Source organism: Thalia democratica, chromosome 8 (assembly GCF_965202585.1).
Source record: "Thalia democratica chromosome 8, ktThaDemo2.hap1.1, whole genome shotgun sequence".
Lineage (NCBI taxonomy): Eukaryota > Metazoa > Chordata > Thaliacea > Salpida > Salpidae > Thalia > Thalia democratica.
Genome location: NC_139172.1, coordinates 8528726 through 8652085, shown reverse-complemented (window position 1 = coordinate 8652085; position 123360 = coordinate 8528726). Strand labels below are relative to the sequence as shown.

Here is a 123360-nt window from a genome sequence, read left to right as displayed (position 1 = left end):
TAATATCAGTAATGTCATTTTAACTTAATCAAAAAATTACAATACTTTTCCGTAGTGATTTATATAAAAACTAACTGTATAACGGCAATTGATTAAAATAGTTCTCCGAAATTATTTTTAAAGCATATACTTAGAATATGTTTCATTATAATTTTAACATTATTCAATGTACTTCTATTGTCATCACTAATTTGATTTTAGCAATCTTTATTAATAAACTAGTAGTTATCAACTTATTTGAATTATTTTTCTATTTTTGTTTCCAAATCAAAAAAAACTTTTCTTTAAATTTAATTTTTAAACACGTAGTTTCATAACAATGTTTTAAATTTATTTTAGTAGAACAGGGTTGGTGCGCATTAGGCTAAATATTTTTTTAGAGAGGCAAAATGTCAATTAAATAACTTGAAAATTTCCGAACTTTTAAGTAGATTATTCAATTTTAGTTTTCTTTTCAATCAAGCAATTGGCTTTTTTAAAGGCAAAATGTCAGTACAAATGCTTTAAAGTTTCTGAATTTATAGAATAAACTAAAAATAGCTTATATTTTGTCTTGAATAGATTATGTTAAAATGTAAACTTGTTTCTAAATAAACTTTAAGATTTTTGAAGGCTAAATGATTATTTAAAAAGAGGTGAGTATTTTATTCAGCAAGAGGGAATTATCATAAAGTGAATGAATGTATCAGTGTTAATGTAATTAAGGTTGCTAACAAAGAATTATAAAGCCAGCACTCTCTAAGTAAAACGTTAGATGCATTTATAACAGTTTCACTACAATTCAAGCTTTGAAACTGTTATAACTTTTTCAGGGACCATATTTTTTAAAACAATTTGAAAAAATGTATTAAGAAATTATATTATTGTAAGCTACGCAACTAAAACTCATCTATCAGGTCGTTTCATCCGCTTATAAGACCAACAAAGGTTATAGCACGGTTTCCCAAAATCATTTTTATAAAAGCCCCTTGGTAGAAAATTTAAAAGATGCCTCATAAATATTTAAATAATAATTTACTTTTTACCGTTTCACTATTCAATCCTGATGTACCAATGACACCACCTGATATTTAAAATTGCCCTTAAAGGCAATATTGCACATTTGGGAAAATTTTAGTCCAAATTGAGAAATGTCAGGCTTAATTTTGAAATTTAGCACAAAACTGTCAAAGTTATCAAAAAAAAAAGGCATGAGTGAGCTAGCACTTTGAAATATTAAATATGTCTATAGCAGTTGCACAACAATTCAGGTTCCGAAAAGTAAACTTTTATGATAATTTTAGGGACCATAATCTTTTAAATAGTTAATATTGAAAACTAAAAAAAATACTAAAAAGTTCTGAAAGCCTGATAGAAGTATATGATTAATCTACACAACTTAAAATAACCCGGGATAAAATAAAAATTATTTAAATTAAAAACTAATTGTAAAGTTTTGTAAGTTAGTATAAAAATGTTGCAGTATGAATCAATAGTACCATTAGTAGGAGCTAAATTTGTATGACTCGAAGTAGTTATAAAACACATAAAATCATAAAAATATGTATAAAATCATAAAAAAGCTGATTTTTTTGAAAAGCCTGGATAAGTATTTGAATATAGCATCTATTTTAGATGAGTTTAGTGAACGTCTTTTATACTTATACGTGTTCAAGTTGAAATCGTTGATCTTGTACATACCAGAACAGATATGTTTATCAAAGCTCAAATAATTTAAGTACAAGATAAAACGTGTATTATTCTTATATGTGTTGTCTAAAGTTTTCCTAGACTTTTTAGTTTTCTTTCACTAAATTTGTTACTTACTTTTTTACAGCATTAAGAACTTATACTACAACAATTAGTGTTTAAAAATCAAAAGCATTTTCAATGCTTATCATAAAAAATTGAAGCGATGATTGAAAAAAAACACTCATTCACAATTTAATCACAGTTTTTGTAAGAATTCGAATTACCTAGAAATTTAAATTAGCTATTTTTTTGAAGGGAGTATAAATTACTACTCTAAAGCCATTAGCTTTTATTAGAACTAACTATAATAATACTAATTGTTTTATGTTTAAGCTTAAAAAATTAACATTTTTTTAATTGCATATATATTAAATGAAATAAATTCAAAGTAAAAATTTAAATAAATAACTAAACATAAAAAAAACAATTCTAGAAAGCTAATTAAGGCAGTATATAAACTTTCTTTAATTTTAAAGCTAAAAGTGTAAAAACATGTTTTTTTTCAATAAAAACTATACATCTAAAAAATTTATATTATATATAACTGAGTAAGACCTAGTTTACTTTAAATTCATATAATTTGAAAATTGCTTGTTCTGATAATTTCGTAAGTCTGTAAAATAACTGTATTTGTAATAATTTGTTATTAAATCAAGTATAGGCAATATTTAAGAAAATAACAAATGTAAACATCTTTTAAACTTATAAATAAGTGCATAAAATAATAAAAGATAAAATGTCTATCTAGTATAGATACTTCATAGGGTTTTATACTATATTTTATGTTTAAAAAATAATTCATTTCTGATTATTTTGATAAACAAACAAAAAAATTTAAAAAGAATAAAGTTAAGTATGCATTTTCTAACGGTCAAATGGTAAAATTTTGTTTTTTCTTTTAAACTTAAGTTTATATATATTAAATATAAAATCTGAAACCTATTTTATGCTACAAACTTTTTTCACTTTCTTTTTATTCTGACACATTTTATTATTAAACTTTACAATTTCCATATTGTTTACTTCCTTAAAAGTATATTGTAATTGCCGTTTTATGCTTGCACTAAAACCTTAAATAACATAAAGATTTTGTGTTTGTCAAACTTTATTTGAATAGTTTTAATAAACAAAGTTCTTTAAAACTTTAAATAAACCAAAAACCCAAAAACAGAAATATCTAAAATGTTCTAACTTTAAGTTTTACACAAAAAGCATGCGACAGTAAGTAAAAGTACGAGAATAAATATGTACCTGAACTATTTTATTTAATTTTAGTTTTTTAATACAATAACCAACAACAAATTTATCAAAATATGATCTACATGTATACATTTTCATTGTGTAAAAAATTAACCGAACCGATAAAACTAAAAGTTTGCTAATTGCTTCTTTTTTATTTTTTTAAACTAGTTATTGACAACATATCAATTTTAATATAATCTATTGTGTAACTTTTTATTTTAATGAGAAGGATCCAAGTAGTTCTTTGTTTGGAATCAAATAAAACATTAATTATTTGCTTATAAGGTTAAAAACATAAAATAAGCGATACATTATTAAGAAACTAGTCAAAATTGGTATCTACATTTATTCTAAACTAGCCAAATCAAATAAATTACTCGCCAACAGGTTTTGAAAGTTTTAAGACAAGTGTTATATTTTAAACTAGCCTTTTATGATATTTAATATAAAACTTAAGTCAAAAAAAATTGCCAAGTAACTAAAACTTAGCAAGATGTATAATTTAAAGCTTAGTACTTTAATTTTAATAAAACTAAATGGAAAAAAGTTCAAATAGTTTGTTTTCACTTAAAGTAAATTAAAAATATATTAAACAGTTTTCAACTTTATTTACAGGCTAAAAATTTAGCTCAGTATATGATTCAGTCTTTGGTGCAACAAATATAAATCAAAAAAGATACTAAGATTCATGTTTAAGATTTTCAATGGGTTATATCTTAAAAATAAAAAGTAAATAAAATAGTGTAAAATGTGCAAAAAGTTTTAACACGTAAAAATAACTTTGTGAACATAGTATTTGAAAAAATCTTGAGAATCAATTAGAATTTAAATGTCGGAATTCGATTTTTAAGAATTTGAAATGGCGTCAAAATTTTAAACAAGAGTATTATCAGCTAGACAATGTTTTTAAAAGTTTTATTTTAAACACTATCAAGTTTTTTAAGTAATTCTATTCGTTTGCGTAAAGAAATGGTTTAATCAACGCTTATTTGTTTAGTTTTTAGAATAAAAAATTTAAGTAGCTCAACAATGAAAATAAATAAAGCAAATAAATACAGAAATAAATAAAACATCTTTTAAATAGTTAAAAAAAAATGACTTTTTAAGTTGTTATTTTGGTGTTTCGTTAATTAAAATTTTACAACAATTAAAACAAAAACTCAAGTTCTTTAGAAATTATGTATACTTTTCAGAAGTTAAAGATGAAACATTAAACTTTTATTTAATTTACTCTTTAACAACTAATATTGCTACTCGCAGAGGTCTTTAGATGTGCACTACTTATGCACACTAAAAGTGGATTTACAAAATTATTTTGAGTAAGAAATGGCGTTAAACGTTTGGCAACGAATTCCTTTGTAGTTATTGAAGCACCTGGTTTGTTTTTTACATTATTAAATAATAAAAAATACAAGTTATATACCTATATTAGAATAACTGATAAAATAAAGATTAAATGTTTAATATACAGTAAATTTGATACCTGTAAAACATTATTATCACAAAAACTAAAAGTTTAAAGTTTTTTAACTGTATTTATCTTCAAAAGTTCTTTACAGTCCTAGTTATTTTTATTTACTGAACTCACTTTGGTGTGCATTGAGGTTTTGCCCCAAAGTTCGTTGGAACAAATACGCCGTACATTTTTCCATTCATGTTTTGATTTTTGCACTTGTTTGCAAACTTAACTGTTTAATTTTTTTTATAATAAACCATTTACCGCGAAAATAATTATTTTTTTTACTTGCTTAATTTACAGAAATATTAGGGTGTATATGCATTTATATATAAACTGTAATGAATTTTGATTTCTAATATTCTTCAAACAAAACTAACTGTACTTTCTAACTGAGTGCTTAGTTTTTGAAGATTTCGCAACAACCAGGCTGATTGGTTTCATGTAAATGCATTGGCAAAACAACATCTTTTCAAATGATTTAATATTGTAGCACTCTGAGAATGGGTTACTGCAAAAACATTTATTTTAATAAGTATATGTAATTTACGTTTTATAAATATATGTGTTAAAATAAATTTATATATCAAAACTTGGTTTATAAACTTGGTGCGTATCTTGCTTATATAATTGTTATTAAACATAAGTTATTTCAATGAATAAAATATTACGTTTTAATCCTTTTTATCTGCATTTAAATAAACCGGAATATTTAACAACTAACTTATCAATGTTTTCAAACTTCACATAGTTCTCAAATCTGGGCGGAACCGTTGTTTTCATCTCGAGTTGTAGCGCGTTTTGGAGTCGACTGCACTTGCAATGTTCGCCTTTACTGTCTCTTTTCACATCACCTCCGAAATTGTTGCACCTATTTGTAAAAGTTTCATCCAACGAGCCGCTTATAAGTAAAATTTTTAAGATTATTACGACTGTGTACACGTTTTGTAAAGATGCCATTTTGAAAGTGTCTTGTCTGTTTTGATTTAGCTCTTTGCCAAAGCAAACCTTTATATACTTGTACAGGTGAAACTTTCTTCTTTTTTATTGAGAAAATAAAAAACATGCTAATTGAGAAGATCATAACACCAAAGTAGCACCTAAAATATTTAAAGCTAACAACAAAAAAATTGGTGTACTCACGCGTAAGTAAATTGCTTTTTTCCAAATATATAAATTCAGATTAATTAAGGTCTGGTGTTAACATAAAAATGAGCCCACAAAAACATCGTTCTTAATTACGGCGACCAAAGATTATTTCGCAGTCATTACAGTTGAACTTCCTCATATTTTTTTCTAAAAGGGATCTCATTAGCACTTTATACGTCATAAATTTTTAAGTAGCAATTGCTTGCGGCATTTTGAAGACTTATTCATCGTCGTGATACGCAATGTGTTTGTTTTTGCAGGTAAAAATGCGTGCAAAATATTTTCAAATTGTAATGTTTTTATGTAAAAATATATTTTTTTTTTTTATAGTTTCAGAAATCTTGTATTTAATATCTTCATAAAAAAAGTATCTTTTTAACACACAAATAACCTTTTCACACGCTTCTGATCTAATTTAAAACGTTAAGTTTAGCGAACACCAAAAGCATAGTTTACTTTTAAAAGTATATAACAGTTTAGTAACTTTAAAATTTTTTAAACAAACACGACGGTTTTTTTAAAGTATGTACAACAGTTACAACTGATTTAAAGTATATCAAAAGGTAGTTTTCAATATTTTTATATGCGTCTTCATTAGCAGTAGTAATTTTATTTTTCCTAACCATCATAAGCTTTTCATGCACACAACTTACAAATGTTTTAAACTAAAAAGTTTTTATTCTTTAAAGTTTATAGTTTATCAATTCAGTGTAGTATCTTAGCTATTATAAAGCTACAATTTTTTTTTAAAATCTATCATATTATTAAAGTTAGTATTACTAATATGAATCTTTTTGTTTTATTTTCTGCTTGACATTAAACTGTATCTAAGGGGGGTCGATAACCGAAAAGTTTTTTCTTACGCCAGGTTCTAGAACTAAATATTTTTTAGCGCTTTTTTTGTCGTTCAATAAACAATATGTATATACATGAACTTATGAAACAATGGTAGGTCATTTTTAATAAATAACCATTATTAAATAAAATTTAAAAATCAAAACGTTTAAATGTGATTTTTTGAATAAAAAATCGTGTTTTAAGGTACTTATTTTTGGGTTTAAACGACTAATTTAAAAATAATTAAGTAAATAAACACATTATAAGTTTATTTTTCAAAATTATCATATCTAAAGGATGATTCATTGATGGATACTGGTAATCTTTTTAAGATCTTATTTTTAATTAAGTTCATATTACAGAAGAAGATACATATATATTCACCTAAATTAAGTTAGTCTGATTGTTAAAAACATTAGAAAATAATGAAAACATATCATATAAATAATTTTGTATATAGTATCGATTTTTTTATAAAACAATACGGAAAACTTTCTAGCTTGTATATATGTTATTTTTATATTTTTAGCAACGTTATGTCAGTGCTCTTTTAGATTGATTCAAAAATAAACTAATATTCAGAAAACTTCATCGACTATTTGCCTGCGATATGTTTTGTTTTAGTTTTTCGACAAGATTTGTTTGTTTGATAATTTAATACTTAATTATACTAAATTAGTTTTCAATTTTGTAAATATATTTCATTGATCACAAGAGTTTTATTTAATAATTTTTGTTAGCTTAAAAAACAGTGTTGTTTTGTCATAAATTTGTTTGCATCATATTTGAGAGCATTATTTTCTACTGATAAAACATTGTTAAAGTCTGGTATACATATAGGACTTTGGAAAGGATTTACGTATTATGTACTGTTAACTTTTATTAAACTATAGTACTCATATTAAATAAAGCAACAAATAAAGCTTAACACGAGAACCATAAAAAATAATAAACAAGAACTATGATTTTTTTAAATCTCCTACCAAAATTTTACTTAATTAAATCACATAAAACACAGCAAGTATAAACTTTGATAGATTTAGAAAAAACAATCTTTATAATTATTACGCAATTTCTATTAAGTACGTACTTTTGAGAAATAAACTTATGTTCAAAATTATTTTTTTAATTTAAACTGGTACTTCTTAGGTACGTGTTCAAAGAACGTATTCAACATATTTATTTTGTTAATTCAGCTATAAATCTTAGAAAATAGTATTAAAAATACTAGTATAATCTAGTTTTGTTTTATTCCAAATATACAAAAATAAATTATAACTTAAACATTATTTTTTGTTGGAAACTTAATAGAACCAGTTAAAAAGTAAAAACGAATTTAGTTAAATATTTAGTAATAGAATGTCAGAAGAAATGAAAAGTTGTATTTGTTCTTTCTGATTTTTTGTTTTTAAGTAATTACATTACAACATAGCTAAAGTAGAATATTTCAGTATTAAAAACAGTTCTACAGTTTTACTACAAAACATATTTAAAATTACATGACTGCACCTTAAAAAAAATTATATTTAAAAATTTCTTACAAGCCATAAATTAAAAATGTATGTTTTTTAGGGTGATACTTAGAAATTTTAAACTTTATTTACTCTTTTAGAAATTAAAATAAATTAATTTTAGTAAAGCTACTTATGTATAAACAAGTAGTTGTAAAATAGTTTAAAGAGACAGAGATAACTTTGAATTTATGTTTTTAACTATACAACTTGAATAAAATATGGTCGAATATAATAGTACGATTAGAAAATTGCTTAATTTGATATAAAAATTAATCGTATATTACTATAATTTTGTTAATGGGTATTTCTTTTGATAATTTAGAAAGATTTCATTAAAATGACAATATTTCAATTTGTAACTATCTTTATTGACAATACCTTAAGTGATATACGATCGTAGTTTCTACATCACGGCAAAAGATAAAAACAAAGAAAGGAAAAACTTTTTTTTTTTGTAACTTTAGCTAAATAAATATAGTTTCTACAGATTTGACTAATTTTGGTAGACGGGTAGCTGTCTAAAGTGCACGAGCGTACAAAATTGCACGAAGGGACTAAACTGCACGAGTGCACAAAATAGTACGAAGGTATTTTTGCACGAAGACACTTTTGCACGAACAGACAATTTTGCACGGAGACAATTTTGCACGGATTATTTTTTTTTTTTTTATTAAGTTTTTTTTTACTATAACTCTTACCCCTAACCCTTACCTTCGATCAGTAAGTTTTTTTTAAATTTTTTATTTGAATTTTTTTTTTACTTGTTTATTTATTTATTGTACTGTCACTGTTACCCCTAACCCTTACCTTCGGTCGGCAGCTTTTTCTTATAATTTTTATTTTTATTCAATTGTTTTTATTTTTATTTTTACTATTACTGTTACCCCTAACCCTTACCCTCGGTCAATAGCTTTCACTTTTTTTTTGTTAATATTTTTTTTTGTTTTTTTTATTTTTTTTTTCTGTACTTTTTTACTCTCGTGCAAAAAAGTAACTCGTGCAAAATTGACCTTTGGTGAAAAATCGTCTTCGTGAAATTTTGTTCCCTCGTGCAAATTTGGCTTCGTGCAATTTTGTGCACTCGTGCAATTTTGTTCTTGTGCAATTTAGTTACCTCGTGAAATTTCGTATTTGTGCAATTTAGACCCGTTCCCTTGATAGACAGTTAATTTTTTTCTAATTAATAACAGCAAAAAAGGTACTCAATCTATTAAAAATCAAATACGAAATATTTGCATAACTAAGTTTTCTAACAAAAAATTTCAAATGTTAGTATAGAACTTTTATCGTTAAAACTAATTAATTTATAAAAAAGGTTGGTAAATAATAATTTTCGTTGTTTTAAAAACAGATTTTAACTTATCAAAACAAACAAATGAGCATATATTTACAAATATATTGTGTTTTGACATATTTTTTGAATATAATAAGTATACTATTAAAAATATTCAAAACAATTAATATTGAAATTAAAACCAATCGTAAAGTCAGTTTAAAACATTATTCTTTTGAATAAACACAATAGGCAAAAGACTTTATTAATATTTTTAAGCATAGTGTTGAACAAAACTGATTAAAAACTACACCAGTTTCAACCTTTAACATATTTGAGCTATTATTTATGTAAACACTAGTCCTTGACAAGACATTGAACTGTATCCATTGAGTATAACTAGAAAACCAGTGTTTTTAATGAGTGTATTTTCGTGTACCAGGTCCTTGGACCAAACTTTTTGAGCGCTTGTTTTTTTGTAATTCAATAGCCAAAGATTAAAATTTAAAAGTTCGAGTGATATTTCTTTAAAATTAAGTAAAAAATTCACTTAAATTTAGAGTAATTTAAGGACTCAAGAAACAAGATAACTACTGTTAGAAATTCTGTATGTATTATTAAAGCAAAGTTCTAAGAAATCGTTAATTCTTATTATATTTACTTTTGAATTTTTGCTTGGTTTTTGAATAAACTGTTTTACTTTTACTGTTTGAAGTATCTACTTTTAGAAAAGGAAAACAAATATACTTTTTATTTTTTCAAAAGTTTATTTGGCAAACTAAGTTTCGCTCAAAAATCTCGTCAGAGCTTAAAATAAACTAAAAATTTATAAAAAATCATGTTTAAAATTCATTGAAATCGGATTTTTAATTAGCAATAGTAGTTAATTAAAATATTGTGAAAAAACTCATTATTTTATTTTGTACTATATATATTTTTTTTTACTAATATTGTTGTAACTTAACTCTTTAAAATTTAAGTAAGAGTTCAGACAGTCAAATTTTTTTATACAGTTTAAAATTTATTCATTGATTGTTACAAACTTTAAAAATTTTATTTAAAGATTGAAACTTTACTGGAAAAGTTTAAAACAACTTAAATTTATATTTAAAAAAACATAGTTACATTAAATATAATAACATGTTTACGTATTTTATTTTACAAAAAGAAAAAACATATAGCTTCAATCAACTTATCTAGCTTATAAAAAATGGAACTTAACTTGTTTTTTTCAACAGAAATCATTTAAATTAATCAAAATTATGTATTTTTATATACTAAAAATTCCAGTGAAAAAATTACTTTATGGTTTATACAATTAATATGTAAAATGTAATAAAAATGTTTATTTTATTAATATACTTTTTCTTTTCAAGCACCACATAATAAATTAGTTCAGAACTATGTGCAATGAAATTAAAATCTGAAAATAAATAAATTGTTCTGTTTTTTGTAGTTCTTTACTTAGTGTATTACTGTCATTTCGTAACAGTTTTCTTCATCTGTATTAATAGGTTCACTCTCTGTTTGTAAAAAAAGACTTTAAGTTAATAATCATCTACGTTATCTTTTATGTATAAATATACTATAATTCTTTTTTAACAAAACTTTTTGTTCTTTACTTTTGTTATCATCTAAACTGAAAATGGCAGTAAGAACGTTGAAAATATTTTTAATTTACGTAAACAATGCTTTTTGTTATGTTTTGTGTAGATTTTTGTTATTTACATGTAAAATAAATAGAAAACCTGCTATTATTGCTAAACTACCAAATATGATTTTTTATTTTAAGTTGTAACAAAAAACTACTTACCTTGAGAATTTTTATGAACCTTGTAGATTCTTTGTCGTCCCTGAAATAAACATTAAATAGATGCAGAATATCATTAAAAATAAAACGAAAAAAAAAACTTACCCTGTACAAGATAATCAGCCCAACTACAACAAATGCTACGAGTACTGTAACAACTGAGACTATCAAAATAGTTTTACTAGTTGATAAACCAAGATTCAAATCGTCATTGTTTTCTCTAAGTATATTTTTAATTGTTGTTAGTTGTATTGTAGTCGTCATGGAATCATTCTTAGTTTCGTTTGTCAAGTTGTTTTGTTTTGTATCAACTTTAGTTGAACTAGTTACTGATTTTGTTTCTTTTTGTTTTGTGTCAACTTTAGTTGAACTAGTTACTGATTTTGTTTCTTTTTGTTTTGAATCAACTTTAGTTGAACTAGTTACTGATTTTGTTTCTTTTCGTTTTGTATCAACTTTAGTTGAACTAGTTACATATTTTGTATCTTTTTGTTTTATAACAACTTTAGTTGAAATAGCTACATAATTTGTTTTGTTTTGGTTCAAAGAATTTAAGTCTTTAACGAGATTTATACTAAGTATTATCTCGTTTTGTCGTAGTTTATTTCTAGAAGTTTCATAAGCCTGTTATTTTTTAATTTTTGTTCAATTATTTTTTTTGTATTGGTTTTGTAAAAAAGTTAGCTAAAACGTAGAAATTGATTATAACTTTGATTCTACTGTATTTAGATTATTAAAGAAAACTGTTTTAATAAGATTTTTCACGAGCTTACAACACTACTAGATTTATATAATTTAAAGGAAGTTTATTCTAAACTATTTTGTTTCTAGTTTGTTTATTGTTGTTTTTATAGTTTAAACTTAATATTTATTGTTCAATATATTTATGATTTTATGTAGTAATTTTAGTATACATATGAAAAGTAAATTAATAACATATGTTACTCCATCTAAACTTGTTTATCATCTGTTTTTTATTTTCTTGTTTTAGCACTAAAAAACTTATTAATGTTATATCGTATGCTAGTTTATTCCCCAGGTTTTCAAGGTTTTCAACACTTTTTACATTTTTTTAATCTTTTACATAACTGTGCACACAAAAAAAATAAAACTCATAAAAATATTTTCATTATGAACAAATTTCTAAAACATAATCAATACTTAGGTTAACTTAATTACTTATATTAATAAAAAACAGCATTCTAAAACTATTTAAAAATTATAAGATAAATCATATCGTTTTAAATCTAAAAATGTATACACACTACTTAAACATGGGCGCACTTTGAGAAAAGTTATTTTAACTACCAAATACAATTGAAGTATTTGAAGTAGTATTAGTTATCTTTATCTTATTTTCTATATGCTTAGTAACCGTTTTATTTTTAATTTTGTTTTTTATTTTTAACTTTATTAATCAAAAACGTTTACTTACTACAACGGATACATTGTTGAACGAAAGGACTGGACCAGTAAAATTTTCAACAGTTTCTCTTGTAGTTATTTCACCCGTATGACTTTCAAGTTTTAAGTATTTAGTCAAGTTTTTGTATTCAGACAAAGTTTCGGTCTTCCAACAAAACCAAATTTTACTGATTATATCAGCGTCTGGATCGTGTGCCTATTAAATATTATTTTAAAAACAAAAACTTTTGTAGATATTTTTTTTGAAAACTCTAACACTTGTTTGTATGTTTATCTACTAATGTTTTTATAATATTTAGTGCAAGTTTTTACAACTTCAAGTAACTTTGCATATTACTTTTATGATAGTTTAATGTAATTCATTTGAACAGGACATTCTGTTTATCGTTGTTTTTTATGCTTATTTCTTGTATACTTTCTAATAAATTGTAATACTCAAGACATAAAACACACACGTTTATATAGTTATTACTACAAATAAATAAAAAAAGTTAAAAAAATTTTTTAAGAATTATTATAGACTGACAAACTAGTAAAATAGATTTATGACAATTAAACAGACAAAATACAAGACACAAAAATTTATAAACAACATTTTTTTTGTACCTGATAATAGAAATAAAAGTAGAAGATTTTCTTAAATTTACAACAGGACAAAAAATGTAAATATTTTTGTTTGCTTACTTTTACAACTAGTACTGTTTTATTTTTCTCCAGTATTTGAGTATGAGTTTTTCCGTTTACACTTGGAAATGTGAATATTGGGTTATTATCATTTAGATCATTAATTTCAATAATAAATTGTTGTATTGAGTAGTGCTTAATATTTTCTCCACTGTAGGCTTTGATCAGTAGCTAAAAATTCATTAGCTTAGTTTGTCCAAATAATTATGACTGAGTTATTATATAAATTTGTAAAATGTTTTGGAACATCTTGTCCTAGAGAAATTTTAAAGAAAAAATATTATATTGATTACTACCTTTATAAACTAAAATCATCGTTTTTAAAACGTAGACTTGTTATTTATTATTTTTAGCAATGATAAAACTACGTTTACTGATTTGAAACTTTAAAAATTGTTTTTTTAACAGCTCGAAATAACAAAAATAGTAACTTTTGTACTACTATAACAGATATATACATTTTTTAATTACTTTACTATTAAAATAAAACTTTTATTTTGATAACAGTTAAATATTAAAGTTAGGATTTTTGTTTTTTAACAAACGAACTTTATAAGAACTTTGTTTTTCACGATCAAGATGTTTTTTTATTTTAACAATTCCTGTAGATGACACTTCAAACTTTTTAGTTTTGTTAACAAGTTCGTAGAATATCTATAACATTGTTGATATTTTCAATTAGTCAAACTTTTGTTATCAAACTTTTGTTATCTTTTATGTGTCATAAAGTATAAATTTAAAATGTTTATTTTTAATTTTTTCAAGTTTTATCAACGGCTTTTCATTAATTAACATATACTAGGTGTATATACTTTATTAGCAGTTAAAAAATAAACTTTTAACAAAACAAAATACTAAAACTGTAAAATTAGTAATTATTATAATAAAAAGTTTAAACAAAAATTTTAAAAAATTACAATATTGAACACTAACAAAAGTTACAAAGTATTTTGTCAAATTACTTATTCAACAGTTTAAAGTCTTTTGTTTCAAGTTTATTTAACTTCATAATATAAAAACAAAGTAATTAAACACTTTTTATATATTATTGGAAATTCTTTTTCTGAGGAAGTCAAAGAAAAAATTCTTCTTTTTTTATGTTTGCAAATATTGTTTGCTTTCTAGAATTAGAGTTTTAGACTTAGACAAGTATTCAAAATATAAAAAAGTATATTTTAAAATAGTAGAGCTTATATATTTTTATAATAGAGTTTGTTGTTGTTCATATTGTTACTGTTTTTTGTTTCTTATTAAAAGCATAAATTTTTCAGTACTTATCTTTACATTTTCATTTATAAAAGTCAAGTTTATTTATGGTAGAATTCACTTCTTTAAAAGTATTAAAAAAAAACAATAGTTTATTTATCTTATCAAATGTAAAATTATTTTTACTGTTTAAAATTAATAGATTAAATAGAAATTACACTTTTAGCACAAGATACTGATAAAACTAAACGTAAAGATATTTCAGCGTACTACATTTTTAGTTTCTTTAAAGAGGTTGTAAACTACCATTCAAGTATTCACAATGTTGCTATTAGTACTATTCAACTCCTTTTATAACTTAATTTAAAGTTATATATATTTTTTAGTTCTTACTTCTTATGATACTAAACAATTTTTAAATACATTTTTTAACACATAATTCAGTTAATTTTCGTTTATTTTTCTGTTCTTTTGGTTCGTTTAAATGGTTATTTTATTACTAAAGATTTAAATGTTTAAATGATAAAAATATTATGTGTAAAAGCTCGTAAGAAACTTTATAAGCATGTGGTGTACGACTCGATAACCAAAAGGTTCCAAGTCGTTAGACCATACTTTTTTAGCGCTGTTTTTATCGTTTTTATCGTTCAATAAACAATAATTTAAAAAGTTAAATTAGCTACCTTGTGTTGTAAACCATTAAAATATTGTGCATGGCTTCTACCAATAATGTACGGTTTTTGATTTTCATCAACTTTATGTTTAACTATCGGTTTTTTGTAAACTGGTGTACTTTCTTCATTGCTGAATGTTCTTATCTTAACTGGTTTCGTTAGGCATCTTAAAGTTGAACATTTTTTATTCACTTTAAAAATTTAATTATTTCTAAATTAACAAAAAACTGCATTGTTTGTTTTTCGTATATTTTTACTCGTTTAAGTGTAAAACAGTTTAAAAATCAAAAAAAAAATTCAACAGACAAAAAACTTTGAAAAATATTTGATAAGTACTTCTAACTAACCCTTCATCAAAACAAATTTCGATGTTCAAGTTCCAGTTTTTCTCACTTATGTACGTGAAATTCCGATTTGTTAATATTGCGTAATTTTTTTCTTTGTTTTCTATAATTTTAATTTTTAGATCGCTTGTTCCTGATATCATAGCAGATTTAATTTTATATTCGTCTTCTGAAGATGATACATTAAAAACTACTTTGTTTTCTACCATTGTGCTTGGCAAATAAACTGCAATCAAACATTATTTATAATAATGAGAAACTTATTATTTTGCAGCTTGATATGTGACTAGTTTTGTTTTTTTATTTACTTTGTTTTATAAAATAATTTTTGTCGAACAGCTTAAAAACTTTAAGCTACTGTATAAACAAGTATATATATAGGGAAACTAACAAGTTCCATTGTTATCGTATCCAAAAACAGATTTTATTTCAAAATTGTGTTTTATTTTTGCTTGTGATGATCTTTGTTTGAGTGAAACTATGATAACACTTCGGTGTACCCACAATGGTCCATTGTCGAAAATGAACACTTTTCCTCTTTAAAGTAATTAATCCAAATTTTATTTACTAAAACTTAAAACTAATTTCAGCGATTAATCAATGAAACAAAATTAAATATTTTAAAGTTTAAATAAAACTCATAGACTAAAATGTTTTTTAACAACTCCTGGCAAACTTTAAATGTTATTAACAGTAATGAAAACAAGTAACAAACAGAATATTAGATCTTTTTTCACTAAGTAACTCCTTCTTCACTGTCATTACACCACTTGTCGAGTTCAAGTCCACGAGACCATACAGATCGTTGTTGTTTTCAGGCAAGCAGTAGGTCAGTTTGTTGTAAGGAGCTTTCTCCTTGTCGTCAGCTTTTATTGTAGTTAGTATTGAACCCGGCTCTAAGCCATCCCACTCAAGTTGATGTAAGGTTCTGTTCATCTAGGCAAGGAATTAAAGAGTAAATTTATTGATACGGAAACCTTAAACAGTTTTACTACTTTTTGATTACTTTCAAATCTGTTTATAATTTTTTTTTTTTTTATAATTATAAAAAACTTCTATTTGATATATTTAACTTAATATTTAAAAGATTAAAAGCAAAAACATTGAAGTATTTTACACTTACATGCTTACTAATGGACGGATATCCAGTGTTGCTTATTAAATTGGTAAAAACACCACAAGTCGCTTTTTTCCCACTTTTGCTGGTAAACAGAATTTCAAAATGGAAATGTTTTAAATTTTCCTTGTCTGTTTAAAAAAATACATATTATCTGTTGGTTCAGTTTTTTGAAATACTTTTTATTAGATCTCAACTAAAACTTTTTTTATTATGTTTTATGTACTTTGTTTTTTTTTTTTGTATAATGTTTAGTTTTATGATAACAACTACTGTTCAAATACATTTAATTTTCTTTTTAGTTTAAGTGGTCACAATTTATAAATTAAAATTAAGATTTGAAGTTTGACTTACCTGTTGTTCTAGTATTCTTAATATTGAACGTATTTTTAGAAACTTTATTTATTGTAAAAATGTTTTGATACTCTTTTGATTCAATTGAAATTTTGACGTTTTCATCAGCTGAATATTTTAGTTTGTTAAAAATAATTTCAAAAACTAGTATTAAAATAACTCGATCTTACTTGTTTAACTTACAAGTATAAATATAATATATACAATTGAAATAAAAAGTAAGATTTTCCTACTTTTTACTGTGATGTTTCTATCCAAAGTTCCAGCTTGCTCCGTCAAGTATAAATTAAACATTACAGTACCACCGTCACAATTCACCAAATCAAGAACTGGTTTACTAACACTCTTTTTAATTCCCAAATTAAACAACAGCCGATATTTCGTTGTAAAGATCTGTGAGTAAAGTTTTTTTATACTTTTTATTTAACAGTTTGTAGATGAAGTTTTGAAAATTTGATTTATTTCTATAAATGAAGCAACCTCTGCTGTAATGTTGCACGTAGTGCTGTCAGTACAGCGGTACCAATTCCAAGCACTTCTATCCGATGACAAAATTGAAAACTCATCAAACTTTTTGTTTTGCTCAGAAGGTTTGTTTAAATTAATTAGTCTCAAGTGCTTGCTTTTCCAGTTTTTTTCACGATATAACAACCGCTGCTGAAAGCCAATAATTTTAACTGTTTCATTAAGATTGAACAAATCAATGAGTCTTCCAAAATGTAGTCCTGTTTATTAATTTTTAAGTAAAATTTATTTTAGATTTCAAAGTATCAAGATAGAAAATCAAAAATATTTTATGCACTAAACACTTAGCTTATTATAGTTTTGTTATAGTCCAGATCACAATTTCTTTAAATGGGCGATATCGCCACCTTAGGGGGAGTTTTTAGCAATCAGGGGGTTGTAAATAGCAAGGAGACAAAAAAAGTAAATTATTTAGTAAAGGAGCGATATAAAGTAAATGAGGTCGATTGTGGAACTAAGTTAGGTCTACGAAAAAAACATCTTTTGTAAAAAAGTTATAAAGTTAGTTAAGAAATATGTACTTCTTGAATTATCCATATTGCAAAAAAGCTTAAGTAGTTAAAACAACTTAAGTCTTTTAAAATATACTTAAAAAATCTTATTTATAATAAGGTTTTTACTACAACTGTTAAGTCATTCGTTATTAAAAAATTAAATGTAAAAGCAATCAATCTAAAACTCGAGATATTTATTATAAGAAACTTTTAAAGTTATAAATCATTTATTTGTAAACCAAGTTTCTCTTTATTGCTGTAAAAATAAAAGGTTATAGTTTTATTTTTAAGTACGAGCATTTAAAAAACAATTTTGATTAGTTATATTTTTTTTTCTTCTATTTGTTAAAATTAATGTACTTTGAACGTTAAATCAAAGCTGTGTTAACTATTTGTGTCATTATTAACTTTTCCGACTAAAAAATTCATTAGCAAAGTGAATATTAACAATTTAATTAATAAACGTTGTCAGCACATGAAAACAAACCTTCGTGTACACTATCCCAGTTAGTCTGTGTTGAATACTTCAAGAGTTTTTGTCTTTTCAAAAAACCTTTTGCACTTAATTCGTTGTACTCATTAGAATACCAATTTTTCTTCAAACACATGGTGAAAGAAAAGTTAATCAACAAAATTAAAATAAGCCGTATATCCATCGTTTTGGTTGAAAGTAAAAAAAACAAATATTTTTTTTACAAGCGTTCTGTTAATAGTTAAATTATAAAGAAAACTTAACTTACATCGAATTACTTTAATTTACCTTAAGCTTTAATGTTACTTTTGCACTAAACTTACCATCATTTTTGTATGCACTACTCTTTTTTACACAAATAATATACATTTATTTGATGAAAAACGTTTAAAGGAATAACATATTTTTAAACATTCAATCAATTAAGTAAGAAATAAATAAAACTACTTGTTTAAGCTCGCTATAGTTTATTAAAAACATTGTTTTTCGTTTATTAAGAATATAATTTAGGTGATAAGAAAGCTACAAAAGTAAGTTTTAACAACTTGATAACCAAAAACATTAAAGTTAGAAAATAAAAGCAATAAACTATTAAAAACACCAAAACATAAATAGCATAATTAAAAATAAACATATAAAACAAAAAACTACATAATTGAGGACACAAAAACAGAAACAAGAATACTTAGTTAAAATTGGCTTTTATAGGTATAAAAAATATTAATTCGTGTAACGTGAAATGAAAGAAATCCAAAGACTTTTAATAAAAATGTTTCAATAAAGCTTTTCATCAATGGTATCGTGATAAACATTAATTTAAAACAACTAAAATAAAAATCAAGTTTTGAGTTCAATGAAAAGTATTTTTACAGAAAAACTGTTTGTAGAATCACAAAAAAATGTATAAAGTATAAAATATAAAACTTAAACTTAACAGTAGACCTAAGTTAAAAAAGAAATTTAAGACGATAGATAACGTCTTTAGCAGAGAGAACCAAGTTTAGTTTATTTATAATCAATCTTATAAACCAACTAATAAACATTCCTGAGTGAAAAACTTAAGAATCTTAACAGTGGGTAGGTGTCAAATTTGCACGGACGGACAAAATTACATGAAGGGACTAAATTCCACAAGGACACTTTTGCAAGGAAGACACTTTTGCACGAAGGGTCACTTTTGCACTAAGACAATTTTTCACAAGGAGAAATTTTTGCATGAGCAGACAATTTTGCACGGAGACATTTTTGCACGGGTTGAGTTTTTTTTTTATTTATAATTTTTACTTTTTTTTATTAATTTTTTTTTAATAATTTAGTTTATTTATTTTATTTTTCTATCATTGTTACCCCTATCCCTTACCCTCGGTCGGTAACTTTTTAATTTTTTACTACAACTGTTACCCCTAACCCTTACCATCGGTCAGCAACTTTTTTATTTTTATTTTTTTTTAATTTATCTTTTTGTTTTTCTTCTGTTTTTTTTTTTTTTACTCTCGTGCAAAAATAACCCTCTGTGCAAAATTGTAACTCGTGCAAAGTTGACCCTTCGTACAAAATTGTCTTCGTGCAACTTTATCCCTCGTGCAAATTTGTCTTTGTGCAAAAGTATCTTCGTGCAAAATTGACCTTTCGTACAATTTTGTCTTCGTGCAATTTTGACCCATTCCCCTTAATTAGATTTGTTTCTAAAAGTGAATGGATTTAAGATATTTTTTTAAAGGAGTAGGAATCATTTTTCATTTTTTTTTCTACTAAAATACGTAAAATTGGTTTTATTAATTAAAATTAAAATTTAGCACTGAGTATATATATATGTATAAAATCTTAAAGTCACAATTTGCTTAGGATTTTATACAAGATACCTTTTTTTGCTTTCGAATGCTTATATAAAGATTATTTAAAGTTACTTTTATCTTTTTAATATTTTTTTGGGTTTCTAATTAGTTAGCTCATTTAGACTTTTTTTTGCTGTTTTATTTATTTAAAAGTTGTACAAAGATAGTCGCATATTAAAATTCTAAACTCCTTATAATAAATTTTTACAACAAAATTTAGTTATTTTAATTATCTTATAAGAAATTAAGTATCTTTATCTGATTTTCTGTCTGTAAACTTCTTTTTTAACGTATAACACTTATAAACTGGACGTTTACTATAACTTTTAATAATAAATTAGAATTTATTACTATCTAAAAAAATTGTTTTTTCACCAATATGAACTCTTGGTTCAATAGGAACTTGTCTAAAAAGTATTTAATAACGAAAAGCTTGAGTATTATTTTAATAATTTACAATACTTCAAATCATCAAAATATGGTTGTTTATCTTTTAAACATCCTTTTTTAAATATTTTTTTGTTTCTGATCTCTGTAATTTCTGATTTGATTATAGTTTTGTTAAATACTGTAAAAAGAATACATTTATATACTTTTTATTAACGAAGTAATAATAAACATATTGCACAACTGTAGTGCAATATTATCGACTTAACATTCTTTTTAGATAATCAACAAAAGAACATAAAATTAGTTTCAAGCGATTTCAAAGATTATATGCTTCTTATTTTTCGGAAACTACTTAGGTAAGTAAAATATTATGCATACTGGTAAAAAAATATAAGGTCTAATTATGACACAAAATTATCTAACTAATTCTAATACATAAGTTTATTGATTAACAAAAGTTTCAGGATTCTGTAGTTTATAGATAATTTAGAGCTTACAGTTTTACACACTTTACGCTAATATGAAACCATTTTAAGTTTAATAAAACTTAAGATTAATGAATTAAATATGACTAACTATCAACATAAAACTTTCAAAAATTTTCATAGTATTAACAGAAAAAAATTGTAATAGAGACATGTTTTCTTCTTTTTTTTCTCATTTTACTAATCATTTAAGAATAATACGATTTTGTGTTTTTAAACATTTATAAGTGCTTTTTCCTTTACTTAAAAAAATTTGTTATAAAAATATTAGCTTATAACTATTAACTGTTAATTTAACTAAACTAATTTGGTTTTATAAGAATCAATCTTAGATAAATGTATAGAGTACTCATAGTTTTTTTTTAAAAAGCTACTTAACAGTTAGTATTTAATTATTTTAAATAGACTTATATAAGTGTATTATTTTATTCTTTATTAGTAAATAACTTAAATTGTTAAATAAATTTCTTCAACAATTTAAGATTTTTTTTTACATTTGATAACTTATAGTATAAATGATGAATTGAAAGTTGACGAAAAATATTTAGTTTTAAACTAAGTAAACCATATAATTAATATAATCACGAAAAGTTAATAAACATAAACACACATAAATAAATTTCTGTATACTATAAAATTAACTTTGTTATTAACAAGTCATTATTTTTGCTACTACTTTTTTTATTATTAATTAAATTTACGAGTAACTAAAACAATGTAAACCGGATTTAAGCTTGTAAAATATGACAGCAAATTTTAGAACAAATAGTGATTATAAACTAATGGAGGTATGTGTTTTAATAATATAATTCTAGCCTAAAACTACGAAAATATCTTAATTAAGCTCTTAAGTATACAACTAGTATATATAAGATAAGATTACTTTGGCAAAATCTATTGTATTATTATTATTGTTAAAAAGAAAATATAATTGTTTGTTACTACAGTTTTTCATCATTTAAACAACAATTATATACTTAATATGGTCCTGGATAAGACGCTAAAAGTTATCAGTGGAGTGCAACTCGATAGCCTAAAGATTCTTCGTGCACCAGGTCCTACGACCAGTTATTTAAGCGTTTTTTTGTCGTTCAATAAGCTATAATTACTAAGCTTAGAACATTCATATTTTTTATTAGCTGTGGTTAAACTTAGATATAAAAGCGTTTAAACTTTTCATTTGCGTTTAAAATTATGATAACCTGTTTGTAATTTGAAGGTTGCAAGCTTTTTGTTAAGTAAAACTAGCTGACGAGTTTCAATAAAAAGGAAATACGGGTCTTAGTCTACCAAAAGTTTATCGTCTGGTAATTGAAGGGTTATAACCAAAACATTATATTAATTTGATCTTGCTCTTAACAAACATAAGTCCAGGCTTTTCCATTGTTAGACTTTCGCCGATGTTTTCTTTTATTATTAAATATATACTTCAGGAGCTCAGCTAAGATAGTATCGTTACTTTAAGCGAGAGTTATGTTTTGATTAAATTCTGTTCATCAATTAATTTCAATACTTTTTTTTAATTTATTTTTATATCTCATTATTATAACTAAAGTCCGGTTTACATGGTTTTATTTGTGTCTTAAGATATTAATTTCAATTCACTGCGTAATTACCTTTAAATTGATTTACATTGTTGTAACCAGTAAATTTTTAAGGCGGTTATGGTAATACATTATTGTTTAAAAAATCAATTTCACTCATTTTGTGTTTTAGTGCGTACCTTAGGCGGGTCCGTACCTTTTCTATGTCCTTACATTATTAAAAGCATTTAGTAGAAAGTAGGATCTGGTAGTAAATAAATATCGAATATCAAATCACCTGTAAGTGTATTTAGATAATGTGGGCGGCACTGATTCGTGCGCATAACTACTTTTTCTACGGGCTACAGGAAAGTTCAAGTTAAGACCAATGTAAAAATAAGTAAAAATTTCATAAACTAGATACATTTCTCTAAAATATTCTGTATAAACTTTATTTTGAAAAAAATACTGTTATTTGTTCAAATTTAAATAATATGTATTATATAAACAGTATGATAGATAGTGGTTAAAAAGTTAAGATTCTAGATATCCAAATAAAATATTTTTAAAAATTGTTTGTTGTATCTAAACCTTAAAGTCGAAAATTTATAGGAATAGTATGTAAAAAACAGAAATTATTGTTAAGTTTAGTTATTTAAATTTGTTATGTTTTATGTACAAAATAGTTAATGAGTAAAAATGTTTTTGTTTTTTGTCAGACTTGCTATATTTACGGAAAAATGGTAAAATTTACCACCTTGTCTGTAGGTTACGCTACAGCACCATTAATACTGACCAAATATTAAAAAAAAGTAAGAAAATACATACATTACACAACAAATGATGTATAAAACATTAAAAAAATTAAGATAAAGATGCCATTGAGTGTGAAATCTAAAGAACTTAAGTAAAAATAGTAAAGTTGTATTTATACTTTCAGTTAATTAATCAATAAATGGTGACGCTAAGTTTAAAATTAGTTAAAAAACCAAGCATTAGTATTCGAAATATGGTTACTTTACTTCAAAAACAATACTTTTATTTTTTTTTTTAACTTAAATTATATTTTAGCTGTTAAACTGATGAAAAATAGCGTTTAAATATGTATTAAATTGGTTTATGTTCTATAGTGTCACCTAGGAAAATGTTTTTAAAAATTAACATTTGTTAATTAAATTAATTAATTAAAAATTAACAAAAATTATTTGCATTTGTTTTGTAGTTCATTGACAATTTAGCTTACTGTTATTAATAATATGAAAAATTAAGTTCTTAGTATTTCAAAAAGTATGATCTTAGTATTGCATGGGCATAGTGCACTTAAGCACTTTATTATAACAAGTTGAAAACAGCTTTAAATACAGGGTTGCCACTCGTTTTTTCAAACTTTTCTCCAGGTTTTCCAAACTTCTTCCAGGTTTTTATAAGTACACATTTTTGGGTCTATTTTTAGTTTTAAGTTAAGTAAAAGGTAAGAAACTGTCTTAAATAGTATAAAAGTATTGTAAGATACTGTAAAGTTACTTTAAATGTGTTTCTTAATAAAAATTTTTTGATGATGACAAAAAATCTTAATTATATAAAAGATTTTTTGTGTCAAATCAAAATTTTACAACTGAAAATGTTAAAATTATTAAAAATTCCAGGTTTTTTGCTTAAAATTCCAGGTTTTTTCTAAGTTTCTCAAATTCCAGGTTTTTCCAGGTTAATTTAGCCCATATTGTCAAATTCCAGGTTTTTCCAGGTAATATGGCAACCCTTTAAATAAATTTGTCTAACTATATCTTTATTGTTTGCAATGATAAAATACATTTTTAAGTATTAAAAAAGTTGTACTACTTCTATTTGAAAGAAAAGTAATTTAAAACGTAGATTAGCTATATTATGGAAAAATATATGTATTAATTTATTTCCTAAACTTTAGAAACAATAAGTGTTTTTGCTTAATAATATTAAAAAAACTTCAGTTACCTTTTTGTGATATATTAAGTTTTAAATTTGGTTTTAACTTTGTTTGCAAGGTTAAAGCCTTACAGATTTTTTAATTTTCAAATTTAAATCAAGTTGATTTTGAAAAAAAGTATTTGTACTAACAATGCAAGCAATTTTATTCGGAAAATAACATTTATTAATATAGAAATGTACGCATTTTAAAGAATAGAAATACTTCACATCATATGATCAAAAGTAGAAAATTATCGATTAGAAAATAGTGAATACTGCAACGTGTTCAAACTACAAACTTTATTCAAAATTACTTTAATTTCAACGCTGGTTTTAAAAACATCGTTAAAAAGTTTCAACTACTTTTTAAATTCAAAGTAACAATAAAACTGTTTTCTAAGCACTTTTTGATTTAAGTTATTAAACATTAATAAATATTCATCGCTACTTACTGTAAAACTAAACTATTGAATACTAAACAATAACCAAGTGTGAATAGGTATTTAGAATTTAAATATACATTTTATTTTTCGGAATCTACTTCAAATAATCAGCACAAATTTAATGAAGTTTTTCACTTACAAAACCTTTTTTATCTACTGAATGTTCATTAGACGCAATAAATATTATACTAAACTAAACTCATGAATATTTCAAACTTTGTACGAAAAACATAATTGAATTATACTTTTGATTAAAAATTTAGTTTAAATTAAAATGGTTTAAAGCTATTACTAAAAACTAAACAAAAAATAAATAAACATTGCAGTTGAAATTTGATTATACGGGTTTCTTTTGCTAAATAGAAAAAGATTACAAAAATTATACTTTTAATTAAAGTTCAGCATCATGATTCAAATTATTCAACGGAAATTTATTATTTTGAATTATTTCTTCTCTCCACCCCACTTCTCATGGTCCTTGTCCTTGCCGCCTTCCACGATCTTGCACTGCACGGCCTGGAACTTGGACATTTGCGGGGGGATGGGCGCCAGCTTGTACTGGACCCGGTCCCCCTTGCGAGGCACGTACTCGTCCTCGACGTCGCTGATGTGCAGGAATATCTTGTCGCCGCCGGCCGTGGTGATGGGCGTCACGAACCCGTGACCGCGCTCCCGGCAAAAACTGTCGATCCTCCCCTGTTGTGAGGAAAAAAAATGACAGTACGGTCCCAACGTTTGTATAGAAAAAAAAATAAACATAAGTTAATATCAAAAACTAATATAAATCTCAAAAACTAATTAAAATTCTTATAATCTATAAAAATTGACTTATATTTTATACTTTAAACAGCAACCAATATCAAATTTAGTAAAACAAAATCTTGGACCCCTCCCATATGCCCTTAACTACGAAAGAATATTTTATTTTAATTTGTAGAGAATAAATTATTTGATAATTTCTTGCAGTAAATCTTGTTTTATCATACTTATACACTGAAATGAATAATATTATAAACAGAAGTACAATTCCCATACATTATGTTTATTTTATTTTGACATTAATACTTTTATGAATATTTATACAAGATAACAAAACTAACAAAATAACTAAAGTGAATAATAAAAACTAAATAAAATAATGAAAAAAAAACTTACCTTTATCTCAGTTAACTACTAATGATGTTTAAAAACTTTAATAACTAATTATTTTTCCATATGCCTCGCCCCTAAAAGTATTAAACATTTTATTCTATAAACATTTTAAAATTTATTCATTTCAAATAAATAACTTAATAATTATGGCTACTTAAACTTAAAGTTTGTTTAAAGTAAATGTTTAATGTGTTTTATTAATACCTTTATAAAATGTATTTATTTGCCTAAAACGTTATGCTTGTTTTTATATACTAAATTTGAAATATATAACAACATATGTTTTGTAAGGTTTTTTTTTTCTGAGTTTTTTTCTTTGTTTATTTTATTTTTAAATTTTTGTTTTTTTCTCTTCATTTGCTTTTTGTTTAAGTACCTCAGGTTTTGATTCCTCAGTTTAACATCTACCTATTTTTCTTTGAGCTAAAAAGCTCGAATTCTTGGGAAATGTTTCTTGCAATATTAGGAACAAGTTTAAAAAGGTCAACTTAAGAAAACAAAAAGTTAATTTTTATTTTTTATTAAGAAAATAGTCAGAAACTTAAAAAATTCTTTTAAATTTTTTTGAATACTATAAATATTAGACTGAATTTGGACATTTTTGCTAAAAAATTGTAGAAAAAAAATTTCTAGTAAAGAGGTCGTTATATTCTTGCTTCTTTAGCTTGAGCCAATCATAATGAGTATAGAAATCTGCAACTAGTACTATTGCTTATATTTTAAAAAATACTTTGTTTTTTATTAACTGTCAAAAAGCAACTGGTAGATAAGTTATAAAAAGTAAGATTTAATATAAGTCTTTTAACTTCTCTCTAAGACCTTAATTACTTCTTCAAATATATATTCAAGTATAAGTATAAAATAATCTATTTAAACTTAAAACTTAAGATAAATAAATAAGTTACATATTAATAAAAAAGCAGCTAGCAAATTCTCTAGTTCTCAGGCAAGTTGTCAGGATCTAGTCTGATGACTAGAGAAATTGTAAACTCATTATCTAGTACCCTTGTATCTTGTATTTAAATTAATTTCTACCCATGCAAATGTTTAACTCACTAAAAGTAAAGGTCCATCATTAGCAGTTCTGGTTGCAGAGTAAGTCCTAGTCCTTCTTGTTAAAAAAGGGCTTGGTAAACTTTTTGCTGGTGAAAGTGAAGATTCAGACATTTTTTTTTTAATCTGAAAAATACATTAACAATTTAAACAACTTAAAACATAAAAACCCCTAGAGCAAACTCCACTAGTACATAAGAAGTTTTTGTTATACTAAGAAAAAACTTTAAGTTAAAAAACAACAAAAATTTAAATTGATCAAAGTAGTTATCAACAGTTTTTGCTACTATTTTGAGCAAAAAAAAATCTGAGTGTAGTTATTAATAAAACTATAAAAAAAACACTTTTTTGTTAAACTAAGATTTTTTTTCAATTACTGGTACTATAAGTTATACATGATTGTGTTTCATAAGGGCAATAGGAAGGGGGGGTAAAGGGAATTTTTTAACAAAAATTAAAATTGGCTTTTATATCAAACAGGGTTGCCACAGATAAAACTGAAAAAAAATTCCTGGTTATTCAAAATTAATTTTAATTAAAATCTATTAAAAAATACATAACCAAACACTTTAGATTATGTAAGTTCTTAAGTTTTTTTCATACAGGTTAAAATAACAGTTATATTAATGGATTCAATCATCTAGCATTCATTGAACCATTTGAACCATCTGTGTATGATCAATGCTTTTTTTTAAATTTCCTGCCTTTTTTTTGAAAACCCCCATTTTTTCCTGACTTTGGGCAACCCTAATTAAAGCTTTAAGTATCAACTACAAGCCAATTTTCATAGAACAGGAAAAAATACTAATTTTTGAGATATAGTCATTCTTCTAAAAAGTTTTAGATACAAGCACAATTTTTTTCCTGACAATTTAGTTAGAAATTTGAAAACTCACAAAAAACCTATTTCCTCTTTTATTTTTTAAGTTATTGACCTCAAATTTTCTGCAAATGTTCCTTGCATTACAGAAAAAATATATTGTAACAGTTTAAATAAAAAAACTAAACTTTAATGGCCTAAAGAAGAAAAAAATCAATATTTTTTTAAGAAAAGTATATTTTTACTCAAAACTTCAATAGTTTCTTCAATAGGTTTGTATGCTATTAAGTTAAGATTAAATTAAGAATGCTTGAGAAAAATTGCTTAAAATTGTAGAAGATAGATATTTATGAAATAGTATTTTATTGCCTTTTTTATTTTGCCTTCAATAAGTGTTCTATTGTCTTGAAATCTCAAACTTTATCTACTACTTAGCGAAAAATGAAAATATTGTTTGATGTTGCTCTCCTATTTCTTAGCAGAAAACTCACTAAATTGGACAATTTGTGAGACAATTTCTGGTGTGGATACCGGTTAATGAGGACAATAAGCCAAATAATTACTTATTTTCTGCATAGCTTCTTGTGAGAGAAAAGAAAAACAAGTTATAGAAGTTGAAGTAAATATGTATATAAAATTGTTTCACATTGTTTTTATTACCAGATTTCAGTATTAAAAAAATATTTTAACTGAATAAATTTAAACTACTTGTGAACTGAAAATAGGTGGATAAAAGAGGGTCAGGTTTAGCTATTACTGGATTAACAAGCATGCACTGTATTTTGCATTACAAAATGAAAAGAAAATGCTATAAAACTGCTAAACTAAGTGCAAGATTCGAGTAAACAAACATTACAGGCAAAAATATCATAGACCTCCTAAGTGCACATAAAAGGCTAAATTTTATTTTTAGTGACTCTAAAACATTTACAAAGTCATTATGAACAGTTTAATGTATATTTTAAAATTGGTCCACCATTAAATTAAAACAAAATCAAATCAAAGAAAATACAGTGTTTTATGAGTTCTAAATTTAATTTCAGGAATCCAGTTTTTTTTAGTAATTTTGCAATATCTAGTAAAATCTAGGGTAATCTAGAGAAGTGATAACTATCCTGACGTTGAAATGTACCCAGGTGGTGTACTACTTATTAACCAAAAGGTTTTTTCTACCTCAGGTCCTGGAGCAAATACTTTAAGCGTTTTATTTGTTGCTTAAGGGCATAGGGGAGGTAAACACCCTTTTTTGGTTTTTTATCTTATTTTATATGGTTTTTACTAAGCTACAAGATGCTTTTTACAGATTTAAAAAATTCAAAGTAATTTTTAAGATATAGCTGGTCAAAGTCGGAGCCGACAATAGGTTCCTTATGGGAGGCGCATACTAAAACGGCAAAAATAGACTATTTCACTAAAAATCTATCTTCTCCTACGTTTTTTGAGATAAGTACCTCAAACTTTTAGGAAGTGTTCCTTGATATACTTAGAAAATTCTGTCGGAAGGAATTTTTGAAAAAATTAAAAATAAAAAAATATACAAAAAATAAACAAAAAAAACATTTTTTTTTTGTTTTTTTATTATAAATTTTTTTTTTAATATTTTTTTTTAAATTCCTTCCGACAGAATTTTCTAAATACTGCAAGGAACATTTCCTGAAAATTTGAGGTACTTATCTCAAAAAACGTAGGAGGAGATAGATTTTTAGTGATTTCTAGTTATTTGCTGTTTTAGTTTGCGCCTCTCATAAGGAACCTATTGTTGGCTCCGACTTTGACCGGCTATATCTCAAAAATTATTTTGAATTTTTTAAATCTGTAAAAAGCATCTTGTAGCTTAGTAAAAACTATATAAAATAAGATCAAAAACCAAAAAAGGGTGTTTACCCCCCCCCCCCCCCCTATGCCCTTAATAAAGAACAACCATGTTTATAATTATGACTTTAATACATTTATAATTTTTTTATTTCTTTAATTGTAACGTAATTAGGAAAATTTATCATTTACAAAATATATATTCAATGTGTGTATATAAATTAGTTTTATTATTTTGTATGCCAAGGCTTAACAAAAGGGCAATAACAATTGTGTGAGAGAATAAAAAAAAAATAGATATCTAAATAGAAAAATATATTTAAATAAATCAAGTAAATGCAATAGATTTCATATTAAATACTGAGATTAAAAAGTTGACTAAGACATAGAAGGATTCTACAGATGTTTTTTTCAAAAGTCAAAGAAAAGCTAATATAAGCCAGATTGATGACTTCAACAATTTTTTTACCTCTTTTAATAAAAAACTTTAAAGTAAAGATTGAAATAAGTCATAAGGAAAGAGTGCTAAGTTAATTAATGAAAAAAAGTAGAAGTAGAAAATACAAAGTAAAGCTTTTGATATTAAAGATTTAATGTCATACAGCATCTGAATGAATTTATTTGTGTAAAAAGTTTTGTTTTTCTTATTCTAAATAATGCTATCAAGACTAATATTTTTATTGGTTAACATTTTTATCAAACTTTGAAACAGTTAATTTAACTTAGTGGTGTGTAACTCAAATACCAAAAGGTATTTCCTCACACTAATATTTATGATACACTATCATTACCACATTTAAAAAATACAATTGCAAAACAAACACTGCATACCTTAATTCGGAACTAGATAATATATCAAAATTCTTAAAGGATATCAGACTTAAACTAAACACTGATAAAACAAGATGCATGTTATGTCATTCAAATAAAATGGATTATTAGAAAAACATAACTTTAGATATTAAAATAGATAAGTCATTAGTAAAGATAGTAATTAGTTACAAGAACTTGGGTTTTACAATAGATCAGGGGTCGGCAGGTCAAAAAGGAACATTTTTAATGTGCTCAAAAAAAATATTAAAAGACAATTTTTAGAACAAAAAAAATTTAGGCGATAGAATATCCTTTAAATACAACACTAAAATTTTATTTTTGTGTTTTTGAGAATTATTATATTAAACTAGTAGAATAAAAATTTTAATGTGGCCCGCGGGCCGCAGTTTACCAACCCCTGCAATAGATAGTAATCTAAACTGGTCTGAACACATAGAGAGTCTAAAAACTAAATTACTAAAATCAATAGCTATTCTGTATAAAACAATATACTATTTAAATGAAAAAGCTTTGTATTATACCTTAATTCATTTTAATGAGCCACGTAAGGTATGCATGGTTGCCACTGATCAAGCTGAGAAAAATTTCCTGACTTTTTACTAAAATTTTCCTGACTTTTCTATATCAAACTCTTAACTTAAACTTATCTTAAAATACATAATCTAACACTTGAAACTATATAAAGCTTTTAATCTAATTTTAATATAGGTTAAAAACAACAGTTTTTTGCTGAATTCTATCATCAAACTTCCAGTACATCACTTAAACTAGGGGTGGGCAACGTAAATACGGGCCGGATCCAAAAAAAAAATAGTTCTCAGCGGGCCTGAGCATTTTGAAATAGTGATCTACCGGTTTCAGCTGGATTCTTTTTTAGATCCGGATCCTAATTTGAAAATATTATTTGGACCCGGTTAAATACTAATTTTAAACAAAGATCCGGATCCGAATAATTTGAAAAAGATTTCAATCCAGCTGGATGCTATTTGATCGGGTATTTCAGAACTTTGAATCAGTATTTTAATTACCAAGGTTCTCAAGTATGAAATTTTGTACTAGTTTTTATTAAGTATTCATAACTTTGTATTTGTTATAACTCTGGACCGAATTAATTCTAGATAGTCTTATAAAAACAATAACTTACTAAGTAAAAAATACTCGAGCCTAATTTTTCAAGCTAAAACATTAAAGAATTGTTAACTATCCGAAATTGTCTAATTTTGGAAATCCTTGCTGGAGTTTTCATTAATAATAATATTCAGAAGTTAACTAACATTACAAAATTAAACTACAAACTTTTAATTTGAACAAACTAATAAAGATTCATTAAATATTTTTGCACGTATAAAAGAAACCAAACTACAAATAGTTCTGATATAATAAGCATTTTTACCATAAAAAGCAAAAAAATAAAATAAAAAGATCTCGATGAAACACTTAAGGTTAATCATATATTACAGTTGTTTAAATCTAGTTGCATGACGGTTTGGGAAAATCTGCAAGTGTACTGAAATACCGATTAGGTTTGAAATTAGCTTATCCTTGCTAATAATTATGGTCAGAAATGTTTGTTTTCAAATGTATAAAGTCTTGAACAAAACAACTAGGTTTCATGGTCATAATTTGAAGTTTACAAACTTTGGCTCGTTTAAGGGCATAGGGGGGGTAAACACCCTTTTTTGGTTTTTGATCTTATTGTATATAGTTTTTACCAAGCTACAAGATACTTTTTACAGATTTAAAAAATTCAAAATAGTTTTTGAGATATAGCCGGTCAAAGTCGGAGGCAACAATAGGATCCTTATGGGAGGCGCAAACTAAACAAACTAAACTATTTAATTGTAAATAATGAACTTTGAAAGTTGGCATTATTTAAAATCAATCAAAAAAGTTGCAAAAATTTGCAAATGGAATTTTAGGGCTGAAAAGACTTTGGTGCATAGAAGTGGACGTACAAAAACACCTCATTACAAAATACTAAAACTTTTTTTTTTTTTTTTTTTATGGTAAAAAAACATCAGTCTCAAACTCTATCCCTTGCAACGATAAACGTTTTCTGGGGAAGTAACTTGAAACTAATTTTTTTTTCGAGATTTAGTCAGTATTGTTATATATTTAGCTTAATAACCTTTAACAATTACCATAAAAATAGTCTTTAATTTGATTATATAGTAAAAAAACTTACTAAAAGATTCTAATATTTTAGTTTAACACCAGGGTTAAAATGTTGTTCATTGAAATTTTTAAACATTAAAAAAATTCAAAGACTAATTTTTAACTTATTGTTAACTATGAGACTAAAAATATATAAGGGAATTCTATCCAAGTTAATAACTTACTGTTTCATAAAAAATAAATATATATATTTTTAAGGTAGAAAAACATCAGAATCCAATCTTCTTTTGTAAATACTGTTTAGAAACTTTAAGTGAAAATTGGCTTTAAAACTTTTTTGTACTTGGTAATGTATAAAATAACTTTAAATTCTTTGAATTAAGCCATTAATCTTTAGAGGTAGTTCGGTTTTCTCTTTGCTTTACTTACATATTATCAATCTTATTTAATACCATCATAAGATAATTTATTAAATAAGACAACTTGTAAAATAGTAAGGTGGAGCCCCTAATAAGACCTAGAGATGTTTTTGCAACACTTTTGTTTAATTATATAAAAGTATGATATTAAAAATTAATGCATATATATAAAATTAATAAGTATCTTTAATGACATTTTCTGTTTTTTTAATTGATTAAAAAACTACAGCTTGTTGTTTAATTTACTTTACAATTTTTTTTTATTTTTTCATAATATATTTTGGAAAATTTCAAGCTAATAAATACAACATCATAAGTGATTTAGAACCTTTGTGCTACTATGACGTATATAATCAGATTAAAAACTAATAACTAAAAATAAAACTAGTTCTAAAAAAAAACCTTACTGTAATAGTTTTAATTACTTAAAACTTCAATTACTTTAGCTTTAGCAAGTATAAGTATTTATTTTTTTAATGCTTTTGATCTTTAACTGTTATCAATATAAAACTATTAAATTAAATTTGATTAAATTATTAAGACTTTTAAATTGATTTTCGTGTCTTTGTCTAAGTTTTGCTATGTAATAAATAAAAAGTCGAGTAAAGCCCAGCTAAGTTTGTTAACTTTTATATTTGTTCGAAAACTTTGACGAGTTGTTTCTCATATCTGCTATATTTTGTTTTATTAGTTTGTACAATACAAGCTCACTTTTCAATTCACGCTGCTTTAAATCTTTTTTAACTAAAAACATTAAGTTCAAAGCTTAAATTTTTGTTTTGTTAGTTTAATTCTAAAAAAACTTTTACTAACTAAGTATTTAAAAAAAAAAACTTTTGTTTAGGATATTTCATATTAAAAAAAATGAATAAAAAAAAAGTTTAAACTACTAACAAATATGCAATAAAATCCAAAAACAAATAATGTAAATAGATTACTTTTCAGTTTTGTCGAATCTCAAGATCAAACATTCAACTTATTCAATTCACTTAGTAAAATGAAATTAAGTAGTTAAAGAAACTTGAAACTTCTTATAGATTTAAAATATTTATTTTTATATTTAGGTTAATACTAAATTTATTTATTTTAATAATTATTAGTTAGACTTAAATTTAGAAATAACAAATCATCTAACAACTTTTTTTTCTTTGTAGCTCAACAACAAATTATTTTTTTAGCTTAAGAAGAGCGTATGATTTTAATTAAAGTTTATTTGTTTTTTAGATGAATTTGTATCATTTAATGACCTTTTTTACAATTAATGTATTTAAATTAGTTATTTGGTAAAAAAAATACTGATCATGATTTCCAAAGTTCGCATTAAACGTTGAGTTTGATTTTTTGGGTTTGAAAACTCAAAAAATAAAACTATATATGTATATATATATAAATGTTTTAAAACAACCAAATAAATTAGTAATCTAACGTTTTAATAACATTTTACAACTCTAGTTTATTTAAATGATGATAACTGCTAGTGTAAAACTGTAGTTTGTAATAAACTTAAATTAAGTTATTAATAAATCGTATACCATTTGAGCACTGAACAGTATTAACTTAATTTTGTTTTAAGCTAATACTTTTCGCTCGAGTAAATAAAGCAATACTTTTTCACATTAGTATTTTTAACTTTACGTTTTGTTTTTAAATTCATGAATTTTTATTAAACTTTTTTTAAACCAGAACCTTTTAAACGTAAATTTAGCGCTTGAATCAAATAAAATGTTTTAAACTATACTTACATTTAAAAAAACATTAATGTATTACATTTACTTGTATGTGTTTGCTTTCTGTATAAATTTGAGCAACTGTTTTTTTAAGTTAGTTGATTTTTTACGGTTAAAGACAATTACGTTTTTGTTAGATATGTGTTGTCTAATTAAACAATTTTAAATTTTAAGTTGACTTACTTTTTTTGTTTTCAAGTGTTTATAAATAACAAAAAAGCTAATAAACTGTTTTTAAAACTTTTATAAAGTTCACGAGTATTAAAAAGTAATAAGTGTTGAAGAACAAAAATATTTTAACTTTTCTAAAAGATAAGAACTTTATAAAGTAACAGCGCCGATTTATAATTCCGACTAAAACACTAAACTAACAATAAATTTTAATAAACTGTACTAGTTGTCTTTGAACTTATATAAAAGTTTTTTAATGTTTGTTTATTGAAAAATAATTGCCCCTTTTTTGTCTAAATACTGTTGAAAAATATCATTGAGCTTTCATTATAACTGATTTCAATAAGTTTTTGAAATGGTAGTTGTAATTTATTTTAATCTAAATAATGTATGAGTCTTATATTAAATTAGAAAATTCAAATAAATTGTCGGATATAAGTTGAAATATTAACTGTCGTAACTACTTAAACTGATATCAGTTCATTTTTCACAGTTTAGTTTTAGTTTGGTAATATTATGCAAATTAGTAAGATTATTAAAAAAAACACATATTAGTGTAGTAAAAAATAACGTAAGAAGCTATAGCTAAGTGCATTTTTTTAGTTTTAAGTTAATAGTGGTATTTCGACTTATAAGTTAATTTTTTATGTTTTTTACAGCATAAAAGTTTCACTTTTGTAATAGGGTTTTGTCTTGTTTATCCAAAAAAAATTCTACGGCAGAATAGTTGATCTAATCTAACATAGGTAAAATAGTTTTGTTTATTATTTTAACATTTTTAAACTTTATGAAATAAACAGTATAAATTACTTTATTTGACATTTAAATTTTATATTGTAATGTTTTTATATCTACCTTAAAATGAAAGACTTTAATAAAAACGTTCATTTCTACTACACTGTATAGATGCAAGATCTTTTTGAAAATAAATGCTCTTGCATCTATTTTATGCTTGTGTAAATGTGTGCTTATAAGCATGACAATTTGAGTTAAAACAAACATTTAATTAGTAATTAGAATTCATTGTTTTTGAAGTTCTGTTGTTATACTCTATACTAGAGAAGGGGTGTTAAACGTACGCAAAAAGTAAAACTTCAACTTGTGAGCTTGTAAATTTGGTCCAAATTTTGAAACTTACACTAGGTATGGGAGCAATAAAACACATATTATCAGTATTTTGTCGACAAGAGTTGGGTAATTGAGTAGTTTTTGTGAATTATTTCATTTGGAAATTGCACGCCGACTTGAAACGTTGCCCACAATTACATTAGATTCTAGTGACTAGACTATTTAAGTTTTTAATTGTACAAAAATAAACTATTTGCATACTTCACTTTCGCTTTTGGAGTACTATAAACTAACAATTTGTTGGTAATAAGGTTGTAAAGAACAGAATAACAACGAAGATATAGCTGTTATAGTATAAAACTCCCATATATAATGTACATATTTGAAACTGTTATGCATACATTTAAAAGTATCTGAAATGCGAATTTTATTTTTATCTTAATTCATTATTTTTTTTTTAAGCAGTTCAAAACAAAAGCTGATAACTAAAAGCAATTTAAAACATTTTTATTTGCAGTAGCGCTACATGTGTTTGAATTGACAACATCAGCTTTTCTATTCGTTAGCTTTACTGTAGCAAATAAAATTAAGTTATGCTTGAATAAATTATCAAAAAAGACTCAGTATCCACCCATTTGTTTTACATAGTCAAAATAGGAAGTGATTGCACAATATTTAAACAATGCTTTTTAAGTGAACTACAATGTATAACCCTAAAATATAGGTTGTGAAAAATAATTTACATACCTAAAAATAAAGTTATTAGATTAAGGCCAACAAAATGACCAAATAAAATATACTAAATAAGTGTTAATTTAACAAACTTGAAAATTTTAAGTTTTAATATTTTACTCAAAGATTGAACTATAATAAACCCTAATCCAACTCATTTTTCCCAAATGTTGAAACAAGTGTATTTTCAACTAATTAAAATTTAGAATAAACAGAAATCAAAATTTAGTCAATAATTTGAACAATACAACTAGCGCTAGATTTTAACCTTATTTTCATAAAAAATAGTTTTTGTTTAAAAATAGTTGAATTTTAGTTTCATGTTATGTAACTGACTTCAGGGTTGCCACACTTTCAGGTAGTCAGGATAACTTAGCCCACTTTGAATTTTAAAACAACTTCAGCTAGTTTGATTTATTTTATTAACTCAGAATTGTTTTATTAATTAATTTTTATAAAGGTTATGTTTTATTAAGTCCTTTTGCTATTGTTTAGGATTTATTATTTGTCCTGGACATGACTTTAAACTGTATCCTGGTGTACGACTCAATAACCAAAATGTTTTTTTGTACACCAGGTCCTTGGACCAAATATTTGAGCTTTTTTTTTTTTTGGTAATAAACAATATTATTATTTGATTCTCATTTTTTTTTCAAATTTAATTTTGTATTTATTTTATTTTTTTTATGAACTCATGTTATTTTTGCTCTTTCTGACAGGCTTTTTTACATCAAAGAGTTGTAACCCTAATTAAATTGAATACTGTACAAAATAATATACTTAAATATGCTTGCAGGGTTCGTGCGTGTCAGGCTAAGTCAGGTTAAATCAGTTTTTTTATTTAAAAATTTGAGAATCTCAATTTTTCTCAGTTGAAATGCTTCATAATTTTTGATTAAAAAAAATATTGAAATCCAGTTAAGATCAAATTAAGATGTGAATTTATTTCTAAATAATGATTTAGTTATAAAGACAAAATAAGTCAGTATTTGTAAAAATAAATGCTTAAAACCTTTTTTTGAATCTCTAAATAATTTCAAGAATTTTCATTATTTTGTTTTGAGTAGATTATATACGTCGTAATTATGAAAATTCATAAAAAATGCAGTTTAAACATTACAGTTTAGTTCAACAACTTAGCTGTTTGTTTGAATTTTGATACTTGTGAAGCGTTTCATTTTAAATTTTTATAAAACACAACAATGCACTTTGTTTTATTATAAATCTTCTGATTATAATGTTTTTACTTAGTGCCTAATTAAATTGAACAATTGTGTTTAGTAGTATATATTTAATTTTTACACTAGTAATAGATTAGATATAACACTAATTTTAAAACTTATCACTGAATTATTTATGTTCAGGGCATAGGGGGGTCAATCACCTTATTCACAATTTAGTCTTATTTTATTGAGTTGTAACTAAGCTATGAGTTGCTTTTTGCAGATTTTTAATGCTCAAAATATTTCTGAGATAAAGCTAGTTGAAGTTGGAGACTACAGTAGTACTAATTAAGACCCTCCAATATCTAAAATGACTTCTAAAGGGGATTTTCCTCACTTTAAAAAATGTCAGGCTAAGTTGGTCCCAGTCAGGCTGAATGAAAAAAAAATTCGCGCACAAACCCTGGCTTGTGTGCTTAAAAAATTTAACTTGAAAGGTTAGTTTATAGTTTAGATCAGTTGTAGTCAGGTTAATAAAATATGTGCACTTCAAATCACAAAATATAAAATGAGTGCACCCCCTAAGTTTAAGTTTCCTGAAATATTTCTACAATATGTAGTACAAGTTTCAAAATTACCATTAAAACTCCTTCCAGAACATCTAGTTTAAGTTTCAAATTTTAGAATTATTTTTCATGCACATTAAAACAGATTTTGTGCACACTAAAAATTTTGTGCACGCTTAGGTCAACCACTGATACAGATAACAGTGATGTTACTCTCTGAGGCCAGTTAATTATTCTAGAAAAACTTCTGATAGTTAGAATGTTTTTTGTGTTTTTTGAACAACTAATACTAGCTTGTTTAGTATTTTTGCTAATAATATAATCTTACTTTTTAAAGGTTTTCATAATTAAGTCTCCACAAAGGTTTTATGGTGGTTTAAAGTGTCATGATCCTCTAACATAAAATAAAATTATGATCTTCTAACATAAAAAGCTAATGGATCTAACTAGAAAATATGAAATACTTAACTTCAACAAAATTTTAAAATGGATTTGTTACTATACTATACTTGTAATAATATGAATGGAAAAGTTGATGGTTGACCTTTTTTAACAAATTGATCTTGTTTTGTAGGGATTTATCTTACATTTCAGACATTTAACTGCTTAATAAAGTTTAAAACAATTATTGAGAGACAAGAGATTAAAGTTAGTCAGCTCCTTAGACACAAACTAAAACAACAACAAAAAGACCGTTTTATTAAGTTTTTTATTCATTTTTTAATTTAACTTTCTCAGATTTTAACAATAAGTCTGTTAATAATAATTGAAATAAGAAATAAAAGAATATTTTTAAAGCCGTACAGGGAGAACTATTTTTTTTTAATAACTTTATCTTATTTTGTGGAATTTAAACAATTTGATGTTTACAGTTTTTTAATATTCAAACTGATTTTGAAATTATGCAAATTTAAGTATAAGAGTATAATAGGTCTATTATGGAAGGAGAAAAAGAAGAAGTGAATGGATGTTCACTAAAAGTCTATCTACTCCTACAATTTGAGAGATAAAAACCTCAAAACTTTAGTAAATGTTTTTTGCAATATTTAGAAAAATCTAGTAAGAAGTTTGTAAATTTTTGACATTTTTTTTTCAAAAATCAATGAAAAAAATATAAGGTTTTGCTGGCTTTTTTAATGGTTTTTTTAAATTTATTGAACACATTTTTATAAACATTGCAAAAAAACAAATTATAAAAATTTGAGGATTTATCTAAAAAAGCTTGGGAGGAAAATTTTTTTTAGAATTTTGATTCATTTGCTGTTTTAATTTACTCTTCCCATAACTACCTGTTGTACTCTCCGACTTTATCCAGCTGTATCCAGTAATTTTTCCAATGCTAAATAAATGTAATAAGTAACTTGTAAATTAGTTAAAAAAAAGTTGTTTACTTCTTCTGGCTTAAAATTAAAAATTGATAATTTTTATCTAAAAAATACTAGTTTTTATTTTTGAAAACTAAATGTAAATATTAGTAATGTTATCTAAAATTTTGTGATCTATAGTTCAAAAAAAAAATTCTTAAAAACATTTTACAAAAATGACTTATATCAAAAAATTATATAAATTTAAATTTTTTTTATAGACTATATAGGCTATCATATTTTAGCCAATGCTAAAATTACTAAAATAAAAATTCATCTAAACTTATTAATGATTCTTATAAAAAATCTCTAGTTCACATTTTTGCAGTTTAAACTTTTGGAGCTTCTAAAATATCTGAAGTAAGTCTTTGACAGGAGTGAAAATATTATACAGCAAGTTATAAAAATATTTAGCAGTGTCTTAAATTAACTTATGAATTAAGCTAAAGGCAGGTTTAACATTTCTTTTTAGAAAATTAGTATTTGTTTTTATTTAAAATGTTAGGAGTATACGTTAGAAAATACATTTTTTAAGAACAATTAATTTCTAAACATCTTTTGAGATTTAAACAGTTTTGTAAAAAAATAACCAATACATCATGGGGTAGGGAGTACAACACATTTTTTCTGTCATATTGTAAAATTCTTATGAAGGGATATGATTTGGATGTGTTTTGGATTCATGAAGAAGAAAATTTTGATCATTCCACTTTGACCATCAGCCCACAAGCTTTTAGTAAACTCAGACCCGGTTTTCTTTTTATTTAAACTTGTCAGTCAGTCATAACCAAAGTTACCGAGTGGGTTAAAGGTTGCAAAACGTTTGGCAAGGCTGGTGTTAATGATCATACCAGCAACAGGTAGCTACATGGTAAACCAATAAAGCGGTAGGTTGACAGCTGAAGACTTTGTTAGTTGCAACTTACTGATAAGTTTCTATAAAAACAAAACCACCATCTCAGTCAGCCATTAGTTTTTTGTCTAATGATCTTAGTTATCTGGTCATAACTATATGTTATTTGAACTAAAAACAAACAAAAATTGCATTGTAAAAATTATTAAGCATACAAAATTTTTAAATCTGCTAGATATACAGTAGTTAAGTGCTAAACATATTTTAATGAATAAAATAATCTTTATATTTAATTTAAAAGAGTTGTGAGCATTTTGTTTAAATGTAACTTGCTGTATGTAATTATTAAGTATTCTTGTTGTTCATAATTTACATTACTCGTATTACTGATTGTTTGTGGGGTAGAGGTCAGAAAAAATAGATACAACATATGATATCTTGATTATTATATAATTTGTGTTATATTTATTCAGAAGTAAAAAGGCAAGAAAAGTAAAAAAATGGCTGACAATCAAAAAAAGGCTGATGATCAAACTGAGGCAGACGCTCCTCAATACAAAGCACCAGCAAAAAAATCTCTTCAAGAGATCCAACAGATGGACGTTGGAGATGAAAGTTTAGCCAAGTACAAGCAAACATTATTGGCTGGAAGTGCTGGTTTGTTTAACTTAATATGTTTTAAGTTACATTGTACTTTTAATTAAAAAAATATACCTAAAATTTCAACTAAGATCTCTGTGTAGTTTTATTGTGTACAAAAAGAGTTTTTTTTTTGATTTTTTGTCTCAAAATTTTAATTTTTAAAAAGTTTCTCTGACAGAGTTTTTTAAATATTGCAAGAAACATTTCTTTGTTTTAATCAAAGATAAAAGTTTGAGGTAGTTATCTCAAAAAAACGTAAGAGGAGATACATTTTTAGTGAAATGGTCATTTTTTTGCTGTTTTAGTTTGCGCCTCCAGTAAGGAACCTATTGTTTATTCCGACTTTGACCTGCTTTATCTCAACAATTATTTTGAGTTTTTAAAATTTGTAGAAAGAAACTTGAAGCTTAGTTAAAACTCTATTAAAAAAGTGTTTGACCCCCCTATGCCCTTGATACTGAATCAAATTTTTGGCCATTGCTGTTTTGTTTAAGTTTTATTTTCAGTTTTAATCAGGATTTTTTTTTTGCCTACAGAGTGACAATACTAAATTAGTTTTTAAGTTATTCATTTATTATCCCTTATATTTATCTTATATCAGAAAGAAATTGTATTTAATTGGTTTATAAACAATCAAAAAATATTAATGAATATAAAACAATGAGATGATAAAACTAGTTTTATTTTATTTAATAAAAAACTTAAAAAGCATTACGATACATCTAATATGAATATTTAGTAGAATAATAGCAGCTTAAATGAGTGAATTTTTGCAGTTGAAGATGATGATCCGAGAAACGTCAGGCCGCAAAAATTGACCATCAGTTACCCTGACAACCCAGAACAACCACATGCTGTGATTGATCTCACCAGTTAGCCTATTTTTTGTTTACTAAATATCTAGGTTGTGTTTAAAAATGTGAACATTGTGCATGCAAATCACATATAAACTTTTTTCTAATTTGTTTCAATGTCAGTAATTTAAGAAGTAAAAGATATTGATAATAAACAAAAGTAAAAAAAGATATGGTACCAGTAGTTTTGAATATTACTACGGAGTATTAGGTTGTTTGAGAAAATATTGACAGAAAACTTTCAGCTGAAAATCTATTTAAAATTCGGAAATTATATAAAAAATCTCTGTGAATTTTTTCAATTCATTAGAAAAACCCTTACCAAGGTAACATCATTTTTTTCTAAAGACAATTCCATTTAAACTGTATGGGACCCAAAAAGTTCGACCTTTAAATTTTAAGTTAAACAATTTTCTTACATGTAGCAATTATCACAAAAAGAGGTTTTAAGAGATGATTGAAGAAAGTTTTATGGAGGCATTTCTTGATTTTTTTAAAGGTATTAAAAATTAACAAAAAATCATGAATACTACAAAAAATCAAAAAAAACCCTCATAAAACTTTCTTTTAATTGTCCTTAGAAACATAATTTTTTTTTTGTGGTAACTCCTACATGTAGAAAAATTTCAAACCAAAAACTAAGAGGTCATTTAAAAAAATTCATACTCTAGAAAGGTCTAACTATCAATGATATGACTGTAAAATTTAAAGAAGGTTGGTCATAAATGAAGCATAAAAAATATTTTCAGTGGAATATTTTTTCCCATCTTAGTTTAAACCTTCCGTAAGAAGCCTTTAGAAGACTCATTAACTCACCAACTTAAATTGCTTGTATCTTGAATAATCGAAAAAAAAGTCTTCTTTTTAAATAATGAAACTGATAAGAAACGTTTAACTTAAGTTAGTTGTTTTTATAAATTTAAGTGTTTTTTTTTCCTTTTTTCTATGAAATCATTAACGTCTAGCACGAAATTTTTAAATATTTACATATATTAATTTGTATACAAATAATTTATTATAATACAAACCTAGTTTTGACATTAAGAAGGAAGTTTGAGCATATTTTCTGGTGAAACAATAATATAAATTTATTGATTTTTTTTTTTATTTGTTTTACAAAATATCATATTGTAAAAAAGAAGGTTGCCATAACAATTAAGCAATTTTCTGTCCTTAATCCCTCTATAATTTTATTCACAAAACTATTGAAAAAATATTAAATTTATGTTTTTGAAGAAAAAATATTATAGGTAATAATACTAAAAAATCTTTTGAATTCGGAGGTTCCACAAAGTTATAGAATTAAAAGTATTACTAAAAATAATTTGCTATTTAATTTTAAAGATTTGTTTCAATTAAGCATCTTAGATTTATTTCTTTAGTTTAGTTTTGTAATAAGTTACCATGATAAAACTAGTATATGTTTAAGTGCACAGGCACGAAACTCGAGTCCTGCAAGTTTTTGTATCTTGAAATAAACTTTTAATTAATAAAGCCCTCTTAAGGTGGGCTCTGTGTTGAAAAATTTAATTTATTAAGTTCATCAACTTATTTCTATGTATATTGTATATATATGTTCTTTTCAATTTAAATATAATAGACTAAATTCATAGTGTAGGTGCATACTTAATGTCATTTGTAATATAGTTTTATAGTATTGTACTAGTACAACAATTATCTACATTGAGTTTTTTCTAATTGTTATTGTGATATTTTGTAATTCTGTTTTTCAACTTTTGATCATTGTTAAGTTTAGAAGATCATTAATTTTTCGATATGCTTTGGGTCAAGTAAAAAAGTAAGTTTCTTTTATAAAGTTTTGAAATGAAATAAACGTATAAATATATTTTAAAGTGACACTTCGAATGCAATAAATTTTATAAAAGATAACATCTGTTAGTTAATGTAGCTTTAAGTAGTCAATTGATCAAATTGTAATTTAAGAAAAATTATATCCATATGGTTTATTATTACTTTAATGTTGAATTATTGATGTTTTTATTTGATGTTTTTTATGAAATATTTAAAAATATTTTTTTGTGTACTGTTTAAAAAAAAAATTGTTTGTGTATTTTCTATAACTTGTTCAGCAGCATTTAATTTTTTTAAAATAATTTATATAGATAATTTCAAAAACAGCTGTATATAATAAGAATTATTGTGTGCGTTTTTATTTATTAAAATAAACAAAAGGTGACCTGAATGAGTTGAAGAAAAAAGTTATCAAAATGAAGGAGGGTGCCGCTTATGAAATTAGATTGTCTTTCATTGTAAGTTTACGGTTTTATGTTTATTTTAAATTTGAATAATTGAAGTTATAATTTTCGCATCTGTTATTTTTGGTTCGATTTCGAAATAGTAAAATTAACAAAACCTACAATATTATTTTTTAAAAACAGCAAAATAAATTGATTTCAAAGAAAACGGTTTAAGTATAACATAAATCGATTAAATTTATTCTACTTACTACCAAATAACAATCTAATTAAATTTACTTTACATCACATGCTAAGCTATTTTTGGTTTGAAGAACTTCAATTATATACAAAATATAAATTAAGTATTTTTTTACTGCAACATAATTAATTCTGAAGGCTTATAGTCTTTTCACTATAAGTACTTTTTTAAGCAGTTCTTAAATAATAAGTAAACAAAATTCTTACTAAATTTAAATCTTATTATTTAAAATTTTAATAAAATGTGACATAAAGAGATATAACTGATAATAATATGTTTTTAAAAAGCTTATCTATAGACTCCATTAATAAGATAGTATAGTTGAATATGCCTTAGTTTGTGTTACTCTAAAACTTAGACTAGCTTGAAATAAATAAATAATATACTTAGCCTATCTTATAAACTTTCGGTTGAAACTTTGATTTAACAATTTAAAGAGTTTTTAAAGTTTGCATTATAGAAATATAAGTGATTATTATTTTTTAACGAGTAATTTTTTTTTTATTACAGCTGTTTGTTATGTCAAAAAAGTTTTATTTTTTCAGGTCGCTCGCGAAATTGTTGCTGGTTTGAAATTCAAATTGAATCTTTTCAAGCACGGATTAAAGGGTACGTTTGGAAAACCTCTATTAATAACTTTAATAACTCTATTAATATTTTTCTCTAAATACTTTGTTTATTTATTAAACATTAGTTTTGATTAAAAAAACTTAATAAAAAAACATGTTTTTATACAAAGTACAGTTTTTACATAATGAATATCTTTCAACAAAATGTAACGTTCTTAGTTAGAAATATAACAATATAATAACAAAAAGAAAAAAACTGCCATATGCTTATGAAATCTAATTAAACATTATATGGTCTGTTAAAACCTTCTTTTTGAAATGTTTTTCTTTTTTTTAAAAGTCGTCTACCTACAAAAATCATAAACATTTTTATGTCCATTATAAAAAGTTAAGTTTTGTTCCTGTCATAATTTTATGAAAGTTAAGTTATGTTATTTTTGAGCTTTTCCATTTAAATGATGACTGGGACTATAACTTTTCTTCAAGCAGTAGATACTCAGTCTGGAATGTCGTTAGGTTTAAGCATATATTTTTCATATGTAGTGATTCCAAATAAGCTGTGTAACATGTTTACGAGTTAGACTTCCAATAGGAATATTTACTAGGTTTCTTATAAAAAGTTAACCTTAGATTTTTCAGCTTTTTTTTTATTAGGCAAATACCACAAAAACAGTTTATACAAAATTTTAGCTGACTTAAAAAAACCTTCATGCTAACAATTTTCAGTTTTCTGAAAACAACCCCAATGCAACTGTAAGGGACCAAAAAATAAAAAATGCGACCTTTAAGTTTTTAGCTTGAATTTGTTTTACATGTGACAATTATCACACAAAAGCATTGTGCATAATTTTAAACGTTAAAAAGAAAGTTTCATGGCGGCAATTCTGGATTTTATGTAATTTTTATAACTTTTTGTAAACTTTTTTGATTTTTAATTTTTTTATTTCAAAAAATCAAAAAGTTTTTCATAAAAATTCTTTTAATTTTTAAAAATTATGCACAAAATGTTTTTGTGATTTCGCTGTTTTTAAAAGAATCCTAATATTCACCTTTTAATGTCAAACCATAATAGTAATTAGTGTCATTCTTTCAAATTTATTTAAGCGAAAATGTTCCCATAAAACTGTGATGACATGCATGCGGATTGGCATGAGATGTCGAATTATCCGTGCAAAAAAACCGCCAACGTTTTTGTTAACACGTTTCACATTTCAACAGTGAACAGCGCCGGCTTCATGGTGGGCAGCTACGGGCCGAACAAGGAGCCCCACGAAGCGCTCGTCATCAAGGACCAGGAAGCCCCGGACGGCGTGACCGGAAGGGGGGAGTTCACTGCGAAGTGAGTTGAATTCTTTTTATTTCCCAACTTTTCACTGTTATTTTTACGCGTAGTTTAGTTCAGTTGCCCCAGTTCAGTAGGAAAACTTTAAAATGCTGATCTCTTGATTTTATGATTTTTCAGGAGAAAGTAAGCGTCAGTTCGTGTAGATTATCTAAATATTAAATTTTTGACTCAATTTTTGTACTTTTTTTTGTGCAAGTTAATTCCAAACTTCAGAATTCCGTAAACTTTATGTTTTTCAGGGGAAAGTTCATCGACGATGACAAGCACGAGCACCTTTCGTGCGAATGGAAGATCAAGATAAGCAAGGATTGGAAATAAATCACTTTCCATTCCAGCCTTCTGCTTTTCCCATTAAAATCGCTTGAAAAGCTTTCTTCTAATTAAATTGTAATCATAGACCAACATGATAACTTTCTCGTAAAGCCGCTATTTAAATGAGCAGTAGTTTTTTGTACGACACTTCGACGATATTAGTTTCATCATTTGTTTATTTAGGAGTGATGACAGTCTTATTTTTTTATCAAATTGTTATTATGAATATTAAAATTTTTAACTTTTTTTATCGCATATAGTTTCTTTTTGTTAATATATGGTTAATGTACTTGTAATTTATCTGTATATAGATATTGCTCTTTATAAGCGGTTGTAATATAACTCCATCCAAATTTAAATAGTTTTATATCCCCGTAAAATTTATAAGTCTTTTAATTCGCGAATTATTTAAATTGTGAGCTTCCTTTTTAAAAAAACATATTTTTTTTGTTTAGTCGGTTTTTATTCTTGTACAAACTTTTACTTGATAATTTTATATAAAAGTTTATATGTAGTTAAAACGAAGAATAAACGTTTATTTAATAAACCTAGTGGCTCGTGTGCTTTTTTAGCAATTTAATATTATTAAACAGCTATTTACTAAAACAACTATTTTAGTTAATTTTTAAAAGCATTATTTGACTACTTATTTGTTGAATATATATTCAAAAACTTCCGTTAGTTAGTTTTTTGGTTACCACACTGTATAATGAAGAACAGCAAAGTTCCTTTTCGATAGTTAAAAGTGTACTTGCGTTGTATTTTATTTAAATAGATTTAAATCCGAAAAATTAAACATAATATGCAAAGTATATAAATTATCACAGAACACTGTTAAATGTTCAAATTTAGCTTGTCTTCGATATAAATGATTCTAAAAAAAAGAAAATTTGTTTATATAATATTAGGTTTAATAGAAAATTAATCAGCCTCTGATAATTATTACATAAAATATTAAAGGCTATCTCAATCATACTAAAAAACATTAATTTATTCATAGGTCAACTGATGAGTCTGAAATTTTAGTTTAATATGCTAGTTTACAATGTTATGCACGAATTTTAGTAAAATATGTTAGTTTTAGTGTACATATTTTGGTGTAGTGTGTTATTTTTTTACGATTATTAAACACTAATTTATATATTTAAAAACAAATAAACTTATGTTGAAGTGAAGTAATTTTACAACAAAACATCGTGCTGCAAAACGGTGTGTAGGAAATAATATTAACACGTCACTTAACGCGCGTGGCTGGTGAATCACACCAATTTCCGCATTTGTTTATTATGGCGTTTTGCTGTTCGACACTGAATACCAAAGACTAACTATTATAATTTTGATAGTTAGTTATTTCCGAAAGCTAAAATACTTACAAAAATTATTAATTGATACTACTTTGTATTACTTGAGTAAACTCAAGGCTAATGTAGTGAGAATAGTAATTTTACTTGTAAGGAAAAAAAAATATTTTCTTAAAGTATACCAATTAATGTTTTTATGTTTGAATTGTTTTTCAATTAATTTCACATCCATGTTTCTAAAAAGTTTGTATAGTTTTTTCAAATAGAACGTATTTTAAAGTTTGTTTTTATAATACAGAAATTACTAGAAAATAGTATTTGAATATTAAGGGTGCTTAACAAATAAAACGTGTTTTTTATAAAGAATTGGAACTTCTTATTATACATTTCAAATATATAACGTTACCGTTAATAATAAAATTGTTTAAAAATTTATTGGCAAAGTTTTTTTAACACTTCGTGTACAAAAACTGATAAAAAAAAACTTAGTTTTAAACTCTTATGTTTCCTACAAAAGCATTTAAAATATTATATGTTGATTTAAAAATTATGTCTTATCAATACTTAATTAAAAGAATTGTTTATGTACCACCAGACTTATACTTAAAATGAAATAATAATGACCAGCATTTTAAAACTGTTACATTTAATTTGATAATGAAAAAAAAAATAGAACGAAAAATATATTTCAGTGCAAATTACGAGTGGAGGTATATGATCTAATAAAAGGAAAATAAAAAAACCTTGCACTGATTATTACTAAATAAATTTGATAACATTCAAAATATTTAAACACCAGTGTCAAAAACCAAAATGCCCCAGAGAGTTCACCTTTTAAAATATATTCATTCAATTTAGCTTTAAGTTTAAAACCATTTATCAAAAAATGGATGGTATAACAAACAAAATTAGTTGCACAAAGCTTTTTGTTCTTTTATTAAACATTTTTCAATGTAAAATTGGCTGGTAAAAATAAATACATACAGTAAATAATAATTTCTCAACTTACTAATTATAAATATAGTTTAATTAATTAAATACAAGATAACAAAAATATGATAATAAGGAAAAAAAGTTCTATTTATAACTTATACACTTTTGAAGTTTTATTTAATCAAATTTTTGTTAAAAAACAATATTTCACTCTATCAGAGATCACAGTTAAAAAAAAATCATTTACTCTTAAATAAGCTGAGAACTACAGCTGTTCAAGCAAGAACTAAGACTATAATACTATAACTTATAAAAAAAGTATTATAAATTCAGAATAATTAACAATATTTATTCATACAATTGAATTATAAACAACAAGGTATAAATAGCGACAAACTTCAACCTAAACTGCAAAAACTTAGGTGTATATCGATTAAATGTGCCGATAGTTACCGCAAACAAATAAAAAACAACTTGAATACTAGATGGAGTGCATATCGTGCGAATAGGAAAAGTTTCAAACATATTATATGTTTTATTATATGTTTATACAAATAATTTTTCGAATGATTTGTTAAAATTAAACAACACTACGTATAACAAAAAGCTAAAAAACTCTGTTTAATATAGACAAAATATACAGAGTAGCTTTTATTAACCAACTACTTATGGAGAACTTAGATTGTAAAAATCATTGTTTAATTAAAAAACTTAACCCTCAAAATAAATTAGAAAATTTACATTTACTGATTTAAATTAAAAAAAAAAACAGTTAGAGGTTTTATCTTGTTGCTTACAAGGTTCTACCGTATTGCTTACAATACATATTAAAAATGATACATATGATAAACAAATATTTTGTAGTCAAACTATCAAAATTTATGAGTAAAAGTTATGAAAAAATTATTTTGTTTTCTCTATCAGATTGCTTTATTTTGTTTTTGCTTTCTTTTATACTTAGTGATTAAATGTTTTATAGTTCTTTAACTCTGTTTTTTATTTTTACTTTAGTATTTGTTTTCAGCAGCCATTTCTCAATTTAAAAACGTTTAATTAAAAAACTTAAATCTTTATATAAATGAATTTATTTGGTACCCCATTTGTGGCGGTAATTTTAAATTGTAAGTTAATTGAGTTTTTAAATAATTATAAATTTATTTATAAAATTTTCAGAATGCAAAATGTTTAAAAAATCATGTTTATAGCTATTAGAACACTTATAAACCAAAGTTTAAACTGCTACGTTTTTTTTGTTTCGGATAAAAAAATTAAATCACTACTGATTGAGCGGTATAAACTTAATCATGTAGTTTTTTATATGCTTAGTCAAGATACTACAACTGAGTATAATTTTTTCTACTAGTAGCTTCCTCAGTTTTTAATATGTTTCACGACTTGATTAATGAAGTTATTTTAAGAATCTTACATATTAACTACAATTAAATGTTTAGGAACCAAAGTTAATTTAAAATATACATTTGCCAATTTTAAGTCTGAGAAAATTAGGTCATTTCAAACTTAAAATACAAAAATGTATAGAACAAAAGTATAGTAAAAATATTCATTTTGAAGAATTTAAAATAAAAGTTAGTTTTAAACATCACAAAGAAGTTTTGCAAAACTTTGTGTGTTTATGTCACCAAAAGATGACTTCTAGTTTACCTGCAAAGTCTAACTAAACATACATAGTATTACTTTTCATTTTTTTACAATGGGCTGGTAAAGGGGTCTCGCGGCAAGAGAAATAGTTTCAAAAAAAAATTCCAGCTATACTTAGTGTTACTAACTGAGCAGGACTTTATCTTTATTGTTTTAATATTAACATTATTACTTTTGCTACTGTATGTTTGCTACTGTATGAGTAAACTATTTGTCTTATGTTTGTTTATTTACTTTTGGATACCTTTAGAGAAGCACTAATTAAGTTTACTCGCGATGGTTGATTTTTATAACTTTTAGACTAATGCTTGTTTGCTTATTTCTTAGCTTTGATTTGTTTTGCTTGTAAGTTTACTGAATATGGAAATGCCAATTATTTGTTTTAATTAATTTGCTATAAAGAATCAACTATTAACTTTATATAAAAGCAAGGAACTAGAAATCTAATTTGATAATGTTTTTAACTTTAAATTTTATTTAAGATCATCCTAAAAAATAAAATTAGGCATATTTAGTTAATTAAATACCTTTAAAATAATTTAAAAAAAACTTGGAAAACTTATTTTTCAGCTTAAAGCACTTAAAATAGGGCTTGCCTTTTTAAACTACACCCTAAAATGTATTATGCTGAAGAAAACTTTGCAGAGTGCGTTAAGTGTCTTTTAACTAGTTTATCTAAATTGTAAACGACAAGATAGTTTCGTTTAACCAATAGTCAGTCAATGCAACTTTTAAAACTGTCACCCCGAGGGGTTTTCTAAGAATAACTTAATTTGTATATTTCGATAAAAATACTATTAGGCTTCAGTTTTCATTCAGTACAAATCAGAAACACATGAAATCGGTTTTTCTAAATAATTTGAGCAATGTTTGCAAGTTAAGAGTTATTAAATTTAAGATCATCTATTAGCTAAACTTAACATAACTTTTCCAATTTATTACAAAATAATCGCTTAATTACTGTCTGGCTAAGAAATAGACACCATTGTCATCGTTTAGCACGGATTTTATCCACATTTTCCGTTGTAAAATATCCTCCAGGTGATCTTGTTTTTCAAGAATGATATTGACTTAGTATCTGACAAACCTAAAAAGACAAATTTCAAAATTTCCGTTTCTCTTGGACTGACCAGCTTTTAAAAAAGCTTGTATAAAAATTATTATTTTTATTGTGCTATGCTCTCAAAAATGTTTTATTATGATTGAAGAGGCTTTACTGTAAGTTCATGTTTAGCCTCCCTTTTTTATGAGTTGCAGCCTAGAAAAACGTATCGTTAGTTTTCTTATTTTAATAATATATTTTGACTTTTTGAATTGTATGACCCTAAATATCTCTAAAAGCACCATAGAGGTTTTGAAAACAATTGCTGTCAATTCAATTCAAAAAGTTTGATTCAAAACTATTTATCTTAGTTTTCGGGAGCTTTATACTAAATGTTGAAAATTTGACAAAAATTGCAAAAAAGTTGACAAAAGTATTCAAGTATATTAAGTTTTTGTGTTTAGTTTCATTAAGTTTAATTTTTTAGGAAAATTGTGCAACATTTTTGACTTGAAAAAAGCTAAAATTGACCGCATATCAACTTACTAACTTTTAAGTTACTTGGAGCAGAAAAGGATAAAAATTGACTTGTCCTGTACATGACGTTATCCTAGTAGTGTACGACTCAATTACTCAATTTTTTAGTACACAAAGTCCTAGGATACAGTATTTTGGGCTTTTTTTGTTCAATAATCAGTGTATAAGTTCAAGAAATCTAGTTTTACTTAAATATGTTTAATACTTGTTTAATATTTAAATCACTAAAAAAGTTATTTGCAGCAGTGATCGCACGGTGTTTGTCAGTTAACTTTATTCTTAAATAGCTGTTTTGTTTAAGAATTATGCTCACAACTACAAACACTGTAAAAATTTTGTAAAAAACGTTTTTGTTATGAATATGTTGGAATTAGCATAACTAAAAGTTTAAATTTTTTCTATAAGTTTGTATATGTTAGAAAACTTTTGTAAAAGATTAATTCAAACTCTTTAATTTTTCTTAGGGTCACGTTTCAAAAGGTAACTGATATTTAAAAAACAAAAACCAGAAGGACTATTTAAAAACTATGAAGGCCAAAGAATGTTTAAACGAACTATAACAGAAAACAATTGTATTATACTAAAATACCCATTTTTTGGTGAAATTAAATCTCTTCAACCCGTTGTTTATCAAATAGTAAAAGTTTTTTTAGATCTAAGAACTTGGATTATGGTAATAAAAACGTTTATTAAAAATAGTTCAAAATATATTATATATTATAAATTTTATTTTGTCGTCCATCCATACAGCAGAAATATTTTATACGAAAAAAACTTACTCTAAATCCTGAGCGTAGTTTTCAAACTTACTTTTGAAAAATTGTGTCTTTTAGTTAAGTTTTTAGATTAACTAATTGCAATTTGCTTTTCAAAAACGTGGATGTTCAGGTAAAATTGTTCATATAGTTTTTTCTCAACAAAAACTGTTTATGCTTATCAAATTGTCTTACTACGTTTATTAATATGTCCTTAGAACTAGATTTATATTCAATTTATTTAAATGTATACATAAGTCAAATTATAACCCGTCTTCTTTTAATTATTAATATACTTCATGTTATTTCATCATGATATACTTTTAATTAAAGTTTAAACATTCATAATAACTAAAAAACTTTATATGTACTCACAATTACTTTTTAAATTAGGTTTAACAGAACTTTCTCTACATCTTACATTTTTGTTTTAATTTTAATTACCAATTAAACATTATGTTTATATGTAATAATTACAGCGGTACATAAGGTATAAAAGGATTTTATTTAAATACATTATACACAACTAAAAATTTAGTATCAAAACTTATTACAGCACTTCAAGACTTTTAATAACGGAGGTTTTTATACAGCTATAAGTTGTTAAAACAGGGATAGTTAAAGGAACTTATTTAAACATTAAAAAACTGTAACTGATACTCTGATTGTAAGTTTTAAACGACATCAGAAAAAAGGTTTATCGTAAACAAAAGATAACCATCTAATAATTAAAGTTGTTTTTAACAAAGTAGTTAAGCGTAAGAAATTGGTTATGTAACGATTAAAAACCAAAACATGATAACAAAAAGTTGTTTTTTTTTAAACATAATGTGTGAACAAAATATTATCATTAACTAAAAGTACATTATACCTTGAACAAAATTCATTGTTATAAAAATTTCACCTTTTTAAGTTAAACTGATTTATAAATCAGTTTCACTGTAATCTGGAGTGTTAGGGCTTAGGTCAGAGGTGTCTGGTGTAGTGCCACCCACTTCTTCAGAAATTTGAACTTCTGGCTTGTAACATGGCGAGTAGCTTGCTTTCACCGGCGAGTAACTTGGTGAGGTTGGACTGTAGATCGGACTCGAAGGTGTAAACGAGCCATCAGCATACGGTGGAGTTGTTGCGCTTAATTCTGGGCTCGAAATACTGTAGCTTTGATTTTGTGAGTTGGCATCTTGTCTCGTAAGCAGTTGAGGACTTGAAGGACTGTATTTTGGAGAAGTTGGACTTTCTTGACTGTAGCTAGGCGAGTATTCAGGACTTGCTGGAGCATAACTAGGAATATAAGAAGGGCTAGTTTGGTTAGCACGAGGTGGACTGTAGCTTGGACTTTTGGGTGAACTGTAGGGGCTAACTGGGTTGTAGCTAGGACTTGTAGGACTATATCTGGGACTAGTTAGACTATATGCAGGACTACTCGGACTGTATACAGGACTTCCAGGGCTGTAACATGGACTCGCAACGTTTGAACCAGTCGGACTGCAGCTTGGACTAGTTGAGCCGTAAGAAGGACTTGACGGGCTGTAAGAAGGACTTGAAGGGCTGTAAGAAGGACTTGTGGGGCTGTAAGAAGGACTTGTGGGGCTATAAGCTGGATTTGTTGGACTATACGATGGACTTAGCGGACTAAAAGACGGACTTGATGGACTGTAAGATGGGCTTGTTTGTTTGTAAGACGGACTTGTAGGAGAATACTTAGGACTAGTTGGTGAATAATTCGGACTAGTAGGAGAATACTTAGGACTGGTTGGTGTATAACTTGGGCTAGTAGGTGAGTACTTAGGACTAGTTGGTGAATAATTCGGACTAGTTGGAGAATAGCTTGGACTAGTAGGAGAAAAGTTCGGGCTAGTAGGAGAATAGCTTGGACTTGTAGGAGAGAAATTTGGACTGGTTGGCGAATAATTCGGGCTTGTTGGCGAGTAGTTGGGGCTCGTAGGCGAATAATTAGGACTGACTGGAGAATAATTTGGACTAACTGGAGAGTAGTTTGGACTTGTCGGTGTATACACATGCGACGTTGGTGAATAATTTGGCGATGTTGGAGAATACCTTGGGCTTGTTGGGCTATAAGTTGGGGAGTTGGAAAAAGCAGGAGAAATTTTTGAGCTTTTAGGAGTCATTAAATTTAAGTCTAGGGGTATGGATTGATGCGTCGGACTGAACTCCCCACTGAAAGTTGAACCGCAGTTTGATTTAGGAGAATTCAGTTCTAATTCTGGTGAAATTGGAAAGAGATCTGGAGAGAACATATTGTTGTTCGGCGAAGGAATGTAGGGAGAATTTTTTGGACTTAAAGAACTTTCTGAAGTTCCGGGACTTGACCATGCCGGACTGAGGCTTCCAGGAGAATAAGGGTCAGGCGAAAACATTGCAGTAGCTGGAGACAAACCGGATGATGGAGTGAAGCAGCCAGCAAACGGGGTTTCACTTCCATCAGATCCAGGATAAACAAGTGGTGTCACACCTCCAGTTGACATACCGAGATATCCTCCACCTATAAAGTTAATAATAAAGTTAGTTATCTGGTGGTTCTTTAACTTTAAAAACTGTATTGCAAATTTAACAAAAAGCTTAAGTTTTTAAGTATTAAGTTTAATTATCATTATTTCTTACAGAACTTTTCAAACTTAGTGTTTGACAACACATATAAATAATTATCGTTTGTGTAGGCCAGATTTTCCTAAGTGGCCCCTTGGGAGCTATTACAGAAATTCAGGGGGCCATAAGTAGCTAAGGGGCCAAAAAAGGCCATGAAAAGTAAAGGAGGCACAGGGGAGGTAGGAGGTCATTATTTGAAAATTACATGAATGAAATTTGTATTCTAGAGTTGATGATGAAGAGCAAAAAAAAAAGGTCTTAAGCTTTTTTAATGGTATTTTTTTGAGAAATTGTGTTGAAGGGGGGCTAAAGTTTTTTTGATTTTTATTTACTTCTGAATAAAAGTTTGGGAAACCCTGGTGTAGACATAAATATTTATAGTATGCGCACTTAACAAAAACTTTTAAATCTGTTTTCTCGGTTACTTAACTGATAAACTTAAGGCACAATTATGGCTTTATAATTTACACCCAACTTTAATATAAAGAGACATTTTGAATACCTTCAATTTAGTTATTAAATGTAATTGTTAAATTAGTTAAAGAGGCAAAACTTATTCATTGTATTAATAGAATTACCATTTACTTTCGACGTACTTTTAAAATTTACAACTTGTCTATTTTAATAATTAATTGTGGTTGTACAAATGCATAAACAATTAGTAATATACACTACTTCAGATGTAAACACTTTTATTGAGCGCCTTTTAACTTTAAAACTCCAAAAGTAAAACTTTAATTTATATTGATATAGAAACTTACACGATTGATAAGGCAAGTCGACTGCCTGCTTGCACTTTTCTGCGTCCAGCATCAACTCGAACGAACCGGTCCCGCCAGGCATCATCTGACCGAGCATGATATTCTGCGACACTCCGTCCATCAGGTCACGGTGAGATGAGCTGGAAGCCTAAAAATTGATAAATTTTATTTGTTTTATTTGATGACAAAAGAGAAAAAGTAGTTAAAAACTTTGAACTTAAACCTTTTAGCTTTTATTTATTTTTGTCGTTATCTTCCTCACGTAAATTCTTAAGTTAGATATTTAAGTAACTTATTATTTTAATTTACAGTTATTAATAACTTTTTTATAATCTTTTGTCAAAGATTTTTTAAATTGAGTTACTGATGTTTAAAAAATGTTAGCTTTTCTCAATATTTATCCTGAATTTTGCAAAAAAGGTCTTCGACAATTTTAAGTTTTACTTAAATTTTTTTTTAATTTAAATTACAAATATGGTTTTATAATCACAAAAATTAAACTTGAAACTAAGTAGCTTAAATATCTAAAACAGAAATTAACTTCATAGTGAACAGAAAAAAAAAACCTAGTATAGGATTTTCAAAGTACAAAAATTGTTAACCTCCATTAAAATATCAACGCACTCTTCAAATGAGCACCTCATCAAAGCACCAGTTTCTTGTCTGTTGATTCCGTGTCTTGTTATGGGCATCAGATGACCTTTGCTAGTCATCACGTCGCATAGCAACGAAAGGTGACGCTGGTTAACATAGGAACCGTCGAAGCTAATCACGTGGTTAAGTTCAAGCTCTAATGCCCTCCTTGCTGCTTCAATTCCTAAAACCTAACAAGTATTTAAGTTTAAAAAATGCAATGTTTAATTAGTCTCATTAATTAAATTTTTAGATTTTTTACAAGCCAAAGATACTTAGTTGTAGAATTTGTGTTTGCTTAAAAGTCTGCAATGAGAAATTACTATATTAAAAGGAATATCAAATAAAAACGTTTTAATACAAAAAATACTTATTGATATTTCCTTTATATCAATTTTCAACCGTAAGATATTTATGTTAATTTATTATCATTTATATAAATAAAAAAACACGAATATAGGAATAAAAGATTCAATGTTTCATTTTTCAAAACACTTTACATCACAAATAAAAATAACTTTTGTGTTGAATACTTTAAAATCATCTTCTATTTATTTAGGCGTATAAAAGATATTTTACATCTAATTTGTCTTTTCAACTAAGTTTAATTTTTGTTTGAATACAAAGACCATTTGCTACATATTCCACACGGACTTACCCTACATAGGAACATTAATAAAAAAAATCTTAAACGCATTCAAGAACATAAAATTACCAACAAAATTGAGAACTATCATATCCAAAAATGTTAAAACAAAGTTCTGAGCTTAAATAACCAATTCAAAATAAGAAAAGTTGAACAAAACAACTACAAATTCTTAAGCAACTTATTTATGAAAAACTATCAAATTTAAATGTTTGAACTTAATTTCAAAGTAAAGAAGCGCAACTCACAATTAATTTTTTTATTTATTTTTCGAGTTGTATTTCGTATATCATAATGTTATACCTTTTATTAAATTTATGTTATTTTAAACTGATTATTAAGCTAACTAAAATCTTAATTGTAACTATTACTTATTGTTTAACTATTTAAGATTAAAATATGATTTAAAGATATATTTTTAAAATAGCTTTTTAACAAGTGAGCAAAACTAGCTTATGCAGTGAATAGTTTTAAATAAATCAGTAGTATTCTTGTTGATGGTTACTAATAAGCAAAAAGCATAGATTTACAATGAATTAGTTTGCTTTATACGAAAATAGTCAAACTTTTAAAAATAAAATACAATAATTTAAAACAATTTAAACTTATCAAAACTTTTTTTTTGTTTAGTGACTGTTTAGTAGTTAAGTTATTAGTTAAAACCTGTTGCAAGCTTGCATCAAAGCTTTTTGTCTTAATTAATTTAAATGTTTAAACTAAATAGCACATAAAACTGCTTAGTATTTTTATTTTGTAGCTTTTATTTCCAATTTCGAAAGTAATTAAGTATTTTTTTTCACTTTTTAAACTTTGAGACGCATAAATAATGGGTTGAAAGAATTTATGTTAAAATTTCTTGTCATAATAATGCTATTGTCCAATTTAAAAAAGAACTTTAGTTTTCGGCATATTTAAGTAATCTATCAAATCCGTTGTTGCAAAATACTTAATTAATGTTCTTATTTAAAAAAATGGTTACTGATAAATTCCTGTAAGATTGAATAATACCTTCAAACGTTAACTTTTTTAAAATCCTATACCATATATACTTTTTCGCTTATTTCGACCAAAAATATCATGAAAAATGTACATTGTATTTAAAGAACAGTATTATTGAAATCAATCATTCAAGAAATAGATTTTTGATTCTAGTATTTTCTACAATAAGTAAAAAGTACTGTATTGTAAGGGAAAACTAAAAAAGTAGTTTTGTTAAGTTAGTTATTTTAGTAGTTAAAAACTGATTTAATATAATTTCAACCTGAAAAATTTCACATATATCATTGGAAGTGGTTCGCTGCGGATCCACGTCTTTTTCAGCGAGAACAGTTTGGAGAGCGGTTCCGTCAGTTTCCAATATCCAGTCCTGAACCGCCTGAAAGTCACCTTCTTTTGTGAACACTATGCGCTTTTTCTTTTCTTCTTTAGGTAAGTGCATGTATACCTAAATTTTTTGTTTATTTTCAGGATGTTACAATAGGTATATGTAAATATTTTTATACCCTCACTTTATTGATCAGCTAATCAATATTTTAATGAATATAAAGAAATAACTTTACTAAACATATATAATTTTCCATACCCGGTGTTCCAGTTTCGTACTCAACGTTTTAAGATTTTTATCTTTAAGTTATTTTTTTTAACTTGGATTATTTAATATTCGGAACTAATATTTAACATTTTTTACTGTGTACTATGTATTTTTTAAAACAAGATGTGCTATTGTACATACGTTGAACTAAAAACCATTAAACACATAAAAAAAAAACTTTTATTTATTAGACAATAAAATAACTACTGGAATTTCAAACCATTTATTCAAACTTTTACAAACTTGCTTCCGATTTTAACTTTGACTTTTTGGTATGAGCTCATACAAAATAAAAACAAAAGAGGTTAAAGATACACTAACATGCATTTAATTTCAAACATTTTAGTTCCTAGACAAAAGGACATGATAAAAAATACTTTAAAGAATTTATATCAGACTTATTCTGGTTATAAAAGAATTTTTTTTAATAAAAATACTTTTCAAATTTATTTTCATTCAAATTAACTACAGTACTAATTTGGTAAGTAAACAATCTGCCAATGAAACCTTTGAAATTTGAGGAATTCCCTGAAGTGTAAACTCAGACAAGACGGTGTTTTCTATGTAACGAAGTAACACATCATCTTCCATTTGGTCCGAAAGATTGTCAATTTTATCTTCATCGCTGTAAGATAAAATAACCAATGTTTTGCCCTTTGTTCTACTGTGAGACTAAATTTAAGTTTCTTTAAACTAAGCTTTTTTTACTACCTTTTAACTAGTGCGTTTGACTTTTTTTAATTGAAATATTCATTTTTTTAATTTATTAGTGCAATAATTACATTTAGTATATTTAAACTTCATACAACCAAACAAAGAGTTACGTTGTTTATTTCCAATCTTTGTTTTAAGACTTGCATATTGAGCTTTAAAGTAATTTTTAATTTAAGTTAATTTTCGAAAAGTTTAGAAACTAACATATCTCTCATAATTCTAATTCTTAACACAAGCTTTTCAGAGTTGTCGTCATTAAAAATGCAATTTAAGTCATTACCAAAACCAGCTGATATTTTTTCGGCTATCTGCTCCATGGATAACTTTTTATCTACAAAAAATTTAATTTAGAATTTTATAACAACATAAGCAACTTGATTTTTACATTTAATAGTTTATTTTGTTTTTATCAAATCAAAAGTACCAGTCATTCTCTTTCTGTCAAGCTCAATTCTGAGCAACCACGGCGATATTCTTCCTACATCAAAATCAGGCATCTCGTAGTAGACGTTCACCCATTCTTGGTCTTCCCTAACGACAGACCTCAAAGGTTCAGGGTCGTACAGTATCAACGAGTTTGTTGTAACCTTTTTCAGAGTGGAATGCTCCAATCGGCATAAAACATCCTGCATAAATATTTTTGGTCAATACATAAACTTATTAATAAAAAAGTTAAAAAAATACTCAATTAATAACCTTTGATTTAATAAAAAGTTTTGAATAAATTCTCAATTTTATTTGTTTTTATCAGATAGAACTTATTAAAGATTAAACTGGTCACACATTGTACCCACTTTGCAACGCTGAGCATCCCTAGTGGGTAGTCCGAGCAAAAACACGGTGAGTGAAGGAGTTTTAGGTCGCTTTGAAACGTTTATTAGCTCTTTGAGGCGAGGAACACCAAGTGTTACGTTTTTAGCGGAAACACCAGCATAGTGAAAAGTGTTCAGAGTCATCTGAGTTGCAGGCTCGCCTAACGATTGAGCAGCTAGAGCTCCAACCATTTCACCTATTATTTTTCAATACTGGACAATTTATGTTTCACATAATTTAATTTAGTATTAGTTCATTTTAAATAGTTTAGTTTAGATAGAAAAACTTAACTAATAATTATTTTTATTTTAGTCAGTATGTTTTATTATAACCAGCATCCAATAAATTAACAATGAATAATATTTTTTCAGCATAAAACAAAATATAACCTGGATGTATTTTAGATTGTTGAAACTTAGTTTCAATCTCACCAATAATCCACTCAAATGACTCCGGAGATAATCTGAACTCTTCAATAACACGTCGTGAACACAAGGTCGACCTTTTAAATTTCGTAAAAATAAAAAAAACTCAACTATAAAACAATACTACAATCTGTATAACACTATGCTAAGCCAAGCTGTACTACTTAAGGTTTTAAGTAAAACTTTAAAAGATAGCTTTCATTGGTACTACTACTCTGAAAATTAAAAGTTCTACAAATTTACCTCAAATGAACATTAAACAATAGTGTGGCATTAAATTGTGCTTCTTTACTTAGTCGGTCATTCCCACAAACAACCACTAATTTTTTACTCAGTTCTTTGACTTCTTCAATTATTTTAATTGGATTTAAAACTGTTGGTTTTCTCATGTCAATATTAAAAATTTTTTGAGCATTCCAAATAAGTCTATGCAAGTTAACAGGAAGCACAACCTGCATAACACAATTTAGCTTTTTGCAACGAATTTGAAACAAAACATGTAACAGAAAGTTACAACTCACACACTTAGCGCTTCAACAAATTACATACTAAAATAAATGTTAGAATACTTCTTAACCAAGTTAATTATCATAAGTATAAATGTTACCTTGCTTTGGCCCGAAGGAAATATGTGCCTTATATTCTTTCTGTCTTCTAGCATAACTTTAAACTCGTCTTCTATAGTTTGCTGGTGGCGTATATCACATTGAATCGTTTTTAAAACGTCTTCATCGAGCAAGGAGCGAAGATTGCGATCCTTATCAACGTCAAGCTTGAATTTCTATATGTAACAAAATGTTAATCTCAACAGTTAACTTTTTAAATACAAATAAATTGACGCTTTAGATTTATTCAAAAATCAAAGCTACAAAAACCAACTTTTTCAAAAGACTTGTCGCTGGGTTTGAGCGTGGTGAGGTGCTGAAACTCAACTTTCTCCCCCGCGAGCCCGTCCTCGCCGTACGTGAACTGGATCATGTTGTCGTTGCACTGCCTCACCGTGCCGTCGTACCTCACCATCACCGCTTCCATCGCTTTCACCAAGCGCCGTTGTATGTAGCCTGGCAAAAAATTGGATTGGTTTGTTACGTATTTTTGTTTTACAGTGCAACCAAATGTTGATACGTTTGCATTTATACAATTGCAAGTCTATGTTGTAAAACAGAAAAATACTTTGATATAAATTTTAAGCTTCAGTGTAAGGTACGAAGCAACTCAAAAAACTATTTAAATCAACAAATATGCATTTAAGTTATCTTTTGCAACCAAGAAACACTTTAGTTTATGATCTATCTTTGTTACATACCTGTTTCAGCTGTTTTCACAGCAGTGTCAATGAGACCTTCCCTGCCTCCCATGGCGTGAAAGAAGAACTCACTAGGTGTCAAGCCGGCCAAGTATGAGTTTTCAACGAACCCTCTGGCCTCCGGACCATGATCGTCCTATAAGTCAAGTTAGGAGGTTGTTAGAAATAGAAATTTCAAGTAAATATATTTTGAAAAATTTTTGATAACAACAACTCATAAAGTTTTAGATTACATTTTAACTTGATCACCTTGATAAAATGAGGTAGAGTTCTATGCCGAAACCCAAACGGGATTCGTTTTCCTTCGACGTTCTGCTGCCCGACTACTGCAATAACCTGAAAAAAGTACTTTTTAGTTTATTTTTTGTTTGCAAACCAAACACTTACAAATTTTTTTTTTGGTAAAAAAATCACTTAACATTTAAAAATTTTTAATATTAATATTAATATCTTATCTAAATAATGTTTTGTGAACCTGTGATATGTTGATTTTAGAACCCTTTGATCCAGCAACCACCATTGATTTAAAATTATTAAATTCTGACAAAGACTTTTGAGCTGAAGCACCTGTCTTGTCACGAGCGTCATTCAATATTCTACATTGTAAAAATTATTTACATTTAACTTTTTAACGTAGAAAAAGAGTAATACTTTTGTTTGAAAAATTTACTTAAGACTCATCGATTAACATGTTATACGCTTATTATTATTTTTTATTCAGTTGTTACATTACAAATATAGATTTTTAACTTAACAAAAAAAAAGTTTACTTGGATAAAATATTTAAAATAAACTTGTTTTTGTGATAATTAAATTTAACAAAATATAGCTTACTTGAAAGTTATAAATTTAAAGCAAAATTTTTACACTTAATTGTCAACCTGTTTACTTGATTTTCGAACGTCTGCCGGAGAGTATTACCAGGAGTTGGTTGGAGCTCTTCATTTCGAGCTTTTCTGATTACCTATAAACCAATTATTATACAATAAAAAAAATCTTTCATTTTAGATTAGCTTTTTACTATAATTTGTTTTAAATCTAAATATCTTACATGCTGTAACAAACTTCTAAATGTTAATAAAAATCAAAATAAGATTATTTTTTTAAACCTCTTTTAAAACATGTTACAAATTGAGTTTCAAATTAAAAAAAATGTTTACTTTTTAAAACAACTTCCTTCTAAAAATAAATAGTCTAATGTCCTATTTGACATCATTTGAAAATAACCAATAAAAGCAAGGTCGCTAGCATTAACTTATAGATTAATCAGTGATTTTGTCTTTATTTTTGTTATGTACAAGATGGCAAACACTACACAACCTCAAAAACTTCTTGTTTTGCTTTTAGAATCTGACTTTGAATATCGCAGTACGTTTTAATGTCAGCAATTGCATCTCCAATACCAATTGAATGGCCTTCAACCATTAACCATTGGTTCACCACTGTCTGATTAATGTATTATTGATTTATTGAACTTATAAAAACTTTAAAAGTCAATTTAAAGAGTAATAAGAAGTAAAATATTTAGTTTAAACTTTTGACACTTTTTAAACTTCCTTTAAACTTATTGTTATAGTTATTTTAAGTATTTTAGTACAACTTAAAATTTTAATGGAGTTAGGTTTGAAAACCAGAACTTTATTTTTTTTATGTTTTGAACAGAGATTCTGAAATTAGTTTAGTTGCACACTTTAAGAAACTATACTGTAAATTCAATGTAAGAGATTAAAGTCAAGTGTTACCTGTACGTTACTATAGAACAGTCTGCAAGTTTCATGTGACTTTTCGAGTGCAACAATATGACAAAGTGATCCAGAAGAAGTTCCGAGAGATTTCTTACACAGAATACCGCTGATAAGCACTCCATTTTCAACAACCACCTAGCAATTCGAGAGAAGACAGTTGTCAAATGAAACTTGGTTAATTAAGATAATGTGTACACATAATTGTTTATTAGTTCAAACTACCTTTGTGTCGCCTGGTGAAATGTGCTTATACGGGCCAGTATCTTCACCTTCAGGGTGCGTTGAATGAGCTCGTATGCAGTTTATCCCAGCGGGTATGACCAATGTGAACAGCTGCTTGCCCGTCCATAAAGCTTTCGGTTTCAGTATGGCTGGCTGAGGCACCATTCCATCCCAGTCTTCCAAGTACATTAATAAATTCATAAACATCTCCTGTTTAAGTTTTTATAGTATTTGTCTTAAATCAATATTGAAATACTTATTAGTAAAAGAAAGTTTTTGGTAATCAATAATTCAAGAATTTATTTTGATTCGACAATGATTATTTATGGTATTTTCATCACCTATTAATAATATTTGGTTAGATAAAAAAAAATCGATGTTTAAATAGTTTTTGTAGTAAGATATACTCAAGTTACTAAACTTACTTTTTATATATGTAAGTTACGTAACGTTACTTAACTTACTTATTATATATGTAAGAATTTTCAAAATTGTATTTTAAAAATGGTCAGTTTGTTAAGAAAAAATAAAAAATAAAAAAACTGATAATTAATCTAATTTTTAAGTTTAAATACCTATACAAAAACTTGAATTAAGTAAAAAAATATATTTTAGAAAAGTAATTTATCTTTAAGTATTTGACAGTTAAAAATTTTATATCAATTTATTTATGACCTATTTTTATAATTTTTGGTGAAAATATTTAACAAAACATATTAATTAACTTTATTGTTTTATCTTAAGTTTTGTCCTAAATAAATAATCTTATATACAGGGTTGTCACTGTTTTTTGGAAAATTTTCTCCAGACTTTCAAATTTTCTTCCAGGTTTTTAAAAGTACATATTTTTGAGTCTATTTTTAGTTCTAAGTTAAGTTGAAGATTAAAAAACTGTGTTAAACAGTATAAAAATATTTAAAAGATACAGTGAGGATACTTTAATTTGTTTTTTGATAAAAACAGTATTTGATGATGAAGTTTTTTTAAATCTATATAATAGATTTTTGTATCATATCAAAACTTCATTACATTTCATGTAAAAATTGTACAAAAAAAGGTTTTTTTATGACTTTTGTTTATAATTCCAGGTTTTTTCTAGCTTTTTTTTCAAAATTTCTAAGATTCTAAGTTTTTCCAGTTTATTTGCCTTAATTGTCAAATTCTAGGTTTTTCCAGGATTCTAGGTAACCCTGTACATATCCGAGTTTTCTGTGTTACTAGCATTTTTTACTATAATAAGGATGAAACTTTAAGAAAAAAATCAATAACTTTTAAAATCTTTTAAGCATAACGTTTTTGTAGAGTATAAGTTTTAAGCAACAGAAAACCCTTGTAATGAAAGTATCTCTTTTCGTCAGTTTTCTTACACCAGTTAAGGTATCTTGAACGATTCCCATCACGGGACGATTTGATTGGGGCGTAACTATGAGTTTGGTTGTCATCGCCAACTCTTGAATTTCTGCCTTTGTTTCCATTGCCTGTGGGACATGTAAGTTCATTTCATCCCCGTCAAAATCAGCATTGTAAGGCGTTGTTACTGACAAGTTTAACCTAGAAAATTTTCTTTTTTATCAAATGTTGCAGAATATTTAAACTATATCTTTACTAGGACAGGTTAAACTTTTACTTGTTCGTACAAGCATTAAATATCTTGATACTTGTAAAACTACTTCAAAGATTGTTAGTAACAATGTTCATTACTGTTTCAAAAGTAAATAAAAAAATGTTTGAAGCTATTAGATACTTTAAATTCTAATTAAAACTGTTAAACTTGATTAAATATTATGAAATTATTTGGCTAACTTTTTTATAAGATATTCAAACAAGTAACCAATAAAACTACCTAGTAAAATTTAAAAAAATTAAAAATATTTTTCAAGTTAAATCATGTATCTTGTTAAACTAGTCAAATGATTTGAAATTTACAAAATTTATTGGATTGAAATGAAAAGAAAAAAATATTTTCATAAATATACGTTTGGAGGTTTTTCAAATTTCAAAGTTTAAATAGAATTGTTAGTTACTCCAGATTTCTTAAATTTTTCTCAAAATTTACTATTTGTTTAAAAGATTATTTTAATGTCTTTGCTTTATTCTTGACGTTTTGATTAACCTTATTCTACATAAAAAGCTTTTTTCTTTTTTTTTTCATAACAAAATTAGGGTTACTTTTAATTTTTTAGATTTATGTTGATAGAGATTAATACTAGTTTTACGTTATAAGCTTAACTCTAGGTAAAAATGTTTCTCATAATAATAGATATTTATAATAGTGGTTTTTATTGTTACATTGAGATTTTGATTAGACATTAACACTGCACGAAGGAATAAAACTAAAATTACTAAATTCCTAAGCTTTTTATTCAGTTTCGTTTTAAAATAAAACTATTGAACTTTAAGAACAATAGTTATATTCTAAGAAAAAAGCAAGTTAAGTCTTGGGTAACTTTTATTAAGTTTCGTAGTTTACAGGTATATGAATAATAACCATTTTTGGTAATGAGATATCTTTATTTTAGTAAAATTTTTCTTATTTTAAGATAGTATGTAATGTGATACCTAAAAGTAGACCAAGGAAGGGTCTTTATTCTATGTCCCATCATACTCATTTTGTGAAGAGTTGGCTGACGGTTGAAAACTACAATGTCATTGTCTTGAAGATGGCGCTCAACCTTGGATTATAATATTTAATGACTACACAAAAAAATATTGCATTTTAAGTTCTAGTGCTTAAAAATATTTAAAAATGTGTTTTATAAGTTTCATATAACTGTATTTACAGTATGGGTTTTCCCATTCATCCCAGTGGTTAAGTCAAATACCTCACTTTTTAATTACTAAAACATGGGTAGAATAAAAACTTTAATCTACTGGAAAGTTTGCAAACCTTGTATCCTAACTGCAGATGAAGGTCACTTGGTCGTGGATGAAACCTCAAGTCGACTCTGCTGCCGTTATCACGTATAATATATTTTGCACCTGGATAACAATTAGGACCTCTTGCGACTAGTTTCTGCATTCGCTCAATATTGAAAACCGTCACAATTTCAGGATACGTCAGGTTTGCTGCTATTGCTCTTGGAATACCGACCTGTAATTGTATCATGTTAATTTTTTTTAAAAACCACACAGTATTTTAGAATTTGTAAATATAACTAACCTGATCAATTTTCAGGTTCGGATCAGGTGTGATAACGGTTCGTGCGGAAAAGTCAACCCGCTTTCCCATCAGGTTGCCGCGAACCCTGCCCTCTTTGGCCTTCAGCCGCTGCTTGATAGACTTTAGCGGTCTGCCGCTCTTCTGCATGGCTTTGTTCACGCCGGGTATCTCGTTGTCGAAAAGAGTGGCGCAGTGGTACTGGAGCAGGTCGACGTCTTCCTGCAGCACGTGGCCTGCCACACCGTTCAACTCGTCTCTTTTCAAATGCTCGTTTGCCTTCACAATGTCAGCGTACTTGTGCGTCAGATCGTCCTACGACAAAGATGAACCGAGTTCAAGGTTATTACAAGACGAAAAAACATGCTTTAATACTTGACAATGTATTATCCTACTTATTGAAAAAGTTTCAAGAATTCAGAGTGTCTCGGTTTGAAAATTAAATTTTAAGTTTAGTGAAATTAAAAATAATAAAAAATTACTAAACATTAATAGTAGTAACTTTTTTTTCTTATTCTAGTTTTTTTTTCTCAATTAAGTTTACTTTTTCAAACAATGTTTTAAATTAGTTTGTCAACCTGGCATCTAGCAGATCCAACACCTTGACTAACAGCAGGCCTGACGCACAACGGTGCAACTGGAAGTACACTTAAGATCATCCATTCTGGTCTGCAGTACATTGGGTTGAAACCGAGCACTTCACAATCTTCATCTGACATCCGCTATTAATTTTAATTATTGGTAACATAGATAGTTAGAATGAATTTAATTATAAAAAACAGTGTTTTATGTTTTCATTAACAACATTTTAATTGCATGTATTCATACTCCACTAGATTCTTTAAATCTTTTTAAGTGAACTAATGAAATAAATAAAACCTATTGCTTTTCAACATTGCCATTGTAACCTATTGAGTCTGAAATCAACGTTTGACTTAAATTTTTTGAAATTAGATGTACAGTCAAAACTTACATGCGGTCGCAAATTCAAGTGAAAACTTTATATACATATTATACTGATTTTAAAATTTAAGTCTATTTGTTATTATTACTTGCTAAGTTCAAATGAAATTTATGCTGATCTGATGTGTCATACTAATATTGTTTAAAATTTAAAACAATTAGAAAAATATCAGTATAATTGAAATGAACTAGTTGTACACGTTAAATGTTATAGTAGAAACTTTGTTAAAATCCTCAAATTTATAACGAGGTAATAAAAAAGTATTCGAGTTTAAAAACTTTTATAGTTTTTTTAATGTTTAAATGTTTTAGTTATGTATCTTTAATTAACTTGTACTCAACGTTAAAACCAGTTGTGTTTACCAAGTTAGCAATAGTTTTTAAATTTTTAAGATAGTCATCATTAAAACAGTACTAAATACTTATGGGCTAGCTATGTTTCAAAAAGTGTTGAACATTTGTAGTTGTAGAACTAGTTTCACAGGCTAACAATACTAAAACTATATAATAAAACTGTAATTATTTTAAAAGTTTATATACAAAACAAGTTTTGTATACTTACAAGCAATGTATGAAGTTAAACACAGTTGAAAATTTAATATATATCAATGGCTCTTGCTTACCTGACAAACAAGTACTTAACTACTTAAACAGAGTTTAACACTACAATATAAAAGTATAATAGAAAAAGCTGGTCTACTTAGCTAACAAAATAAAGACATAACAATTATTAACGAATAGCTTAGCTATACGAAAGAACTATATAAAAAAAAGCACAGCAACAAGTATTTTTCACCTAAGGAAAGATTTTAAATTGTTGAAAAAAAAATTGTTTTTAAATGTTCTGACCCCTTAAAACAACTAAACTTTATACCCATTTCCTTAAATTACTCACCATACAGCAACCTTGAAAAATACTTTTGTATATATATAACTTTATGTTTATACTTTTGTAGTTGATTTTGTAATTAAAATTCTTCTCATTTAAAACGTAAAACATTATTACTCTAAAAAATTTCAAATAATAACTTAATATTATACATAAACCTTAAAAATTTCAATGACTAATTCAGCATTAATTATCATTTTCTTGTCTTGCTCTTCAATACTGGTCTCTTTCCATTCAGCTTCAAGCCTCAAGCCATTCCTTGTAATTTTTTTTGGTTGATGTCTTCCACATCCCAAACTTGTTTGCCTACAAGTTATGACTACAAATGTACATTTTAAATATAGGTTTAACAAACATAAACTTAATGACCAACTAATTTGAACAAGTCAACGTTACTTGTGTACATAGCAAAAAACATTTAATGTTTTATTATCCTATAAGTTTTAAATTACTACATGTGATTTATTTGTTTTACTTTGGTGTTTTTATTATTATTAAATGCTAGAATACTTATAAAAATTAAGAAAAAATAATAAGAAATATTTATTCAAGAAACAACTTAGGTTTTTGTTAGTTTGTTTTTTAAATTAATTTTCAGAAAATTACTTTGACAAAATTTTATAGATTTAAAATACTTTCTTGTTTCAGTTGTGCAAGGTGGGATCTCTTCATTACTACCCATACACAATGGAGTTCCTTTGCACATTTCATATACTGCTTTGAATCTTTTGGGCATGTTGTTTTTAGTATGCTTTAAGACTAATTTTAGCTTGGAGTCTTTCTAAAATTAATGTATACTTTAAAAAATATTAAACTCAAAGGAAATCTGAAGAAAGCTTGTTTTTTTTTTCATGAAAAAAAGGTGTGAAAATATAATTACCTTTTAACATTAACTTAAATATTTAGGTACATTATAGCTTAAAAGAAAATACTTTAGAACTTTTTGATTTAAAACAAACATAAAAAGTTAAATTTAAATACCAAGTGATTTATTAAAATAAAACTCAATTTGAAAAAACCTAGGACTAAAACAGTAATCTTTAAGTTGTTAAGTAGTTTCTACAGTGTAAGTTAACTGGTTAAATAAAACAAAAAGTAGTTTTATGCTAATTTGAAATGTAATAATTTTTAACAATATAAAAAAAGTACCAAATTTATGTTACCTTGTCTATAAGAAGACGTGAGCAATAGAAGCACACACATTTAAGTATTTTAATTATTTTTTCTATGAAGTTGCAGTGAAAAACAGGTTTGCTGAGACATATGTGTCCAAAGTGACCAGGACAGTCCTTGATATTCTTAGTGCAAGTTAGACATCTGAAAAATATATGTATTTAAATCAAAACTTTAACTTTTAAGTGCAAGTTTTATGACTTTAAAAACGTAAGTAACAAAAACGAAGTTTGAGTATAAATCATTAAAGTATAATCTTACACTTAGAATTCCAAGTTTTCTCATATTTCTAATTAGTTGTTACAACAATTAGTCATTACTAGATTACTATCAGAGTAATTGTTTTGTAGTTTGATTTGTATTCCATTAATTATTGGTCAAATGATTTGATGAATATTACAATAAACAACTTAAGTGAAAAAAAAACTTTTAATTTTCCTTGCTTTTATTATATATTCAGAGATATCAATACTTTGACAAATAAGTTTATTTAAGGACACATGGGAAAGGATACAATGGGCCCGAAAAAAAAATAAATAAACTAAAGGTTTTTGTTTGAAGACTAATTGTCATAAAGGAGTTTTCAAACTTCAAAGAAATTTTTAAGTATACAGCTGAAGTTGTGTCATTCTGCACAAGACCGTTTGAAAAGTTTTGCTATAACTTTATTACATTTAAAGTTCTATAATTCACTACTCTGATATAAAAGTTTTTTTTTTCAATATTTTTGCAGTCTTTTAATTTTTTTATTAACATTATTATGTTTTACAGTAATAACACAGCTACCATTAGTCTTAGAAGGTTTTTATAAAAACAAATTCACTATTGAGATATAAGCGATCAAAGTTAGAGTTCAATAGGTTTCCTAATGGAAGGAGATAGCAAAAAATTCTTTATTTCTTGTAAAAACATATTTCAGGTATTTGATTTAATTTACTTATAAAGGCATAGAAAAAAAAAACTTTGGTAACACAATTTTTTTTTAATTGCTCTTTACAAACTGTTTTAAATATTGTAAAAAATTAACTTCATAACAATTTTAATTAAATTTCTGAAAACAGAGTTTTACTAAATTTTAAAGAATATAATGAAAAGTTTTTATACTATATCTTTGTATCAGAAACTTTACACAAAACTGATTATACCTAAAAAATTGATTTAATTTTTGTTAAATTGAAAGTCTCTAATTATAAACTTTAAATTTTGTAAATAAGGGCTAATGTTAATATGAAAAAGAAGTATGCCCTTTTATATGTTTAAAAAGTTAAGAAAACATAAGAAATTCATGTTATACTTCTGCTAGGTATCCAATACCTCTTACAACAAAAAATTATATTATATTTAATTAAAAAATTTTAGTTTAACTTACCCTTTTCAAGTTAAAAAAAAAACTTATATTTACACTTACAAAAAACACATTTTGCAAAAACATTAAGCATAAACAAAAAAAGCTAATACTTTAAGTCTGGTAATTGTGATCAAAAAAGTTTTTTTTTTTGAATAATTTTTTTTGAAATAATATTAGACTACTTAAAGTTTTATTTTAAGAATTGTTTACAAATACTAGTTTGACTCTACTTAAAGTTCAGTGCTGTTTGGGCCGTGTTAGATAAAACTAACAAAAATAATTTTTAAGATGCTTAAGATGAAAGTTTAAAATTCGAAGGGAAAGAAAGTTTTGTTAATGAGACTGTCTTTTTTTTAAATTTATAATTTAGACCTTTTATATTCAACCATTTAAACTCAGCAACTTTAACCTGTTAATTTTCAAAATTTGGTATAGATCTCAATAATCTGTAAAACTATATGATATCTCAGATAAAAATCTTTAAGATACAACGAACAAGTAAAAAACTATGTAGAAAAAGATACCCTTCGACCATTAAAAAAAGTCTTATCTTATAATAAAATTACATTTTTAACCAAATACTTTTTCTAATATATTTAAATTTAAAACACATTAGAAATATCAGTTGCTAATAAGCTCTACTTTGTCCTGCTAAAACTTTTGTTTGTGATAACTTTTGTCTTAGAAGCTAAATTTGAAATTTGTTCCATTTTATTGATAACATTAAAACTTTATTTTAAGTTTAATTTTCTAGTTTGATAAACAAAAAAATGTTTGGTCTCAAGTTTGAATTTAATTATATTTATTATTTCTAATAATATATATTTTTATTTAGATGGGTGGTAGACTTTTAATAGATTATTTTTCGTTTAAAAAAAACAAGTTGCAATACATATTTAGATTTTTTTTAATAAACAGTTTATTTATCCAACACCTGTTTTAAATCAAGAAAAAGTATAATGCTCGAATTTTAATTATTAAAAATTTAAGGCGCCAGCTGCTACGTAATTAAAAAATTTAAAGCAATAAAAGACCTCGAAATTCTGTCAGGACAACCTTGACGAGGATCCATTAAACCATTTAACAAAGGTTTACCACCATCTGTGCATCTTGGATATATAATTCCAGTAGCATCGACAACAGAAAGCCTTTTCTGTATGAAAAAATTTAAAATCAGTTTTTTTTGTGTTAAAAACTGTTCAGATAAATAAAATTTTGTTGCAGTTAAGCTTTAAATATTTTCATAAAAAACATTTTAAGGCGGGAAAAGAAACTTAATATTGGTTTAAACAAACCCATTCTTCAGGGCTAATAACTGAGAACTGTACAGCAGTAACTTTTGCTAATTTACAATCATCCATTAACATTTTTAATATACACTCATCTGTAAATTAAACAAAAAATAGTCTAGTACGTTTTAAAATTAAATGTACAGTTATAACTTGTTTTAATCATATTTTGTTAACTTATAAGAAGAATGACTGTTTACTGCTGATTAATTTTCTAGCTTCTTTTGTACATGTCTTATACTTATCTTAAAAGTTGACTTCGTTAAGGTCAATAAACAGTTTCTGATTTTGGTTTAATTTTTTTTTAATTTAAGCACAATTAAAGTAACTAAATATATATTTAACTTTGAAGTATAAAACAAATTTTGATAAGTAAACAATTGAACTTGAAGCAGCTTTGTAAAAGATTTTTTTGAATAAGTTTTAGAAAGTTTTAAGAATAAATATCAAACATTTTCATCAAATAAGTACTAAAATATATGGTTTATCTTTTATTTTGTAATTTTACTGATAAAAATAATTATATATGACTTTTCAACTTGAAGCTGTTTTACTTGAAAGCTTCAACAAATTTTAAGATAAAAAATGTTTTAAACCTTTGTAGTGCTGAACCACATAAATAAAAATAGACTTGAAGTTTTTTAATTCACGTGCAAGGATGTAATAATATTATTCAAGTAATTAAAGTATTTTTTAGTAACATTCACTTAGTAATTGAACTTATTAACTACTTCATATAAGTATGCAAACTTGAACAAAAAATAATTTGAATAAAAAAGCTATAAAATTTGTTTTTACATTTTTATGCAAAATTAAAATGTTACTTTTCTACCTTTTTATAGTAAAAAAGTTTTTTTTTTTGTTGACCATGTTTATGTAATAAATCTGATTTAACACAAATTTGTATTTGATAGTTTTTGTAGAAAAAAACAAATATCCGATTGAGATTGGAAAAAAAAAACATTAAAACTTAAGCTTTGTACGAGTTTCTTATTTCAGGTCATTAGCTCTTTAAAAAAAGAGCATATTTAAAATTAAATAGACAAAAAAAGGTACTTGTACCCTTTTTTAACTATTTTGAACTTAATTGAGTTTTTTTAAATGCATTATTGATGCTAAAAGTAACTAAATCTCAGGAAACTTTTTATAGGTTTTATAAACCTGCAGCTTCGTTTTTATATATTGAATCTTTTACATAAAATTAATTTATTGCAATTATATTATTCTCTAGTTTAAATTTAAGGTAAATTGAAAAAATCAGTATAAATATACTAATTGAATAATTTTCAACAGTAAAACTTATATTAAATTTGTATGTTGGAAAAGTGTAACTATAAATTTAAATCATAGTAAGAAAAACATCCCTGTTAAGGTATTCACTTTAGTTTATTGACAGAATTAACTTTAATCAATCTAACAATGTATTTTAAAATGATATAAGTATTGGTTTTAGGCATTTAAATATCAACTTTAATGGAAAACTTGATTAAGTTTGGAAAATTTATTAACTTTTGATTATTTCTAAGCTAAATAATTGGATTTTTATTCTTTAAAATGAAATTTGAACTATGGTTAATATAAGATGTTTGTTAATATGCACATATAAACTAGCAACTGATAAACATGTTTTTCTAAACGTGATTCTAGAGTTGCAAGATGTTTAAAATTTACTTTTGAATATAAATGTGTGTAGATTTCAGCTGACTAGTATCTGGCAACTAGACTGGACTCTACTCACTGAGTTATTATTTATTTGGTTCATTTTAATAATAGTGATTTGATACAATAATAGATTATCAAAAGTATATATATTATTTATGTTAAGTAACATATATACCATCATTGAAAAGTAAAAAAAAAAAATAAAACCATCTATACAAGTACCAGCTAGGAACAATTAAAGAAATAGTAATTTATAAACCAACAATAAAACAACAATAAATTTTTTCAATTTAAATCAAATTCATATATTTTAGTAGACAAAAATTATGTTCAAAACATGGTCAATCATAAAACTTCACTTGCATTCTTCATAAATTTTTAGAGATTTTGAATCATTAAACAATTTTGAAAGTTAATTTCATGTAATTAATACAAGAGTTTTATTCAAATATAAGCAATTTCTTCTAAAACTTTTTGAATAATTTAACTTTTTTATTTTATAACAATATATCATTCAAAATAATATTTTCTCATAAATGTTATCATACTAAAAAAAAGTAGCGATTACTTGGAAATATTTGTACCAGTTGCATCCAATTTCGAAAGGTGTGGATTCAAGTAAAATTGTGAAACAAACTGTATAAAAAAAGTCAATGTGTAATAGTTGAATAGATGAAGTTTCAGAACAATGTCTAAGATTATTCCAACATTCAGTCATGCGTATTAAATTGTCATGTCTATAATTAAATGAGAAAGTGTTTCTACTGGAGTATTTTAAATTTAATACTAATTGAGGTAGATAATTTTTAACACAAGTACAGTTTAACACAATATACGTCTAAAAATTCGTTTGAAATTTTTTCTTTTAAACCGTTGAAATCATTAAAAATTTAAATATTTCTATTAATTGAACTACCATAAAGTTTTGATCACATCGCTATGATCATCTGGATCAGACCACAAGCTTTCGGTAGACTAGGACCTAAGTTTCGCTTGTCTTCACAGACAGCCATAGCACTTTTGACCTGAGATCGGGCGGGACGACCACCAGACTGACCAGAGCTTAACTAAGTCTCAGTCGACCGAAATTTTATGGTTATATGAATAAAACGGAGTAATCAAACCTTTATGTTAACTTTATTTTATCTCACAGCATACTAAATTCCAGGCTTAGGTTCTGTTAAACTTTCGCCACTGTTTTCTTTACTTGTTCTTGAAAGATATTTATAACGTACTTAACGAAAATTTTCAAATTACTTGGATTATTGAACTTTAGTTAACAAATTAAGTTCTTAACTTATTGTTATATTGCTACATTTTAATAACTTTTTTTTTCGGATTTTTATTAACAAACAGTATTAGTGTTAGCACTTTATATACCATTTGCAACTTAATATGAATAAGTTATTCATTTTGTTTTTTATATTTTATTACACAAAGCTATTCAAAATCATACAAGATTTCTTTGTCAAGTGATAAATTTTAATTGAAATTTGAAAAAATGTTTGTTAAGTGAGTAGCTTAAAAAATAACTTTAAATTATGACGTATGAATAAATTAAAATAAATACAAAATTTAGAGATTCAGTAATTAAAACTAAAGGTATATTTATTAATAGATTGTTAATAATTTTGTTTTACCATTTAATGCTACTTGCGTATTTAAGTTAGGTCGCTCTTCCTCAATTAATATTGATTCCAGGCTGTAAAGTTCGCTTTTCTTACATCGTTTTAAAATTTTAAAACTTTGAACAATGTCAGAGTTTTGACAGGATGTGCAATTAAAAAGATGTTCAAATATTGCGCTGTTTTTATCTGTTCCGCAGTGGTCTGTAATTCGTCGGAATATTTGCCGTGATGTTTCTCCAATGTAAGAGATGCTCTGATCTGCAGAGCAGGTATATTTATAAATAACATTTGCGTCAAATACTTCCGAGCATTTACTTTTGTTACTGAAGTAGTCAGAAACCTTTTTGCTGGAGTAGGCCGGTTTAATACTAATGTTGTGTTTTTGAAATATAGATGCTATTCGTTTTTGGAATCTTATTGAACAACTTCCAACGTAAACTGTTGTAAAATAAGCGTAGTTTTCGATTTCTGTTTTCTTTTCATTTTTTGTGTTAATATTTTCATTTTGTTTAAATGTTGAATTGTCGATTTTGTGAGCTTCGAGAAATTTGTTGATTTTGGACTCTATAAGGTTTATTGGATACTGATTCTTGAGTAATAAGTTTTTAATTTTTGCAAGTTCATCTTTAAAAGCGGTAAAACTTGAGCATATATTAAGCGCTCTGTTTAGATAAAAGTTTATTAAACCGAGTTTCCAAGATTTAGGACAAATACTAGTAAATTGCATAATTAGACCTGTGTCTGTTGGTTTTCTGTACACATTTGTGTGTAGTTGGTTTGATATTTGTTTTACTTCAGTGTCGAGAAACGGTAGTTTTCCGTCAACGGATCTTTCTAAAGTGAATTCTAAGTTTGGGTGTAGAGTATTCATTTCATGATAGAAGTTTGTTAGTTCAGTTTGGTCTTGTGTGACTACGAATATATCATCTACATACCTTGTGTAGAATAGAGGTTTTGTTTTTGAATTTGTTTGTAATTGGTAATTTTCTTTTGATGCTACAAACCAATTGGCTAGGATTGGGGCTAATGGGCTGCCCATTGCAACACCGTCTATTTGTTTGTAGACTTTTTCACCATAAAGGAAAATACTTTGGGAGCACAACTGTAAAATTTTCCTTAATATGTTTAGTAATTTTAGTTTCTTTGAAAATTGATTTGATATTTAAATAAGTAAATAAGTCAGATTATTTTAAAAAGTTAGATAAAATTGTTCTAGACAAAAACCGTTTTGAAGAAATAAATATAATCTTAATTCCGTAAACACAAAAGATTGTAAATTAGCCCTATGGGTTATACAAGAAAATAAAGTCATTTATTATTGCAGAAATTATATTATAAACATAGTTAACCAAAAAACCTATTACAATATTTATCCACGAGGCTCACAACCATGCAAATTATATGGTGTGGTAAAGACGCACAAAGAAAATTATCCAATAAGACCAGTATTATCAGCTATCAACACTCCAGAGTACAATCTAGCTAAATGGTTAGAAAAACAAATAAAAAGTTGCTTGCATGACAAATATAGCGTTTCATCATCAAATGAATTTGTTAACAAAATATCCAAGCTAAATATAAAACACTCAAACGCTTTTGCTAGTTTAGACATCAAAAGCCTATATACACACGTTCCGCTAAAAGAAGTAATTGAAGACATATTACCAACAAGTTATGACACAAATATCAAATCAATTTTCAAAGAAACTAAAATTACTAAAAACATATTAAGGAAAATTTTACAGTTGTGCTCCCAAAGTATTTTCCTTTATGGTGAAAAAGTCTACAAACAAATAGACGGTGTTGCAATGGGCAGCCCATTAGCCCCAATCCTAGCCAATTGGTTTGTAGCATCAAAAGAAAATTACCAATTACAAACAAATTCAAAAACAAAACCTCTATTCTACACAAGGTATGTAGATGATATATTCGTAGTCACACAAGACCAAACTGAACTAACAAACTTCTATCATGAAATGAATTCTCTACACCCAAACTTAGAATTCACTTTAGAAAGATCCGTTGACGGAAAACTACCGTTTCTCGACACTGAAGTAAAACAAATATCAAACCAACTACACACAAATGTGTACAGAAAACCAACAGACACAGGTCTAATTATGCAATATACTAGTATTTGTCCTAAATCTTGGAAACTCGGTTTAATAAACTTTTATCTAAACAGAGCGCTTAATATATGCTCAAGTTTTACCGCTTTTAAAGATGAACTTGCAAAAATTAAAAACTTATTACTCAAGAATCAGTATCCAATAAACCTTATAGAGTCCAAAATCAACAAATTTCTCGAAGCTCACAAAATCGACAATTCAACATTTAAACAAAATGAAAATATTAACACAAAAAATGAAAAGAAAACAGAAATCGAAGACTACGCTTATTTTACAACAGTTAACGTTGGAAGTTGTTCAATAAGATTCCAAAAACGAATAGCATCCATATTTCAAAAACACAACATTAGTATTAAACCGGCCTACACCAGCAAAAAGGTTTCTGACTACTTCAGTAACAAAAGTAAATGCTCGGAAGTATTTGACGCAAATGTTATTTATAAATATACCTGCTCTGCAGATCAGAGCATCTCTTACATTGGAGAAACATCACGGCAAATATTCCGACGAATTACAGACCACTGCGGAACAGATAAAAACAGCGCAATATTTGAACATCTTTTTAATTGCACATCCTGTCAAAACTCTGACATTGTTCAAAGTTTTAAAATTTTAAAACGATGTAAGAAAAGCGAACTTTACAGCCTGGAATCAATATTAATTGAGGAAGAGCGACCTAACTTAAATACGCAAGTAGCATTAAATGGTAAAACAAAATTATTAACAATCTATTAATAAACATACCTTTAGTTTTAATTACTGAATCTCTAAATTTTGTATTTATTTTAATTTATTCATACGTCATAATTTAAAGTTATTTTTTAAGCTACTCACTTAACAAACATTTTTTCAAATTTCAATTAAAATTTATCACTTGACAAAGAAATCTTGTTTGATTTTGAAAAGCTTTGTGTAATAAAATATAAAAAACAAAATGAATAACTTATTCATACTAAGTTGCAAATGGTATATAAATACGTTCAAAAACCTTCCTATAATAGTACTTATGTTAGCACTTTATGATTCTGAAATATTTTTATACTCAAGTAAATTATAAAAACTATTTTCTATATATCTAAGACATCAGATTGTAAGTTGTTAGTGCTACAAACATTATTAAGTTTTGATAACGTTTTAAACTTCAAAAACATGGAGTTAAGCTTTCGTTATATTTCGTAGGAAACTTCAAAATTTAAACTATACATAACTTGAAAGCAAACACTAACATATTTTTTTTTAATCCTTTGTTTCTACCATTATCCAAAATCTATTTTAACAAAAACAACTAAAATTTCATTTATAAAACTAAACTTAGTTGCTAGTTTATAGGTTTTTTTATGTTAAGAGTTGAAAAAAGTAACAGCATTATTTTAAAATTTATAAATTACAAAAATTAAGATACAGTACTGACACTGACCTCGGTACGGTAAGCTTCGCTATATACTTTAATTTAAGAGGTACGCATACGCACTAGATATTGAACATAAGTAAAAACAGATTTTTATTTGAAACATTTTATTTTCGAATGAAGTGAATTAACTCATCTTATTAAAAAGCTATGCAAAGTAATTGTATTTATGTACAACATTTTTATAATAACAAGTTGCTTGTATTTATTTGATTACATGCAACTAGAAAATTTTTAATGATTCTTAGAAATATTATCATTTTAGTCATTTTATTTATTTACTTATTTTTAAATACACTAGAACGGATAGTGTTTTATTAAAAATAAGTAGATTAGCTATTATTCGGTGCGTAAAAAGGAAATTTTGTATCAAAACTGTATAAGAATTATTTTTATCTGGTTCTAAGGAGCTTGCGTACCTTATTGAAATCCTTATGTATATCAGAAACAAAACTGAACTTTAGTTGTTCAACTAAATAAGTTTCTTAAATATTTTATATTGTATTTTATATTATTTATGTTCTTAAAAATTTTAAACATTTGTGGCTCAGTATTGTTATCGTCTTAACAACTGCATTAAAATTTTAATAGATTAATATTGTTTTATCGAAACTCGCTAATCAATATGTTTTCGAAAAAAGTGTTCTAACCTGATCAAATATAATTAAATTTCTGGCTGTAAATTTTGCCAATTTAGCTATGATAAACCTTTTAAGTTTCAAATTTGACTAAAAATTTTGAACTAATTTTTTTGTAAGAATTCAATCGCTATAAGATTTAAAACATAGAATTTAACTAAAAGTATACATCAAATTAAGTAAGTTTTATAAATATGTTAAATTAAAACTCACAAAAATGCATTTCTTAAGTAAGATAATAATCTATGAGCAAACATTAAACTTAAAAACTTGGTGTTTATAAGACGTAAAAGCTGAGGCTAGATATGGCAATACTTAATACTTTGTGCTTATCCTACTGAATATTTTTACAGTCTGATTAGTTATGTTAAATAGTAAAAATAGGTTAGTTTGTTTAGGATTAATATTTGTACTAATTTTAACTAAGGTATAATACTTTTGATTTTTTACATATCCTACAGAGTATCCTACATAGTAGGTATTGTACTTATATATTTACAATTTGTTTTTTGCACTGCTTAATTTTTTATTTGTTTGTTTCTGTAATTTTATTTCTACTTTATTAATTTTGCAAGCAAGTAGCTTGTTGGAAAAATCAACTTCATTTTAAAAAATATTTAGCTTTTGCTTAAATCAGACACTGTCAAAGTACAGCTCACTGTTTGTAGTATGTATTTGCTTTTACTATTAAAGTATAATAGATATATATTTGTTAGAAGTGACGAAAAAAAAACTAACTTTTTTGACTTGGACTTAAGAAATTTAGAACAATTATAATTACTAAAACTTTTTATTTCTTATATAACTTTTATATTTTTTGTCATCCGCTTTGAAAGTACTTTAAGATAGTCTGTCAGTTGTTCTTATTGATATGTTAATAAAATGTTTTATATAATTATTTTTATAATTTTTTTAAAACTACACACAATACACATCACTTGCTGTACTAGCAAATGGAAAGTTAAATCAAAATGATACTTTACATTATTTGTAAAAAACAGAAAACAACTTGAACAACGAAATTTATAAATCTTAAACTAATAATTTTTTATCCTATCAAAATTTTTATAACTTTTGAATACGAAATAAATACGAAACGCGCTTTATTCAAAAATATAACTTTAATATTCAGTCGTTATAAAAAACTTAAACTAAATATTAGTTTTTGATCAAAATTAAATACATTTGTATTGTAAGTTATTACCTTTTGAGAAATTAATTGATTGAAGTATATTCTTATGAAAAAAAATATTAAAATGCCTGAAGCATCCAAACAAATTATAAATAGCTTGGATTTCGAATGAATGAACACAGTTAAGTGTAAAAGCTATGAGTATGTGTTGCAAAAAAAAGCTCGAATGATGGTAATCAAAGTTTTGTATGTTATTATAGTTTTTATATATAAATAGAAAAAATTTTTTAAATCAAGGTTTTTTTTTCTATAAGCTAGACAACTTTTGAACTTTTAGTAAGAGTAAGTTTTATTATTTTTCTAAGTTTCATTGTAAACTGTAAACAAAGTACGAAAAAAAGTAGAATAGTGTTTTTTACTCTATAAGAATAAAAATAAGAAAGTTAAAAGTTTATATTCTAATTACGACTACTTTTAAGTATTTACACGACTTTACTTAAACTTAAGCAAAAAAAAAGCGTCCACTTTTTTTTTTTGCAAATTAAATTTGCATGTATAAAAAATATAAAAAACTTCATCATAAATAAAGCCTTTTTAAAATCAAAAATTATAATTTAAATTTCATTGAAAATTGCGGTTATAAACATGACTGCTCATATTGACGCTTGAGCTGTTGCTGTTCTGTTTCAGTAGTTTTGAAAAAATCTGAAAGACATGTACATTGTGATTTTCTTCAAATTCTTTGTTGCACTAAAAACGCTTTTGGTTGATTTCTTGTTTAAGTGTTAGATATATACATTTTTTAAATATCTAAATCTTTTTTTTTGTTTTTTGTTAAGTTTTGATGAAATAAAGTCACACAGTTTAAAGAATAAAATAATTTTCATACTTTTTTTTACCAAAACGTAAACAAATAAGTATAATAAACATTTTTAATTTAATTTTAGTCTTTATGTTGTTTAGTTTTGGTCTATCATTTATAACAGTTTTAATAAGCTATTAGATAAATTTTTCAAGTTTATAAAACATTTTATAATTGTTTTTACTTTATGCTTATAGCCCTAGAAGAATTTGAAGCATTTTTCTTTGATTTGAAACTATATGATGACAGAATTAGAATATTACCTTAGAAACATTGAAAGATTTAATAACGAAGTATAACTTCAAGCAAAACTTTATTTTGTTTTACAAAAAGCAATTAAGACAATTACTATTCTTAATAGTTCATATAATACTTAGTTTTAATTTTTATTCTAAGCTTAATGAAAATAACTTACAATTTTTAAATCAACAGATGCATGTACCTAAAGTTTTAACTTTAATCTTTCTTTTAATTATTCACACAAACGGATCGCCTGATAAGGAAAAACATCGTCTTAAAAGAGAAGAAACTGATGAGACTGTAGAATGTAAGTTGTTTTTATTTTGTTTTTATCTATTAGGAAATCTTAATTTTTGTTTTATATAAACTGAGTACCTTATATTTTTGAAAACACTTAATATATTTTTTCAGATTTAAACACAAAAAAGGGAATAGAAATTTAATTAACTTTTTGTTTGAAATAATTAATAACATAACAGTTTTTAATAGAAAGTTTTAAACAGATTGTAATTCTATCATATTGTTTAAGTATTTTTGTTCACTATTAATTAAAATATGCGTTTATCAAGTAAGGCTCAAGAAAAAAATGTTAATATAAAGTTCATGTGTTTCAAGATTTTTATTCAAAACCCTCATATTTAAATGTAATTTACACAAAACTAATTAAATTTCAACTTTGTACTAAACTAAAACAATATTTTTAAGATTTTAACAATATATTTATTTTGTCATTGTATAATTTTTAGATTACTTAACTTTTTTACTGCAAAAGTTTCAATAAAAAAATACTAACCACAATCATTTTACGGAATTTATTCTAAAACTAGCTTGTACGTGTAATGTAAGTACAGAATTCTGTTTGTATTATTTACTTTACCTTGCAGTTTTCTTACTTCGTAACATAAATGTTAATAAGTATTAATTATTAAACTATACCAGTAAAAAGCTTAATACTCTTAAAGTATATTACTACTTAATGTTTTTAAACCACGTAAAAAATCTTAAGTTTTTTACATACAAACTAGCTTATACACTGAAAACACATTATAGTAACAGCAGAAGAAAAGCAGAAGTATTGTGAGGGCAAACACACATGCGAAGATTGTGTCAGCATCCACAATTACCAATGTGTTTGGTGCTCGTCCACTGGAAAGTAAGCTTTGTAATCATACACTTAATTCTTAACTTTCACTACGCTTAGATCAAAGCTTAAGTTTTGTAATTTGTTTTACCATAACAATACAAACATTAAAAACGTAAGAAGACCATACTTTTTTTTGCAGAATTGCCTGATTTTGTAATATTTTTATATACGTAGCTACTCGGTGTTAGAAAATAGAAAGTCTAAATAGATTTAGACTGTACATATTGAGAAACATTTAGTTCTAATGAAATATTTTTAACTTTTAGTGTGTTTAAGTTTTTTTTAAGTATTAAGTTTTTAAAATATAAAATATAAAATTTTCAAAAATTTATCAATTTATTAATTTCAAAAGGTTCTTTGAAAGAACATTTCAAAAGAACATCATGATAATGAAAGTTATTATATGAAAAAAATTTCAACAAATTAGTTTATACTTAAAACATGAAAGTTTTAATATAGTAAAAAAGTATTGTAGCTTATAGATTTATAACATTTTATAATTGCTTGATAGTTATATTGTTCTAGTTGCACGTACCAACACTTACCAAAGGTTCTACCGAGCACTGATGATTGTAACTGGAAAGACAAGAGATGGGTGGTTTGCTGGCTCGACTACAGGGCTCTCATTATATGTATTGCTGTTATCGGTCAGTTATAAATAACCAATAATACAATAAAAACAAATTTTAACAGAATCCTTTCTTTATTACACTAACACATGTTTCTGTGTGTGAAAGGTGTCATAAACAAACGCTTCAGTTTATATTTTGAATAGTTTAACTAATACTACATTCGTTTTTAGTATGAGAGTAGTTGTGTGAAGACAAGAATTAAAATTACAATAATTTCAATTTAATGTCAGTGATATTTACTAATTTAAATTATTTTTAGGTGGGATAACTTTAATCATGGTCTTGTGCTGCTTAGTTCGTCTTTGTACTTGTATCAAGGATTGTTTCTATCTTATTTGCTGCTGCGAATGTTTTAATTGTTAGTTTTTAGTTGTTACAACGTTTTTAGTTGAATCTAATATTTATATTAAATAATATTTTTTTTTTATTAAAAAAAAAACTTGATGAACCTTATTTTAAATAAAACAACTGTAAATTAAAATGATTTTGTTAGATAATTTCAATACGTGTATGGATTTTGTTTACACCAAATGTTTTTAACGAAGTATTTTTTTTCACTGAATTTTTAATTTTCTAAGTAGTGTTTTTTCAATTAATCTTCATCATTTCAAAAACCATTTTTATACTTACCAAACGTATATATTGTTTATTGAGCGACAAATAAAAGAGCTCAAAATGTTTTGTCCTAAGACCTAAATATAACATTAAACACTTATTAAAAATCTATATCTCAATTATTTCACAACACAATACCGTCAGACAAGCTCAAGTTATAAGCCACACCTATTCGATCATCGGACCATAAGCTTTGGTACACTGAGACCCGGGTTTCGTTTGAAAATCAGCCGCAACAAAAAAACTTGCGTCAATCTACAAACGAATTGGTGTGACCAAAACCTTATGTCAACTTGACCTTATGTCTGACGACATAAGAAAGTCCAGGCTTGGGCCCTGTAGACTTTTGCCTATGTTTTCTTTGATCGTATTGTTTTTTTGGTGATAACTTTTGAAAAAAATTCAATGTTTAAATTTTGTATTTTATATAGTTTACATGTTTTTAATGTAGTTTGTGTGTATTTTGAACCTATATTTTTATTTAATTTGTTCAAAATCAATTGTCTGTATTAAACCTAATATTAGTGAGCTGAACTTTAATGAGTTTGTTTTGTATTTACCCCTGGAAAATTACGTTAAACTGTATTTAAGTGGTGTGCGAATCGATAACCGAAAGGTTCCTTCGTACAAAAGGTCTTTGGACCAATTATTTTTAGCGGTTTTTTACGTTGTTTAATAAACATAATACTCAAGAATTTTTCAGCTATAGTTATTGTGATTATTACAGTAAGCAATAGTTTCAATAAAATCTAAACATACTGATAGAAAACAATAACTTCAATTAAAAAAAAAATATTGGTATTAACTTATAAACAAGAACCAATAGTTTACAAAACAATATTTGTAAAAATTTTTTTATTAGAGATTACATTAAAAAAAAACTCAAAACGGGATTTTCCAGTCAACTTCAACTTTTATAAAAACATCAATTTACAAACGCTAGGTTCCGCTAGAGCATCCGAAAGGCGATCGAACCGGCAGATAAAGAGGCTTGAGAAGGAAATGAAGCGGCAGTCGAGGAGGCAGGAGCTGATGATGAAGTATGGGAACTCGTATGGAGCGTCGGGAAGCGTCGGAACGTACAACAGATTCGAAGACACTAAAACTTGATTCCAGCTAAATTTCCTTGTTGAATAGACTAATTCATTCCAAACACTGACCAACTTTTTTTAGGTTAAACAAAATAATTTTGCATCCTTTTTTGCTTTATAACTTAATATTGTAACTTGTTCTAAATTAAACAATTTAAAGTTCTCGACTTAAATGTCTTTAAGGAGATTTTTATCCAATATTTATTTTAACAGTTTATTACTTTAGGTAGTTTAGTAATAAACTGTTAAAATAAATATTGTTTAAAATTAAAAAAAAAAATTCTAACAATTGTGATATTTCTACAAAACATGTACAAGATATTGCTCTAATCCTTTAAATAATAAAAGTTTGTCTGCTACATAAGACAGTTTTCTAGTGCCTTTAAAGAGAATTTAATTTGCAGTAAAAAAAAATTGTTATACGATTAAACTATATAAAATTTTAAATAAACAAATTTTAGGCTTTCAGAGAATAGTTTTTATTTAACTAGTAAAAGTTATTCAACTTTTTTATTTGATGGTATTTGTTAAGATTAGTTTAAAAAACGTACGACTTAGTTTTTAACATATAGTATGCATTATTTTTTTTTAAATGTTTGTGTTGATCAAATTTAGCATGTGATGATTTTTCCAACTCTTTAAAAAAAAGTATGATGTTACACATTTTTTTTACTAGTTTTGTTACACTTATTCAAAAGTTTAATCAACCTTTACACTGTCTTTCGTTATTTTTTTTTATTTTGAAAGAGTTCAAAGTGTTTTTTGAGTAGTATATATATATTTTTAAAATTTTTATTTAGTATGAGTTATTAAATCGCATCTACCATAATTCGTATTATTAAAATACGCATTCATATTTTTGATGTTTAAGCTTTTTTAATAAAAATAAATAACGAAAGATAATAATAAATTTTTAATAAAAAGGTTGTAGTTTTCAAAAATATGTTGCTGCTAAAAAAGAAAGTGTTATTTATGTGTTGACTTTGTTAAGTTAATAACTTAAACATTTGTTACTTATAACAAATAGTTGGACTTTTTTAAAGTATAATAAAAGTTAAGTACCAAGAATAAAAAAAAAAGAGTTATTTAACGGTTGTAATCTCCTTCATGGTTGAAAACTTACAGCATTTCCATTCAGTTAATCCTATTTATGCTTATTCAATATATATAAAATATGTAACTAAAAAAAGGTAAAAATTGTATTGTTTAGCTGATAGAGTTTAACTATTATATTTAAAAATGTTAAACAACAATATAGCTATTTTAAATCTAAAGTATGTATATACATAGATATGTTTTGTTTTATGTTTTAAATTCTAGATAAATGTAAATTTTCTGCAAAGTATGAAATTAGTTTATATTGACCACTTAGATTCTATAAATAGTCGATAAAACTTAGAGAATACTATACTTAAACTTTAAAAAAGTTTCTTTAAGGTTGAAACCAAATTAAACAGTTTCTTTACTTTTAAACTCTGGGTCTAAGGTCGCTTTGATAAACCTATTTTCAAACTGTGCTATAATTTATTACTTTTGTTTTAAAATAACATGTAAAATTTGTTTTGTTTTTTTATGATTATTGATAAGGAATAATTTTAATAGGTATACTTTAATTTTGCACTAAGTTTTGTTTTCGCATAAAGTAAGTCTATTGCATAAATTCTTTAAACCTTATACCTGAATTACGTTTTTATCTATCATAACCTAAAAGTTAATAAGTTGGTCCACTTTTCTACTAAAAGCGAAGATACGTAAAAAGCTATATTTTGCCTAATTCTGACGTTTTAACCAATCATATCTAATTTTGACGAATTAATAATTTATTATTAAACTGGAATTTTCTCATCAAACTTTTCTTATATTCTATATATTTTTGTTTAAAAGAAGAAATCCATTACAGCACCAAATGCATATTTTTGTAAAAGGCTATAGAAATAAATTTTAATATAGGCACCCCACTATTTCTTAATTGTAAACAAATGCTTAATTATAAATTGAATTTGCTAACTAGAATACAATTTAAATGTTAAGCGTCAGTTAAGTCACATATAAATAAGGAAAAAGATAAAATCTATTTATTATTAAAATTAGTAAAATTTTTCTACAAGTATTATTTTTTATATAAACTTAAATTCGTTTTTTTTTAATAGATGTATAGTTGCATCTTTTGTCTTTTCTCTTTATACTTATAAACAAAATAAACAGATTTTTATAAGTCGAAAAGTCCCCAGTGTGCTTTTAACTAGAAGCATTACCAAAAAACAGCCATTTTAGTAAGTATATTTGGTACCTCTCGTTTCTTTACGATCTCTCATACCTTTACGCACTTTTTCTGTGAACACAAGGTGCGTAAATAAGCGAGAGGTTACTGTATAGTTTGATGAGAAAATTTTGTTTTGTTTATAAGTATAAAGAGAAAAGACAAAAGATGCAACTATACATCTATTAAAAAAAAACAAACTTAAGTTTATACAAAAAATAATACTTGTAGAAAATTTTTACTAATTTTAATAATAAATAGATTTTATCTTTTTCCTTATTTATATGTGACTTAACTGACGCTTAACATTTAAATTGTATTCTAGTTAGCAAATTCAATTTATAATTAAGCATTTGTTTACAATTAAGAAATAGTGGGGTGCCTATATTAAAATTTATTTCTATAGCCTTTTACAAAAATATGCATTTGGTGCTGTAATGGATTTCTTCTTTTAAACAAAAATATATAAAATGTAAGATAAATGTTGGGGTAACTGGTGCTGGTGAGCATTACGAAGAATTGAAGGCAACGTGCGAAAAATTTCAACGCTTGCTGTGTTACAGAAGATAAACTTAAACTAATAAAAAGCGTCAAATGAAAATTAACGATATTTTTACTAAAAAAACAGTTAAGTTTTTTGTTAAGTGTAAGCTCTATATTTATTAAGTATCACTGCTACTTTTTGCTAGGAAGTTTTATTAGATTTCTTTTTTAGATGTTTATACATATATAGGGCAAGAGTGCTGTATGATTTATTTGTATTTAAACTCTCATTATTTCATTATACTTTCATTATTTAACACAGTCATATTTCTTTTAGAATTTTAACTTAAACTCTTATTGTTAACAAAATTGCTAATTATTTTTCAATTAGTCAAGGAACATAAGTCTACAAAGCCGAAATATATAGGGAGGTGAGCTAGCATTTAAAAACATACTTTTAATTAAAAATATACAATAAACGTTATTTCTGCGTTATTAAAAAAATTATTTTTTAAGTTTTTAGAATTCTAAAATGCGTAACTAAACGAGAGTGCGTAACGAGAGTGCGTTAAAGATACGAGAGGTTACTGTATACATATATAATAATTACAGTTTAAAAAATTAATTTTTAGTTATTACACTAAAACATTTTTTTGTGTGTTAACAAGTTAAACGTCTTCAACGGAGCTCTGTAAAAAAATAGTGTAAGGAGAAATAGAAGCTAAAATAGGTATACATATGTGTTAATTAAAAATAATAATAAATGATATAGATTATTGTAGATTAATGGTTAACAAAAGATGCAATATATAATATTAAATCTGAATGTTATATAACTATATAATATTTGTGGTTGTTAAATCTAAATTATGATATAGTAAAGTAAAGTACAAAAGAAAATGATAAATCATAATATAAATAAAGCACTCACATAAAAGTTCAAGAAATACTGATTTATAAGATTAAACTGTTGTTAAACATTCAAAAGTTATTTAATATTTACGTCAAAATATTACGCTCTAATACATAAACACTAAATATAGATTTTCAACACACAGAAACGTGTGTTAGTGTAATAAAGAAAGAGTACTGTATAATTTGTTATTATCATATATTCCAGTAAACTTGTTTCACTAGGATCTTTATTAGCAAACGCTTAAATTTATAGTTTAAATAGTTAAACATATGTATATAAATTATAGTGCTGAAACTATACTTTTTTTTTTCTCCAAATTTTTTTTTTCTTAAAATTTATCAGTTATAATTTAATTGCTCTCGTTAACAGTTCATTGTGTTACAAAAAAAAAAAACTAAAGAGGATACAGCAGTTTCCAGTTATTCAGCAGACATAAGTTTCCTTAAAAAAAACATTTGTTGTCATTTTAGAAATAAACTTTTCCTTTATAAAATAACTTAAAATAGTTAACTTATATCAATCAAGCATAAAATTACGTTTGTTCTGGTAAACAAACTGTGTTCTACGAAAAAGACATAAAAAGTTCATAATAAAGAGTATAGAGTAAAGTCTGTTACAATATTTTTTGACAAATGCCAAACTTTTTAAATGCATAACTTTGTAGTTTGAGCTAAATTTAATGGGTGGGTGTCACTTTTGCACGGCGACTCTTTTGCACGGCGCACTTTTGCACGAGCGTCACTTTAGCACGAAGGGACACTTTTGCACAACAACTCTTTTGCATGGAGAGTCACTTTTGCACGGTGTCACTTTTGCAAGGCGACATTTTTACACATCGAAATGTTTGCACAGCGTCACTTATTGCTCGACGTTACATTCAGATGGCAACACTTTATCACGGCGGTATACTTTCACGGAAGTATTTCAATGCGAAAATTTTAAACAGTCGTTCAATTTTGAACGGAGCTTCACTTTTGCACGCTTCTAATTTTTATTTTCTTAATTAATTTCATAAACTTTATTCTTATAAACTTAAATAAAATTCGCTTTTAAACGCAAATTATTTTGAATGATTAAAATGTGTTAGTTTTTTAATTAAATTTAAATGTAAAGTTTTTATTAAAGTTTTACCTAGAACAATATAGCAACGTACTACAATTCACTTTAATCATATTTATAATCTTAATTTAGATGAACAAGATAAGTACAGTTTTTTTTAAATTTTAAACTGAAATAATTTTTGATACTTTAAATAAAAAAACCTGAATTTCGTTAATTTTGAAACAGGAATATCAACTTAATCTAATAGGGTTTGAAAAACGAATCTTGAGACTGATTTTTTACTTTATTCTTTTGATGTTAAAATTAGCACTAAATAGTTGTTTAAAAAAATATTTTGAAATATTTCAATTTTAAACAATTGTTTACTTAAAAAAAAAGATTTAGTTAATTTATGAAGTGTAAAGGTATTTCATATTTTACTTAATGATTATTTCTTAGTTTCATTGAGTTTTTATTTTAATTTTGTGTAAGATTAAAAACAGCAATAAAAAAGCGCATTTTTCATGACTTAAGCTTTAATTAAAATAAACTAGAACAATTTACTTACACTTTTAGCATTCTTTTTATCTTAGTTTCTTAATAAATTTAATTTTTTGTTGAATCTTTTAAAAATAATCTTGTTTTGTCCTTTAGTTATTTTTTATTTCTAACAATAATATTTATCTGTTTATTATTTATTTAATATTCGTTTATTTAATATTTATCAATAATATCTAACTGTTTAAGATTTAAAATTTTATACTTTTTGTCTTTGGTATGTGGCCGTTATAAAATTTTAGTTTTCAATTTTTTTTTGCAGATTTGGTGCTAGCTACAAAACATTTAATCGGCCTGAATGCAAAAGTAATGTTATGTGCAAAAAAGTCATCGTGCCAAAATGTTGCCGTGCAAAAATAACCCTGCGTACAAAAGAGTCGCCGTGCAAAAGTGATGCCGTGCAAATTTTTCCCCTCGTTCTAAAGTGACGCCGAGTAAAAGAGTCGCCGTGCAAAATTTTCCATTCGTGCAAAAGTGTCCCCTCGTGCTTAAGAGTCGCTGTGCAAAAATGTCCCTTCGTATAAAAAGGTCCCCTCGTGCAAAAGTGACCCGTTCCCAAGTTTAATAGCTCCAGAGCGGTTAGACTACTCCCATAAATTTAATGTTTTAGTACTTTGCTATCCTATCAAAATTAACATCTATAAAAAAATTCAAAAAGGCAACCCATACAATTTGATGTTTCACAATTTCTGTAAACCCTCAACTTGTCATAGTTGCTTTTGAAATATAAATTTAAATCTTTATAAATAGTAAAGAGGTTTTTTTGATTATATATTTTGTATTGAGACAAGCTTATTCAAAACTAAACACTTTTTTTTAATTGTCGACATTATTAATTGCAACTACATAATTGTTTCTTGTACAACACAACTGTTTTTAGATCATTCACTTTTTGATTCAAACTTTGGTGTAAATTTTTTTTCTTTCTTTTAAATTAATCTACAGTTTTAGATAGAAAACCTTATAAGTTTTTTAACAACTGCTACGACATAACAAGTTATTAATAAACAAATTCAAAGTAATAACTATAAAATTACTTTTAAACTGTTTTGAAGAAATTTATCAAAAATACTAAAAAATTTTTAGTTAATTTGATTTAATTTTGCTCGCAATACAAAACATGCCTATTTTTTTCGTTACTAAAGTAAGTTTTGAGCTTTTATATATTTTTTTTAAGTAACTATTTTTACCATTTACACAACTAGCTTATTTCATAACTAAGTCTAGAAGAATGTTTAAAATACATACTAATCTACGCTAGATACAAAAAAAATACGAGCTTGTTATACTGTATAAAAGTGATGATAACTATCAAATTACTCAGTAACTTCAAAACTGTATAACAAAGTTTAATTTTGATGAAGTTTAGTTTAAATCATACATCAGCAAAAATTTGTTTATATAGTAAAAGAAATTAAAACTACTGCTTGTAGTAGTTTTGATTTGAAGCCGAAAAACTGTGCTATGCTGCAGTCAGATTTTTCGTAAATCAAAAATTAAGTTGTATAAAAAATTATTGTAATTTTCTATAAGTAATTACATTAACTGATGCAGATAAAATAAATTATGAAAAGATGATTTAAAAATGTTTCATACAAAATTGCAATTCACTGATTATAAATCAAAATGTTACTGACCCTGTGAAAATTATGCTATTAATAAACGCAGGAAGTTTTATCTTCTTCTGTATTATTTATTTAGTTTGATGTTTACGTAAGGTAAACAAACTAATTGTTTACAAATGCTTGTGGTTAAAAAAAAAGTTAAATGTTTTCATTAAGTTTAATTTATTTTGCTTGTGATAAGATTTATTTTGTTAATTTTTTAAAATAATACGTCAAAATAAATTCCACTTATAATAATAAAAGTATAATAGTAAAGAAATTAAACTAATACAAAAAAATGTCTAAGTTTTTAATTAATTAATAAAATATGTCTTTACACAGTTTTTTTGAACTATTTAAGAAACTTTATTTTTCAAAAGCATAAACTTGCAATAGAAATTTAGTTTACAACTAGTTTTAGTTTACCAAGTGTTCATTTTATTCATCTTTAACTGATTTTCTTTAAATATTGTTTTAAGTCTGACCACCTATAAACTACAATGAGTTTAGCATAATATTACTTTCACAATATTAAAACTATTAATGGACAATTAGTTGTATAAAAATGGTCAATTAACTTTTTAGCAAGGTTCATTGTACAAAAGCCAACAATAGTACATTTTAATTTTATTGAACAACTATTGTAAACAATAAATTAACTTACTGATGTTATTTTATAATAAATTGCTACAATAAAAAGTAATACATTTTTCAAAAATAAAAATCAACACTGTTAGAGAAGTAAAATATTTTTCAATTATACTTAGAATTTTTTTTTATAATTAAATCTATATATTTTGTTTATTTAATGACTTTTTACAATAAAAAAATCCATTTTTACGAGTTATTTAACTATTATAGTTTGAAAACATTATTAAGAAAAAAAGAGCTGAATTTTTTTTTAAACTTTAAGTTTTATATATTTATCCAAAATTTAAACATAAGTTATTAGACACCATAAAATTGAAAATAATTAATAAAAATCATTAAAAAAAGTAGTTATAAAAATCGTTTATACATATTTACACAAATAACTATAAAAATTTAAACAAATATTACCAACGAACCATCAGTTGTTTTTTTTACAATTTATTAAATGTTTTAAAAATAAAATCGAAAACAATACGACTTTAAAAAAGTTAAAAAAAAAATAAAATAGTTGTTTCAAGTGTTTTAGTTGTTCATAAATATGCACCAAACAAGACTACTAAAACACGGCAGGTCTTATTAATGAAGGTGTTATATGAAAAAAAATAAATATCTTAGTGTACTGTGATGTATATAGGTTCGGGGTAAGGCATTAATACGGGTTTTCTTTTCATCGATGTTTGTATCAGGGTTAGTTTTTAGATTGGGAATTTTAAAAACATTAAAATAAAAAGAATTTATAACTATAGCACTACGACAAAAAAGTATATAGATATTAAATACACAAACATAAAACATTTTACAGAAACCATCGAGTTCATTATTTGTCAAAATGATTTCAAAAAATCATTAATTTACTATTAATTAAGTTAATTTGATTCTAAAAAGCATTTAAGGACGGTTATCTAACTTTGAATTGCAATAAAATAATTCATTATTGAGCAATAAAAATTCACAAAAAATCCAATAAAACAAAAAGAAAGTTACGACATCAAAAAAATCTTCGCTTGTTATTAAACTCTCAGTTTTAATTTTTGCTTGAAGTAATAAATAACTTATGGCTGATAAAGAGTTATAGCAATTGTACATGTACCACTTTTAAACTTCAGTGGGAAACGACTTTAGTACCGAACAAAAGCCACGGTTGCCACGGATTTTCTCAAAAAATTTTTGTGATTAGAAAAAAAAATCTGATTTTTGATGTTATGTTCTCGAGTGACGGTTTCCCGTGTTGATGGCTTCAAAAGTTGCGTTGTGACGTCACAACCGATGATTGAGTTCACATGACGTTGCAGCGCGCGCAGCAGCTCGAGGATTCTTCCTTTTCATTTTCCTCAGCTCCTAACATTTGTTTATTTTAATAAATACTATTTTGATTTGCATTTTTACAGTTTTTCACCTGAAAGTATAGTTTCAAATGAATCTCATTTTCCTGCATAATTCACATTTATCTTAATAGGTGCTATAATCAAAGTCAAGTTGAATTGACAAAATTAATTTATTAAACCCAGAGTAAATGAAAGATTCGTGATTGGACTTGCAGTAAGGATTAAAAATGCAATGAATTAGTAATGAATAGTACACGCAGTAAATTAAACTTATGGAATTTAAAAACAGTTAAGAGCGTCAACATTTTAAATTGCATTATAATTTGTAGTTTCACCTAAAAGCATGATTTCAACTGAACCAGGTCGAACAAAAATGAGGTAGTTTAAAAGGAAATGGAAGTTAGTAAATATAAGTTTTTATTTAAACTTTAAACTTATTATAAAACCTATATACTTTTTGGTTTATTTAATTTGTCTGATTTTTAAGTCAAGCTAAATCCTGATTAACTTTATAACTATTTAAAATACATTAGAACTAAAACAAGTTATAAAGCTATAGGCTACTTCAGAAACTTTAATTTCATTTATTAAAACGATGTTTAGTTTCAAAATTACGCCATTGCACAATTTTACCAAGGTAAAAGAAATTATACAAACTTTAATAATAAAACATTATTGATAATTCTATAACCTATAAAAAATAATTTTACAAGCACAACAAGTTTAAAACACTCAATTTCGTATCACAATAAACTGACCTTTATTGTGAGGTTCTGGCAAGCTGTTCCTGCAGACGAGGTGCATGACAGTCGTTCTACTGCCACCTATCCGCAATGCTGCAAAAATTGACAAATGAGTTAAATTTGCTTTTATCAACAAGTGGAAAAACATTTGAAACTTTGCGAAAACGAAAAAATGGCTTGTAGATATTTTATGACCTACGTGCATTTTTTTAAAATATACATTACTTACTGATTCGTGGCTCTTAATTTTATTTTTAAGAGTTTGAATTGTTCGAATTTGAATAGTCGTGCAATCCCAATAACGCTGATCACTTATTAGTACTACATAGATACAATACACAAAACCACCCGTTTAAAAACTTAAATTTATTGAAAACAGAACCAGGTCTTTTCATACAAAATAAACAGTTCTGCTAATGTTGGTATTGAAAATACATTGTGTGATAAAATAAATAAAATATAGTCTGAAATTTATTTTTCTAATAAAACGATCATAAGTCAATAATTTGATGACTACAGATAACAGTAACAAAAACACAACTTTTATACTATTTAACACAACTTTAGTTAGACTTTAAAAATTAGAGTTACAGAAATAAAACACATTTTTGAAAAATATACATTATCAACTAGACACCAAGTTAGAGAAAAAAACGGTAGAGTTTTTAAAAAATAAAAAACATACAACAAATAAAAAAATTTCTATCATTAAAAACAAAAACTTTACATATATTTTAATATATTTAAGGTAGAATTTTACTTAAATTGTACTTTGCTTCCAAATAACATACTTCCTTTAGTTCTTGTAGTAATACTTTAAATAAAAGTCTGATATCGTAAGATTATACAAAATATTTAAGTTCAACCTTTCAAATTTTTTATTAAATTTATATTAAAAACTACTTGTACTAAATAATACTATAGTATTATAAGACAGCAAATATTCATAAAGTATCAAACTCTAATTTTTTCTTTATTGAGAAGAAATTACAAATAAAGTATTTGACGTATAGAATATACTATCATATATGTACATATATATGTATATATATGTATACCAATATAATATATGTATAGAAGTATGTATAATATCATCTAAACAATTTTTGCTTTTAGCATTTGTTGATTATATAACTAGATTATTTTAAATAACCTACTCTCCTTAAGTTAACAAAGCATAACATTTTCTTTGAAAAAAGCATGATTAAAATATACTGATAATTAAAAAAAAAACATACTACTAATTAGTTTTCATTAAATAGTTTATCTTAAGTTATGTAAACGAACTAAATAAGTTCAATATTTTGAATAGTAACAGGTCAGATACTAGGTCGGCTATGCAAGCTGTGCTCAAAAAATTAATGTTTTACAAAATACTTAAGACTTAAGAATTAAACTTCATTACTGTAATCAATTGTTTAATATATATTGTCATAGATAAAAAATAATAGAATTTTAAATACTCTTTGCTATTTTAAATTTAGATAGCATTTTATTTACTACGATCACAAACAACTTTTTTAAAATGGTTTAGGATTGATAAAAAGTATTAGTGTATGAATACTAATTTATATAATAATTTACTTCTATCATAACTTGCTAATATTCAGTAAATAATAAAACATTTTAAAGGTAAGTTCATTTTTATTCATATAAATAGTTATTAACAAACTAGTTAGTTTGGTATTTTATTTTCATGACTTTGTATTTTTAAATCAATAATATAAATTACATTAAAAAAAGTGTTACAAAAAACAAACAGCTCACTTCTTTAAGACTCGTGATAATGGTGAGGTCATAAAAGAGAGAAAATAAAACTTATTTTAATGAAACAAAAAAACTTTCAACTTTTCATTGTTTAAATATTTTCATATATAAAAAATATACTTTGAAATCTCAATTATTCTAAGTAATTTTTTTCAAAAGAAAAAGGCGTTTATGGGGTTAAATAGGGGTTACGTTATTAAGGGGTACAGTAGTTTCTATACATCTTATGTTGCAAATTTTGAGCAACCTAACTTATTCTTGAAATTAAGTTACCTTTTGAAAAAAATCACTTTAAAATATAGTTAGTTTTCCTTTTTATTTAATTTAAAAATTTTCGTTTTTTTTTTTCAAGTTATCTACAAAATTTATTTTAATTTTTTCATGTATTATTTTAAACTTTAAATCTGTAGCTCAAAAAAAATAAAAAAAAGTGATTTATTTATTTAGATTAATTTTCAAAAAAAAAGATCAAACTAATGTCTTACATATGAAAGTATCAAAAAGCTTTTACAAAACTAGTAATATCTCTAAATTAAATTAAATATTTTACTTGTAATAAATATTAACTTATAGTCTTATAGGCTTAAAGCTTGTTATGAACAAAAACTTGGGCTACCCTTACGGCCTTGAACCTTTTACTTAATAAAAACATATACAAATTAATAAAATGTACAAAACAAGTAAGAATTTAATTAAATAAAATAGGTAATCAACTATAATAAGCTTTATAAACCAGTGAATTTTTAAAAAATTAAAATATCTTAAAATTTTTGTTTTAAAATTATAAACAGTAAAGTATATAAGATAAACCACGTAAACTACAAAAACATTTCAAACAATATCAATTTAATCAAAACAAAACTTTGTTTGTTCTTGATAATGAATCAAAATCAAACTTTTCGTTAAAACTGGAAAAGAATTAGAAGTTTAATGCGTTTAATTATTTATCCGTTTGTACTGTGGTCACACTTTGAGTGCGGATGTAACTTGAAAGAAGTTAAAACAGTTTAAGAATTTCATAGTTTATAAAAAATAAAAACAATGAGTTCATAAAGATTATGCATCTGAGAAAAATATTTAAATGATTGTCATTACTTGTAAGGAAACAAATTATTCTAAAACGTTAAGTAAAAACACAATCAGTATTTTTGCATTTAAATCGCATTTCTAATAAATTATTTTTAATTGACAGTTTATTATACGTAACAATATCAATTTAGCATATAAGTTCTTTACACCAAGAGACTAAAATGTATACCAGCAACTTTAAGTTTTATTATAAAAAACTCACATTTGTTTTTTAACTTAAAGTTTTTTTATATTGATTATATACAACTTGATATAAAATAAACACTGTTTCGGATGATTTTGGGCTTTTTTTTTCTATTTATAAATCTAATTTGAAAACAAACAATATCAGAAGTTAATATGGTAATTCTAACAATAAATATAGAAAGTATAAGTAATTTAAAACTTAAAATTATTAATAAACTTTTTTATTTGTATAATATATTCTATTTAAAAACTTTTTAGTAATAAAAACTAATAGTAAACTATTTTAAAGAAATTTAGTTACTTACTAAAAACTATCTACTGTTAGTTTATAAAATTTAATGATATAACTGCAAAACTCAAACATTTTTTAACTTAATAAATTGAAACTAAAACGAGGTAATTCAACTTGTTATTGAATTTTATCAAAAGTGTACAACGATTTATAGTTGTTAAGTTTCAAAATTATATCATTGAGACTAACGTATTTAATATTCTAAAAAAGGTGAAAAAATAAAAATATTTACAAACATAAGTTGTTTCTTTTTCGGTTGTGTGCTATAGAAACTGAAATATACATAAACTGTTTCAACCTAATCTAAAACAAAATTAATTCTTAAGACAATAAAAATTCTTTGTTGCATTAAAAGTGTTTTTGTAAAATAGAAACTTCTTAGCAAGTAACAACGTGTACCTCCAAGAGTAGCGCTTCCATGAAGAAACCTTCCCTGGTAGATCAACCTCAGCACGCCGTGACTCCTCACATTCTCCTCCATTGGGTCCCACTCTGTAACAAATTGAACATTTGTAAAACAAATGACATATCAGGCTTAAAAATAATAGTTGAACTAATTCCATAATACCAAGTAAAAACTGTTTAATGATTCATTTCAACCATTGATGATGAAAGTTATCGATCGGGCTAAGAACCACGTTAGATGTAACATTAACATAGACCTAAGCGAAAAAAAAAAGAATGAACAACCAGTTTTCAGTGTTTAGTATTAATTTTACAAAATTATCAGCCATTTACTGATAAGCTATAGTCACATTTTTATTAGCAAAGAAAAAAATTGTAAACAACTAACTAAAAACTACGACTTTAAACTTTACTTTTAATATCAATCATAAATTTAGGGTCGATTTAAATATATTTAAAATTACACTTACTTTTATATATTTTATATTAAGATGCTATTATATAGTTGTTTGTTATCACTATCTGCTGTTTTTATTAACAAAATTTCATGGTGAATTCAAATAAAGAGCTTTGCTGCTTTCATACCTAGATATGGTAAATCTTCACTTGGTTGAAAGCTCAGTATTTTTTATAAGCAGAACAAAATAATTTTTCAATAATATTTAACAAACATTTATACTCTCTTTAGTGAAAATAAGAAAGTAAACACAGAAAAACTGTTATGTGTGATTGAACAAAATTCAAATATTAAGTAAATTTTTAGCATTATAATTTTTTTTAAGTAAGTATTATCAGTTATTTTCATTAACTAAAGTCTTTAAAAAAAGTAGAAACGATTTAAAATGAAAGATTTAAAAAGTTAAATATACTTTAACTAATACCGAGTATAAAGTTTGTTAAATATTTATTGTAAAAAACCTATAACAACACTTTATTGGGTATTAAAAAAATCAGATAATAAAAATGTTTTATTACTTTAGGAATATTAACTTAAAGTTTTGAATCTAGTTACAACTAAAAAAAAATATTCAAACAATAAAGGAGGTATTTTTTTTAAGTAGGTTACTAGTTGCTTTTTTTAAACCAGAAGAAAATTTTAGGATATAAGCAATCAAAGCTGGAAAGAACAATAAATTCCTTATGGTAGAAACTAAAAAGGCAAGAATTGACTATTTCAGTAAAAAGAGTAAAAATTAACGTTTTTGACTTTGAGCAATTGTTTTTAAACCTTTTAAGTATAACTTTTATTACAAAAATGTTAAAGTCTGTATGAAAGAAGTACAGAAGTTTTTTTGAAATGAATTAAGATTTTTTTTTTCTAATTTGATCATGAAAATTTTAATTTTTGTAAGATTGTTTAGAAGTACATTTTTTTAATACTGCAAAGAACTTTTTATCTAAACTTTACGTCTCTAGTACAAAAGTTTAAAAATAGGTTTTTGGTAAACTTTTAAACTTCCATGAAGACTGACAATGAAAATTATGTGATCAATAGAAACTAAATTTTTTTAGAAAGCTGACTAGATCTAAAAGGTTAATTAAAAGTTTTATAATCTATAAAAGTTTATTTATAGTTTATAATTAATTATAAATGTTTTTTCAAGAGCCAATGAAAATTTATGTAAAAAAAATGAACTCCCCTATGGTCTTGAACTAATTTTATATGTATAAAACGTGACAAAAACTGTTGTATTTTCAAAATAAGTAAAACCAACAGAAAATACCACATTTAAAATTTTCAAACTAAACTTACAACCTAATAAATCTACAAAAATTCTTGAATATGTTGATAAAAGTAAAAAACAAATTCAGCCTATTAGTAAACAAAATTATTTAAATCATAGACTAAAGCTATGTTTAGTAATTAAGGTTTAGCCAAGCATTAAATATATAGATGCTTATGAAAACCGTCATCATTTAAAAAATTAGTATTACTAGAAATTTAAATGAATAAAAAAAAATTCAAATAAATATGTTGCTACTGAACTTGCAGCAAGACTGAAAATAATTTTCAGCGTCTGTTATGACTAAAATTAGTCACCTGGAAAACTTTAAACCATCTACAATTTTTAACTGGCCTAAAGTCATAGTTTTATAATGATTTTGACAAAAATAAGCAGAGTTACTAAAAAATTTACAACTTGAATATCGGTTGAAAACACTAAACTAATTAAAATAAAACTTATGATTAGAATCAATACATATTTTCAAATGAACCTTCAGGCCAATTATCAAAAACGTGTTTTGCAATAGCAGCTGCAGACGTCGAAGGAGTGAACTGAAATGTTTTGAACTGGCCATTTACTCGCAGCAACTTCAAGTTTATCTGCTTCAAGTAGTTATTAGATTCACATTGAGTTGTTCAAATTTTTTAATAATTAAGTAAGACATTTTTGATGCAAACAAAAGTTATTTCTGTACATAGTTTTTGTTATTATAATAGCTACAAACTTATTGAAAGTGACTAATGCAATACATACAAATCATATGTGTTAGACAACAATTTGAGTAAAAAAATGTTTAATATTTAATTTAATAAACTTTTTATACATATATTCAGGTCATAAGTTGTTGAACCTCTTTTTTTTACAACTTCACCTTATTTTCTTGAGTTTTAACTCAGCTTCAAGTTGCTGGTTACATATTTCTAAAGTTCAAAATGATTAATGTGATATAGGTTGTTAAAGTTAAAGAGTACTAAAGGTTCCTTGTGGTAAGAGAAAACTAAATTGGTAAATAAATAGAAATCATTAAAAAATTATTTTTTTCTACGTTTCTAAAAATAAACACCTTAATCTTTCAAAAAATTTTCCTTACAATATAAAAAAAATATATATTGTAACTAATTCTGAAAAAAAAAGAGTTTTTTTAACTAGCTACAACAGAATTCTTTGAATATTGCAAGGAAAATTTCCTGAAAACTAATAGTATTTATCTGAAAAAACTTAAGAGGGTAAAAACTTTTAGTTATTTTTATTACTTGCCATTTTAGTTTTCTCCTTACATATGGAACTTATTGTACACTCTGACTTTAACCGGCTATATCACTAAAACTTTTTTGAGTTCTAAAAATCTGTAAAAAGCAACATTCAGCTGAGTTAAAACTCTAGAAAATAAGATCAAGTTGTGAAAAAAGTTATTTACCCCCATATAGTCATGACTATACCAATCAAGCAAAGTTATGTAGCAGTACACTCAAAACAGATCAAACTGAGTAAAACAGTCAGATTTGTTAACAAAGGCTTTCAAGTTTTCACGCAGGCAAACCTAAATATATAATATTAAATAAAAAATTGCATTTTTAAATAGTTTATTCATTCTTACTACAAAGAATAATGATATTGTACAACAACTACAAAACTAAATAATTAATAACATTTGGACTATAAAATTAGTCATTTTTTTTATTACTTAAAAAGAAAAATATTTTAATAAGGTTAAACAGATTTAAGTTTCAATAAACTTATGAGTTACTACTATTTTTACTTTTGTAATGCTAAAAATAATAGTAACTGTTTTATTAAGGAAAAACTATTTACTGCATTGATAAATCTGCTTATAAAAGTATGATTATAAAAAAAATTCTAAAGGAGCATAAATTAAATTGTGCAATTCATATTTTTAAAGTATACAAAAACACTAAACATTAAATATTATATTTAAATGACTTACATAAATTTATTAAATTATTAGTTTGTAACTAAATAGTTTACAATTTTTACAGATCATTAGGGTTTCTAAGTTTTTGTTTCTAAATAATTGTAAATAGAAACATTTAATAATTAGTTTTCCTGGGTTCAAAACTTTATTATATAACTTTTAAATTAGCTATACAAGTTCAAACTATAAAAACAAAGAGCTTTTAATAACAGAGATCTTTAAGTAATAAATGAAACTCTATTAGTGGATGATTATAGATATTTTTTATTATAAATAAAATATTTACTTCATAAAAAATATTTAAAACTAAATTTTATTTTACATTATCAAAAAACCATTCTTTTGGTTTTTAGTTTACCAATTACTAGTTTATATAAAAAATCACAATTTTATAACCAAGTAAAAAGTTAAAAACATATTTATTAAATACAGATTTTAATACTTCAACAACAACAACTTGATAACATATTTGTATAAATAGTTTTTGGTTTATAGTAATTACTGTCTCTCTCATTTTATAAAAAAGTTAAAACAATTTTTAAAGCTTTACAAATATAAATAAAACAAAAACACTTTTAAAAATTAAATTTAGTTGAATTAAAAAACAAAATATTAAAAAAAAAAATCAAGACCTTTTCATCAGACGGTGGTGTGGTTTTCATTGTGGAATTTTCTGTTGCTGATTCTGACATAATTACACACTACATGCAACTGAAAAAAGTAATTATTTAATAAAAAAAAGTTTTTAAGCAAGTATGATTTTATACAATTTACCTTGACAACATAAACAAAATATTGTTCTTAATAGTTTACCGAAATATTTACTAGCTTTAAAACTTACAATAGATTTCAACTTTTTATATTGAGGACTAACAATAAATTGTTAAAGTGGTGTAATTTGTTGGTCTTAAGCTGTAGTTTTAAATATATAATAAACTTTTTTGACTATTGAATTTTCAAAAATTGTATGTAATGAATTTTTTTGTGAGCTGCAATTTTTTGCCACCAAAACCTGGTTGTAAATAAAATATTTAATTTGCACATATTTATTTGAATCATTCCAAATAGTTAATTAAGTTGGTCTGAGATTAAATCAGAACACTTTTACAAACTTATCAAAAATACTTGTATTGGAATAAAAATTTTCAGACAAAAGTAGTAACTTTGAAATAATTGTTTGCTTTGTGCTTATTTACATTAAAAAATTACTAAAATTTTTAAGAAATGCAAAAAAAAAGTCATATTTCTATTATTTTTGTATTTAAGGGCATAGGGGGGGTAAACACACTTTTTTGGTTTTTGATCTTATCTTATAATGTTTTTACTAAGCTACAAGATGCTTTTTACAGATTTTAATAATTCAAAACAATTTTTGAGATATAGCTGGTCAAAGTCAGAGGCAACAATAGGTTTCTTATGGGAGGCACAAACTAAAACGGCAAAAATAGACTATTTCACTAAAAATCTATCTTCTCCTACGTTTTCGAGATAACTACTTCAAATTTTCAGGAAATGTTCTTTGATATATTTAGAAAATTCTGTCGGAACAGAATTTTAAAAAATTAAAAAAATAAAAATTTTATATAAACAATAAACAAAATAACAGTTTTTTTTTTTTTTTTGTTATAAAATTTTTATTTTTTAATTTTTTTAAATTCCGACAGAATTTTTTAAATATTGTAGGAGGAGATAGATTTTTAGTGATTTCTAGTTATTTGCCGTTTTAGTTTGCGCCTCCCATAAGAAACCTATTGTTGCCTTCGACTTTTTGCCTCTGGTGCAACTTAATTATACCTCATGTTCATTTTACTTCTTAATAATTTAAAGGATGAATAAATGAGTATGAGTGGTCACTAGACTTATGAGAAATACTTTTTAAAAGATTTAACATTAAAAGTTTAAATCAATTGAGAATAATAACAAAATTAATGGATAACTTTATGTAACCATGTTATTTAAAAACTTTATATATAAAAAAATAGTTTGATTATATTTTTTGACATTTTAATTAACTAACTTAAATCTTAATAAATAAAATACTCACTGGCATGAATACTCTTATATCATAATAAAATTTAATTTCAGACTATAAAAAAATTACAATATTCTTTCTAATAATAGTGAAGAACTAGCCAAAAGGCTAAAAAAAATTAAATAAGCATTTTAAATAAAATAAAAACTTCTGAAACAAAATAAGTTATATATAGTAACAAAAGATTAAAACTTGATCAACGAAATCTCATTGTAGATCTAGAATAAAATGTCCAAAATTTTTAAAAAATCTTTAAACTATCCTGAGATTATTATAAAAAATTACATGTCTGGAGTTTAAAAAAAATCAAAATATCATGAGTTATTTTGAGTCTCCCTGAGATTTTCTAGAAATTTAAATTTATGTATCTTTTAAACATTATTTTTAAATATTAATTCACCAGATTTGTTATAGAGAACATGATTAAAGTTCAAAATATTTAAAAGTTAAAAAGGTTTTTACAGTTTCAATGTAACTTCATAAAATTCATATCTTTTAAGAAATATAATTTTTCAAATTTGACCATTTACTTTCTATTCTTATTAAAAAAAAAAATTTATAACAATTAAAATCATTTAAAACATGGCTGAAGTCTTAATTAAGAAAGGAAAGAAAAAAATACAAGCTTTCACAACTACATTAAATGTTGGTGAATATAATTAATTAAACAACTACTGATTTAAAATAGAAAAATAAACATACTTTTAGTATTAGAAAATTTTTATAACTTATAGAATTTATTTATGGTAGAAAAACATCAGTATTACTCCTCCATCTACAATGATGATTATTTATTGTAGTGCAGTTTATTTAAACTCATGTGTATACACAAAAATAAAGATTCCAAAAGTAGTGTTTGAAGAAATAATGGATAATTAGTTATAAATTTCTTTTAGAAATTTTCAATTTGTTTGTTTTTTATCATGAATGGATTTAGATTATTATATTTTATGTAAACAACAAAAAAGTACCTGCTTCAATTTTAGTCATAGTTGATTGAATTATCAGACATTTTAAAAAACTTGTGCTAAAGCGTAGAAACTGAGTAAAATTATTAACAGGTAAGTCTAAATGTTTTAAACCTGTTATAATTTTTCTTCTTTTTTTTTAAAGAAAAAAAAATTTCAGATGACAAAAAATGTTATCAAACGGTTTAAATAAACGTATTTAAATACGATAGGCTTACTAAATTAAAAACGTTTTTTTCATAATTCTAAAAATTGAAAAAAAATCTTGAAAAATTACAAAAGTATACAAAACTAAAGTAAAAATATTTTATAATAATTAATTGGTTTCTTGATATGCTTTAAAACTGTTGGGTTTTTGACTTTTTGAAAACGTTAATGAAAAAATATTAATTTTTCGATATGCACAACATCATAAAAAAATTTTACACCTTTGTGAAAAAATTTTAGTGGTACCCATAAAACTAATTAAATCATAAAGTTTTGTAAGTAAAACCTTAATAACTATTTTAAAACTAGTATTAAAAAAATTGTATGTTATATAAAACAAAACCGTTTCAAACTAAAAAAAAAATCACTACAATTTTTAGTTTATTTTAAAAAAGGCTGTATGTTTTACTTACGACTAGACTTATTTAAGTTTTTAGACTAGATTAACACTTAATATAAGTTTGTTTTTCTTACTTAAAATACAAGTTCCAGTAAGTTAGTGACGTCTTTTTTATAGAAAGTTCGCAAAATTTTCATCATTCTTCTTTGACTTCTATAAAAAAAAAAATTAAACACACAGTCACAGAACAATTGAACAGGCATGAAATTTAAATCAAACTAGCAATCGTTTATTCAGAAAAATTACGTTAATTCATTTAATCGAAACTTTGAAATACTTAGTTTTATTTAAGTTAATCCTCTTCTTAAATTCATTAACCAAATAAAACAATAAGTTTTAAAATAAATGTCTCCACATGCCCTTTGTCCAAATAAAGCAAAACAAAATATTTCTTTTGTACTTATCTTACAAATAAAAAACTTGAAATAAAAAACAAATATTTTCATTCAAATAACCAAGGGGCAAGGGTTGCTTAAATTTTTAAAGTATGTAAACTAAAATTCTCAAAAACTAGTTAAAATCAAAAAGTTTGTATAAAAGTTAAGTAACTTAACTAAAATTTGGGAGAAAATATTGTTGTATTTGTTTACTTATAGAAAAATATAAGGTTTTTGTAGATTCTTATGTTGTGATAGAAAAAAAAAGTAATTTTGAGCTTGAAAAATTTTTCTTCAATATTATCTTAAAATTTCTATTATATCAAAAAAATATTAAATGATTGATTTTAGCTTAGATAAACTAAGATAAAAAGCTATATGACAAGTATAAAATAGCTTTATATTATGTTATTAGATCGCAGACGCAGTTCAATATAATTTGTTTGTAGTTATTTAGATTGTCACAAGCTTATCTTAATTTTATTAATAAAAAAAAAGAAATCATTAATTTAGTAATTAAAACAAGTGTTCATTCTACTCTTACTAGTTATAGAAAATACTATTACTTTTACATTTTGTAATACCTGAATTTCAAATGTTAAACGAATTTTAGAATAAGTAATTAAATGAAGGGTTTTGTTTACTTTACCTCTTATTTTAAACTTTAAAAACGTAACAGCTGTAAAGATTTTAAAACAAATATAAAAAAAGCTTAATATAAAATAAGGGGCTGAGTGAAATATTTAAATGCAAAAATAATTATAACCATCAAAAAGTTTTATCACCATCATGTTGTTTTGGAAATTTTCAGTTTAGTTTTTTATTAATCACTACTTTTTTTAATTACTCTAAGCTATGTTATAAACATTATTTGTAAAATTGTTAACATAGTCCTGAGTTATTAAATGCGAGGAAAATTTCAATGAAAGTCTATCAATGTAAAGAGAATATTTATATTACTTTTTGTACTTAGACATTTTATACTTTGTACTAAAGTTTCTTTGTAAGTATGTTAAAAGAAAGTTTTTGTTTAATAATAATTCTGATGGATGTTTTGAACTTTTGTTACTACCTATAAACTTAATTAGAACTATTATTGGTAATTGATTGTACTTTTTTGTCGTTTAATAAACAAACAATACTGATCATTGAACATAGTTATTTCGACTTTTTTAATATTAAGTTAAAACCTTATTAAAACTAAAACTATAGTTTGATTAAATTCTTAGCTCATACAACTTACTATCTCTAGTGGCTAAAAAAATAATGCAAAACTTTTGTAAATAATTTGTTTTGTATAAATATAAACAAATAATCTAAAAATATATCTTTCTTTTTTTTATCAGAAGAATATATTAAATTTTTAAAACCACCATAACAGTGGTAAAAATAATTAAAAAAAGTAAAAAGTAATATTGTGTTTTTACAAGTATTTTTGTTGTGGTTTAAAGACAAGATGCAGTGTAAATGTTTATAAATTTTGTTCTAGAAACTTATTAAGCAGTATCTAAGTTTTATTTTGGTTCTAATTTTGAATGTATTTTAAAACATTAAAACAAACCAATATGTTGTTTAAGATAATAAAGTAATTTTTATTATTGCTGTTTTTATTTCAGTTTTATTGAAATTTGTTTATATTTTTTGATGGATCTAAATTATTTTTGCTTGTTTCCTTGTTTTTGTTAATTTGTTAGTAATGCAACGTGAAAATAAACATTGAGTTTTATTAAAAGTATCATATCTATTATACCCTTCAAATCGGAGTTTCCCAAACGTTTTTTTTTTCACAAGACCCCCTTTAAAGAAAAAAATGGCTACGGCCCCCTTCACAAGATATCTCAACCAGACTACTTTTAAACACGTCTAAGACTTTTTTGCTATCTATCTTCAACTCCTGAATATCTAGTGTAAGGCCTTATGAACCCTATGACCCCCCTTTGGCCCCTTTTCAGCTATAAGTCCCCTAAGTCTCTAGCATTACCAACTTTAGGAAACTCTGATCTAAACAAAAAAATCTATTCGTTTTTTCACAGCAACATATTCATTTTTTAAATTTCAGCTCACAATGTGTTATTCTATTTGTAATATATAGCTGCTATAATTGAGTAATCATTATAATAAATAAAGTTTGTAATATATACATTTAAGGTACATACTTAATAATATAATATAATTTAAGTTATCTTTGTAAAATTTAAATTATCAAAAATAAAAATAAATTTTATTGCTAAAAAGACACTACTTAAAAGTTTAAAACAGCATAAAAAAAACTAAAACTTTTTCTTACTTAAAATTATAGCCAATTTTGTCTTTTTAAAAAAGAAAGTGTTGGATTTCAGAACACTCACAGCAGTTCGAGCGGCAAATTAAATTTAATTTTTGATTAAATTTCTTTTTTATAAATACACTATTTAACATATAAATAAATTCATCATAGCTGTATTGCTTTATTTAACTTTACAGTTATTCGATACCAAATTAACTGATAATTGTGGTTTAGTGTTTTACTATTTTCGTAATGTTTGTTTGTAAAAAATAAAGATGAAAATTAAAACAAGTTATTTAAGCAGCACAGCTCAATTCTTTTTATAATTTTTTAGTTACTAGTACCTTTTTCTTAAGTATGTAGGTTCTTTAAGTTTTTTTTTAACAGAAAACATAAATTAGATTTTTTTTCAATAGATTATAATGTTTTTGTACCTTTAAAGAATGATATATTAGTAATTTTTGTACCAATGTTGTGTTTTTTTGTTAAATACATTATTGTAATTAAGTCATTAAACATATACTCTAACTTTTATTTTTATGTTCAACTTAGTGCAAAAATTATTTGCCATTAATTTTATAGACTTCATCAGGGTCATCATCAGGGTATTGACTTTCATTAGGGTCGCCCTCGCCATCAAGTATGGAATCCTGAAAAAATCTGGAATTTTGACAATTTAATTTAAAAAGCCTGGAATTTAAGAAATTTTGAGAAAAAAAACTGGAAAAGACTTGAATTTGATAATTTAGGCTTAAAAAAAACTGGAATTTGAGATTAAAAAAAAAAAACCTTGAACTTTGAACAAAAGTTATTAAAAACCTGGAATTCTTAACAATTTTTGCTTTTTAACTAGTAAAATAATTTTAATTTGACATGAAAATTTACAATAAAGATAAAAAAAAATTATCAACATAAACAATATTTTATCAAAAAGCACATTTAAAATAGCTTAACAGTATCTTTTCATTGTTGTTAGAATACTTAACACAGTTTTACCCTTAAATAAGTTTACCTACCGGATCCTATTTTTTTAACAAAAGACACGTATCCGGCCGGATACTGGCTGATACTCGGCCAGATAAGGTTTAGAAAGACTCGGTTTTCCGCGATCATCTTCTAACGTTTTAGTATACTAAAGTTATTGAGTTTTTAATTCTTAATATGTATATAAAATTAGTCAAGCGAAACAGACAAACTAAAGTTTAGTTAATTTAATTATTTGTTGTAAACATAAAGGTGCATACATCCATTAGAGTAAAAATACTGAATTTAAAGTTTCTTTCAGATTGTGTTCTTCTACTCACTCTATAATTTAGTTTTATTTATAAACTTAAAATGTTTTGCTTTTTTAATTTAAAACATATAAAGAATTGTTAAAGGTAGTCTGCCTTTTTTATAGTTAAAGTTGGTCAGTCTGAAAATTTACAGGTAATAAAACTGGTTTTGAAAAAACCATATGAAAAATTGTCCCAATTCTTTTACAAAACAAAAAAAAAAGCTTTCAATATAAAACATTTATTAAAATTTTGATTTAGTCTTTACAATTTTATTTTAACTAGTTTGTTCTCGTTTAATTAAATTAAATAATGTAAAATCCCCACAAGTACAGTTCATTAAATATTTGGTTACTTTAACTTTAAGAGGCAGCAGTTGTTTAACATTTTTTTTAATTTTTAAATTTTTAATTTTACAAAATAAATTTCCTTTTAGCCCTGATTTAGATAAAAAATATAATATAGCTGTATATAATATCTGTGTGAAAAGTTAAAAACTTTGTTGAACAGCTGCTGCCTACTAAAATTATAGTTACCTAATTTTTTAGATACATTATTCTATGTATATAAATATGTACATATGCTACTGAAGGATAATTTTTGTATCAAACAAAAATGGCAGCCAAAAACTCAGTTTGCTACACTCGTGACAACTCCTGATCTTTTTAAATTTGTTAAATATTTTGGATAAGTCAAGACACTAATGCCTAGTTGTATTTTTTGATTTTAACTAACTTAAAATATTTATAAGGTATCATTATGTAGAAAGAGGAACATTTTCTTAGGATATTAAGAATCAGTATAATTCAGCCTAGTTTTAGGTTACAAAGTATAGTTTTTATTCTTACTGGATAGCTTTAGAACTTGGAGGGGCAACGTTATTTTAAATATATGCTGAAAATACTGTAACTTTTAACTTTTTTATAGGTAGGGCAATTAACCTGGAAACCTGGAATTAAAAAAAAATAAGTAAAAAAAAACCTAGAAATTAGAAGAAAACTCATAGGATAGCCTGTAGTTTTTAACAGTTCTAGTTTCAGTATGACTATTTTTCAGAAAGCTTGTAATTTGATATAGAAATAACCTAAAATTTAGGAATTTAAAAAAGTAATAATCTATAGATTTTTCATAAATTTTTCATTAAATCATTATACAGTAATTTTTCACTGACCAAAGTTTAATTATTGTTTTTAACTAAACACTAACCAAAAAATGTTATATAACATAAAACTAGTATACATTCATGCAGAATATTTTTTAGTAGTTACTTTAGTTTTATTCAAAAACTGGATTAAATAATTTTTCAGTAATTTGTTATGTGATATACTGAGAATAAAAATTTATAAATATATATTATAGTAAAATTATTTTTTCTTAATACAAAAAACAATAGACATATACGACCATTTTGTATATGAGTTATATTATCCTATATACTCCTCAAAAAAGCTAAAGTTTATTAAAAAGGTTAAACAAAAATTTAGAATTTAAGATTTTTATAAGTATCATGACGTGGTAATGATGAAGGTTTTTGTGCAGCAAGTTAAGTTTAAAAAGTAATATGACTGTAGTTCTATTGTTGGTTTAAGAGTTTGTGCATTTTGATAAGTTTGAAAAGTAGCATTGTTACTACTTGCTACTTGACTAAAAAATAAAAATTGACTTAACCTTGCTATTCTGTATAAAAGGGCGGAAACTCAAATTAAATATATTTAAAAGCTTTGTAGAATTTTAAATCTAAGTGCTAAGAAGTGGATCCGAAAGATCACTACCTTAAACTTAGCTTTTAACTAAAAATTAACCTAAAAACCTGTATTTTTAAAATGCTGGAAGAAATTTCTCAAAATTATTAGACAACCCTGTGCAGTGAATTTCTGAGGTTGTTATTACTTTTTTTTATTTACAGTCACATACTCAATAACCAAAAATGACTAGCATTAATTTTATAGACTTCATCAGGGTCATCATCAGGGTATTGACTTTCATTAGGGTCGCCCTCGCCATCAAGTATGGAATCCTGAAAAAATCTGGAATTTTGACAATTTAATTTAAAAAGCCTGGAATTTAAGAAATTTTGAGAAAAAAAACTGGAAAAGACTTGAATTTGATAATTTAGGCTTAAAAAAAACTGGAATTTGAGATTAAAAAAAAAAAACCTTGAACTTTGAACAAAAGTTATTAAAAACCTGGAATTCTTAACAATTTTTGCTTTTTAACTAGTAAAATAATTTTAATTTGACATGAAAATTTACAATAAAGATAAAAAAAAATTATCAACATAAACAATATTTTATCAAAAAGCACATTTAAAATAGCTTAACAGTATCTTTTCATTGTTGTTAGAATACTTAACACAGTTTTACCCTTAAATAAGTTTACCTACCGGATCCTATTTTTTTAACAAAAGACACGTATCCGGCCGGATACTGGCTGATACTCGGCCAGATAAGGTTTAGAAAGACTCGGTTTTCCGCGATCATCTTCTAACGTTTTAGTATACTAAAGTTATTGAGTTTTTAATTCTTAATATGTATATAAAATTAGTCAAGCGAAACAGACAAACTAAAGTTTAGTTAATTTAATTATTTGTTGTAAACATAAAGGTGCATACATCCATTAGAGTAAAAATACTGAATTTAAAGTTTCTTTCAGATTGTGTTCTTCTACTCACTCTATAATTTAGTTTTATTTATAAACTTAAAATGTTTTGCTTTTTTAATTTAAAACATATAAAGAATTGTTAAAGGTAGTCTGCCTTTTTTATAGTTAAAATTGGTCAGTCTGAAAATTTACAGGTAATAAAACTGGTTTTGAAAAAACCATATGAAAAATTGTCCCAATTCTTTTACAAAACAAAAAAAAAAGCTTTCAATATAAAACATTTATTAAAATTTTGATTTAGTCTTTACAATTTTATTTTAACTAGTTTGTTCTCGTTTAATTAAATTAAATAATGTAAAATCCCCACAAGTACAGTTCATTAAATATTTGGTTACTTTAACTTTAAGAGGCAGCAGTTGTTTAACATTTTTTTTAATTTTTAAATTTTTAATTTTACAAAATAAATTTCCTTTTAGCCCTGATTTAGATAAAAAATATAATATAGCTGTATATAATATCTGTGTGAAAAGTTAAAAACTTTGTTGAACAGCTGCTGCCTACTAAAATTATAGTTACCTAATTTTTTAGATACATTATTCTATGTATATAAATATGTACATATGCTACTGAAGGATAATTTTTGTATCAAACAAAAATGGCAGCCAAAAACTCAGTTTGCTACACTCGTGACAACTCCTGATCTTTTTAAATTTGTTAAATATTTTGGATAAGTCAAGACACTAATGCCTAGTTGTATTTTTTGATTTTAACTAACTTAAAATATTTATAAGGTATCATTATGTAGAAAGAGGAACATTTTCTTAGGATATTAAGAATCAGTATAATTCAGCCTAGTTTTAGGTTACAAAGTATAGTTTTTATTCTTACTGGATAGCTTTAGAACTTGGAGGGGCAACGTTATTTTAAATATATGCTGAAAATACTGTAACTTTTAACTTTTTTATAGGTAGGGCAATTAACCTGGAAACCTGGAATTAAAAAAAAATAAGTAAAAAAAAACCTAGAAATTAGAAGAAAACTCATAGGATAGCCTGTAGTTTTTAACAGTTCTAGTTTCAGTATGACTATTTTTCAGAAAGCTTGTAATTTGATATAGAAATAACCTAAAATTTAGGAATTTAAAAAAGTAATAATCTATAGATTTTTCATAAATTTTTCATTAAATCATTATACAGTAATTTTTCACTGACCAAAGTTTAATTATTGTTTTTAACTAAACACTAACCAAAAAATGTTATATAACATAAAACTAGTATACATTCATGCAGAATATTTTTTAGTAGTTACTTTAGTTTTATTCAAAAACTGGATTAAATAATTTTTCAGTAATTTGTTATGTGATATACTGAGAATAAAAATTTATAAATATATATTATAGTAAAATTATTTTTTCTTAATACAAAAAACAATAGACATATACGACCATTTTGTATATGAGTTATATTATCCTATATACTCCTCAAAAAAGCTAAAGTTTATTAAAAAGGTTAAACAAAAATTTAGAATTTAAGATTTTTATAAGTATCATGACGTGGTAATGATGAAGGTTTTTGTGCAGCAAGTTAAGTTTAAAAAGTAATATGACTGTAGTTCTATTGTTGGTTTAAGAGTTTGTGCATTTTGATAAGTTTGAAAAGTAGCATTGTTACTACTTGCTACTTGACTAAAAAATAAAAATTGACTTAACCTTGCTATTCTGTATAAAAGGGCGGAAACTCAAATTAAATATATTTAAAAGCTTTGTAGAATTTTAAATCTGGGTGCTAAGAAGTGGATCCGAAAGATCACTACCTTAAACTTAGCTTTTAACTAAAAATTAACCTAAAAACCTGTATTTTTAAAATGCTGGAAGAAATTTCTCAAAATTATTAGACAACCCTGTGCAGTGAATTTCTGAGGTTGTTATTACTTTTTTTTATTTACAGTCGCATACTCAATAACCAAAAATGACTAGCTTAATTTTAGTATTAAGCGTGTTTTTGAAACTTCTACGAAAAATTTTATAACCAACTAAAAACAACAAAAGTTATTTGCTTATGTAATTGAAATGATAAGCAAACTGATTATTAAGTTTTTATATTAAAAGGTCAAGTAATAGAGTTTTTAAACTATCATACCACGTCGCTTATGAAATGTATATTTATTCATGGTTTTTTTTTATTACTTATACTTTATTAACAGGTTTGTTTTTTATGACATTGTTACTACTTGAGTAAAAAATAAAAACTGACTTAACCTTGCTATTCTGTATAAAAGGGCGGAAACTTAAATTAAATATATTTAAAAGCTTTGTAGAATTTTAAAGTTGTATTAGGTGTTTTTAAATGTGTATTAATTAGAGAACTTAAAAAAAATTACCAAGAAATATTCTTTAAAAAATATAACTGTGTTCAAAGAAAAATGTTATTTTTTTTTGATAAAATTAAAAAAAGTAAAGTCAGAGATAAAAATAAAATATTTATTGACATTGTTAGGTGTAGTTTTTATTTCATTGTTTAATTTTTTCAAATTTTATTTTAAGGTACTTTATCAAATAAAGGTAAAATAAAAACTTATGCAGTTTCTTTGTTGAATACATTTATTTTATGCTTACTTTAATATTTTAGTGAAACTTTAAAACTCAGGCTTGTTTAAAGTTTATTTTCTCAGTAACATACCAATTTGAATTTTTGTTTTAAAACAATCTCATATTTTTTTTTGCTAAAAAGTTTCCTTGAGTATTATGTTTTATTATTTAATTCTATCATAAGCTCAGGCTGATAAAGGCTAGTAAAGCATTTTTTAGTCTAGATATTTAACTTCAAAATAAAGCAACTCTGTTATCTTATAATTAAAAAACTATACTACTAACTCATTAGTTTTACTAGATGTGTTACATTTATTCTATTGATAAGGGATTTCCTTAAACATCAAAATTTAGTGACATTTTTGTTTCACCTTCTAATAAATAAATTAATATTGATTTAGTTTTTTAAGACTTTTTAGACAAAATTGTATTAATTTTCTAAATATAGAACTTTGATAGCCCTATTTTTATCTAAAGATAATAATCTTTTTATCATAAGGTTGCCACACCTTTTATCTACATCAGATTAGTTTAAAAGGTCAAAAAAAGTTATAAAAGCATGTTTAATTTAATAAATTTATTAATTACTATTTAACGTTTACAAAAAATTCATACTGAAATATTTCTAGTTCTTGTAAAACATTAGAGAGCATCTCAAAAACTGATATATAAACTTTTAGTTTATGTTTTATGAAAAACATATAGTTTTATTAAAACATTAAAATGAAAACTTAGCATGTTTCACAGATTGTAATACGAGTGTAGATAAAACTGAAATTTTATTAGAATACTATTACAACAAAAAAATAAAAGAGAAAGAATGCTTAAAAATACTCCAAAAAACTTGTTTAGTTTTGCTGAATACAAACGTCATGCACTTTCGAAACTTTGCAAGGAAAATGGAACAAAATACTTGCATAATGATGACTTGTATACTCTAAAAAATGTTGACGAACTAAGTATGTGTTTTGTTGTATTTATTTTTATGTATTTAATTTATAATATTTTCATTTAGTTTTTATTTTTATTAATACTTAATTTCTGTAGCAACTATTCATAAAGTTGTTTATTATATGTTTAAATAAATAAAAATTTACAATTTTAACTATAGAATACTAGCTACTTAATAAAAATTTTACATATAATTGATTACAAAACAATTTAATTTATTTTTTTACTAATAGACGATGTTTTAAACAACTTTTTACTAGATAAATACATTGTTGAAGTATTACGAGGCTACAATAACCTAATACTAAGAGTTAGTCAATAAATTACTAGAGAGTGTTAAACTTAAGGAGCCTATATAGATATAATTAAAACAAAAGTTTAACTTAATTTATTGCTTTACAATCTTTTTCTGCTTATGCGATGGTCACAAGCAAATAAACTAACCATGAGCAATAGATAAATACTATATAAACTTTTAGCTTCGTAAATACTTAATTACATAATTAAGTGACTTTACGTGATTTTGAGCAAAGTTTATTAACATTAAATAAAATACAACAATAACAAAAATGCAATATTTAAAATACAAAATTACAAAATAAATAACATAAACGGGTGGGTGTCAAAAATCCACAAAGGGACTCTTTTTAACGAAGGGTTACTTTTGCTCAAAGGGACATTTTCGCGTGAAAAAACTTTTGCAAGACGTCAATTTCGCACGAAGGATTACTCATAAAGACACTTTTGCACGGGTTAAAATGTATTTTTTTGTAATTTTATGTGTTTTTACTTTACTTTTGCTATCACTTTCCCTTACCCTCAGTCAGTAACTCATTAGCTTTCTTCTTATATGTTTTTATTAATTTATATATTTTAGTATAAACATTTTTTGCCATTAGTTTTAATTATTTATCTTTTATTTTATTATCACTGTTACCCCTGGCCCTAACCCTTGCACTCGGTCGGTATTTTTTTTTCTTCTTTTTTTTGTAATTTATTTATATTTTTTATTGTCGTGCAAACATGTATTTTTACAGAATATATTTTCGTGCAAAAGTGTCCCTTTGTGCATATTTGACCCGTTAGAATAGTAGAAAGGTATGTAAATTCAAATTAGATCAGACAATTAAAACTTCAAATAAAGTTTTGTGAAAGGTCTATATTTTCCCACCAACTCCGATCTCAAATTCAAAAATTGTTGTTTATTGATCAACAAAAAACAAGCTCAAAAAGTTAGGTCCTTATAGTTTTATTCTAGAAAAAAATCAAGCAATAAGAAGGTGTTTTGCTACAATCTCCTTTTCATTAGTTGCATAAAAACGAGTATAGAAACAGAAATTTTAAAACTGAAATCTAGACATTTCTCTTAATCAGGTTTTTATGGTACTATACTTAATAAAAATACAATATAAATTTCATATTCCTGTATGTTTAATTTGGAGAAAGAAATCTCTAATCATAATTATAAAACTCCGACAAAAATCTGATGTCGATAGCAAGTCTTGCAACTGTAAATCTAAAGCCAGTTGTCCAGTTAACAGGGAATGTCTTACTAAAGGAGTCGTATTTATAGCAACAGTTGTGCATACGAATAAAAACATGATTTATATTCTATCAACTGGAAGACAATTCAAAGCAAGATTTTATGAACATGGTAATCCTTTAGAAGCGCAATAAAGAAGTAAAGTACAAGATTAAATAGGTTCATCCACAAAATCAAAAACGATAACATCGATTAGAAAAAAAATTCAAACGGGAGATTATCTATTCTACAATTAAATTATACAAAAACTGACTAGAAAAAGTTTTTAACTCTTTGCAATTTAGATAGAATTGAAATTGCATTTGCAGACAACAACAAACTTTTAAATTTGAGATCGGAGATGGTGGGAAAATGTAGGCACTTATAATTTTTTATTTCATGTCTTAATTTTCTAGATCTAAGTATAATTTACATACCTTTGTTTTTATTACTTATTTTTTAAACTTGTTTTTCATATATTGCATTTTTGTTATTGTTGTATTCTACTTTAATGGTAATCAACTTTACTCAAAATCACTTATATTCAAGTGATGTACCGGACTCACTATCCGGGTCCGGTTCCGGCCGGATATTGCAATTTTTGTCTGATATCCGGATCCGGTCTGATCTTGATATGAAAAAAAAGTCCGGATCGGGGTCCGGCCGGATCCTAACAGAGATCCGACCAATTTGGATCTAGTTAGTAAAAAAGAGCATACAGAAAAGTATTTTTTCAAAAACAAACTCTGTGTAAATTAAAAAGAGTCATTTTCCTCAGAAAATACGTTCAAAAATTAAACACCTACCGTGATTGGCTCATTTTTTACACATGACTAATTTACATTTGTTTACCTTTAAACTATAAAACAAACATTTCAGAAACGCAAATCTTTACCTATGTTGTAAAATTAAAAACTTTACTACCAAATTGTTAACCTTATGGCTAGCTGTTTTACTGATTATTAGATTAAAGTAATTTTAGACTCAGGCTAGTTTATACTCACTCTAGCTAGTTTTTTTTGACTTAAACAGTGGCAACCCTGCTAGTTTGAAAATTTTGGGAATTTTTGAAAATCTAAGGCTGCCTCAGGCTAGTTTAGTTTTTTATAAAAACTCTAAATACCAGCTACTATTTTTAACTGTTAATCTTAACTAGACCTTAATAACAAATCATAAACTTTCTTATTATTTAATTATTTTAGAAGCACATTAATGTTTTTTAGTCTAAATTTTTTTAAACTATTATTTTTCTAAGTTCAAAAGTATATAGTTAGATATAAAACATAAAAGATAAACTTGGCACAGTTATACTTAGTTAGTAGTTAGTTATATAAAATTGCATTATCGTACATAGTAGTTTTTATACTACTTACATTACAAATAACTTAGAGTATTAAGAATCCGGTACCGGTTCCGGCCGGATCTTAATTTGAAAAAAAAAAAACGGATCCGGTTCCGGCCGGATCCTAATTTGAAAAAAAAGTCCGGATCCGGGTCCGGTACATCACTAATATTCACTTAATTACCTAACTATCTAATCATCTAATTACCCAGTTAAAACTACATAAAGTGTCTATCCTTTGCACTTGTTAGTATATTGCTTGTGTCCATTGCGTAAGCGAGAAACATTTTTAAAGCAATAGATTAAGTTAACGTTTATTTTTAACTATATTTACAATAATACTTCACTTTTGTTTCGTTTTAAAAAGCTTAAGTATAAAGTTCAAATCTTTTTAAATTTCGACTTTATTAAACTTAGCTATTAAACTGTTTTGGTGTATTAACTGCATATTTTTTATGGTTAACATAAATTTTTTAAAAATGTATTAAATAAACTGAAAGTCAAAAAATAATTGATAGTATTTAAAAAAAATGATTAGTAAAAAATATTTTTTTAAAACTTACTATTTAGTAGCTTAATTTGAGATTAAACATGTTGGTTTCTATTTAAATTATGAATACTATTTAAGTATTAAAGTGAAATATGTGCAAGTCTGAAGTAATAAAAAAATTTAAGTTAAAATTTTAAAAGAAAAATTGTCCTTGACTAAAGCAAACAACTTTTCATATATTTCTACACATAAAGTCTGTAAAACCAAAGCTTAAAACCTATAAAATTATTTATTATGTTCTTTTTTTTTATTACAGTACAATATGATATTTTTTAGATCTTTACTTAAGTTTTTAGTTTTAATTTTATTCTGTCCTGAACAAGACATTAAGCAGTATACAAGTGGTGTACGACTTGATAACCGAAATTTTTTTTCGTACATCACATACGAACAATTCAAGATACAAACAAAAAATATTTCGTGCGTTTTTTATCGTTTAATAAACATTTTAAAGACCATTCTTAAAATTACATATAAAGAAAAATATTTTAGATTAATTTATATATAAGTTTTGAACATTTAGTAAGTTTTCTTAAATCATTTACTTACTTTACTAATATTTAACACAACTTATTTAGATAAAATGAAGAAAGAAAACCGCAAGCTAGTTACAAACTTTAAATGTTCTAAACTTATACTTATTGAAAACATTAGTGATACAACATACAGAAGATTTGAAGAAAAATTACAAACTAGTAATTCTGCATGTTTTTACCAGTTTGCAAAACTTTTTAATTTAGCAACTCTTCATAAAACAACTTATAAATATTTAGAACGTTGTTTCACTATAATAGCTAACACTCGCAGCTTTTTAGAGTTAGATTATACTTCTGTTTCAAGAATACTTGCAAGTTCTGGACTTCTGGTTACTACAGAAGTTGAAGTTTATGATGCTGCTGACAGATGGTTAAACCACAACATTGAAGAACGTGACCAGTATGCTGAAAATATTCTATTTAAAGTTCGCTTTACGTTGTTATCTAAACTTACAATAACAATGTTACTTGACAGATCAAAGTATTTTTCAAAAAATAATGGTTGTGTAAAATTATTAAATGATTTTTGTGCTAAGAATGAGAAAAATAATATTAATATGAATAAATCAGGTGTTTGTCATACAAGTAGGTATTGTAACCAGAAAGACATTAAAATTTTATTGTGTGGAGGTTGTGGTGAGAAAGCATTAGCATTACGTACAGTTGATATCATTGACATAAATAGTCCTGGAATTGTAAACAATTTTCCGCCGATGATAACTGGACGGTATTGTTTTGAGATAGTTTGTGTAAAAGACCAACTTTTTGTTTTTGGTGGTAAGGAGGACGAATGGTCTGTTGATAGATATTCATCTAAATCATGGAGTAAGGTAGCTGAAAGGTATGATGATCGCCAAAATTTTTGTGCATGTGCGTTCATGGATAAAATTTTTATTATTGGAGGTTTTAAAGATCAAGGTAGAGTAAACTCTTGTCTAGAATTTGATACAAGTGATTACAGTTGGAAAGATGTTTCTGGAATGAACGGAGCTAGATCAACTGCAGCTTGTGCAGTTTTTGAAGGAAGAATAATAGTTTGTGGTGGATTTGATAATCGTAATCAAAGATTAAAAACTGTTGAATCATATGACGTTCTACCTGATAGGTGGTCGCAAATGCCAGATATGAACAAGGGGAAAAATACTGTCAGTTTAGTAGTTGTTAAAAGAAAGTTATTTGCAGTTTCAGCACATTTAGACAGTTGTGAAGTTTTTGACATGTTGAGTAAAAAGTTTGTCACCATGAAATCACCATATCTTTACTTAGGTGGTGCTGATGTCAGAGCTTACTCTGTTGGCAACAAATTTTTTGTGTTTCAGACCACAAGGCCGAAAATTGTTTGTTATGACGTTGACAAAAATAAATGGTCAGAAATTCCTTGGGAAGGTTCAAGAAATCGTCGATTTTTTACTTGCGTCAAAATACCTTGTTTATAAGAAAATTAATTTAACGGAAACGGGTCACTTTTGCCCGAGCGTTACAGTAGCTTGAGGGACACTTTTCTATGGAGGGTATATTTTTCACGTAAATATATGTATATAAAATAAAAAAATTAAATCAAAAATAAGCAATAGGGGTAATAGTGAAAAAAAAAAGACTTAAGTTAATAAACAAAAAATAAAAGCCTTTTCAACCTGTGCTAAAGTGACCCTCTTGTAAAAAAGTCCCCGTGCAAAAGTGTCCACTTGTGCAAAAGTGACACTCATCCAAATTTAACATAGTATTGAATTTAAGGTTTTTGAAAATTTTAACAATAATATTTTTTATAAATTTCAAAACAAATTATCTAAACTTCCAATTAAAATACTAAAGTTTTATGTTTAAATTCATTTAAAACTATATAGAACTTTGTATTTTCGTTAAATTTTCCTCTATAAACGGATTAATATTGTTATGTAATAGTTAAATATAACTTTTCTTTCCAAATAATTTCTTTGTTGTATATCATGTTATAGCTCTTAATAAGTTTCTGATGTTGGATTTCTGATATTTTCTTTACTTTTTGCTTGTGTTTATTACTTCTTTCTTGTGTTGCTTACATTTGAATTAATTTATGCATAGCTTGTAATAAAAAGATATTTATTCAAACATAGTTAATTTTATTTTTCAATAAGTTTTAAGC

General features: G+C 25.4%; 6 protein-coding genes and 1 long non-coding RNA gene across 8 annotated transcripts; 3 read left to right on the top strand and 4 right to left on the bottom strand.

Annotated features, from left to right (window-relative positions):
• Window positions 1-4269: 4269 nt before the first annotated feature.
• On the bottom strand, window positions 4270-4934 carry LOC145843413 (uncharacterized). The gene is made up of 3 exons (XR_014370239.1): window positions 4810-4934; window positions 4562-4661; window positions 4270-4347 (listed from the first exon to the last, which is right to left on the bottom strand). It is a non-coding gene; the product is annotated as an uncharacterized LOC145843413 (long non-coding RNA).
• Window positions 4935-24747: 19813 nt separating this feature from the next.
• Window positions 24748-27254, bottom strand: LOC145842052 (cold shock domain-containing protein C2-like). Its single transcript, XM_082949411.1, has 2 exons — window positions 27136-27254; window positions 24748-25623 (listed from the first exon to the last, which is right to left on the bottom strand). Exons 1-2 carry the CDS (start codon window positions 27244-27246, stop codon window positions 25372-25374), a joined length of 363 nt encoding a protein of 120 aa, XP_082805537.1. The 5' UTR covers window positions 27247-27254; the 3' UTR covers window positions 24748-25371.
• Window positions 27255-41253: 13999 nt separating this feature from the next.
• Window positions 41254-47205, top strand: LOC145842484 (rho GDP-dissociation inhibitor 2-like). The gene is made up of 6 exons (XM_082949935.1): window positions 41254-41433; window positions 42195-42290; window positions 44466-44542; window positions 45275-45338; window positions 46517-46637; window positions 46883-47205. The coding sequence occupies exons 1-6, from the start codon at window positions 41277-41279 to the stop codon at window positions 46959-46961; spliced, it is 594 nt and encodes a 197-aa protein (XP_082806061.1). The 5' UTR covers window positions 41254-41276; the 3' UTR covers window positions 46962-47205.
• Window positions 47206-54105: 6900 nt separating this feature from the next.
• Window positions 54106-73542, bottom strand: LOC145842873 (DNA-directed RNA polymerase II subunit RPB1-like). The gene is made up of 29 exons (XM_082950350.1): window positions 73471-73542; window positions 73210-73328; window positions 70818-70971; window positions 70290-70435; window positions 69813-69960; window positions 68381-68524; window positions 67806-68117; window positions 67533-67736; window positions 67205-67317; window positions 65974-66196; window positions 64646-64855; window positions 64421-64558; window positions 63999-64124; window positions 63560-63642; window positions 63154-63274; window positions 62928-63014; window positions 62679-62814; window positions 62252-62433; window positions 61980-62153; window positions 61616-61824; window positions 61337-61449; window positions 60929-61143; window positions 60559-60760; window positions 60346-60465; window positions 59928-60049; window positions 59091-59273; window positions 57153-57374; window positions 56551-56698; window positions 54106-55685 (listed from the first exon to the last, which is right to left on the bottom strand). Exons 1-29 carry the CDS (start codon window positions 73540-73542, stop codon window positions 54106-54108), a joined length of 6006 nt encoding a protein of 2001 aa, XP_082806476.1.
• A 5020-nt stretch (window positions 73543-78562) lies between these two features.
• On the top strand, window positions 78563-87392 carry LOC145842872 (uncharacterized). Its single transcript, XM_082950349.1, has 7 exons — window positions 78563-78597; window positions 78667-78808; window positions 83356-83470; window positions 84214-84316; window positions 84833-84954; window positions 85199-85297; window positions 86498-87392. The coding sequence occupies exons 1-7, from the start codon at window positions 78563-78565 to the stop codon at window positions 86662-86664; spliced, it is 783 nt and encodes a 260-aa protein (XP_082806475.1). The 3' UTR covers window positions 86665-87392.
• Window positions 87393-94322: 6930 nt separating this feature from the next.
• Window positions 94323-106477, bottom strand: LOC145842157 (ubiquitin-like protein 3). Of its 2 annotated transcripts, none has more exons than XM_082949553.1 (6): window positions 106360-106477; window positions 104258-104336; window positions 102183-102294; window positions 99960-100052; window positions 96242-96319; window positions 94323-95496 (listed from the first exon to the last, which is right to left on the bottom strand). In XM_082949553.1, exons 2-6 carry the CDS (start codon window positions 104315-104317, stop codon window positions 95435-95437), a joined length of 405 nt encoding a protein of 134 aa, XP_082805679.1. In that variant the 5' UTR covers window positions 104318-104336; window positions 106360-106477; the 3' UTR covers window positions 94323-95434. The 2 variants fall into 2 exon arrangements, with proteins under 2 accessions (XP_082805679.1, XP_082805680.1); XM_082949554.1 differs by having other exon boundaries at window positions 94326-95496; window positions 102183-102291.
• A 15318-nt stretch (window positions 106478-121795) lies between these two features.
• LOC145842871 (kelch-like protein 25) lies at window positions 121796-122674 on the top strand. The gene has a single exon (XM_082950348.1). The coding sequence runs from the start codon at window positions 121796-121798 to the stop codon at window positions 122672-122674; it is 879 nt and encodes a 292-aa protein (XP_082806474.1).
• The last annotated feature ends 686 nt before the right edge of the window (window positions 122675-123360 follow it).

Coding starts and splice junctions, on each gene's coding strand:
- LOC145842484 (XM_082949935.1), top strand. CDS start 41,277: ATGGCTGACAATCAAAAAAAGGCTGATGATCAAACTGAGGCAGACGCT. Junction 42,291..44,465: donor TGCTGTGATTGATCTCACCA/GTTAGCCTATTT, acceptor AATAAACAAAAG/GTGACCTGAATGAGTTGAAG. Junction 45,339..46,516: donor TTTCAAGCACGGATTAAAGG/GTACGTTTGGAA, acceptor ACATTTCAACAG/TGAACAGCGCCGGCTTCATG.
- LOC145842871 (XM_082950348.1), top strand. CDS start 121,796: ATGAATAAATCAGGTGTTTGTCATACAAGTAGGTATTGTAACCAGAAA.
- LOC145842873 (XM_082950350.1), bottom strand. CDS start 73,542: ATGTTAATGGATGATTGTAAATTAGCAAAAGTTACTGCTGTACAGTTC. Junction 73,329..73,470: donor TTATTAGCCCTGAAGAATGG/GTTTGTTTAAAC, acceptor TTTTTCATACAG/AAAAGGCTTTCTGTTGTCGA. Junction 66,197..67,204: donor CTTCCTTGGTCTACTTTTAG/GTATCACATTAC, acceptor AAAATTTTCTAG/GTTAAACTTGTCAGTAACAA.
- LOC145842157 (XM_082949553.1), bottom strand. CDS start 104,317: ATGTCAGAATCAGCAACAGAAAATTCCACAATGAAAACCACACCACCG. Junction 100,053..102,182: donor TTTTGATAATTGGCCTGAAG/GTTCATTTGAAA, acceptor AATTTGTTACAG/AGTGGGACCCAATGGAGGAG. Junction 95,497..96,241: donor GCCAGAACCTCACAATAAAG/GTCAGTTTATTG, acceptor AACAAATGTTAG/GAGCTGAGGAAAATGAAAAG.
- LOC145842052 (XM_082949411.1), bottom strand. CDS start 27,246: ATGTCTGAATCTTCACTTTCACCAGCAAAAAGTTTACCAAGCCCTTTT. Junction 25,624..27,135: donor ATGATGGACCTTTACTTTTA/GTGAGTTAAACA, acceptor TCCTCACAACAG/GGGAGGATCGACAGTTTTTG.
- LOC145842872 (XM_082950349.1), top strand. CDS start 78,563: ATGGGCAGCCCATTAGCCCCAATCCTAGCCAATTG. Junction 78,598..78,666: donor GCCCCAATCCTAGCCAATTG/GTTTGTAGCATC, acceptor ATTCTACACAAG/GTATGTAGATGATATATTCG. Junction 84,317..84,832: donor TGGTGCTCGTCCACTGGAAA/GTAAGCTTTGTA, acceptor ATATTGTTCTAG/TTGCACGTACCAACACTTAC.